The 144,179-nt window shown below is 42.1% G+C and overlaps 1 protein-coding gene across 1 annotated transcript; it reads left to right on the plus strand.

Annotated features, from left to right (window-relative positions):
- Positions 1-6,069: 6,069 nt before the first annotated feature.
- Positions 6,070-81,873, plus strand: meis1b (Meis homeobox 1 b). Its single transcript, XM_084561683.1, has 13 exons — positions 6,070-6,754; positions 8,436-8,656; positions 9,752-9,893; positions 10,199-10,249; positions 10,845-10,895; positions 12,121-12,264; positions 21,148-21,259; positions 40,920-41,065; positions 58,884-58,960; positions 71,867-72,006; positions 73,798-73,887; positions 74,774-74,871; positions 79,782-81,873. The coding sequence occupies exons 1-12, from the start codon at positions 6,743-6,745 to the stop codon at positions 74,830-74,832; spliced, it is 1,245 nt and encodes a 414-aa protein (XP_084417809.1). The 5' UTR covers positions 6,070-6,742; the 3' UTR covers positions 74,833-74,871; positions 79,782-81,873.
- The last annotated feature ends 62,306 nt before the right edge of the window (positions 81,874-144,179 follow it).

Raw genomic sequence — 144,179 nt, forward strand, 5'->3', positions numbered from 1 at the left:
CCGCTGTGGCAAGGAGCTGTTTGTGATCTGGAGGAATTGTTGAACTCTGAAAATAAAAAAATTTAAAAAAGACACATCGTGGCTTTAAACCTCGAGGAAAGCACTGCTGTATGTTCAGGTTTGTGTTATTTGCATTATGGAGACAACACTGCACAAAATGGCAATTAGATTTAATAAAACAATACCTCCAGAAATATATAAATAACAGTATTTATTTATTTATATATTAATTTAGTAGTTTAATCAACAAAAATGCACATTTAGTTCCGTTTAATTTAATTCTCATCTCCTGAGATCCTGACTTGTAACACGTGTGAACAGCAGCGATATTGAAATATTGATCCATGAACTTCAGCAAACATTCCCAGCACAGACTGAATATCACGTTTCGATCTTCAAAGCACTTCATATAGCGTCTTATAGCTGATGCTGGCTGTTTCTCTACTGGGGTTTGCTGGTTTATTACCACTAGGCTATGCTGTGCTCCCAGGCTACTCTCCACTCCAGCCTAAACTCACACCCATCCAGGAAAAGATGAGTCTTCACACCTCTTCTGCAGCCTTCCCTCACTCCTCCCTTGCTATCGCTCAGCCCCCCCCTCCCCCCTTCCCCTCTCCTGGTTTTATAGCTCAGCTCCAACACCCAGCTTTTTCCACTCGCCCTCTCTTCCTCGCCATCCTTCATCTCTCTGCTTTGCCGCTCTCCTTTTTTCTCACTTTCCCTCCCTCCCTCCCTCTCTTTCTCTCTCTCCAAGGTGCTGATCAATTCACAGTCTCCCTGTGAGGTGTGAGAAACCCCCACTCGTCCTTACCCATCCACCCACAGCCACCCTTACCCCTCCACCCAGGATGGTGCGACTGGCCGACATGCGTCACCCTTCCTCACCCAAATCCTCCACCCCTGGATTTTTCAGATATATGAGAGTTCAGGTAATGATGATGATGATGATGATGATGATACTCCTTTCCCTCTTCTTTTCCCTTTTACCTTCTCTCCTCTTTTTTTCACTCCATCCCGTCTCTTTCTTCTCTCTGCAAAAGTGTCTCTGACACCATTAGCACACCTGAAATAATAGTGCTGGTGACAAATGCTTCTGGAAGAGGTGGGTGAGAGACACTGTGAGGGACAGAGGGCGAGAGGTAAGGAGGAGGTGTGTGTGATAGAGCGATGAGCTCTCTTTCTATCTGTCTGTGGGGTTAATTCAGACTCAGCAGTCCTTCAGAGTAAAAGGGGAGCTGCTGACCTGCTGGCCAGTGGCACAAAGTGAAAATTGACTGGCAGCATTCAGTACAGCGACTATTCCAGGAATCTGCAGCGGTGTGTGTGTGAGTGCTTGAGTGTATATACGTTTAGAGCTCTATATATGCATGTGTGCATCTAATTTCACACTGTTCTCACTCTGTAGGAAAGCAGCTGTTTATCTCGTATGTATCTATAGGTGTGATGCGGTGATGTCAGTGTGACTGTCACATCCAAGCTGCTCCTGTGTTTGTTCAGGTTCAGTCATTTGCAGTTCTTTATCATTAATCCACATGTACATGTTAATGCAACACCTACGTAACAACTGTGCAGGAATAAAGCAGCAGCAGCACTATTCTTTTCTAGCCCCAGACAGGTACATTACTGTTTTTATATTAATTTTGCATCTGGTAACATTTAGAGAGAAGATTATTAAGAAATGTTGTTTAATTTGCTCATTAAGTTTCACTTTGAGACTTGGACACTTGAGCCTGGGATTTTGTGACTTGATTTGGAATTTATTTATATCAAAGAATTTCGCTTTCACTGTGACTGTTCTTGCTGTAGATCGGCACTTTTAAATCAGGTTAAAATAAAATGAACACACACAAAGACACTCTGGACATCTGCAATCAAAGACAACACACCAAAAGGCGACTGGCACGACTACATGTTTTATTAGCATGTTGAATTATTTACACGACCAAAGAACATGAGAAATATCACGTCATTTCATTATAGAATCAAACAATATACTTTTAACGTATTGACAAAATAATCAGACATTAAGTTTGACGGGGCATTTGTATTGTAGAGATTCAACTTGTGAATATTTTGTCTTTTATCTGAGCAGGAGTCTTCCTCTGTCCCTCTGCGTTGCGTGTAATTTCCAGCAGCTCCGGTAGAAGGCGCAAATGATTAAGCATTAATGTGTGTGAGAGAGGAGAGCAGCTCAGATTAACATTTGGGCCAAACTGCAAGAACCAGCAGGAGGGAACACTCCCTGAGGAAACAGCTACCCTTGATGAAAAATAAAATACCTGATCTCATGGATTAAAATTAATTTTACCACGTATTACAGGCTATTATTGACATTACACCAAACATGATTTTGCCATAGCATTTACCAAATTGTTTTCAGTGCCACGTAATTCTAAGATGTTGGTGGTATTCTCTTAATAAATAACACCCCATGCTCCTTTACAGTGATTTAATAGATTTAAACAATTTCTCCAAATTCATAAAACAATTTCCAAAAGATGACGGACAAGTATAAAGCCTGTACGCTTTTCTTATTAAGTGCTGGATTATACATGCATGTTAACGCGTATTGTAGCTCATTAAACCAACTTTTGAATCACATCTCAGGCGCAAAAGAAATCATTTGCGCGTACACGAAGCCATAGCGCCTTTTTCCCGACTCAATAATTTCAAACCGACGCCATAAATGCGCCTTAATGGATCCGGCTGGATGTTCGTAAAGGCGATAATATACCAGTAGTTTCCTATAATTAGATGAGCTGTGATAACTCCGCAGCAGGTCTCTGTGCGTGTGTCCGTGTCCTGCAGCAGTGACACAAAGCAGGGAGCCTCGGTGGCCTTTTTTTTGCAGATCCCAACATGTTTGGGCACAGAGGTGCGGGGCTGCAAAAAAGTTTGACCTCAGTTTGACTCCTCGGGCAGCCAGTTGCTCCTTGTCTTTTCCCACCCAAACCGCCTCAAAGAGTGATACAGGAGTCACAAAGAGTCAGATAATAATTCACATCTCATACACGGAGCAGGTTAATTATTTATTTATTACTTGGGGAAAAAACGGCAGCCAATAAAATTAATATTTACCTTTGTCATTTTCTGAGATTTCTCAGAGCTAAAAATAACCCACAGTGACTTAAAATAGAAATAGGTCTCATAGTGAGGAGTGGACAGCCTAGATTGTGGCTTTCAGTGACAAAGAGAATTACATATTGTTTTTTTTTCTTTCTATATATAAAAAAAATAAAGGCTACAGATTCTCTTTGTGTCCACACAGCACAAGTCAAGGCGCACAGGCCGTCTAATAGCGCGTCCATTTGTTTGGACAGTCCAGCATGCTGTCAATTTGCATTCAGCCGTTTGAAAGTAATACCTGCTGATTTTATTGAAACGACTCAAAGCATTACCGTCATAGCAAAGCGGATTAAACAGTAGTGACGGTATTTGCCCCCCTGCTCTCTTTCAGGATACCAAAATGCGCTGACCCTCACGGAAGAGTAACTCCAGGAGCGAAAGTGGAGCTCCACTTTGCTTTTATGGATGCTAATTGAAGGGGCTTAATTGCTTTATAATGCCATAGCAGTTATTTTACAGTGAGCAGGCGTCTTTCATGTTAATTTAGCCTTACTTCTTCTCAACGACTTGCTAGAGTTGTGTGTACCTTGTGGTGGATGCAGCTAGATTATCCTGTTTGTGTTTCACTAAACTTACAAATTCAGTTGAAAGTGGATCTAAGCTGCAGGTTCCCTATTAACTAAAAAAAAAAAACGCGCGTTGAAGTAAATATTTATTTGGCATTAATACGCATTTTAATTGAGCCGTAAAAAATAGAAAAGGCTGACAAAATAAGATGTTCTACTCACCAGTAAATTACTGATTTAGCAAAGTGGACGGGCACAAGCCAGCCCTGTTTATTATTTCATCCGGTGTCTCTGTGCGTAAAAGTCCGTGCCTCGTGGCTTCTCTGCAGTCCGCGCCCCGGAGCCTCGTCGGCCGGACTGCGGGAGGCTCTGATAGTCATTTCATGCCTGTAAATCTGTCCCATCGGATCCCACCGCTCGGGGTTTTACCACAGGAATCACCGGCGAACGTGTGAAGCCGCATTATCATGTTATGACACCGTTTCTGGCACCGAGGGCAGATGATCGATGGCTGGACGCGCGGCACGGGGGAGAAAACTTCAAACAGGCTGTCACCGACCAGCAACACCTTATGAGCATAATCAGGAGATAATGCGGCTCTTTTACGCGCTCTCCGTTCATGTGTGATGGGCTGAGGAATGAATAAAAAGTTGAGCAAACGTCTTGTTGGTGATCATCAAGTAGAAAAAACACACAAAAATAAACTAATATACCATTGATTTTTGTAGAAATCCTAATATATGCTCGTCCCTTTAAACTAATCATGCCCACGTTATCCCCGTTTCTACATTTCTTTATGCCAGGGAATATCCAATTAATATTTTATGGAGATCTTGAGGTAGTTAAACTTAGTTCTTAATTAAAAAAAAAAAAAGATCAGCTAAATGAAATAAGATTTGTACCCCGGCGAGGAATCAAAACTAACGAGATAACGTAGGAAATTCAAACTATTTGGTTAATTTATAACAACACACTATTCAGTGATATCATTACTGTTCATGAAATTCCTCGATAATCCAAGTTTCCCTCCATAAATTAAAGCTCATCAATATTTGACCAAACTTTTACAATCTCGGTGCAGAGAGCCGCCGTGGAGCTCAAGTGAATGGTTCATAATAAAGAGACAGGAGTTGGACTGATGAAGAAAGTTGACAGTATTTGAGTTTGAGTGTAGTTCTGTTTGGTTTTGAGAAGTTTAGTCAAAGTCTGAGTGCATTTAGAAATAATTAAGTCAGAGATGTGCCTGTTAGTGTGTGTGTGAGACACAGAGAAACAGACAAGATAGAGAGAAAGAGAGGCACGTCTTCATCAAATATTCTTTGTTTTTGGTGAAATTAAACAGTGTAGAAGCTGACAGAAGCCTAAAGTGTGTTTTGTATTCGCGGACTGTGTTTTGTTTTGCGCCTCCTCTCGAATGTGGCCTAAAACCGATCAATCAGCTCCGGATCGATCATGTGGGGAGCCAATAGGGGGCTCCCATCCCTGTGCCTCTCTGCCATTGGACAGCCGGGGCAGACTGGAGCGACCCATTCAGAGCTGCTGTGGGGGAGAGGGACGGACAGCATTAACTGGTATTTAGACGTAAAAGATGCCTTGAAAAGCTAGAGTAATGTTTAATTTCAGAATTCAGCTCTCGGACCACAACTCGTTGTCAAGATGTAGAATCATTTCATGGCTTTTGCTCGTAAATTAATTTATTCTCAAAATTAAAAATAGGCATTCCTCCAGAATAACTTCGAGTAAGTTGTATTTATTGACCTCCTTATCTGAAGTTTCCCAAGCATTTTATGTATTGCCCATTTGCAGTCTTAAATATTTTTAAGAACATTGACACAAACATAAGAAGAAAACTGACTCTGGGGAAGTTGATAGTGATTAACAAGAGGAGGCCTAAAACCTGCAAAACTGGATGTTTGGCTCCAAGCTGAACCTTGGATACCATGCAGACATTAGGTTGGCAGCCTATCGGTAGCTTAACTATTATAATGAATAGACTTATTTCAGACCTTATGTTATGTTTTCATATAAATGATCGTATTGTTTTATCTGGTCCAAACCCAATCTTCAATTCAAACCTTATAGGTTTTTAACGACAGCTCACATCAGAGTTGAAAGTTGCTTCAAGAAATATTTACAAGTGGAGAAGTGATGCTGGGCGCATCAGTTCCAGAATTCACATGTTTCAGTGTTTACAAGAGATCAAAGTCACTTTGTGAAGATGAGACATGAAGCAGGAGTCATAGGTGGATATTCTCTGTTTATCCCTGTGTTGTTCAGCTCTCAGTGCGGCTGGCTGGCTGGCTGGCTGGGCTCGCAGGGTCCTCCCACCCCCCCTCCTCTCCGCACGACTTGCTGCAGCCCGGTGCGTTGTGTAAGACGCGACCTGTTATGGCCACCACTACTTCCGGGTTTCAGCAGTCTGGTCCAGATCCTCCGCTCCTCCTCAGCTCAACACACACATCCATTGTACACAAACGGGCAGGCGGCTCACGCATACACACGCACTCACACACATACAGACACATTCACGCACACACGCGCAGCATCGATCGTGGCTCCTTTAAGAAAGCCTAAGCCAGAATTATCACCCCACCTCCTCTTGATCTCCTCTAGACGCTTTTGCATAAGAAAATCAAGCCGGGAGCCGAGAGTGATCAAAGAAAACGAGAGGAGAGCTGCTTCATTTTTTAACTGTGATTGTGACCATTAACATTTAGGTGGTGCCGATCCCGTGGAGACGCGCGTCGGACCATCATTCATCCGGTACTTTTGACAAGCCCTCGCGTTTTGACTGACAGGCGGAGTGGCAAAAAGCCATGAGAGTCGCTAGTTTTGTTTGAGGGGCTATTTTATTTTCATCCTGGTTTTGGAAAAGGAGCCCGGTGCCGCTGCCCCGAGGACAGCCGAGGACCTATTCGCCGCGCCGCGCCTGGGCTAAACTTGCACAGAAAGCGGGAGCTGGCTTCACCGTTCCGTGGAAAAAAGACATACGGGATTTTGGCTGAAACGTCTTCTCATTTATTTGGATTTTCTCTCTTTATTTCGTCTCCACCCTGGCCTCAGAGGGGATTTACCTAAACTGAAAGGACGACCAGGGAGTGAGGAGGGTTATGGCGCAACGGGTACGTAGGGCAATCCCCCCTAAAAAGTTTCTCTAAGTCTACTGCGCTTGAATGCAATGCTGCGCTGTAACGTGGCTTAATGACACACATACCCACACGGACACGCACTCGCGGCGAAAGTTTCTCTCGTCTTCCTGACACATGGAGACACAATTTCATGTTTGGCGTCTTTTGGCACGGTATTACGCACGGCCGCACTCGTTTGCTCCACAAACCGGCCCACCGAGGGACATTGAAAGCGTGATCATATCTCACATCGGCTATGTTTTTTAGATTAGTTATGACAGGCCAGTTACTGGAAGCGAAATGGGGGAGGGCATAGAGGCAAAACAAATCTCCACATTTCTCTGTTGACTGTTCCGTCAAGATTAAATCGAGTATTTATGAACAAAACAAAAATTCAAATTTCACCGTCAGTTCTCCCCTGCCGCTCGACTGTACACGCGAAACTGCGCTAAAACATGAAAAATAATTCTCATAATTCCAATGAAGCAGTTTTTAGTAATGAGGCGATGACAAACGCTTTGATTCATACACTCCTGGACTGCTTCAGAACAGCGTCTGGATCTCCACACGGATAGTAAACAGTGTAAAAGCAGAGATGTTGGGGACACTGGACACAGTTAGCAGCTTAGTTTGGCACAGGGGCTGCACCACGCTGAGGTTTGCACCTCTTTGCTTTTAGGGTCGAAATGTTCAGCTTTAAGTGATAATGCATTTTTACTTTTTCCCCTTCACTTGTGTGTCCCGTCTGGAGAACACCATCAATAATTCAGGCACATTTTAGTGGATTAAAGAAGCAAACCCCGGGAAAAGATTTTTATTTGAGCATTTCATTTTTTACCAAACCAGAAGCGTGTTTAAAAACTACTAAACAACAGCGCGGGGACGAGGCTGCATTATTCAACTCAAAACTGACACATGAAAAAAGTTTGAATATTCTGCTCCTGTTTATCAGCGTCTGAAAAACACAACACGCGTTCACTTGCGTCAGTTGAATGCACTAATCATGGCGTGCTCGGTGGGTAATAGCATGCTGCACAATTATGAGCCTTTAAAATTAGAAAACACCGCAATTAACAAGTTTAAGACATTTGTTGTTGTGCACAGTGAAAACACGGGACACCGGGCTTGTGCTGTTAAAACCCAGCAGCTGCCTGCTTAATGTTAGTGATAATAAGAACTCTGGAGTTTTTCTTTGCTCCCACTCATTTTGAACATATTGAATAATTCACATGTATTCATCCTCTGGGCTACAAGGGTCACTGTAAATAAGTTGAGTACAAAACTAGTTTCCACTCTGGAATTCTCACTGTAGTTCTCTTAGCAGTGCCTTTCTTAAGAAATCACTTATAGGCTCTTTAAAAGTTTTTCTTAAGAAGGACAATAAAATGAAACCACAGAGGAGAATTTATTCCTCCTGTTTTGCATGTGTTAGAAGTGTCAGCAATTTTGAAAGCAAGTAGAAAGGGGAATCTCGGTTCACTTGTTTCTGGAAACCACTTTTAATTGTAAAATGTTGAACATTGTTTTGTAAATTAATAAAATTAAGGAATTTTACTTTTTTTGCTAGAAAAATATAAAAACACTTAAAGCGTCACTTCTTACTTTGACAGTGTTTTCATGGCTTGCGGTTTTGTAGCAAAGTTTTAATCAGACTCTGGTTTATTCTTGTGTGCAGTACGAAGACTTGCCCCACTACGGGATGGACGGTGTGGGCATCCCGACCACCATGTACGGAGACCCGCACGGCGCCCGGTCCATGCAGGCGGTGCACCTCAACCACGGTCCCCAGCTGCACTCCCACCAGTACCCGCACACCGCCCACACCAACACCATGCCTCCGAGTATGGGCTCCTCGGTTAACGACGCTCTCAAGAGAGATAAAGACGCGATATACGGGTACGTGCAAGCCTCCGGTCTGTGGGGATACGCACCCCACAGTGGGGCTAGTGGGTGCAAAATCAGCCCCGTAGCGAGGAAAAACACCGGCTGAATGCACGACACAGCAAAGTGTCCTGCTGAAGTGTTTTCAGCAAAAACACCAGAGCCCAGGCTGCTGCAGAGGCGCCGAGGAAGAGAGTTCCTGCTTTGTTTTTGTCCTTTTATTCTTGCACAATCTGGAATTTCATGCTTAAGAAGTCAAGTCAGTTGTGTTTATCGCTTATTTCTTACTAGTAACGATTAATAAATACTGGAGTAGTCAAAAGAAATATATTTTTTTCCACTTGAGGAGATTATTTGATGTCCTGCTGCTCAACATGACACTGAAATTGTATTTTAACTTTTAGGAATAATTATGAGACACGGTTCACTTTAAGTAGACCTCCTAATTTTTTAACAATTTCCCACTTTATCTCTTCTTTCCTCTTTTTTTATGAGCAAAAATAATTAGCTTGTCTGTTTTAACCAGTTTAATTAATTGTGCTTATTTCCGGGCTCCATAAAATTAAAAATATATCACGTTTAAGGCAATCACACAAATGGGTATCATTTATTAATTTGTAAGTGTTAATTAAAAATTCCAAGACTGCTGTTTTCAGGATGGTTGAACATGCCAGTAACACTTTCGCCTCCTTGTGCCATACTGACACGACTTTAGGAGGCGTGTGGTCCTCGGCGCATTAGCAGGCTGCACATATTTACTCCAAGGACTTAAACAATAAACAGTAAACAAACGTGCGCGCATTTAACCGCCGACATCTCCAGTGGTTTTTGACAAACGAACGCCCGCGTGGGATCCAAGCGGAGACCTGTGCAAGAAATAGTTTGACAGACTCTAAATGTTATTAGGCGCGCCTAGATTTAATCACAGAAGTCTGCCCGCTGTTTGCAGCCTTTCTCCGAGCCTCTGCATAATATAATAGCATGGGCTGCAGCAGCAGTCCCCATGGGCGAGTTGTTGAAGAGCAGCATGGCTGGCTAAATCTAGCCTGGAGTAGTCTTGACCCCGGCGCTGTTCTCTCTGGTGACATTTGCTATTGTGTGTGTTCCCAGGCACCCCCTGTTCCCCTTGCTTGCACTGATTTTTGAGAAATGTGAATTAGCGACTTGCACCCCCAGAGAGCCCGGGGTGGCGGGAGGAGACGTCTGTTCATCGGAATCTTTCAATGAAGACATAGCAGTGTTTGCAAAACAGGTCAGGAAAGTTTGACTTTTGTAATCTGCATGCTCGGGCTGGTTGAGCTCTTACCTGCATGTCCAAAGAGTGGAGCTCTGTCTTCAGTGCGCACAGTTTTCACAGCACTGGAAGAAAATAAAATTGCATTCACTAATCAAATAAAAGGGACTTTAAAAAATCTGAATTTCATCCAATGTATTTGCTAATCCACGGATGTAATGCTGCATTATTTAATACTTGTATGTTAATTTAATGGTATATATTATTTATAGCGTGATAATATTTCATAGTCTTATATTTTATGAAAATGTTTTGGCTTTTAGATTCGGGCGGAAAAACCTTTATTTTCATCGAATCCAGAATTGGATAATCTGGTAAGACACGTGATTTCTTTTTTCTTTTTTTGTTATTATTTCACAAATGAGAATTTCTGTATTTTCATGTAGTAATTTTTGAATATGCCAGCTGATGTTTGGATGTTTATTGGTGGGCTGCTCCTCTGTGTCAGAGAGCCACGTGGTGCTGAAAAGTTAAAGCAGGATTGCGGATGATGTTCCTCTTTTTGGGGCTGTTTGATATCGTGATGTGGCCCCCGGTTGTATCTGCAGATGAAGGGCCGCTGTTAGACAGCTATCACACACACCTTTGAACTCAGCCTGGAAAGTTGATCTATTCATTCTTTTCACTTTGTACTGTCTCATACTTTAAATGTAATGTTAGAGCAAGGTTTTCCTCGCGACTAGTTGGTGGCTAATAGATCTCTGACTCGGAGGCTTATTGCAGACCCAGCCTGTGCTGTATGCCTGCTCTCCATATTGCAATAACATCCAAGTTTAATATCACTTCCACATAAAATCCATTCATATGAATATTTTCCTCATCTGCAGATACTTGTATTGAGAAAAACGCGCCTGTTTAATATCAAGAGATGTGAACAGCTCATTTTTTATTGTTATTTTAATTTTTCAGATGATTCAAGCCATTCAAGTTTTACGATTTCATCTTCTGGAGCTGGAGAAGGTAATATTCTCTCGCCATTTCTGTCCAGTGTGCCACTTCAGACCTATGGGCCGTATTTGCATAAATGTATTTTTGCTAGTCGGTTATAATTAGCGTCAAAATCAATCATGGGGCCATTTCTCTTCCGCGTTTAATCACGACGCAAGCTGTTACAACTGGAACGGATATCTCTGTGCCCAAATATCCCCCCATGTTTTAATGAAGTTTAATGCTGGCAGAAATTGCATGCAAGGTGAAACATATAGGCGAACTTTGCGGGTTTTTTAGAAATGATTCTTTGTGGAGGGCAAAAGGCCCCAGGCAGCCATCTGTGGATAGGGGGAGTAGTGGGTGTAAAACTCTTGATTTGTCTCCGTATCAGATGGGCTGCAGTTGCATGTACAGCCAACTTTAACCTAAATTTGAGAAACGTTAAAAACTGTCAAAAGTTTTTTTTTTTAAGTAATCTGTGTGCACGCACTGCTTTTCCGTACAGTTTGCAGCCTTAGAGTTTACGTTGAAAATCCGCTCTCTATTTTTCTGCCCACGCAGCTGACATCTTTGTTTCCCGTGCGGCAGGATGCGCCACATTGGCAGTGATAATGTAATAACCTAGACCAAATTAAACAGTTTACCTTAAATGTCAGTCAAGCGGGTCACCCTCCTCTAATGGCCACTACCCGGGGCACCGATGATGAATTTAACACGGGTGTTGAGTGCGTTGTAGCCTCTTAGTCCTCTTGTCACTGTCAATTTTCGGCGATATCTCTATTTTGAGAGGAGACAAAATAAAGTTACTGTAGCAGCCTGGACACGGCGCTCTGTCCCTGCGCGCAGCTGCACACACTCTAGCGTCAGTGAGTCCACAATCATCTTATTCCTGTTTATTTTTTGTTTTGTTTTTTTTTTTTATAATATCAGAGCAAACGTGAAACAATATGAAAAACTTTCTGAAAGCAAAATAAATGTGATCGTTCACCACGTTCAATAATTTACAGCTAAACAGCAATACGTTGCCAGTCGTGTAAACTCTATTAAAATATTTAGGCGCAGTGCTGGGATCTTCATTTGTGCCAGATTGCCTAAAAATTCGTCGGGGGCACTTTTGCATGCCAAAGGCGTGTGAGCTGGGGCGACTTTGTGTTTGCACATTGAACTGTTGTGTGATGATGTCTCTTTCGGGTGAGTGTGTGACGCCTCTGCCTCCTCTCTCTTTCTCTCTCTCCCTCTCTCTCCCTCTCTCTAGGTACACGAGCTGTGTGATAATTTCTGTCACCGGTACATCAGCTGCTTGAAAGGCAAGATGCCCATCGACTTGGTCATAGACGACAGAGAGGGCGGGTCCAAATCGGACAGCGAGGAAATCACAAGATCGGTGGCCCTAGATCAGGTACATCTCTCCGCCTGTGTGTGTGTGTGTGTGTGTGTGTCTGAGTGTCTGAGTGTGTGTTCTCCCTGTTGGCTATTCAGCTATTCTGGGTCACTACTCCGCTGCGCTGTTATTTGCATATGATTAAGGCCGTTTTACATTCCATCCATCGGAATGAAAAAAATTCTGAATAATGTTGCCATTATTGGCCCATTAAGACTTGAACCCGGAACCGACCTGGGAAGATTAGCTCGAAAAAGCATCGCCATAAACTTGACCTGTTTCATGTCGATTTTAATTTAGCGCCACTCTCCATTTCTCTCTCCCCTCCTTCTCTTTTTGAACCTAAACGTAGCGTTATCAGGTCCTCCGTGTTGTAGCCAGGAGAGAGCAGCAGCAGCAGCAGCAGCATGGCTGCAGAGTGTGGTTTAGATGCCTGGGTTTCTCCACTGTAGAGTTCACGGTTCATTACGCGTCTTGTCAGTATTTTTCCTTAGACATGAGTGCACATTGCTTATCGGGACCCCTCCTCTCCTCCTCCTTTATTTCGCTCAGAGCGCACAGATTCAGCCCCAATAAGAAGGTTTATTTTCGAAAGCCACAGAAGCAGCGGGCATTAAAGGTAGATTAGGAAGTGTTTCCTTTTGTGCAGATATCAGAGATAACCGCAGCCTTCATTATGTGCTCCACTGACTGTTAGCACTCCGGGGACATTGTAGTGTGCGCACAGGCATGACCCTAATGGTCCATACACTGCCGTTAAATAATGATAACAGCAACCGATGATTAGAATTATGCAAATCTGGATTTTCGGCCATTAATAGCTGGAGCCATTTGTGCAGGAAACATGGTTGCAGGCTATGAGAGCACGTTTCAATAAGTTCATCTATCCGAGAGTTTTCAGAAATGGCTCGGGAGTGCGGCGGCTATAACGTATGGACAGCAAGGAGGGGGGGGAAAAAATCAAGTGTCCAAATTAAAGGGATTAGTTGGATAGTCCGACATAAAAAGTAATGAAGCGATTAGGCTAAATAATTTAAATCCGCGGACTTCCATATGGTTGAGTGGCTGGTCTGAGTAGAGAGAGAGTCAGCCACCGGCTTTTATGTTCTGGGCTGAATGGCAGGACTGGGAGCTGACTGGGGCCCGACTGGGAAGACCCCCACTCTGCGCGCATGCACTCCTCCATCCCGGGCCCTTATGTCTGATTATGGAAATGAGAAAGATCACCAGGATAATACTTCATTTAATCCAGGAACAAAATTAAATAATACAGACGCCACTTGTGCATTTAAGTGTCTCTTTGAACAGCCTGCTGTATTCTCTCGAGGATTCAGTTGTCTTTTTTATAGATAGGTCAGGACTTTGAAAGAAGCCTTATTGTATATAGACATGGAAATAGAGTGTGTTAAAACCCTTGGGTTTCTAGGTATATGAAGAAAATTATGTTCTGCTTGGGGCACTGATGCAGATCTTTAATTGACTGTAATATGAAGACATGGCCTATTTTAACATAATGATGGTCCTTACATATAGCCAATTAAGAGCAAAACCACATAAGCTTAAATGTTTACGCTGACAGAATAATATAAATGACCTACAGGCATAGTTTGTATCAAAACACATGGAAAACTTTTTGACAGAGGCGTCATGTTGAGGGATGTACGGATGTTCTGGTAGGATAATGTGGAGACTGTCCACAGCAGCAGGCTGTGTGTAAATGGGCATATCCAAACAGGCAGAGGGTGCATGCCTCTTACTGCTGAATACTTATATTGTCAATCTAATGGCACTGCACTTCATGACTTACTTGCGGCAGAATATATATATTTTTTGGAATTTTGTGGGCTATTTTTGTGTGACATCTTATCTGCAGTTGTTAGGCAGTGACATCCTTAACGAATCTGCATTGTGTGTGCATTATCTCTTTCCATATGTATTTTTAATATATGCCCTCGGGCATAAAGTTGAAGTGGACTGGAAAAAAATGCTGAGAATTTGCACAAAAGAACAATGTTAACAAGATGGAGAAAGCAGGCTCATTTATTCATAAACCAATTTATTCCAGTGAGGCGACTGTAGCAGAGGAAAAAAATGTCAGAGGAAAAAAAATACTTTGAATTTATTAAACTCAACAATCCAACCACGCTGACTTTCTTACAGCATTATGCAGCCTTGCGTCATAACAGTAATTTTCTGAATATTCTTTACATGTCTTTACATTGTTTTTTTTTTTTGTTGTTTTTTTTTAAGCCTGCCTATGCAGGCGAGTTTGAAGGGACACTGAGAGCCCCTTTCAAAAGAAAGCAGAGCATAGCTGAGAGGTGAAAAAGTCAAAGAGGCTCTGCGCTGGCTTGTGAATGTAGCTCAGCCAGTTTGGGCTTACCCTTCTGTGTTTGTGTGTGTGTTTCTGTGTAGGGATGTGTGCGTGTGTGCGCATGCATCTGTCTGCAAGTTTATGCATATATGTGTGTGTTTGTGTATGCTGCTGCGTGTGTGTGGTTGTGTGTGTTCAGACTGGCCTGATAAATGCAGCTCCCCCCTCAGGTGCTGTGTGAGTGGAGTGACTGGTTAGCACCAGTTGGACTTTCTTAACTCTTTCCCTGCCACTCTCTGTTTCCCGCCGCGTTTGCTTTTACATTGGATTTTCAGTTGAGCTGCATATTTGTAGTTGTCCCATTAGTTCTGCTTTGAGCTGTTCTGTATTCAAACACAAAATAAAATTCTGTTTTTCTGAGTGGATTTGGCAGAGACCTTGCATCCGCACCGATCGTGTCTATGTCGCAGTCGTCTTGTTGTGGAAAGATGGCAGCAGTTGCTCTGCTGATTGTGTTGCTGTTTGCCTTGTACACACGTTCACTCCAGTTAAGGAAAGCGGGGAGGTATTTTGATGCTGTACGTCATTTGCACAGTTGCCGTTAATTGCACAGAGAGTACAGGGAGGGGCGCAGCAATTTACTAATGAACTCTGAGGGCCCAGGCTCTCCGCTGTAGAGCAGAACACTACTAATAGTGCTGAGGACTCACTCTGATTCTCAAGAGCTCCTCTACTTGATTGAGCCATGCAGGCTGAAGTGGAGCTGGAAATAATTGACGTTTCCTTTAAAAAATATTCACTGCCTGACTTTTTGTGGATGTAAGGGTCTTAAATGATTATGAATGCTCAGCAGTTGATCTGTTGAGATAATTTAGTGGAGAGGTATTTTTATATTACAGGGGCTTTGTGATATTTTCGGAGAGTGATTTTGCTCTTGAAATCACATAAGAAGAATGTGAAATGGGCTTACAATCTGAAATAACATCTATACATTTGGGATCCGTTGCTGTTTTTCTTACATCCTGCACAATCTTTCCTAAACAAACCCTGCTTATGTGAGCTTATTGTGGTCACTGTGTAAGAATTTGCTCTTGATAGCGCTATCGCGTTTATCTTTTCCCAACAATTGGCACTGTTATGCCATACAAGTGCGGGTTTCCAGGTCAGTGAGACCCAGCAGTGTTGGTTTAGGTAACTCTGGCGGTCAAAGAGTGACCCCTGCCCCCCGACTCCTAACTCAATGGAAACCATGACTGCCGGGGTCAGCCACTATTTTCCTAATCAGTACACCGCTATCGCTAATCTATCCGCTTCTCGTTGAAGTATGGATCGAGTTTCACCCGACTTAGCAGGCGCACACACTCGCTCTGTTTTTTTTCATTCCCTCTCTCTCCTACAGTGGCACACTGCTGTTCCTAATACAAACTTTTGAATCATTGTAGTGATTGTTGGTAATAGCGGCTTTTGTAGTTGAATAGAGGAGAGGTTTGACCCCCACTCTCCCCCTTTGGCTCCCCCTCCTCCCTCTCCTCCGCTGAACTCCCCTTTTTTTCCATTGGGGAGTGAATGCAAGGCGGCTGTTAGGATTCAACAAGTGATACAAAGAGGTGACCACGTGACTTGTGTGTTTCTTAGCCTCTTCATTATTGTAGTGGAATAACAAGTAGGGGTGATTATGATTAAGCAGCTCAAGGCCAGAGTGACTTCAAAGAATAGGAATGTCAGTAGCTTCTTATGAGCCTTCGTATATCTTTTATTTTTATTTGAGGTTCTGGATTTGGTTGAGTTATTAGTTGTTCCTAAATCCTGCCATATTGCTGGAAAGTAGTGTTTAGTGGAGCCGCACTGTGTCACCGCTGCTCTGTTGCGATAGCCACAAGGTCCCAGTTGCAAATGAAGTTCTAGGCTTGTGTCTCCTGTTACTTATGATGGGCGGCCATGTCTGTCCCCGAGGCCTGCTGTGGTTTCTTTGGCTAAGTAAACAATAACCTGGCTTAACACATGTGTACTTAGCTAATGGAAAGTTCCTCTCCCCCTTAACCCCCTGCAAGCCTCTGACAATGGCCACCGTCACAAACAGCCCGTCTCCAAGGAATCCGCCGAGAACATCCCAGTGCTGCGCCGGCAAGTCAAAGCTAAGCTAGGCTAACGAAGAAACCACAGCAAAACATGTCATTAAGAAATTACGCCTGCCTTTTCATTCACGGCTGAAGAGGAGAAATATGCTTTGTTTGGGGTTGGATAGCGTGGAGGGGAGAGCACTCGAGTTAATGTTTTTGTTTGGATTTCAGCTCACAGAAAGTAAACAGGGTGTCTGTAGTGAGAGCTGAAGTGGAAGAGGCCACAGAGAAAGAAAATCAGTTTGTCAGTTTCCACGAGTGTCATCTAAATGGACTTTGAAAGCTCTGGTAATTATCTCAAACATGTAATTATCTTTGCTTGTCTCTATGAGGGTAACCCACCGGTTTTAAAAAGGCGATTGAAGAGTACCTGACGGCTATTCAATGTAGCATACTTTACTTACTCAAGAGACCAAATCCAGTTTTCTCCCTCACCCCCTTCAGCAATTATAAGGTTATTTCTTCTTTCTTTGTCTATTGTGAAGAGTTAGGGAGGAAGGGGAGTGCGGAGCAGAATGGGAGGGAGTGAGGGGTCTTTTGCTCTCGCTCCCTTTTTTTTTTTCACCACGCATACCATTATCAGCCCCTCTTTTCATTTTGGAAGCACTAATATTGCAGCAAGGGGAGGAGAGGGGTGGAGAGAGCAGAGAAAGCAGAGGTAGTCGGGCAAGCACTTGCCTGGCCGGTTATCAGAGAGGCAGATCCTGCTTTATCTAGTCACAGTGCAAAGCAAAGTAAACAAGAGTTTACAATAGCTGGCCTTTCAGCCCCTTTCACTTACAGCTTTCCCACCAGCATTCAGCTGAGTGGGAGAATGTGTCCGGAGTTATTGCAGGCCATCTTGCTGCTGCAACACATGGCATTCACGCCGATATCAACTCAGGAAGGCAGCGCTATTGCAAAGGTCAAAAATGGTGTTAAAGAAAACAACCACCCAGAACAGAAGCACCAAAGAATTCTGGGGGATGGAGTAGCCCAACTGTCATCTTTGATTCAGATGTACCACCGGTGAAGAGGGTATGTGTGTACGGGTGTACGGGAGGGGGGTGTTATTTGGATATTTATGTCTGTGCCGTTAAGTATGCACATATGATTATTTCCGCACGCTCACTGGCACAGACTGAAAAGTAAATATCCATATCATCACAAAAGATATTTCAGAGTGAAGAAAGACGGGAGGGTGGCGGAGCAAAGCACAACAACCTTAACCATTTTCTTTATTATTGCAAATGAATTGGCAAGGCGACGTTTCTTGCATGAGCGCTTGTATGATATGGGGCCTGGCACAGCGAAAAAGGGAAGCCCCCCTTGCATCTTAGACGCGGCACAATGAGAATGCATTGGATTGGAATGCCTCACCGATCATAGCGGAATCAGAATTTCCAGCAAGGAAAATCTTTTCATGGCGAATTAGGGTGGTGTAGGGAAGAAAAATGGTAATGAAAAAAAAAAGGAGGAGGAAAAAAAGGTATGCATGGCTCAAAAACAGGGTTCCCTCGGTTAGGCGCGGCAGATTTAAGAACTTCAGCTAAAGCTAGGCAGAATAGAATGTGGAAAATTGAATTTACTAAACAATTAAGCATTGAATTAATCTACATCCTGCGCAGCAGACAGCGAGCGAGACAGAGTTAAAGAGAGGGGGACAGAGGGAGAAAGAGAGAGAGAGAGAGAGACCACGGTGGCTCATTAAGGGGACAGAATAAATCAAGTGTGTAGCTATGTGTGCAGAGGGACAACTCTTTCTTGCTCCCTGTTTCCTCAAGCTTTCTGTTTATGCATCTATTCATTTTGTCAATTTACATATCCCACATTTTGAAGGTGGACCTCCGGATTGTGTGCTGTGACCTTGTTGGCACAGGGTGTGTGTTTTTTTGCTGCTGTGTGTCTTGTGGTCAAGGTGTGTGCTTTTGTTAAACAGGGACTCTGAGTACGGCAGACCTGTGATGTATTTGCATAAGGTAGATGAAAAGCATTTGTATGCATGGGTGTGTGTGCATACAAGCTAAGTGACCAAAAAAAGTGTGTTTGTGCATGGGTGTGCGCACACATGCTGCACGACCTGTGTGCAGTGGTATGTGTGTGAGTGTGAGCGTGTGTGTGTGGATTGTGTGATCTCAGCCGTGTGTGTATTAATTGCGTGTTAGATCAGTGCCGGGCCTGTTCCATCCAAGGGCGGCCTGTGATTATAAATAAACTCCCCGTCCCCGCGGAGATGCCACCAGGCCCTGTCTCAGCCCCGCCCCGTTTCCCATGGGGCCTCAGTGGCCACCTCCCAGCAGGCAAAGCACTCTTTTGTTCAATTACAGCTAATGCAGTAGTTTGCCATTTCCCCCTCCACTTTCTAATTATATTTTCAAATGGAATTTGTTACAGAATTAAAACAAAAAGAACACGAAGAAAAAAACATATCCTTTTTGTTAGACATCCCCGGGGTACCGAGCTATTCTTTTTCGCAGAGCCCTGAATAAACAAGTTCTGCTCATTTTTAAAAGCTGCGCTTTTGGAGAAATTGGCAAAAGCCGGCGTTAACTGTTTGTATGCTGAGCATGTGGTCTGGATTACCTCACTTCTGATCTTCTCTGGAGTTACTCGGTCATGCACGGGTGTTTCATTTTTCAGTGTTCTACGGTCAGCAAAAAATGATTTGTAAGAGGTGGAAGAAAAAAAAAAAAGGATCCTCTTGGTATTTTATCCCCGTTAAGATCAACGTTTATCTACCCAATCACCATCCTCGTCATGCCTTTGTGCAGTGACTTTCCTCTTTATTGCAAAGCCTCAAAGCCTAATTTGGAAAACAACGATTATATCGTCCATGTAAGCACCGGATTATAATTTCATAGCCCAGGAACATCAAACGAGCTCTAATAGACCCCAAATGTGTTGAATTTGCTGACTTGTATTTTCTTTTCTGTTATTCTATTCCGTCTACATTTTGTTTAAAACAAACCCTGTGTCATGAATTAATGTCTACTTTTTTATTATGCTAAACTCAACTACAAACCCTTCTCACAGCGGCAGCGCCAGTTGTAGTATCCCAATTGAAACCAGTTGTTCCCCAGTGTGTTCCTCTCCTCTCCCTCCTCTTCCTCCGTGTGGGTTTCTATCACTCATTTCGTCGCAAAGCCCTAAAAGCGTGATGCAAACACCACATTGCCCCTTGATATCTGCTTCATTTGATTTCCCAGAGCAAAGATCGGCTCACGCGGGCGGCAGAGGAGGCTCGATAAGTGTTTGTGTGCGTGCGTTTTGTTTGCTGCGTGTTTGTTTGTGATAGCGAGCCGTGTGTGATAAAGACATTAGATTCCATTTCCTACTATTCTGAAGTCTCTTTTCTCTCCTGTCCTCGGCATTAATGTTGCTTTTCAGAGGCACAGAGAGATAAGAAGCAACATCTGGTTTAGTTTCAATAGTATGTAGTGGCTTCGCGCAGAGCAGGGGGAGATTTGTGTGTGGTTTTTTTTGGAGTGTGTGTGCACAGTGTATGTGAGGTAACTTCAGATGTTTCTCTCTTAATGAGTATTTGGTGTCTACCTACCTATGTGTGGACAATATTTTCGTGTGTGTGTGTGTGTGTGTGTGTCTCCTGCTTGTCCTCCTGTCTGGCCCATTTGATCTCGACAACCCAGTGTGCAGCTGACACTCATCTGGTCCTACACAGACCTACACAGCTTACTATATATAAACCCGAGTCTCTCTTTTCTAGTCAGCTACGGCTAGAACTAGTCTCACTTCAGTCCCAAACAAGTCGGTAGTCTGTTATTTTTCTTTGAGTTTTAGTTTTTCTGTTAACCAAACTTCAGTTGGGCTGTGCAATATTTGGTTTGAGAGAACTGTGGGAAAACTTTTGCTTATTTGATTATATCTGTGTCTTGGCTCTGCTGCTGCCCAGGATGAAATTTAATTCTGCATTAACAGGACTGGTCATCCATTTTTATTTATTTATTTTTTTGTTTCATTTTTTTTTTTTTTTTTGGCAAAACAGAGGATTTATACTTATGTAGCAATACTTAAAGTTATTTACCTCTCCCCCCCTCTGTCTCTGGTCTGCTCTGCTCGGGTGACATCACTCCCTGGCTCTCGCCGCAGCCTATCTTGACGTGTAGCTGTTTTGTATTTTCATCTGCTAGTGGTTTCAGCCAAATGGAGGCAGCCGTGGATTGCATGCCTCAGAAAGCTGGGAACTAATACAACATGTTCGCTCGCTATTCGTCTGGGCCTTTCTCTTCATCAAGGCCCAATAATCGTCATTCCATGAGACTGTTGCGGGGCCTCACACACAGTGGGAGTTGATAGATTGATTTTGCGTGGGATTTCGTGCTTGTGCGTACCAAAGCTTTCAAAATCCGGTCATAAAATAAGGTTTAACAACTGCGAATACAGAAAAAAAATTAATGAAGCTGCTAAAATACAAGAAGTTGACAGTAAATTAACTCCCTGGCCTCTTTGTCCCGTTTATTTCTTCGACAGACGTCCTGGAACAGAGATCATGACGACACAGCATCCACGCGCTCTGGAGGCACACCGGGACCGTCCAGCGGCGGACACACATCGCACAGTGGAGACAACAGCAGCGAACAGGGTAAGAGACAATGTGGAGGAGGCTATGGAGAGGACAAGGACGGAGTTCAGGCAGAGTACTCATGGTGTGGTAGATGGCTTGAATCCGGCTAGAAAGGGGTTTCTGTCCTCCTGGCAACACCCTGGCAACATTTTGTGTCATGCACTTGTTTAAGGAAATGCAGGCACATAAAACCAGCAGATTTTTTAAAATACGCTGCTGAAAGCAAAGCTGTTTTTACAGAGTACAAAAAGCTGACATGATAGCTTGCAGCCCTTAACAGAGGCTGCTTGCATCAGTGACAATCTGTCTTACCGTATGTTTAATTGGCTCAGAAGAATGTGAATATGCAAAATGTAAAATCTGGAATATAGTTAATAAAAACAAAAAAATCTTGATATTGTGTGTAGCCCTAAACTGAATGTTTCCAATAAACACTCCACCTTTGACTCTGCTGAGCCTTGATGTGTATGCATTCTAAGAATATGTGTGCATCTGCGAGTTGAAGAGAGAAACAGCTGTGGGAGAATGGGATGGTGGTGGTGGTGGTGGTGGTGGTGTGGGGTGGCGCTGCAAACAAACTGTAGGCAAAAAAGCAACTTCATATATTATTGAAGGCGATGTCAAGGCAAGCAGTTTGCAGGGTTGCCAGTGCCAGGAGGCAGAGCCTGGGTGGGAGCAGAGAGCGCCGCCATGCCTTCCACTCCAACGAGCAGCCATTTATATAGTCAACACACACACTCTGTGGTCTCTCTTTGTCTCTCTGTCCGTCTCACACTCGGTCTCATCGTCTCTCTTTCTGTCTTTCACTGCACGTTCTCACTGCTTGGGACTGAGGGGTTAGGCGAGAGTTCAGATAAAAATAAAAGATAGACGGATGTTGTGGAAGAGGAGAACAGACTGATAAAAGAAGGTAAAGTTACAGTGAAACAGGGGAAGACAAAGAAATATTGTGTAAGTGTGTGTGCGCTCCTCCACCTCTGATGAGTAATGGTCTGGGGCAGCCAGGCGGGATCTGATTGGTCGCTCTAATGAGCGTGCTCTGTGCTGAGTTTGGGCTCCGGCTTCTGTGACCTTTGCCCTCTATTGACCAAACTGACACTTCATTTTTCACATCTTTCCAATTATAGACCCACTCCTTACGTTTGCCCGCCTCCTCTGATTCTCTCTCATCATCTCCCTCTCTCTCTCTCCTTATATTTCTGTTTCCCTAACTCTCACTGGCTATTGAAGGTTTTTGTTTGTTGTGGAAGTTCATTAGAGGGTAAAATGTGGGGTAGTGTGTGCATAAATGTGCATGCTACGAATGTGTATGAGTGTCGGCGTGATGAATGAGGTGCTTTGATTTGTTTGAAGTATTACAAGTCGGGAGCTAAACATGATGCATGTATGAGTGTATGGATGTATATGCAGGTCCTGAGAGCTAAATTAGGGAAATTGAGACAAGTAGTAGAATAATTGTGCGTCCTTGCTGCAAAGTTTGGTGGAAAGGTTACTAGACTAGTGGAAGCGGCCATGGTTTTGGAATAAGCCTTAAAAAATTGTGAAGTTTAGATGTCCACGTAATTTTGGCCTTGCTCTATTTTTCCAAATTTATTTTAAGCAGTTCTAAAGCCTGCAGCTTTTCTGATGTGTGTGTGTGTTTGTGCCCACATAAACAATCCCTCACACACAGTATAGAGCATCAGGACACAGTGACAACGCTAGATACCGGAGGACATCTTGGACTGGTTTCAGGTTTATATGGGTTAAGAGCTATCACTGCCACGTCATATTGGCTCCGGCAAATTCTGTGTCAGTCACTTGGTAATCCCAGTAAGCTGGTTATTTATCGGTTTGGCACTTTGCTCACTCTCTCCCAAACAGCTTCACCCTGTCGTCTCCCCTCCCTCTTTCTCTCACTCTTTCATCTTCACATCCTCCCTCTCTTCTCCAGTTTTCCCTTGTCTCCCACCTACTCTCCCGTCTCTCTTTCATTTTTTTACTGTCAGCCGGTCTCTCTCTCCTTCTGTATCCCTGTGCTTTTCTCTCTCTCTCCTCCCCCTGTTTTCTTCAATGCCTCCCACTCGCTCTAAAACACCACCTTTGTTTATCCTTCCTCTTTCCCTTTCCCTCACCTCTCTTTGTTCTTTTTGCGCTCTCATTCCTCCCCATCTCTGTTTTTACTCTTTATGTCTTGGCATTTTCTTCTCCTTTTCCCATCTTTTGCTGTTTTCCTTCTCACTCTTTTTGTCTCTTTTGCCCTTTCATTACTTATTTTCTCACCTTTATTTTTAGTTTCATCCTACTTTCTCAATGGTCACTTCCTTCCCATTTCTTCTCCACTATTGCTCTTTTCCTGGTTTCATTTTCTCTCTTACCACTTCCTCGTGTTTTACCTAGCTCTTTCTTTCTTCTACCTTTTACAGATTGCTTTTCTCACTGACCTTTCTCCCTTCTGCCTGTAGAGCTGCACAGCTAATGGCCATCTTTCTCTGCTTTACTTTTTTTTTTTATTCCCTCCCTATTCTGCTCATCCATCCTTCAATCCACCCCCTTTGCTCCTTCTCCCCAGTCTATCAATCCGTGCCCCCACATGTTCTGTTCCTCCTCTTGCTCTCAGTCTTTCTGTAATTCCTCCCCTCTTGTCTCCTTCTCATCTCCTCCACGTTCATCTCTCCTTCATGCTCCCCCTCCAGCAGGGCAGAACAGCTCAGAGGAAGGATGCTGGATGGTCGAGGGCCTTTAACTAGTGAACTCTCCTCTCTCAGCCTTTTTTCTGAGGCTATTCCTGAGACAAGCACATGCTCTGCAATGTCCTCTTTTCTTAATGGTTCACTGCCCACTGGTATAAAAAAATTTCTGTCTCTACCCGGAAGTGTAGTCACGCTCTGAAATCCAAGAGCTGTAGGAACTATGTGGAGGTCTCTGCATTATGTAAGATCAGTGGTTACCATGTGAATGTTGTTGAGCTCAATTAGAGGGAAAAATATTCCTCCCAAAGTAATTGATAATGAGATAATGTATTTTTTAACGAGATGGTTAATGATAACTCTTAAACCAGCAGATGTTTTGCAGTGTCACATTGACAATGTGAAAAAAAAAAAATCGTTTTATTTTTGCATGTGGTGACAATGCTTCATTCTTAGTTTATGATGTTTATGCTTTGACCACAATGCCGATGGTATTTTTTAGCACTAAATTCCATTGGCAGTTAAAGAAAAAAAAAATCGAGGGAGGATCACATTTGTTTCACACATGTCATTAAAATCAGTCTTGGGTGTCTTCTTTCTCCCTGAAGAGCAGACAAAGAAGAACGCCTCTTATTTTTCTCCTCTCTTTCTCTGGGAGATCTTTGTAAACATCCAGAAAGCATCGACGAGGAGAGTCGGAGAGCAACGCTGTAGTTAATTAGTCCCACTCTATTAGTCCAGCTGTTTGCTAGCTAGTTCCTACCAACAGCCCCTTTTGTTTAATACCCAGAAGCCCTCTGGAGAAGCCTCTCTGCAGCCTTGGATCATGCGTTTCTGTGAAAAGAAATGCTCGAAGGGCAGAGGAAAAGCTAACAGATCATATATGCCTGCAATGGTGGGGTGTCCCTCATGGACATGAGCGGGCCTTCTCTTTTTCTCCCAGTATAAAGTACTCCTCTTTGCCTGTGTGAATTTGTAAGGACACCCCTTGGCTTCTCCGAGGGCCTGGCGTGCGAAGGAAACAGAATAACATTCAGGCACTGAATCAGGCAGCTGCAGCGATGTGGATGCGAGTCGAGCAGAGGAGCAGAGGAGAGTGTTTGCTCTGTTTTTGAAAGCTACAGGGTTTCCTTCTCTGCTTGTCAGAAGCATCCAGGGAGTGAGGCGATGACTGGAGATATTAGATATGTATCACCAATTACCAGACCAATTGTAAAGAGCACAGTGCACTGCGCCAAGACAAATAGCTCCCTGTAAGGCTATGTGTTAGTGTCTGCATACATTTCAAGTGTCTGAGCAGTGGCCTGAGATTTCAGCTTGTTGTGTGTCTATCTATCTAACTCTGAGGTTTGTTTATTATTTCAGCAAGCGTATTTGGAACTTTGCTATTTGACCAGCAATGTTCATAGTCTAATGTAGTGGTTTGGTTGCCTTTCAGCTAATTACTTTGTCATTAGGGTGAAGTCAGTATTATGAATGATATGGATGAATAAAACCTTTTAAAATCAAGAAGAAAACAATTAAGATCAGAAATAAACTGACTAGAGAAGGAAACATTAGTGTGTCCCAGCAGCAGTGAACACAGTGGAGGATGTTGGACTTGGCCCTACGTCTTCTGGAGGATGTGGCTCTAAAACAATTTGGATAGTCAACTTTCCTGGTTTGATATGGATTTGAATATCATGTCCTGGCACAGCTTCAGCACATTCATTGCAAATCACTGTATATAACCTTCACTGGCTGTGAATTCCCTTCGATCAGGCTGGAATATTCCTGATGTTGACATCCATTCATTCATCCACCCTCCAACCTCTGTGCCCTCAAACAAGGTCAGGCCACAGAGGAGCTGCTCATTGGGCAGTTTCCAGGGCCAGGGTGGGCAAACAGGGATGTGGACAGGGGTGCCAGGCAATCAGCAGCCAGCTCCAGTTCGTCCAATCACTCGCCTTCACGTGGCTCCCTCAAAGTCACCAATTAATTGGTCCGATTGTCCAGTAGACTGGAAGAGAGAACTGTGTGTGTCTGTGTGATATATCGCCCTGCCCGACCAGCTCTTCTCTTCCAGTAGTTCATGCTCCTTTCTGTCCTTCGTTTCAGATTTTCAATTTAAGTCATGAGAGGATCAGATGCACTTGAATAAGTACGTAAATCAAAAGTGAAAAGAAGTGTGTGTTTATACACTGCACACCGTATGTGCCACACATAAATCAATGCTTTTTGTTTCCATTTTGTTTCCATATCCAAGAGCATTAAAATGCATATATTTCAATAAACAGAAACATACACCTTAAGAGAAACTGTATTTCATACCCGCATATTTTGTGTGTATGCCTATGTTGTCTAGACGTTGTCTAGACGTTATCATTGAAGATCCTCGTTCCAGTAATTGTCTTACTGGTGTCCAGCTTTACCGGTAATCTGTTTAAAAGTGAGGCTCTGTGGGTAGATAAAAGGTATGTGGCTCCCTTGATTAGACTGCAGTCGGTATTACTGGAGGTGGAAGTACAGTAGCTGGCAGACACAAACAGGATTCTCTCTTTGATTTCTTCACAGCTTGAACACAGGGAAAAAGAAAGAGGAAAAAGATAAAAGCGGAAGGAAAAGACTGAAAGAAACAGAACAAAATGCCAGATAAGGAGGAAGGGAAAGAGTCTTTGGGTGAATGCTGTGAAAGCATTTTGATGCAGCAAGTGTGGAGCAGTGTGTCTATATGTGTGCGCAAATTCTATAGTGAGTGAGAAAAACAGAAAGACAGAGCAGTTACCCCTGATTAGTGTGTTAAGTGCTCCTGAGTGTTGTTTAGGAGTCGACTGGGGCGCGCACGTCTCTGCTTGCAAACAGCAGCGTCTTCTGTGCTGGTCCACAGGTGAAAGAGTTGTTGCCGGACCACCTTAAGCCCTCTCGACGAGGTGGTTAATGCAAAGAGTGTGTAAGCAGTTTTATGTCTGCAGTGCCACAAGAGCATAAACCCTTTGCTTTCTGTTCACACGTTGTTTATGAAAATGAATTTATGAAAGGCATAAAGGGTAATTGCGTCTCAAAAAACCTTGAGAAAATATCCCTCAATAACTCAGCGTTGCCGGTAGCAGTGTTTATTCAGCCTCAACAGGATTTACTGCATCTCAAACAATATTATCTGTGGTTACCTGGGAAAAGAGATGTTTGGCCTTTCGGTGTCCAATCACGACCTCCATCTCTCAGATTCACTAAGATCTTTACGACCTCCTTCTACCTCTGTGGCTGACGCTTCAGCCAACATGTAGCGACTCGCCTTGCAGAAAATGATAGCTCTTGATGACTTTTTACGGCCCCATAGGCAATAAGCAAACTCGGAGTGGCCTGAGTTTGCCCCTCTCAAAAAAGAGGAAATTGTATCAGGTTCCCACAGTGAGGGGCCAGTTTGCTTTTAGGATTAAGGCTGGTGTTACAGAGCTGCTGAGGTCATGAGGAAGAAAGGGTCTGAAACACAAGTAAACAAAGTGATTTCCTCTCCCCTGCATCCTTTCGTACATGGAATGATCTTCTGCTTTATCTGTCAGGTCTCAGTTTTATTGGCTCGAGTGTGTGAGAAGGTAACAGTCATAAAACCATTTGATAAGGTGTCAGAGCCTATTTGACTTTGGGAGTTATGTGCTGCGTGTTGCTGAGTGCGTTCGTCATTTGAGCATCTTATTTGTACATATTGTCTCCTTCTCCTCATCACCTCGGTGTCTATCAATTTCCTCTTTTTATGTCTTTGCTCTTGTCATGTCCTCGTTTTCTTACTTTGCGTGAGAATATATTCGGTGGAATCGCTGCAACATTTTCAAGGTGGATAAAACGTTTCCTCCTCTCTCTGTTACTCTCTCACTTGCATTCATTCAGTCTGCATCTCTTTCTGTCTGTTGGTTACATGTGGGCATGTTTGCATGACCAAAGAAATGCAAAGTCTTGCCCGGACCATTACAATACGCCTTGTGTGCACAATTTACATGAAATACATATTCATTCATGACATGCTTGCAGACAAAATAGCTTCTATCTCCTTACCCTCCGTGCCTCATATGCCTCCACTCTGTCTTTGTGCTCACTTAAGGATGTGTGCCGTTCAGAAAGTCTTTTAAATAACAACACTGCTATCGTTTATGTCTCTTATTTTCTTATAAAGTTGCCCGTGTTGCCTTCAGTCTCCCTTATTTCATCTATAAATGCTCTTGGATCAGATCATGTAGTTTGCTGCTGCTCCAAGAAAAAAAAAAAAAAAAAGGTTCTACTTCATTTGCTCCACTGAGGGAGTGCAAGCGGGAGGGAAATGTATCTTTAGCTCCTATGTTATAATTGTGGCACACTAATGATGTAGACACATTCTCACTGTCTGTTTACAGGAAGCGCTCTTCTTTAATTTGTGACTGGCGTGAATTCCAAATGCTTATATCTAATTACTGGTGTTTGCTAAAAGATACTATTTACACACTCTTTTAGATGTCTCTTGTGTGTCAGGGTGGGGAGATTGAGAGTTCAATGAGTAAAGGTGGTAAAGAAATATCTGCAACATATTTCTATCTGTCTGCAAGAACTTAGGAGGAGTACTTTTCTATATGTGTATGTTTAAAATCAGTCATCATCAAGATCGTGTTTGAATAGTTTCAACTTAATTCCCAGTTTATTCTGTACAAAGCACCATAATTTGCACTATTCGGTGTAGTACTTTAGCCAAATTACTAGATGTGCCCTTTTGGAAGTAAATTCTTTGATTTGCAAATGTAAACAGGTTGAAATGCGGTGGTGCACTTGTCATGCAAATGGTTAGGGAAAAAAGGTGGAAGCATGCTCATTGACTTGTGAAATGTGTGCGTGGAAGGTCTTGCGTTCTTGCCATGACAAACTTATCATAGTGCAAAGTGGTGACGAATTCAGAATTTGTCACCAGTTTTCATTCCTTGTGTTGTCTGTTTCCAATTAAGCTTCAAATTGCTTGGAATCACAACGGGCCCAAACACACACATGCAAGCTCCCACAGAGAGAAAATGCCCCGATTCCTAATGGTGGCGGAACAAGTTCATATGGAATCTGACAGTTAAATCGCAGCGACTCATGGCTGATGTGTCACAACGCATTATATCTGGCCCATAAAACGACCTTAAACTCTCCTCCTTCTGTCTTTGCATTCCTCTCACTGCTGACTGTGGCTCCCTCCTCCTCCTTCTCCTCACTTGAAAAGGAGCTGAGCTCAGGGCCCAGGAGGCCTCTGATCAGATAGATGTTAACTTTTCAGGGAAAACCCTGATAGCAGACTGGAGGACTGGAGAATTCAAGCAGTCACCTCTGCTACTGGATGACAAGAGTGAAGGACCAGATGAGCCTTTTCAGTCTAATTTTCCTATGGTTTATGCAGGAAAAATATTCAGTTAACAGTTTTTTTTAGAATTTAAGATAGATATGAAGGAGATGTAATTTCAGAAATCGACTGAGAATTAGAAGATGGAGAGAGATGGAGTGGAGGGGGGAGGGGAGAGCAAAGAGATGGTGTATTAGCACTTTGTTCAGTGGAGAAGCATTGTTTGGCCCCTTGGCACACACAAGAACACACACAAATAAGCAACTCACACAGACACACATGCACCAACGTTTATTTAAGCTTTTGATAAAGAGATTAGGCCCATCATCCTACACTCTTAAGCTAGCCAAGGGGGTCCATGTTCAGGAAATCCTGGCTTTCCTGACATATAGGCTTATAGGAGAACCTAGCTCCAGCAATATGATATTGATACAATCCATGGTCGTTATTTTAGCATGAATTGATCTTAAAATTAGGGCGCTTTAACCAGAATGTTACATTTTGTGAAAAGTTTAAAGTACATGGGAAAGAGAGGGCTGCAGCACAACAAAATAAGAAGGTATGGGGTGTAGTAGTCGTGCCAACTGGGCTGTTCTTTTTTTTTTTTCTTTATTATTAGCTGTATCACAGTGGTTGGAGTCCAGCTTAAAGCTACAAACAGTGAAGTGCTAATTTTAGCCTCCAAAGAGGATAAGGATAAATAGCTTGCTGCCAGTTTGCCATATGGTCCCCTGCCGATTATATTGTGTCAGGAATATTTTCACCCTGCCCCCATCCTCACACATACACGCAAACATTCACGTATATACACAAACACATTTGCGTATCTGTCGTTTCATAATTCATATGAAGTTGGGACACGGGTTTATATCAACATATAAATATACATAGTCTCGCACCTTGTTTTTATTTTGTGTCGTTAATTGCTTTGTAAGAATAGAAACAGATGTCATACTGAGAGACTGCAGTGTTCAGACAGGACACTGTTGTTGTGGCCTCAATCTGCAGTCTTCTTTTCATCCAATACTATAGCTTCCAGCTGCAAGGTAACATTTGGCCCCTTCTGTAATCTTCTGCAACTTGGTTTATATTCTCTCTTGTAAATATGAGCCCTGCCGAAGAATCAAAACGAGTCCCTCTGCATCAACACATATGCATATGTTCGCATGTAAATGCAACACACACACTCTCACAGCTACTCTCCATTATTCTCTCACTCTCTCCCTCAAATTGAAATAATTCAATTTATGGACACAGTTCCAGACCTCCCTGGCTAAGACCATTATGCATGGAGCCCCTCCTTTTCTAACAAAAGAAGGAGAGAATTTACCAGCCGGCTCTCCCAACGACACCCACACAAAGCCAATTTCATGCCAGGGAAACACCAGCAGAAGCGCCAGTTTTGGTCACAACTTGCATCCCTGTGGATTTTCTTTATTATTGGATATGGGTCGGTGCTACTTTAATTTTTTGTTGGGGCTTATTTTCTAACCCCTAAGTGACACATGCAACTCCCCTTGATTCTAAAATTTAAACTTGGCTTCTACACAGGTGTTCATTAGTGTGAGAGTGAATAAAATCCAATTTTTTTGTATGATTTTGTCACAGATTTGATCCCTATGGCTATGTGTTGTAGTTATACTGAACACCTGCCTACTCAGATACTGTGCTTTAGTTTAGACAGCAATATTTGATCAAAAACATAAAGACAGAAAATACCCATGAGAATTGGTGAGGCCGGGTCACCTGATGTGCAATAAGTTGGAAGTAAAAAGTGCATTTAAAGTAAATCAATTGGGCCAAAGCTTGACCCAAGGGTGACCCAGACCAAACATGCTGCCCCCAGAGGCCCCTTCCCCTTGGTCCCTTTGACATGGATACCTGCTATAGGATTTGACTCAGAGATAAAGACCCCAGCAAGCTTTTCTAAGAGTTAAGAGAGAGAGAGAGAGAGAGCGGGAAGAGAAGGCCAGATAACAAATACCTGTAGATAAACACAAGAGTGGCAGGGTGGGCTGGAGGGCAACATGGGCGTTTACTTTGTGTGTTTGCAGAGAAACACAAAGCATGCCACTTGCGGTACACACACTTGTGAACACACACATTTGGCTGTAACCTGATCGGCCCTTTTCGCTCCAAGCCAGTGTAACTCAAAGAGATGAGCAGGGACTCGGGGCAGAGATTTTCACTAGTGATAACCTTTGGAGTAAAGGCCTGAAAGGCAGTGTCAAACACAAGCACACAAACTGCATTTATATATTGTGCACACTAGCTCCCATGGGTAGTCCCAGGTCTTTGTTCCACTGAGATTCTCTTAAGCAGCAGAGAGGTCATACTCTTACAGGAAGTCACCCCCGGAGAGGGCTGCCTCTTTCAGGAAGTGACTTGCCGGGACTGTGGGGCAAGAGCGCCAGCGTCCACGGGGGGCATATCACTCCCGTCCACATGGACCCGTTCTCAACAGGAAGTAGGCCGATGCAAACCCACTCACTTCCTCTTCCTCTGCCCCTGTCCCAAAAGTCTTATCAGGGCTGCGTATGGGTAGGCTGATAGGACTACAAATCCCCCACATCCCCACAACACCACATCCTGTGCTTATCAAGGACATGACAAGGAGGAAGGAGTGGAGATGCAGCGTTCATTCGTAGGGAGAATCTAATGTTAATGTAATACTTTAGCTTTTAAAACAGAGGAGTTAATGCAGGCGTTTTTAAGAAACGTTAAAGATGCCATACACTTGACCTCCAACATCGAGTGCTCTGTTTGCTCATCTACAATTTACCTAAAACCCCATAATGTAAATCCAGCAACTCAGCAATCGAAAGTATTTAAACAGAGTAGGTTGAAGCTCTGATAAAGACTTATTCTGTTTTTCTAACCACCCCCTCAGTAACCTGAGCTTGTGGGTCCAGACCATATTATACTCCCTCATAATACTTAAACCTTCTGTTATTCCAAAAAAAAAAAAAAAAACCTCACTGGAAGCTAATGCGCTATTATTAGCGAGCACCACCGCAGGGTTAGCGTGCCTGCATTATCTAACTACATACTGCAATTTGGCTGGCACTGATAGGTTAGCATGAGTGGGAAAATCCATGTGTATTAAGCGTTTAACAGAGGCTGTGTCGTTGAGATAGTTAGAAAACAGACAGGGCTATATATGGTAGCTCTGGAAAAAATGAACAGGGAAACTGTCTTTTGGTTAATTGAGCTACACCCCAAACATGGAGGCATGATTACAGACAGAACAGACTAGTTGTTGGTGCTGAAATGATACATTTCAACTTTACTTTAGCTGATCAAACTGGCGGTTTTGACAGTTTGGTTGAAGTTAAACAAGTTATATGATAGCTTAGTATAGGGCTCGTGACACATTAATGTGTATTGAAAAGGTTTCTTGATGGTTCATTAAAGAGCTCCCCCATGACTATATCTAGTATTCGCTTGTTGAATGTACCATACATATTTACTGAATGTTAGTCCACAACAAAGTCAAATAGGATGTTTTTCCTTCAGATTATCTGAAGGTTCCCTCTCTTTGTCCCGTGTCTACATTGAAGGACTTTGGAACGCCCTTCAGCACATCAGCTGACTTTTGGAAAGGACCGCCGAGCCATTGTACTGTTAAGTGCTCTTAGCTTTTTGTTAAAGTCCTTGTCCTCTCTGCTTCCCTTCCCCCTTCCCCTCTTCTCCCATAGTCCATTTGACTCTCCTTCTCTGTCAGTTCACTGCGTGCTGAGTTTGACTGAAGCTCGGTGAGTCGGAGGTGTCAAAAGCCATCTACGAGGCAGTGAAACAATTGAGAGTGAGAGTTAAGAGTGAGAAAGCAGCAAAAGAGACACAATGTCAGGAATCTTAACCATTTTGTGTGTTTGTGTGTGTGTGTGTGTGTGTGTGTGTGTGTGTGTTTGTGTGTGTGTGTGTGAGAGAGAGAGAGAGAGAGAGGACTTCCCTTCAATGAAGTGAAGGATCTTTGGGCCCCCCTCACAAGTGCTCCCATTTGAACTGAGTCTGGCCCTCTATCTTCTGGTTAGAAAAAAAGAAAACGGCAACACAAAAGGCAAGAGAGGAAAAATCAATAGTTACACAGCAAAAGTGCTCAACATGAAAGGGTGAATTCATCGCCCTACACTTTCATTTTAGCTTGTACCGTCTGTCTCTTTCCTCCTCATTCTTTCTCTCTCGACTGATCTGGAAGTGGGAATAAAAGGCAGCCGGTGTGTGTGTGTGTGTTGTTGTGTGCGTGGAGGCATACTGCAGTTTAATGTCGTGTTGGTGCCCTGCGCTCGAGGCAGTTTCCGGCGTGTCAGGCAGCCCGTGGTGATGACCCTTTACGGGAAAATGGCACAGAGAGAGCAGTCACATTTACACTGACATTTTTGCCATCACCTATGGCTATGTCAACAGGCCTGATCCCTCACCCCCTCATAGCCAGCAGAGGATGGGCCTCAGCCGTAACACACAGGAGCACAAGAACACTTGTATAGGGAAAATGACCATTAACACGGGTCTCATATTCAATATTTTATAAAAGGTTAATCATTTGATCTCTTAAATGTCAGTGAGAAATGCTCAGCACAAAACTTTGTCTTTTGTTCACTCAACGATCAACTTCAGCTGTAAAACCGGCAAACTAATATATCTATCCAACACTTGCATGTCTGTCGTTATGTTTTATATTTTTATGTTAACATGAAACGCATGGGAAAGCATGGAATGTCTGTTTACATTCAATATGAATGCTGACAACGATGCACTTAAAGCACACCAGTAAAAGCCACATAATTCACCCAGACCTGAGGTTTTGACACTTTTAATTGATTCATAACTTGCCTCTTTATTTTTTTTTCTTTCTTTGTTGTTAGTAAAACACATTCCCTCTTCCTGACTTCCTGATCCTCTCCGCATCAGATCACCACAAATGAAATAATTGCTTCAAACTTGGCTCAGATTCTCACAACAAGAAGTCTCTGGTGTGCTTTAATTACAAATAACCTTTGTAAATGACTCACCAGTTGCTGTCATTATTGAGTCTGTCAGTGCTGATCCACAAAACTGTCATCATTCAAAATAACTGTCTTTGTTATTGCAAAGCACTCGTTATTTACTGTAATTACTTCAATGGAATTGTCTTTGATTACAGGAAGCAATTACTTACCTCTCCCCTGGTTGTTAACCTGGCAAGCCCCATTTTTTTCTTTTGTAATAATGACAACTTTCTCTGTCTGCCTAATCTATTTATTCATCCTGTTGTAGCTGATGTATGTTCTACACAGATTAATCTATGCTTTGTGGTGATGTGATCCCAATGCACTGGCTGGAGTTTCGAGCAAAGATCTTAAAACAGTAGAAAGTCTCTCTGGCAAAGGCAGGAAGGGAAGTCTAGACTAGCCATATTGTTTTGTCGACAGCGCATGTCATTATCCGCAGAATAGTCGTGGGGGATTTCTCTCCATCTCTCCTCCTCGGGAATAAAAGGGAGGCGAAACAGCATTGGTCACAGAGAGTTTTTTGTATTGAAGTTTGTGTGTGTGTGTGTGTGTGTGTGTGTGTGCGTGTGTGTGTGTTGATTTAGAATACTTTGGTAGTCATTATTGAAAACTTGCCCCTTTAAAACATCCTAGGAAATGGGGGCATGTGAGAACGTTCAAGTGTGTGTCTGTTTTTGGTGCAGTAAAGGACGAGACGCTTCTCAAAATGTGCCCCTACTCTGGAATTGCGTTGCAAGGAATTCCTGCATGTTCAGAATATTTGGAGGTGGGAGGGGCCTCCAGAGCCATGCAAAGGGAACCCCCACTGCCTGCAACCCCCCTATAGTCCCCCTCCTCAAGTCTATAGCTTATGAATGGCCTGAATACAATAAACGCCACTTTTTTCTTTTCTCCCTCCCTCTTGTGAGCCCTTCTTTACCCCTCTGAGGATTTCTGGGAATGTAATGTATGTGTATTTGTGTGAGAGTGTGTGTTTCTGTGTGAGCTGCAGAGGGGGAAAGAGTGAGAGGGAGAGCACTTTAGCGACTGTACGTCAACGGCAAGTGTGCGTGCACTTTGTGTATCATGTTTTGACTGTGTGTATGCATGAATTTCTCGCCTGTCGATATAAGAGGTGTGCGTCCCATGTGGAACAGGATAGCAGGCCCCTGAGGCCTGGGCATTGCCTGGACTGCTAACCCAGGGTCATGTGAGCTTTCTCGGGTGTGAAACTCTAGGAGTGGCCTTTGAGAGATCAGCTCCAGGTCACTTGCACTCACAATGAAAGACACACACTCTCTCTCTTGCAACAAATAGCCCTTAGACTAAACGCACTGTCATAAACTCAAAAGACCTGTCTGCACTCTTTTGCCTCTCAGTCCATCCACAGCCTATAAAACCTTGCAAAAACATCTCACAGTATCCTCCAAAAACGTTTGGCCATCTGTGAATGATTCCTCACACAGGATCCCACTCATGACATCTGGCACAAAGCTAATATTCATAACCCTTATTTCTCATCTCAGAAGTGCTTCTATGAAGAAAAAAATTTATTAGAAAGCTAAATGTCATAATTCTCTCACATTGCGCCAGCAGCGACGTGTCTGACAAGATCACTGTTCGCAGATGAATGACTGTGATTCTGCGGCTGTTAATTTGCCAGGCAGCAGAAAAATGGCTGACACCTCTGAATGGCACGTGTGCCCAAACACAGGGGGCAGGTAGTACCAGTGTCTGTCTTACGCTGAGAGATGGTTCATAATCAGATCATAACAGATTAGCCTAGATACTGCTTGATAATGTCAGGGTATGCCTTGAGACAGAGAGATATAGATGAGTGAAAAAGACACAAGAGAGGGAGAGGAAGAAGGAGAGGAGGTGAAGCTTAATTTGTTCTCACTAGTTGAATAGGTTGACTGAAACCATAAAGTTTGAGTTTTAATTATATTTTACTAGTGAAGCATGATTTACTCTTATTTGAAAGAAAAGTTCAAACCTGCTGTGAAAAGAGAAAACAGTGCCTCACTCTTACATTCCCAATACTGTGCAAACATCCTCCATTCAAACCCCACAGTCCAGCAGACAGAGAGACAGAGGGGAGCAAAAGTAATGAAGTAGGAAGGAGAAGAATCCAAGAATGAAACATGAAGTGGCAGAAAGGCTTAAATAAAAGCCACCGAAGCTGAATGAATGCAGAAGTGTCTGTTTTGCTAATACTAACGAAGCCAGTGGATATGCATGAAGAAAGCCAACCTAATTTTTACGTCATTATCTGTTTGCTCACAGCACATGTGTGTGTCGTGTGCAAGTGTGTATTTGTGTACACGTGCGAGGGGACTGATAAAATATTCCTTCCCTTGGTTGGCCCCGGGGCATTTCAACTGCCCCTGGCTCCTTCCAGTCAGTGGCCTGCTCCTAATTGCCACACACACACACACACACACACACACACACACAGACAGACCTTCTGTGGATGGAAACACACATGCATAAAGAAAGGCAGAGATAGACACACATACAGACGACTGCACATCCATGCATGCATACATTCTTCACACACAAACATGCGCCCCCACTGTCCTGCATTGATACTGCCCCTCCCCCTCCCTCTGAATAGTTGCAAAGATGTTGTCATGGCCGATCAGTGGGCCAGGCCCAGAGTTGTGCCCATGGCTTTTCCTTGTGGGGACACTGGAGCTTGCTAGCTTAGCTTCCCCACACTCATGCAGAACAGGGTTGCAGCCTGCTGATGCTTTTAATGAGGCTGGCAGCGTGTGTATGGAGAGCGGCTGACTGGCTTACTAGCTACCTGGCTAGCTTTCTGACTGACTGAGTGAATGACGGATTGACTGTCTAACCAAGCACCTGGTTGACAAGGTTGCTGTATGACTGACTCCCTTGCTAACTTGGTGGCTTTACAGACTGATTACCTTACTAGCCAATTAGACTGCTGGTTGACAGAATGACAGACTGGACAACTGAAAAGCTCACTGGCTGAGAAACTGGCAGTGATGTCACAGAGGTAATTTTACACTAACGAAGAAAAATATAAAATCAGTAGGCTACAGGTCCAAAATTCTCTGCCCATTCAAGCAAACTTTTGATCCATACTCTCAGCATTTACTTGTGATAATTCTCAGGTAAAGCAGCAATGTTTATTATGTTAACGCCCCAGATTATGTTCACATTACCTTCTGTCTCATGTCACAATCGGAGTGGGCTGCAAGCATCCGTCATGCAATTCTACGTATTCTAATGAGCATTGCATGCTGAGACATTTATAGAACGATGCTCTTTGACTACAGAGCACACTATGACAACAAAGTTCACCACCAATTCAGCATGTACTTGTTAGCATTTTGTCAGCTTTATCCATTTGGAAGAGCTTTTCTGAAAAGATCTGTGTTGGTGTTTGCTTCACAGGCCTAAAAACAGGGGGAAAAAGTGTCACAACAACTGACTGTTCTGTGTCTGAATGTTTTCAGCGGATTAAGTCCAGTGTGCCGCAGCATCCCTTCTCCCCCCTACCCATTATTTTCTCCTTCTTCATTGCCCCAGTCGGCTCGAGTTTGAGGTTCCACTTTTTCAGTCTCTCTTTTCCACACACACTGAATGTCCCTCCCCTTTTTCTTGAGCTCCTTCGCTATCTCTTACTCGCCTTCTTTCCCTGTTTTACCCGCTCTCTCTCCCTCTGACAGGCTGTGGTAATGCCGTTGACATTTCCCCAACATGGCTGCCAGACACAGCTTCAACACCTTTCCTGCTTCTCCCTTCCTCGCTGCCAGTCTTTCAATTTTTTTTTTCCTCCTCCCACTCTTCCCTCGCTTGCTGGGGTTAAAGAAAAGCAGAAATTAGCCCCAGACCTTGTAGAGGTGATTGGTATCAAATTGCACTGGAAATGGAAATGCCAATAAAATTGACGCCCTTCTCCAATCCTGCGCCTTCCCTTTCCCCTTCTAGGTATCATAAGTGTCTTAGTTAGGGTCAGATGTAGAAATACAGGGAACAGAAAGGAATATTTGGAAGTGTTAGAGTTTCTCTGTCTGGTTTAGGGCTTGGTCTAAGGGTGACAAATATGCTATCAAGAGACTACAGGCAACACCCATAATCTTTTTGTAAAGTTTCCCCCTTCTCTCCGCGCTTCTTATGATATCTCACCTCTTCCCTGAGCTTCACTTGCATGCATACTCACACATTCACTCACTCATGCTCTGAGCTGGTACTCCAGCCGTTCGCTTCTGTTTTCCCAACTCGCATGGGACAAGCCCCTAGGTTTGTTATTGTAGGCTTTGCTGAACATGAGCCGGTCTTTACAACGGATTGAAAGCATTTGCTTCCAATGAAAATCTGGTCTTAGATTACAGGGCCTCGGCTCGGCTCTCCCCTCTTTTCCACCAGGCAGAGAGATGTAGAGAGGAAGGGAGACGGAGGGGTGGGTGTATTTTATCCCTGAAACAGTAGGAAGAAAAAACTCTCCAGTTAAGCTCGGGCTGCGTTTGTCCAAGGCTAATGATGTAACTCAAGCTTGCAATGCGAGTGTGTCTTAGGACGGAGAGGGGTCAAGACATTTGGTGGACTGCACGCTTTGTATGTGTGTATTTGTATGAGCATTTAACTGGTTAGTCAGTTAATCAATTAATGGATCAGTCATTTAACAAGCATGACTGCTTTAATCGTTAAGTAAGAACCAAGATTAACTATATCTCACTCTCAGATATAGAGATTTGCTGCTTTTTTGATTTATGTTGTTATATAGTAAATTTAGTAAATTTAATATTTTTGAGTTTTGTGGAAGGTTTGACGACATCACCTGTGGGAAATAGATTCTTATTAACTTTATAGGATAAACAATTAATCTAACAATCTGAAAAATGCATACATTAATCAATAATGAAAACAATCCATAGCACTTATACATAGAGAACATACAGTGACTTACAGTATGCTGACTTGGTCAAAAGTACCTCAGCCTGCCTTGTGGCAATTTCCTGAATCCAGCTTTTTTACCTTTTGGTGATGTGACAGTCACCAAACCCTAGCACTGGCTTTACCTGCTTATGGGCATCATCAGTGTTCAGAGGCTGCATCAGTATCGCTCCGTCTACGGAAAGCTGGCTCTTGTTTTATCCCTCCCCCACCCTCAATCGTCACCTCCACTTCCACATGAGGTTCATTAAAAAGCCTTCAATATGTGTGCATATGTATCTCCGTCTGCCAGAACAGTCGGAGAGAGAGGGAGAGAGAGAGAGTGAGAGCTAGCCAAGAGTGTTGTTTCGTATGGATCGTTGAGAGCCTCTCTCTCCTAATGGTGTATATAATTCAGGTGCCCTCCAGGCATGCTTTCAGGAATTCTTTTGCCTGAGGTAATGGGGAGCAAAGGCCTGGGTTTTAGGCCCTTGATTATTCCATTGATGTGGCAGGCTGGAAAAAAGTCATCTCCAACCGGATTAGCGCCAACATCCCCATTAATTATCGATGAATCGGGGCTTAGGGTTTAGCTAGGTGCTGGGTGTCGCCCTCTGCAAGTTAGTGGAGCGCGGGCCTGCTTCAGTGCAGTTATCTACTCCCGCCACAGCGAATAGACCTAGAAGCTTTAGAAGTGCTTTGTGTGTAATCAATAAATAACTGCATCCAATTCTGTGCACTGCTTCAGCGTATTTTATTTTTTCTTCTTTACTTCCAGTCGCGAGAGGTGATGCAGTACAAAAGTCGGTTATTTCCCGCTGAAATTTCTAGCAGTGTGGGTGCTACTTGTTTACCTCGCCTCATGTTTCTTTTATGATTATCATCTTCATTGAGGGTTGCTCGCATTTTTGAATAATGATAATAACAATTAGGCTTTTCACAGCCACAGATGGGTAGAGCCTCTTTCTCTCCGCTGGAGCTGTATAGAATACGTACAGTAATTGGCTGGTTTTGAATACATGCAATGTGTGTGTATGGGCTCATGTTGTTGAGCGTGAATGCAGAGAAAAAGGCCCATGGAGCGTCTTCCTTTCACTTTTCCTCGCAGTGCTCAAATACTCTGAGCTGTCTCAGTGTTCCCCTTAGGTGAGGTTAACTGGCCTTAATAGAGTCTTATCGAAGCCCTACAGGTTGCTGTAAGCAGCCATGATGCCATTGTTATGAAAAGCAGCTAGCTTTGTTAGCGTTGTTTGTGCCTCTGACTTCCTTTTTTCCACCTATTTTCCTTTTATTTTCTGCCTTCCCCCTCCTCGCAACCTTGCCTTTTGTAGTGCCGTGTTACTCTTTCCACCTCAGGTAAAATGGCAGAATGCGCCGGGGCGACGCTTCAATAACTATTTTCCCCTCAGGATAATAAAGACTAAATCTCTCTGTCATTTTCAATTCTGCGCGGGCTTGGATGGGAGAGTGGGGAAATGCGACCTTACAAGTCCTTTGTGCTCCCCTTCTTCTCTCTTTCGCGCAGAAAGATGCGAGCGCTTGCTGTGTTTTCAAGTGACGGGGGGGAGAAAAATGAAAGGCAGGGTTATTTATAAATGTATTAAAAATGAATGCATTTATGAGGTGCTGTTTTCCAGCCATTCTCTGCTTGCTATTGTTGTGTCTCTATACCCCTCCGTCTGTGCATACAAAGCCCTCCAGAATTCCTTCGAAATCGTATTTATTCCCTTTGAACGCAGAGGCACAGCAAATGCAGGAAGTAAACAAACCGCGAGTCTGATCTCCGCTGTCTCTTCCTGTTTCTTGTCATGTGACAGGTGATGGCCTGGACAACAGCGTGGCTTCACCGAGTACAGGGGATGATGATGACCCGGATAAAGAAAAGAAACGTAACAAGAAGAGAGGGATTTTCCCTAAGGTGGCCACCAACATCATGAGAGCGTGGCTCTTTCAGCACCTAACAGTGAGTTCAGCAAAATGACATTTGCTCTTGAATTCTCTTAGTTTCATATCACAAGTGCACACAGGCTGTTATACTCTAACTTTTCTTATTGGACACAAATACGCATGCACACTACTCAAAGAACACATATGCGCACACATCCTCAGACACTGACACACTCATTGGCACTCACATACACACCACCAGAGACCCCTCTTCTCCACACAGTATCCCGGTTCGTACAGTGAACACTTCAAAGACATAGGCCTGTGTAATCTGCCGGCAATCTTGCTCATCTGCTGAAACTGAATAAGGTTGAAGCCAAGGAGAGACGCCCCTGGCCATAACTGCAGATACATAGATGAACCTTATTAAGAACAAATCTGTCATTATTTAACAGATGCCTGGGATGCTGCAAAAGCTTGTGGTTTGGCTTTATTTTCCCTCAATTATAGCAGAGAATACAAATGCTGTTAGCACCATCTGAAAGCATCACAAATTGTTTGCGGGGAAATAGTGTGGGAAAAATGCATTTTGACACTGGAGGATACCAATGTGACTGTTAAAATGGAGCCAGAAATGAGTTGAATGCTTTCTTAGTCAACACAGTTCCTATTCATTTCAAACAGGATCAATTCATCAGTTACAGATAACACTGTTAGACATTTTTCGACTACATGGTACTTAACACGTATTAAAGAGATAAATATAGCACTGTTTTGACTTATCTCTGGTTTCAGACCTCACAACCCAATATATCAATTCAACACATAATGGCTCTTCAGGCTTTAAGGTTAGTCAGAACCCACAAGCCCAGCATTTTAGAAATTATTAAATTATTAAAACCAAATAAAAATCATTCAGCATTTATTATCAGGTGAAATACAAACTAGATATTAACAGAACTTTAACCTACATTAAGAAAAACTGCAACTTAGTTCATGTGTAAATCATTTAAAAAAAAAAAAAAAAAAACGAGCTAGGAATAGTTGTGTCTTTAGTGTGTTTGTCCCAATCTGTAATTACAATTCGAACCCAAGAAAATGTGTTTCAAAACTACTTCACCAAAAGTTGCGTCACATACATTCTGCCTGTGTCAGGAGTTTGCGGAGAACATGATACAGTTTGGCTGAGTGGGTGTTGGTTTGAATTGCACAAGCCAACAGGGAGGATGCTGAGGAAAGTAATTTGGTTGTTGGATTATAGATATTGCATGTGCTCAACGTTTTATTTATTTATTTGTGGCCTGTCTTTGATGTTGATGGCATGCATTGTGCAGCGTCTTCCTCGGTTTCCAACAGTTATTGGCCAAACGGAGGAACTTTTCCATTGCGCTCACTGACGTGTGGCACGTAGGCAGAGATGTGTGGTGTGTGTGTGTGCACATGGTGTACTGTAGATGCACACACGTATCACAAGACTTCTTATACTTTTCGTTTCTCTCTGTGCTGTCCTCTTTCCATCTGACCCTCTGCTGCTCCTTCATAAACCACCAGCTCTCCTTCACTCTGCGCACACACACACACATCATCACACATGCACGCTAGCCTCTACTCCAACTCCCTGACCCCAACCCATACAGCCCCCAAAACCTTCGGGGCGACAGAGGAAAGGTGTTTGAAACATACACACATCCTGTCTGTGGACATACAGTTCAGCACACACATGCCTAGTGAAACACACACCCACAGCAACACACCTCCTGTGTCATATTACACCATGAGTTGGGCTTATGGGAGGCTTCCACACTGTTAGATCTCAAACAGTGGGAAGGATATAAGTGAGTGCCGAGGGAGCAAGGGCATGGAGAAGAAGGTGAGGAGGTGAAGAGGGGGATAAGGAGGATCCATCAACCTTTTCCTTCTCCCAGGCAAAAGAGAAAGGGGAAGTAACACATGCAGGCGCACAATGGCACATATAGTATGGTATGTTTCCTTATGGCACGAAGCAGCTGTTCTTTCAGAGCAAACTGCTTTTAAATTCTGAAGTAAAATAAAAGTTGATGGAAAAATCACTTCCAATATGTTTACCCTCTTCAACAAAGCCAAACAGAAATGAAAGCCAGGCAGAGAGGAGCGACGTCTTCTTTGTTTATAGGAAATGTGGTCTTAATATTGAGAAACACTGGCCTTAACAATACCACTGGTGTCAAATAAATGCTTACTGCGGTATCATTTGTTTACTCTAATCATTCCTCAGTGTCACTATTAATTTATTCACCGCATGTCAGTGTTTATGAATGCTACACATAAAACCTCTAATGCAAAACCATTTACAGTATCTCTTACACTGGTAGTATCCCTCTCCGTCTCCGCTGGTACCAACATGGGCAGCTGCGCCAGGCTCATCCACACAGCATCAGCTGCTCTGTCTTTGTGAGGATGTGAGTCTGGCCTCTTAGAGATAGACACAATGCCAATTAGGCACACAGTGATTCAGGCTTGCACACTGATGCCACATATTCATGACAGAGCGCTGCGCCACCACACAAACCCGAATAAGGTAATCAGAGTTTGTAATAAATGTGAAAGTATTTGACACTGGTACAGAGACGGGAACAGTGCAGATTATAGAAGAAGTTTGGATACCCAACCTTAGTGTATTTTCTGGTATTCGCCCTCACACTTGGACCCTCGGGGGAGTTTCCATTGTACCGAAGCGGAAGGGGAAGGTGGGTGGCAAGCTGAGGCTGTGAGTGCAATAGCAGAGAAGGTGGTAGGTGGCATTTATACAGCTGGCTTTGGAAGACATTTCGGCATCCCTGCTCACTTATCCATCAAGGTTGCTCATTTCCTGCCTGCATCTTCTTCCAGCAGGAAAGAAATGGCAGAAAAACTTCTTCATATTTGTGGTATTATCGCTACAGTGGTCTAAGCAGTGTTTTGGGTATATGCTGGATGACAAAAAGTAATAGGTATAGAGATTGGGATGGGGAGTAAAATATTTTCTATTGTGTGATGGATAGAGTGACAGATAGAGTGGTGGCAATTAATTTGTGATGATGACAACAGTTGCAGCACACTGAGTTCTCTCCAACACACCCAGTGAGCTCATATGTTGTTGACAACGCTTGTGGGACAAGTTCATCGGAAGAATTTGGCTGTGCTGACTTGGAGCGACTACAAAACATTAGCGTTTGCCGCTTGTCACCGATGGCCGAACCACGCAGCCCGCTGCCAGCTTGACGTGCAGCTGTAAACTTGGTGGGGAACCAAACTAAAGAGGAGGGAGGGGAGGACATTTCTACTTGTGTCCTCATCTAAATTTTAATGTTTGCTTGGCATCATTAATTAAACAGCTTCGAGTTGTCAGCTCAGTTCAGGGGCGAACTAAATGGGACACTTGATAAGAGAAATCTGCTTTAATTGGCATCAACAAGGATGTCATTAAAACATGTTAATATTACTCTGAAGTGTCCTAATGGCTTTTTCCTCGAAATACCTAGTGTTTAACTATTTAAATTAAGACAGTTTCAAATTGATTGTGTAATCGGTTAAGTTACTCATTGCTTTGTGTTACAACCAAAGAGACAAACCTTGAGATGAAGAAATAGGTTGTATTCAATCTCCGTTTCCTCTATCCCTCCCATTGTGCATTTGGAATTGACCCCCCCCCACTTCCCCTGCCCCCTCCCCTCTACACAAATGGTATTTTCTTGTTTAATTTAACAAGAAATGAGTAGTAAATGAAAGCTCAGGCCTCAAATCCCCAACGCGCCCTGTGCTCTGCACTCCACTCCCCTATGAAAAGGCAATTTGTGAAATTATGTGATAGAGTAATTAGATGGAATTCACCCCCTCCTCTCTGCTACACACATGCACACACACCACCCGTATTCCCATTTAGATTGTTGCCTTGCTAAACTAAAGTAGGTGTGTGTGTGTGTGTGTGTGTGTGTGTGTGTGTGTGTGTAGAAGGGAAGGGCAGGGGGTTTGGCATTTGGAGTGTTAGCACTGGTATATTCACACACTGGGACACACACGCTCTCATACACATTATCACTAACACTCTCATTCTGGCTCTCCTCCCCTCCTATTTGTACACAGATGCAGTGTAACGAGGGGCAGCCGTGATCGCAGCTCATAAAAGAAGCCAACCCGCAAACCCTCAATGAGCTGCTTTTTCACCCCCCCTCCTCCTTTCTCCCCTTAAAATGTGTAAAATGCACAGAGAGAGAGTATAAAAAATCCAACTGGAAGGCATAATCCACCGTTAATACAATTAGAGTCTAATTTAACCGCTTGCGTACGCAGATGTAGCTGAGCTGGGGGAGCACTGTTCCCCCCCCTTGGAAATGTTTTTTTTCTCAACACAGCAGCATGCAGTGGGGGGTTGAGCAGAAACAGAAACAGGTGTGAAAAGCGATATAATTCATTTCTGCACTGGCAGAGGAGGCCAGGAGGCTTGCTGTTGTGAGCCCTGGGTGGTGGAGGAATCTAAACTGGGTGTGCAGGGTGGGAGGAGGGTGAGAGGAGGTGATGGATGAATGGAGGGATGGCTGGATGGAAGGATAGGTGCACTACTCATTAGCCTTCAGCATGTTGTAAACCGAAGACTTATCAGTTCCTGAACTTCTCAGCTAAGGGAACACAAACCAGATACTCACGGCCTCATCTAAACAACAGAAGGCAGGGGAAAAAAACTTCTGAGGTCAGAGTTCGCCATCACCTCAGATGCCATTATTCTTCAGCTGTTTATTGCTGGAGCCTGGATATGTCAGCACCCTGGTCACCCGCGGCAACCCTGACCTACCATGGCAATCCATTCCCAGAGTTGCGTTATTTTTCTGGTTAAGTCGTCATACTCAAAAGGAAAGGCTGCTTCTGGCCACTTTCATCTTGATTGCACAGTCTTAGGGACAAGAAGTAGTAGACATTGTGTTGTAGATATTGACTCCTCAATATACAGACTTTACATGAATTTTTCCATATTTATGACTACTGTTGTCCTGTGATTGTTGTTAGGCCTGTTTGTCTTTGTTATCCGTTGCACAAATTAAGCTTCTCATGAAAAATAATTTAAATTGACCGTCTCAGGCCATCAGGACGCCTTGTTAATAGCTTTGAAAAGACATCAGGAAGTGAGCTTAAAGGGAGAACATCAGCTGACCTTTTATGTGTTTTCATTCATTTATTCATAAACAACAACAAAGGCTTGATGTCCATCTTGATACTGTAAAGTAATATAGTGGCCTATGTGGCCTGGTGTCTCTGATTAGCTCTTAATTCAATCTAAGTGGTAGTCAGAATCTTAGGCGCCACTGCATTAGGATTTCAAAGAGGTCCTAAGAGACGACAGACAGATGGACAGATCTGCCAAAGGCCTGGCGTGACACTGTGATGAGACAGAGCGGCAGGGGAAAACAAGAGAACAAGTTAGACTTATTCTCAGCATTTTTATTCAGTTTCAGATAGTTTATCTCTGGGAATGGAATTGGCTCTGGGCTGTGTGTTTGTGTGCATCTATCTGTGAGGGCCAGTGTCTGCGTAAATGTGTGTGTGAGTTTGAATGAGGGCATTTGGAAGCAATGACTTGTCCGTACCAATCGCAGGAGTGGTTGGTGTCAAAGAGGAGGCAGCTGAGTCAACCTGCCCACCCCCACTACCCAGACACACACATACTGTGCCCCAGCCCCCACATTACCCCACACCTTGTAATGAAAACATCATCAATTATCCCTCTTGACAGGCCCCAGGGACCAAAGGCAGACAGCTCTCTTTGGGGGCTTCTCTTTGTGGACTGACCCTCACAGACAAACAGACTTGATACTCCGAACCATTTCATGAAGGACATACAGGAGTTATTTTTTAGCACATGTATCAAAAGCTGATAGGGTGATGATCAATCTTTATGAACTGTATAGTTGGTCTTGTGAAAGAGAATAGTCAGACCATCTTGTGAAAGTGTGGGAAGCAGGAGTTGTGAATATGTAGGTGCATTGTATAGGGCACTAGGACCGATGGTAAAGGGGGTTGGGGGTAATGGTATGGCTGGGGCAGAAGGAAGGCATCCGTCCTGACACACACTCCTGAAAGGCCATCTGTGTCATGATTGATGGATGGGATGATGGATGGATGAGTAGATGAACAGATGGATAGAGGGTATACAGTAGATGGATGAGAGACTGATACACACGCCACATTAAAGGTTTGCTGTCGTATTAGCAAAATTGGCCTTTAATTTTCATTTATGACGCTGAGATGCCTTGGTTATCTAAAAATCAAACCTCCTACTTGCTGTTGAGAGCAGTTTTCCTCATTTAAATTCATTATTGTTGTTCCCCAACCGTGGTATGAATGAGGTTTACATACCCTACTTTAGACTTCCCACCGACCTTAATGCAATTTATAAGTTTGGGTTTCCAAAGAGTTCTCATTCTGCCAAGAATTGCATTATGGGAAACACATGACATACTTAACATTTTTTATAAAGTATTTTCTATAAGTATCAAGTTCTTATATAGCTCCATGCAAGGCAGTGCCTGAATCAAAGCCTTTGTTTAAAAAACATTTGAATTGGATAAGCTCATTTCTGTGTCCAAACATTTGTCAATCACAGAAAGGAAAAGTCAAAATACAGCTGTCATCTAGTATATACCACAGACAAATTATGTTCCTTGGCTTGGAGCTGATTTGAACCTTTTATACCAAAGGAGAGAACAGTCCACCCAGACATCTTGGGGTCAGTTTGTGTGAGCTTAGTTGGTGATTTTCTTTGTTCTCCAAGCTTGAAAACATTTATAGATATAAGTTCAAGTCAGGTGTTTTATAAGGTCCTTTCACATTTCTGACAATGCTAAGCCTTCTACCTTCTCGCCAACTTTCTCTTCTCCACTTATTGTATCGTTTTACTCCTCCATTTAAAAGCCCTCAAGGGCAGTTAACTTTTAATTCATGTCACCTTTGAACTCTTCTCGAAATGTCTGCCACAGATCTAGACCTAAAGCAAGTGTGTGTGTGTTGATCTGGCTTTAGTCAAAGGGGTGGGCCGGTGAGTTTCTTTGAGAACGTGAGAACTTTACAGACCCTCAAGGTCGGCCAGTAGCACTGGAGGAGATCAACAGTCGCAAGAGATCTGACACGGCTCACATACACACACACACACAGGCAATGATTAGGAGATTACTTTTAGTTTGAAATTTTTAAAAATGATTCATAGAAGTTTTCAGCAGTGTGAAATAATCCATGCTACCTTGCTGGTTGTTTTAATGTTTTACAAAGTGGCCTGTTTAAGTCAAAAAGATTAAACATCAAGGTGAGGGAATATTTAATTTTACTTTTTACATCGTGTCTACATTATTACCATCTCTTCTTCCCTCGATGCCATCCTTGTGCTGCTTTCCCCCACTCCTCCTCCCAACTCTCATATAATTTCATAGTTGGGAAACTATGAAACACTTCAGTGTGTGGTTTCATTGTTGAACATCCGAATGATTGATGTCTTTATGCTGAAGCTGTGTTTCACACTGGTTCTATTTTTCATTATCAGCTGTACGTGAAGAGTGTGTGCGTCTGTGTGCAGATGTGAGCACTGAGTGGATACAAGCCCAGTAACTCAGATATGTGAAACCATTCTTGGTTTGGTACCCACTAATCAGTTTACAATCATCTGCAAATCCAGAAAAGTGTCTCACTCCTAGCTCTCAGACTCACACACATGCAAACACATGCGTCCAGCGCGCACACACATTTACATAGGCTCAGAGCAATGACGTCAGTATCTGGGTGGGGTGTGGCGTTCCCCACCATCACTGTGGAATTTATTGGAGAGTGAGTGGCAAGTTGACTTGTGGAAGAGTCAGGGAAAAATATTGTCATAAGTCTGTGGTTAGCTTGATGAAATGCTTCTATCCAATGCTCAGCAGGAGATTACCAACGCTAGCCTCTCATTCTCACAGTAAGCAAATAACCTCCAAAATATATATATTTATTTTTTTGGTTTAAAACTCCTCAAATGAAGCCGTGGCAGAAAAATCTTCACCACCCTTCCAGAAACCGAGTTTAGCATAGCCTCTATGTGTAGCATGATTTTGTTCAGCCAGTGATATATTAACTCTGCTAAGTGTGAAATCACATTAGCGCTAGCTGTTAGCCATTATCCATTAGGCTGCGTTTGGCGATCCAGAGGATTGTGGGATATTTTCTGGCTGGAGTCAGCAGCTCAATACCTTTTACTTACAGCAACTGCAGCAGCTTGCCCTAGATACATTTGGTGTGTGTGTGTGCGCATCTTTGTGTGATTGCATATGGAGTTGTGCTATTATTGATATGTGTCAGCTTCATGTCTGTTTTGTAAATACAGAATGAGTGCGTGCACTGCTCGCGTCCCATCCTGTGCATGTGCTCGACGGATGCCGTGGCTCTGCCATTGTGGTAATCAGTTTGCACGTTGGCTGAACTAATTTATCAATTCAGTTCCTCCCACTTGTATCCTCTCCCATGCGTGAACCCTCTCACTTTACCCAACGCTGTGTCTCCCGCTCAGACAAAACCCTTCTTTCTCAAAAACCATAAGGGTTTCCTATCTTTTATGCATGCCCTCTGCCTCTCTGACTTCTCTCTCCCTCTCCTCCTTTCTTCCATGACTCCCTCTCATTTCATTTTTCTATAATGTGCAGCTGTGTTGCCTTACATTTTAATGGCCTTGAACCGTGATATCATAGCAATATTGAAGCACTTGTGCTGTTTCAAAGGCACTGGGGAGATAGCTATGATTTATAGATGAGATCCTGTGATGTCCTCATCATTTTACACCTACTTGTCTTATAATCTTACATTTGACGTTGTTCTGCATGAAACACTGCAGGGATCATGAAGCTTTAGGGGCAGGTGGCATGGAAGGTATGGCCATTGGCTGGTATGTTTACACTTGGCCAGCTGACCCACAGTACCCCTGTGGAGGGGGATGGTCAGGTGTGTGTTGTACCGTCATCTGTGACACACACACACACACACACAGAAATATGCATGCAGCCATTTGTGTGTATTTTCTGTGGTGTGTATATTTGTGTGTCCATTGGAGTGAGGGAAATCATGGCTAGTGAACCAGGTGGTGAATGCAGACAGGCAATAACTCATGGTAGAGGAGTTGGACAGAGCTGAGGGCTGCCAGACAAGATACGTTGGAAAAACCTATACCAGCGTATATACGCTATCCCTTTTCTCACCCTTGTCTGCCTTGTCTGTCTTTTATTTCCTCTCCAAACATGTTCATAACACAAAATGTGTTCCACCTATCCTCGTGTCTCTCCATTCCTCTGTCTTCCAACTTGTCTCCTTTATATGCAGTATATTTCACACAATTTGTCAGCTTTCTTCTCTCATCACGCCTTTCACTCTCTCAGATGCGCTCTGTTGTAGTGTTTGCAATGGTAGGGGGACATGAACAGGGCTGAGGGTGCTGCTCACTTGTTTGTTACGACAGATTAAGTCATTGATTTGTAAAAGCGGTGCACTGATGGAGAAGGCCCTCTGATGCTGAAGACGAGAAGAGAAAGAGAGCTTAGGCAGAAGAGGGAAATGGAGGGAAGCATTTGGCTGGGGAGAAAGAGGAGTTGGAGAAGATCAGAGCTTAAAGAAAGGAGGTAAATGGAGGTGGGGGGGAAGAGGAAAGGAAAGGAGGCAGCCCGACATAGTTAAGCAAAATGCTAAATATAGAACAGTGGGATGGAAGGGGCGGAGACGAGTGAGAGAGATAGAGAGATAGAGGGATGCTGTGAGGAAGGAGGGAGGGGTGTAGGTGTACTTTGAATGACAGAGATGTCAGAGAAAGACAGAGGAAGGAGGTGAGTGTGAGCTTCATCTTTCAATAACATCGGCTGCCTCTTCTTTCCGTCCTATACTTGCTGCTTCAAAGAGCATAAGGGAGTAATTGTGAAATACCTTTACCTACTTTTAGAATCCCCCTCAACTTGGGTTCTTTTCACTCCCCCAGGGGCCAACGGTGAGTTTCTAATTAAAACGTTGGGGGCAAAAGGGTAATTATGATAATAACATAATAATATCGCCAGGGTTATTAGAATGTTCTGTGGTCCCCAAATTGCTTCCTCTGAGAGATCAGATTTCAGTGGCATTACGTAAAGTCAAATTTCCTTGAAAGTCAGGTGAAATGAAATGGATTCCCCTATGGTCGAGGTGCAATCTGAGAATCTGATTCCCTCTTGGATTTCACAGAGATGAGTCTATAAAAAGCGCTTTAGTGTGCAACTCCCCTACTCTCTAATTTCCAAGCACAATCTAGTCTTAAGGGTTTATGCGGGTAAAAGTCTACTTGTTTGTTTAGTAGTTTTTGATTTGCCACTTTGTACACATTTGTAATGGCACACAGTTTCTTTACATCCCTGTGTAATGAGTTCCGTGTATTGTAGCTGTGTATAACAAGCGAACATTTGTTTTTTAAGCTTAGAGCTCCAAGCAGTCTAGCTTGGAGCTAGCATACTGGCGCTCTGAGGGGCATCCCACTGTTTTCTCTCAGCTTTCTGCAATACCTGACTGGGATGATGCTTTGTGGATCCCTCTTACTCCCAATTTACACACCCCCTCATTCCCAGGCAGCCCTGAGGCAGCCCACCTCCAGCTGTGGCTGCCGTTCTCTGCGCCGCTTGATGCGAGTACCGATTGCTTTGGAGTGCCTCCCCTCGCTCAAATAGGCGGTAATTACGGGCTTAAAGAGGTTTAGTGGTCCAGCAAACTACATAATCACCCCTTGAATTAGCCCCAGCTCATCAGCCTCAGTCCAACGAGCAGCGCTTACCACTAGCACTAGCTAGCATGCTGCACCCCCTTCCCTTTATTGCACAGAGGGAAGCACAGCAGCAGGTGTTGTGCAACATCCGGCCCCCTTAATAAATTTAGCCTCCCCTGAGCTGGAATAGGGAGGACTAATGAAGCACGCCCTCGCTCTTAGTGTAAGCTACCGGAGAGTTCACACACCACACATACAGGACACAATAGAAGATGTTTTCCTTCACAAACCTCACCCTTTACATTCTATGTTAAAGACAACAATGCATCACTTTGTTAAAGCTTGACACTTGGTCATGTGCATACATCCTATAAGCTCCAGTATATACATAGGCTAAAGACCCACCCAACTGTAAAGCACACGGATCATTGTTCACATGCTGTAGCATTGCTGCAGCATTGCTGCGACAGCTACAGTGGTGTCTTCTGCCCTGCATTATGTTATGCGCCCTCAGAGTTTCAGAAAAGCGATGAATGATCCTAATCATCAATTATCATAGTGGAGAAGCTGGTTATGCGTACATTGTCTAATCCACTTTGTACTAGAGCTTTAATGACATACTTTTCACCCTTTGCCTCACCAGCTAACTAGATTTATCTCATTCCCATAGGCAAGAGCGCTCTGAGAGTTCCTTAAATCAACAAAAGCTGTTTTTTGAAGGGGAAAATGCTCGTTAATGAACGAAAAACCCAAGAACATCTGTTTTTTTCCTCTATTGTCTTTATCTCCAGAAGAGATGGAGAGATCTGATGACAAAAACAGTTTGAAAGGGGGGTACTCCGCAATTTCTGGTACATATATCGAGCCACACCCCCCCCCCCCCCCCCCCCGAAAAAAGTAGACTGGTGAATTATTCATGCAGGCTTTGGGCTGGTTTAATGTAGACCAACACCATAAAACATTTTCCTGCATTTTTTTTTTATTTTTTTGTTTTTTGCTTTTGCTTTTTATTTTGCACATACTTTGAGGAGAGCAGTCTGAATCTCCCCAGTCCTGCCGTTGGTTCATTTTGAGTCTTTAAAAAGATCTGCTTTTGCGCTGTTTTGTTATTTTTGCATCGGAGCAGCCTGAATCAGAGGAAATTAGGTTAGGGGTGCTTTGTTTTTTTTTTCTGTTGTTGTTTTGTTCACTCTCACTCCCTTTTCTTTCCTTTTTTTCTTTAATCCCCCCTTTCTCCCAGAGCCAGCTTTGTTGCTGGGTCCCTGCTCCCTAATGAAGTCAAAGGGATGTCAGTCGATGCCACCTACACAGAAAGGAATTTGAAATGGCGTAGCTCTCGTAGCACAATGTGAACACACACACAGAGGATGAAACTTACATTGAATGAGCAAAAAAAAAAAAAAAAAAAGGGAAATTGGAAGTTTGTTGTATGAGATACAACAGGCTTACAGTTTGGAACGCTTGTTTTAAAGTCTGCTCATACTCAGGGTTCAGGCCATTTGTTGTTAGCATAACAATGTGCTTGCCTCCCCAAATATTTAAGGTAATCTCATACAAGTCTGGCAAGGGAAAGGCTACTCTTCCAGTAAACCATGTGTGTGTCTGTGTGTGTGTGTGTGTTTGTGTAAGACAGTTTGGTAGTGATGCCCTTCTAGCCAAAAAGGCCCCCGGATTAGCCGTCAGGCATTCCTGATGGGCAGCTCAGTTTCCACTGAGATTTGACCTGGGAACAGTGAGGGGAACAGATCTGGCCAAGTCAAGGCTGTTCATTTTTACCTTAACTGTCACATGCAAACCAACAGTAATGCATAATGTTGCTGGTGTTTAACCTGCGTTGTGTTCAGGTCATTGGGTTTTATTGTGCTTAGGACACTTCAGCTTTTTTTTAAAAAGTTGCGCTGACAAAAATAACCAGAAGTATGTTGATAACAGAGAAGCAGACTAAAACAAATTGTTGTACATTAACAAGTTGTTTACTGTGATTCGTTGCATTTTCTGGCCTCTCTGTGCCTTGTGGCAAACCCCAACCATCTGGTGGTAAAGCAAGTAACTTAAAATACCAGTGACCCATGTGTGTTATCCACAGATTGTGCAGTGTCATGGCCTTTTTTGAGGGACATCACATGGCTGTGACACCATATGATTTTCCTCTCTCTTAATCCTCCCTCCGTCCTGTTTCATGGCTGCAGTTTTTATAAAGCTAATGTGGCGTGTCAAGCCTTTTTAATGGGATGCACAGAGGCTGGGGAAGCGCAGCTTTAAATAGAAATTTATGCAATGATAACACCATAATGCTAATGGCTAAGGAGGGAACACTGAGAGGACTGTGGCTGCAGTGAATTGGTTAACAAGGGTGTAATCACACACATTGAGTGGGGAGTCATTGGCTGCCATTTAAAATTCAGTATATATGTTTTTGTTTATTATCTGCTCAGAAGTCAAAGAAGACAAACATGAAAAATCACATTCATACGTTTTGTCAGTGTTGTTTCAGTCAAATTACACAAAGTCAAAATTAAAATCCTATTTTAAGGAGTGTGGTAAGAGACAGCTGGACGGTGAGAGGGAGAATAAAGAATTGCTGAGGAGGCGAGATGAAGAGAGGGGAGAAGAGCAGCAAGATAAAAGACATTTCTGAAATAGCCCTCCTCTTGTGGTGAAGTGGAGCATCCCTAACTAAAGAGTGACTCAGACTTGTTCTTTTTCTTCTCTCTTATTGCTACTAAGAGACTAAGGTGAGTCATTAATACATCACAGAACAGAATTAAGGAGCCGTGACCTGAAATTTGGTTCTGCCAAAGTTTTGTTCAGTTGCAGCTCAATCAGATGAGACTGGGAGGATGTAAGGACAGTTTTGTATGGTCATTTTTGCACTGTAAAGGTCAAATGTGTGCAAAGAGAGCTTTAGCACGGCACCAAAGAAGTAGCTGCGTCTCTAATCTCGCTCCAGGTTCCGAAATCAGAAGTGAGGTCGGGTAGTTTAAGTTTTGTAAAGTAAGATTTTTCAGTACATTTCTTTGTCAGTGTAAAATTGTGACTTCAGGTCACTTTCAGATTTGTGGATTTTTGGATTTTTACAGCAGTGTCCTCACAGCATTTGTTTAAATTAAATGTGGGCCTCATTAATACCTGAAGTTGATATGGTTTTATTTCAAGGTTTTTCAATAATTTTAAGGAGTGGAGTAAAAAAAATAACAAATCTGATTGCTATTGTTTTTTAACATGTTTTATGGATAATAATCTATGCCTAGAACAGTTTCCTCTTGGGTAAGGGATGGGACAGGGGGAGTAAAGAGGGGTCTCCCAGAATATTTATGCTCTTATCTCTTTGTTAAACCCTGGGGCTCCACATATCCATTTCCATGTCTCCTCCCCTGCCTCCCTGCCTTCCTTCTTCCTCTCTTTCCTTCTTCTATCTATTCCTCTCTTGTTCTTGTCTGAGGAGGTCAGAGAGGAAGACGGTCAGACAGGGAGGGGATGTTACTGATGCTGTGTTTCTTACCCACCCACACACACATCTGCGCACACGCACACCTACTTTTAAGCCAGACAAACTCAGTCTCTCAAATGGGAACAAGCACACACACACACACACACACACAAGCACGCGCTCCCTGTCCATGTGCAGATTAACTTGCAAAGCAAAGCAAAATTTTGGTCTGTAATGGACACAACTCAAAACAGACGCGCACGCACACACCCACGCATGCACACTCACACACAGCCAGATTGATAAGACACACAGAAACGAATGAAGCAAAAACACACGCACCCCTCCTGGCACCCACATGCTCAGAGCCCAGCAGAGAGCAGCGAGCAGGGTGGAAATTCTCATGAAAGGAGTTGTATATTTGGAGAAGACATATCATTAAGATAGGCGGAGGGAAGAGGGAAGGGAGGGAAGGATGCGCAGAAACTTTCCATCTGCTCTTTTAAAGAACATGTTATTGCTTTTCTCACTAAAGGCCTTTCTTTCCCTCTCTCTCCCTCTCTCTTTCTCAACCCGCTGAACCACAGCCAAAGGCCGTTAAGACACCAGAATCATTCACAGACAATATTAAAACTGGGCGACTTGTTGCTGAGCGAGAAGCTAAATCACAGTGTTTTGACAGATAGGAGCTAATTTGGAGGTTTAGGAAAAAAAAGGAGGACAAAAACAGTTTTGATGTACTGGCTTCCTGGCCATCTCTTCCTTGTAACACTTACAAGAATTGTGTACTGCTGCGTACGGGAAAATTTCTGAAGAAGTTGTGTTAAAGTGTCTCTTCTCAATTATGAGTAAGATTCCAAAAGATATTGCGAGGATAAGAACAGTAAAATGCTCATAATCCATCAAACTGTCAGGAGAATGTAATTACATTTTTTTTACAGATTGATTTTATGCTGTTTAATAGTTAATTTTGTAACCATTAAACATATTTTTATATATATAATGTACATAAATATACTTGTTACTTTCCCCCACCGGCCGGATGTGTGTCAGAGAAATCACACTCATGCAGAGAGCACATTTTTATGACTGAGATTGCGATTGTGTCTGTCTGTGTGTGGCTAGTTTTGTATATCTGTCTATGTCTGTCTGTGTGTGCTGGAGACCTAGAGGGGTGGAAGCGTTGAAACAGGGTGTATTTGTGCTGTACTGTGGCCTCTGGCATGGTTGCAGCCCCCCGATATCACGAGGACACTCCTGCTTCCTCAGATCCACGATACGTAGAATGGACACATTGATCTATTCATGTCCCGTCAGCCTTGTCTGTTGAGAGGAAAGACATGTTTTTCACATGATTTGATCTGCGTGTGTGTGTGTGCTGCTAATATATGTAAAATATGCATCACAACATCAGATGATACAAGCCCTAAAGAATAATGTTTTGTCAGTTTCAGCACACACACACACACACACACACACACACACAGGCAGACAGAGACAGGAAAGTGCCACCCCAGATTTACTGCAGGTATTTTGCTTCTGATATACTGTGGTCTATACTTGGAAGATACTTACACACACACACTCACAGACTACTATATATATGAATGGAAGTACAGTTCACAAGCATATATACACGCACACACACACACACACACACACAGAAATGGTTGTAGAACAGAAGTGGACACAAATTTGGCCAGAGGCGACAATGCAATTATAACTTAGCGCATGAAATTAGCCTCCTTGTGTTCCCATTCCCTGCAACCAATCACATGGACAAGGGGAGGCTGGGAAAAAGTCAGTCCCCTCTCCCTCTCTCAGCTGGGTCATTCCAGCATTAAACACAATCCTGTTCATTATGCACTGAAAAAAAAACGGTAATAAAAAAATGAAAATGCTGGCGCCGCGCTGATTTTGCACGTCTGATAGACCATCAAGTGTGTGTCTTCCTGTTAGACGTCGAGCTACAGCATGTATTATACTGTAGACCTATGCATGGCACTTATTGTAAGTCACCATAGCACGGGGCATATACTAAATAAATATCAGTGTTGGGTGATTTTGTTTCTGTCTTTCAAATTAATTCATTCTAGTCAGAGAAAATGTGACAAAGTGTTCACTGGACAGCCAGAAGGAATATGGAGCCACTTCCTGCTGTTATTACAGATTTAAAAAAAACAAAAAAAAACAAAGGTTATTGTTTGATATTTGATATAAGTTTCTATTTTCAATTAAGTAAAATATGTTATTTTTTTCTTTGACATTTATTGTTTGAATCAAAACAGAAAATATCGCAAAGTAATTTTTAACTGCATACGGCAAGTTGGCAAAATTTAGCTGAATGGATCGTTCAAGAAAATGTTCAGATCCTCTTTATTTATTTATATATCTCCTCCCTCTTTCCTAAATGTATACACTGCATTTTGGGATAAACATAGTTCTCTAGTCAGCGGTGTCCCTTCCACAATCTATTCTCTCCCTCGCACCCCTTCTCCTCCCTCTTCTTCTCTTCTTTTATGGCCTGCCGATGGTGTTCAGCACAGTCCATGTCTTGTCTCAGTCATGAAGAGCACATTGTCCTTAGCGAACAAGGCTCCGTGCAACTGCGACACCCCCCCACTCTAATATAAATCAACACACTCCCCAAGTTCACATTTATCTAATTTATTCATTCTATATATTTAAACAGGTGGCTCAACTTTAACTGTTCTCAGCTGGTTTCTTGAAGGAGGGAGGGGGGGCGGCGGCGGCGGCGGTGGTGGTGGTGCAGTCAGCGGTTTATATTTAAACACTGGGCTTGAAGTCAGTTTGGGCTGCCTTTAAAACAAGTGAACAGTTGTTTATCGTGAGTCATTTATGAGTCTTTAAATAAATGAAACTAATTTCGAGTAGGATAACTCATCTCTTTGATATGTATTCATTCAAACTGCAGTTGTACTGTTGAACAAATTCCCAGAAAAGTGACAGCTTTGAAAAAAATAAATACATAGCATACATAGCATAGCTTCTAATTCCCACTGACAGATATGTTGATACTTGAGATTTAAAAGATTGCTGAGGATAATATTGGGGAAATATCCCTCAAAGGATGAAATTGAGTTTTTTGTTCTAAGGTTGTCCTGTTAAACTGCAGCAAATAATTCCAGCGAGAATGTAAGCTCTTGTTATCGTGCCAACTGCAATAAGGATAAAAGCAACCAGCAGCAATACAGACAAGAGATTTTACATTCTCTTGTCTGTATTCCATCGGGTTAATGTTACATATTCCCCACTCACTGATTACATATGCAGCGGGGTGAAAGGGGGCCGTCGACGCGAATATATTTGTGTAAGAGGCTGCCTAATTACCAGAGCTGGTTCTCCACTTCACTTAACTTTCTAATTGGCTTGCCTTTTTGGCTGCCATTAATTACAAGATTTCATATTCCATTAATGATTGGGGGGGTGGCACATTAATGTGCACACACTCACACATACTTACAGTATATATCCAGATAGATGTGCTGACACTAACGCGCCAGTGAGCACAAGCACACATCTCATTTTCTACCTCTCATTACGGCGTGTGGTTTTGTGTGTGTGACTGTGTGTGCGTAACCTGTGCCCCGAAACATCTCTTTCTCTACTAAAAGGCACATCAAACTGCCTTTTCAAAAACAAGAAGCTTCATTAAACAATTTGTGGTCAGCCTTTTCTCATATTTGTCGTGTTTGTCTCCTGCAGCATCCCTACCCGTCAGAAGAACAGAAGAAACAGCTGGCGCAAGACACAGGCCTCACCATCCTACAAGTGAACAACTGGTAAGTCATTTCAGAGTTTACATGCAGTCGATTTCAGGGGTTTGACCCCCCAGGCTATCCAAGTTCTTAATGATCGGAATTAATGCCTCCTCTCCACCCCTATTTTCATCTCTCACACACACACACATGCCAACACACACACCACTTACTGAATCATCCTCACCTAGATCAATCCATCTAAAGAGATATGGCCTGGAGTGATTTTCCAAACCAACAACCTAACTCAGCCCAAACACGGGCATCCATGTTAATTACGAATCAAACTACCATCTGAAAACATCCAATAAAAATCAGCCGACATGCACAAGTTATACAAGAATGATTACTTAAAAAGTGGTTGCTCTGAGACTAATTATAGGGTTTCACTTTAGCTGGCTTACTCTGGGAGTTTGTGGCTTTTAGTTGCCTTACCTTTTACTGTGATTACTTGAGTTTTAATCACTAGGTGGACATCACATACAGCATTTTTATTTTGTTGGTAAAATTCAGTCTCACAGTGACATCTATAATCAAAATGGTATGTGCAAAATAAATGTAAACTTTTTTATCATTACAGTCAGAGCTTATCTTCAGATCATTATTCTGTTGAAAGTAATTTTGCATATTTAGCACTTTTTTTATATCATGCATTTAGTTGTACTTGTTAGCAAAGAGCTTAGTTTAGAAGTGGACATCCTGACTGCTAACCTGCATATGTGCATTACTGCTCAGTAAGTGCCAACTAGCCTGTTAATTGGGCTCAAGTGTGACGGACCGGGACCATAAAATAAGGCCGCTAACTATCCATTTTAACCTTAGGTAACACTGTAAAAGGTAGAAAGGGGCCCCGTGTCCTTGTGCGGCTAGTCTTATCAGAGAGATGGCTATCAGCACATGCTTAGTGTTATTAGCCATGTCTAATTAAAGGGGCTGGAGTCTGGGTAACTGAGGCTAGGCCCAGGCAGAGGGTGTTTGATGTGAGCAGCCCTTAAAAAAATCCTTGAAAGTATCAGTCAGTTGCTAGGTATGAGCATGAAAGTAGAGACTGCAGAAAAGGCAAGAAAAAAAACAGCAGAAGGAGAGAGGGAGTTAAAGAGCCAGACAAAGTGAAAAATAGATGAAGAGAAAGAGAGAAAGATAAGATGAGAGGGAGAGAAAGAGATGAGACATGATAACTCCCCATTACCAGCAGTCTAATGATGTTAACATTATTCCCAACCATTGTTCAATCTGAGACCTCAGAGACAGCCAGACGTTAGATTGGGGTATGATGTATCAGTCTGTGGAGAATTCATTTTATACCAGGCCAAAAACAATGCACGCACACATACACACACACACACACACAAAAAAACGGCCTCCTGACCAGAGGGAATCCTGTGGAGGTTATCAAATCACGTGACCCCTCTGAAATCCATGGGGGATCAATTTTTACAGCTGAGATAAAGCCAAGCTGTGTGTGTTTGTGTGTGAGAGAGAGAGAGCGAGCCAGACAGACAGTCACATGAACAGTAGCTTGGTCACTTAAGGCAGACCGTGTGCTCTCATTCTGTTTGTTACTTTTATTGGTAGGGGGATAGAAACACACCCTGAAGGTGTGTATGCAAGTGTGTATTTGTGGAAGACCAACACACACTGTGTAAGTCGTAGGAGGTTAATCTTGGTTTGTGGAAGATGTGTGTGCCTGTGTGTGTGTGTTTAAAAGAGGGGAACCGGGGGTGGTTAATCTAAGGGGTATTAGCTGTTAAACCCTGCATGCTGCGATCCCGCTGCCCCCTCACATTGCGGCGTGTACAAGTGTGTGTGTGTGAGTGTGTGCAGGCTTGTCCACAGGCATATTTCCATGCATGGTTCGGTTGTTTGAGCAAGAGAGCGGTACATTGTAGCGTGGAAGGGTTATCGAGAAGGAAAACAATGAAGTCAAAACATGGCGCAAGAAAGAGAGAGAGAGGTAACAGCAAAGAAACTGACAAAAGGAGAGAATAAATAGAAGAAGAGTGGAAAAAAATGACAGAGCAAACAGAAAGAGAGACAATCACAGAGAGAGAGTTAGAGGTTATGTTAGGGGAACTGCCATTTCGCAGGCATGTTGTTGTGCTGGTTGGGAAGCCCCGTCATTGGGTGTCTCCATAGCAACCCCCGGTGATGTTACCTCCTGACCCACTGATTTGGTGAAGTCAATTTCCCTAGATGTGATTCTGTTTGTCAGTGCTATTGAAAGACACACTCACACACAGACAAATGTGCGCATGTCAGGATTTTCGCAGACACACATTTTCTCATGCGTTCACTTGCATCAAATCAGGTCCAGAGCTGTGAAATCAAACCAAAGAGGACTCCAGAAAGCATAAAACACTTAGTGGGAGAGGCTCTTCACACGTAGGCCATCGGTTTTGAATTTGTGTCAAACGGCCCCACATGAGCTGTGGGTCATCTCTGTCTGCTGTCTTGTTGTCTCTGACTTAAAGACAAACATGTGCAACCGACAAATAAAACACATTACGAACACACAAGCCCTCCGTCCTCCTGTCTCACACACGGAGAAACACACACTTATTATGATGTGCAATGCTTTTCCCTCATATATGTAATCACATGTTCTCTGTCCTCCACCCACATACTCTCTCTCTCTCTTTCTCTCACGCACCATAGATGTGTTAACACACATGTTAGCGTGCATTATTGATGAGTGAGCACGAGGAAGGGCTCAGCAGATTAAATAAAAATGCTAAAGGCCGGCAAGGGGGCGCAGATCACTCATGAATTATTGGCAGAAATACTCTGCACCAGGGAATCTCAATTTGAATGGAGAAAGTGTGTGTGTGTGTGTGTGTGTGTGTTGCAATGCAATGCACATTCTCATCTACTGAGAAGAATCATATATACAGAATGTAAAGACATTACAAAATGCAAATACTACACATACATAAACTTTGTCCACGGGGACAGTACGTTACACAATGCAGCAGTGTCTCATAGCAGGTACACACAGACAAGTCATGACACAAGTGAGCACACACTTACTTGAACACTTAATTCGTTTAGTTCAGTGTTCAGACACGCCAGAGATGTCTTGATTGGCTCATTTTCAACAAGAAATGAAAAACTAATAATGTATTTTACTATTTTTAAAGACATGAAGGATTAAACTCATCAGTTAATAATGTCTTTTTATCATTTTCATTCGAAAATCTTATTTTAGTTTCACCGTCATTCATTTGATTGAACTACAAAACTTTCATTCATGTGCTACCGCCTCTCACGGGCCATTGTAAGGATGACTTCTGATGACCGACAGATACCTGGGCATATAATCAAACAAACCTTCAAGGAATCTGTTTGCATTGCGCTTATGTCACTTGCAAATTCAAAAGAATTTTCCAGAGACTGACCCTTTAAAGTTTTTCCTTTGTTGCTCTAAATAAACGTAGTTTAGGAACAGAACCACATCAGTCAGAACTGGATTACATTGTCCAAACTGTTTTGAAGGGCATTCACTGTAGACTCCTAAAAAGAATCTACAGTAAAAAATCACCTGTTGGACAAGTGAGAATCTGATCTCACCATAAATTCATATTTATTGTACACAATATTACCCTAAAATAATTTAAATGAACCTGAATAATAATTTTACAAAGATGAACCCAAAACAGCCTAAGAAAATTGTAATTTTTATTGTGTAAAAAAGGAAAAAAATCACTTCTAGAGGGGACAAACCCATAATTGACCTCTTTATAATGTGTGGTATGTATATAGATTAAATATGGATCGGCAGAGGAAGAAGTCCAGCAGTAATTAGATCCAGATCAGCTGATAGACCCAGCATTCATAGTATCAAAGTGAACAATACAACCTTTTGCCTGCTCACACAATTATTCCACCCCGAATACAGGCAGCAGCTAAAAGCTCAGTGTGTAACATATAAAACGTCCTTCTTTCTTTCTCTGGATACAGTCTGTATCTCTGTGCTAAGTTCTCCTAACGCTCCAGTGATGTAAAAATCGATGGCAGGTCATCAGGTTTCCCTTGTTGGCTGCCCCTCCCCTTCCTGCCTGCAATTTAATAATACCCCTTTAAAGGCAGTGTTTAAGCCCCGCCGAGCAATTGTTTTGTCAATAAGACCTCCTTTTACGAACGTCTTAAAAGCATGGGCAGAGAGAGAGAGCGAGAGAGAGAGAGAGAGAGTGAAGGGAGAGAAAGAGAGAGAGGGAGGTAGTATTTAAAAGGGCAGAGCGGACGGACGTTGGGGCTACTTAGTAAGGAGCGGCACGGCACGTACATATATGCTGCTTATCGGGTTTCTGAAAGCACAGGCCGAAGGAGAGGAAGAGGTGAAGGAAGGGAAGGAGAGCTGGAGGTAGGGGGAGAAGGAGAAGTGGAGCAGGCTCAAAGGAAAAAGAACGAAGGGAGGTGTTCAAGTCAGTAAAAACCTGCAGAAATTTAAGGATAATGCTGTTTTGTTACTTCTTGGCTCTTATTTTTAATAGTCTTGTCTTTGTTTCTTGGAAGTTATAAGCACATTGTAGTGTTCTGGAAATGTCGCAAGAGCTGAAAGTATTGTCAGTCAGGTTTAAAAGGTCAAGTGATGAGACTTACAGGAACACAAAGGAAACAAGGAAATCCTTACACAACAAAATCCATTTTTTCAATCTACAGTGTTAACTCCAATTTATAAATCTGATCTCCACAGATCTTAGCAATCACTTCAATGAGTACAATGCCACCCAAGCGAAAAGAAACGATGACTAAAACTGCATAAGTAAGCAACCAAGTCGTCAAAAGAAACAGCGTTAAACAGTTAAGGAGGCAAACAGGTAGAGTGAGATGAGCTGCACGGTTCAGTATGTTGACAGGCTGCAGAGAGAGATGCTGGAACTTGTTCACAGAAAGTCTTCTGAGGTGTGTATGTGTGTGTTTAGGAATTAGCAGGCCAAGTTTCAGTCCATGCCCCGAAGCCTGTTTCATACACTACAGCTCTGTCAGTTTGCTTTAGCCTGAAACTCCCTGACATTACAGAGAGTACCACTCATTCACCCACACACACACACACACACACACACAAATGCACACTCACACATCTCAGGTATGACCTCATCCTCAGATTTCAACACCGAGTTAAAATGTGAAAATCATTTCAAAAACAATATTTTCTTCTTTCAGTTTTGAGTCTGTTGCTAACAATAGCCTCTCACAGGAATCTCTAGCCTGTGCAGACACAACCCCATCTTTACTGTATTATGTCAACAGAAATGTGTGTAGATGTGTGTGTGTGTGCGCGCGCGCTTGTACGCATGTAGGTGTCCATGTGCAAAGACAGGCTCTACACGAAACGCCATCTCTCCTCCCCCCTTCCTCCCTCCCTCCCTCCCTCTTTCTTCCTCTCGCTCTCTGTTTCTCTTACATCACAGCACGCCGCCTTAGGCCAAACCTGCATTTCTCTTCATTTGCCCCTCTCTCTGTCTTTTTTATTCCCTCCTCTTTACTCCCCACCCCTCTCTGTCGCTTTTCACCTCCTTTTGTAGTGAGGGAAGAGGGGTCCAAAACATGAAAGGCAGCAGAATGTGAATGCCAGGGTCTGTGTTGAAGCACACATGGTTGCTGTCGCTGTCGCACTCGCGGCCATCAGTCAGTTGCTGTTCTCACGCCGATGTTTTCTTGCGTTGATCAAACACTGTTGTGAGGTGAATCAGCAGGACGCCAAGCAAGTTTGCTGTGCCAAAATTAAATAGGGAAAGCTACTCCTGGAATTAACAAGCAGAAGGCCGACATTGGTTTCTTGCAATTACAGTAATTGATGGTGCTATGTAAAGGAGCTTTGTAGATGGAGCATAAAATGAAAAGGATTCTGCTGGCAACGATCAGCCACTGTTGGGGAGATTAACTGAATCAAACATTGTTTTAAAATCCTTAATATGTATTGGTTATGCTGTACTTTATTTTTATTTTTTAAATTCCTCAGTATTTGTATATACTGAAGTAGATATGTGTTTGCTGACTGTGGATGTCTGCTGCCTAAAACTGCCTTTGCTAGTTTCTGGGCAGTCAGAGGAATCCCCATAGCGATAGTTGCTGCGAGCCAGCGGGGGGAAGTGACACGCGCGGAGACAGGATATGACACGGGCAGTATGGGGGGATTTAGGTCAACCACTGTGTGTTTGCAGCAGTTCCCTCTGTAAGCCCTGTCAGCAATCCTGGCTCTGTGTGACACTGTGGTCATCTGTGTCTAACTGAGGTTCTCTTTAGTTTGTGTGTTTACTTGTGTACATTGAGAACCAAAACACACACTGTATGTATTTACAAGTAAATACATATGCCACCCCGCCCGTACAGCCTAAAAAAAAGTACACAACTGCTAACAGAGCTTCTACACCTGCACATACACAGACTCAAACACAGACGCATCGTGATCCAAGCCCAAAGGCTAAGGGACACAGGCTCTGTCCAGCGTTGTGTTTGTGGAGTGGGCAGCCCGCGACAGCCATGTTGTTTCTGGGTAAAGCCAGGCATCAAGCCATAGCCTCTCTCTGGCTTTGATGGATGGCTGGCTAACTGAGTCCAAGACTGTCTGAATGTGTGAGAAGGGAAGCAGGAACAGAGATAAAGAGAGTGACTGAGGTCACATGTGACATCTACAGTCTCCCTTCCAATATCTTCATTTGACTGTATATCCTAATGTCTTTGTGTTCTCGTATTACAAACTATTTTCTTCTCTTTCTCTCTTTCCCTGTCTCTCTGTCTCTCTCTCGCTCTCTCGCGCTCTCGCTCTCTCACCTATTTCGTCCACCCTCTGTTTATATTTTGTCTTTTGGCAAGTTCTATTTATTCAATTCATTCAATGAATGTTGCAAAGCCAGCTCAGTCAGAGCCAATGAGTTCATGTATGTTTTTCAAGTGGCCAACATTTCCTCTGTATAAGTCTGGAAGGCACGTGGTTGTCATGGACACACACTCACACTAAACACACGTACACACTGAGCTCGTCTCCAGTTTGTGTCTACGTGTGTGTGAGTGGTTGCCGGGCCTGTTGCTCCACTCTGTAAAACCAGCTTTAGTGCTAGATTCATGGCGCTCTTAATGGACGCCGGGCTCTTGGGTAGTGGAGCAACAGGAGCGCATGTGTGTGTGTGTGTGTGACTGCTTATATACTTGCATTTTATGTGTGTGCAGTAATGGGGATTAAGTGACCCCATGGCTGTTCTCAGTCTAAAGCTCCTTTTAAATTTCACACTGTTTTCTTAAGTTTCCCTCCATATGTGGCGCTGGATCCTGCTAATCCACCTCATGTTATTATGAGCTGGACCTGCATGTACCGAATGTATATGTGTGTTGGTGGGTGTGTGCGTGCACGCACTTGGAGATGGTTCAGGAACTATTTCCCTGCCAATAAAGACCTATATGTTGCGCTGACTCAAAACACAGGCCTCTTGTCTAATAACAGCCTAGGTGCAGGCAAACAGCAGTCAGACTTGTCATCTGACTCCTGTGTGACCTCGCTTCAACCATACTTGTCAAGTGTTTGTATTCCATATTGTTTTTATATGTCCGTCAATGTCACAGCTAACCCCAAGGTAATACGTAAGTGGCCACATTTTCTCCGCAGGCCTGATTCACATGGCCTTTTTTCTATAGGAGGAGGTTGAGAAGCATAGAGAATCATGGGAACGATTTGGTTGCATGTTTTGTGCGTAGGAGTTACAGACCTATGGCTATTTGTAGCCGGCTGATTGGTCTGAGCAGCTCTGGGGAAAACGGAGAGAATGAGAGAGCGATGCTACTTACTGACAAGTGAGCGCATGTACAGAGTGTGCTGCGCGGTATTCTCGAAACTGTGCGCATGTAGGTGTTTGTACTTGTTGAAAGCTGCACAGACAAATGAAGGACAATACAGTGTCTGCGCAGTATTAAGTATGGCTTACTCATAAATAGATGCAGCCTTTTTTTTGCACAATCCACGTCAGCTCAAAGCTTAGTGACTGAGTGAGTGAGAGGATATAAAAACAACGATATAATTACTATGTAACTATCGAACATAAAGTCATGTTTGAGAATCACTTTCTTCCATTTTTATCCCTGTCTGCATCGTTGCATAGGTTTGGAAATGACAAAGTAACCTGAATACTTATAAGTGTGCATCCGTGTCACCATTCAGAAAACTCTCAAAACTTCTTTAAGCAGCAAAGTCCACTTCAGCTCAGGAAAAAAGAAGTTGTAAAAAGTGACTCATAGTTGCTTTACCTTTGTGTTCATTGTTTGAGATGTCCTTCACCATCAGTGGATTTGTGTGTTGCAAATAGAGTACTGCAAGCAGCTGTGTTAGTTTATTTAAACTAATCTGAAGAATCTAATCCAAGCATCTGACCTGAGGGCGACTCTGAGGAGGAGAGAAAGAGAGGGAGGGAGGTAGGGAGGGAGGAAGGGAGGGATATATGTGGGGAAACGTGAAGGAGGTTATTTATGAGTGAACTTGTCAACTGGGAAGAACAAGGGGAGAAACACACCCACATGCAATACGCCCACATGCATGTATAACCGTGTAAATACACTGCCAACCCCAGCTGTGCATAAGAGAATATGTGAGCTCTATAATAAATTAACTGATTACTTTAGAAGATGGAGATGTGCTGGGACGTTGAGTGTGATAATAAAGTTCTGCAGGGATAAATGTGTAACGTAGGAATAGGACTGGAGTTCAAGTTGTGTTAGCTTTTAAGATGCTGGTGGATGATATCTGTGCATGCTAATGTGCAGTTCTTGTCTCGTAATGTCTTTGTTAAGCAGTACTAATGTGTACCAGAATTACTTCTGTGCAAACAAGGTTTGATTAAAAGTTTTAAAGGGCATAAATTTACTCTTTTGTTTTGCTTTAATGTGTGTGTGAATGCGTGTGTCAACAGTATGTAGGAAGGATCTAGGGGCCGGGCGTTAATTGTGGTTGAGCAGCAGACAATCGATGGAAGCCATGCAATGACAACCTGATGATAAGCTACATGATTCTACCCGTCAGAGCTTGCTTTCTTTCAGTGCTTTTAAATCACATTGATTGGCAGCCAGGAGGAGTGTGTGGTTACACAGTTATTTTAAGCGGCACTCCGATTTGAATATGCATGTAAACCTCTGTCGGCGTGCGCTGAAATGCTCCGCCTGGTCCCCACGAACGCATGCGATGCTGAAATATCCAGCTGTGTATAAATGAGAGGTGTGTGCAGGCCATGTGTGTGCAAATTCTCTCGGATTACTAATGTAATATTGGTAGTGAGTGCTGAGAAAATGTGTGTATATGTGCACATTTGTGTGTTTCAGTGTGTCTCATATTACTAATATAATATTGGTCGTAGGCTCGGGAGATGTGCATGTGTGAGTATGTGTGCCACAGATATCGAGAACTCCACATGAATTTAAATCAATGAGCTCGCAGAGTAACCTTTTGTATATCCAATCTGCATCTTTCCACTGCTCGTTATTAAATTATTCCCTAATTGGTCACGCAACAAAGGCAGCTGATGAAAAAGACAATTTCTTGCTTTTAATTGGGCATTTCACGTGTGCTTCGTGTACACCTGTGTGCAGCTGACTCGCCTCAGTATGCCTGTGTATGTGTGTGTGTGTCTCGGGTGTAATGAGAATGGGACATTAGCAAAGGCTTGGCAGACGCCGTCGCAATCAGTTCCACTCTTTCCAGAGAAGGAGGGAGAGACAGGGGTTGGAGAATTAATCCAGACATTAGCAATCTCAGAAGGAGAAATAGATTGGGGACAAAACAATGAAGAATAAAAGTCACCCAGCCTCCTTTAAGGACTTAAGTGCTTTCAGTTCTAGCATAACATGTGGCCGAGCTGCTTTTTGATCCACTGTATCATGGGTGCATGCATATGTCAACCATGTGTGCCACTGGTTGAAATCCAACCCTTTTCCCTGACAGTGTTCATACCATGTTTTTCTCCTCCTCGTTGTTTTGGTGTTTTTTGGTGTTTTTTGCCTAACTTTAGCCGTACCACCAGTGGTGTGTCACACCAAAATAGCCCAGCTATTGTTGCACTGAGTGAAGCTGAATAGTGCAGCTCATTGTGTTGTGATGGGAGGCAGGGGAATGAACAGGCCATAAACACTGGCCCTATAGCACCCAGGGGTCGTGAAAAGGTGAAGCCTCACTCTGCTTTTCCCTTCCCTCCCTTTCTCCCGTTCTTTCTCTCCATCACTCTTTATCTCTCTCCGAGTCCTCTCCCATTCTTACTTCCTCTATCTCGATTCCCCTCCTTTCTCTCCATCTCCTTCGCCCCAGCCGCTCCCTCTCTCACAGTCTTTCTCTCTGTCAGCTTATTAACGGTCACAGCAAGAGTGTCTGGTTTGCAGACCAGAGCCCCTTGCTTTTTTTTTTCCCACTCTCTCACTCCTCCTTCCCTCCCATTCTCCCGCTCTCCATCGCTCCATTCCCCCGGCTGCTATTATGAGAGGCATTTTATCCTTTGTTCCAGCCCCCATGGTGCATCTGGCCTCAGATATGGGGACGACGGGGACAGGAAACCGGCGAGAGTTTTTGAGAGGAGGAGGGGGTTTGGTGGGTTAGACTGTAGATCTGTTGGTGGGAGGTAGACTGCCAGTTTCCACTATACAGGGAAGGAATGATAAGGAGGGAGCGAGCGAGCAGGAGAAGGAAACAGATAGAGAGAGAGAGAGACGCAGAGTCACTGTTCTTTTAGGAGTTGTAGTAACAACACTTGTAGGTCTTGTAGCACTGGCAGTGAGATTATTCATTAATACAAAGTCTGTTTAGGAATAAGTAAGTACAGGTGCCACATTTCACATCAAGTTTCAAGTCCATTGCAATCCTCCCTAAGCCTCATTGTACCAGGAACAAATATCCGAGCTAGAAGTGCACACCTATTGCCAAAACAACCTCCGTTGTTGCATCAGTGTGTCTTTGAAGAAGGTAAAAGGAACCATGTTTGCAGGAGAGAAACAAAAAGGAAGGAAAGAGCAGTACTTGAGCGGAAGGACGGGGGCAAGGAAGACGGCAATGAACGACAAGAGGAAGGAGGTGAAGAGAAGGAGAGGTCAACAGTTAGCCAGCGATGGCCTCGAGTTGACCTCGTCCTTCTGTAACGGGTTTGGAGAGGAGAGAAGAGGAGAGCGGAGTTAAAGGAATGCTCAGGCCTCCTCAACCCTCCTTGCCCTCTCTCCTCCTCCCATATCTCCCCCAGCAAAACAGGGTAGCAGGGGAGGAAGGGAGGGTGGGGGGTGTTGGTGATAAAACTCCAGACGTTCCCTCATTTGATGGTGCTCTGCCATGTCAGTGCATTCTTGCATTCCTCCCCAACTCTTTCTATTTCTTTCTCCCCTGAAAATCCAATTCAGCATACTTTATTGTAACAAATACAGAACATAAACTCCCAAAGCGTCAAGCTCAAATGCTTACACTTTTTTTCCTTTCTTCTTGTCACATGATATAAGAAATACAGACTTGCATCCCTGTCAAAAATGAACAATTTTTCTAAAGCAACTCACAAGATATAACGGAGCAATTAAAAAAAGAATGCAGGGAAACAATCGGGAGGTTAATTGTCCTTTCTTTCTCTTGCTCTCCGTCTTTACCACCTTGTGTCTGCAGCAGCCAGCTCTGTCTTTAAAAGCTAATACAAGAGAGATAGGAGGCAGAAAAAAAGGAGGAGCTCCACGAAATGGTTATGAAGAAAGAATAGGAGGGGATATCAATGAAGGAAAAAGGGTTCCATTGACCGATTTAGGGTCAAACTGAGGCAGCAGGCTGGTGTCTTTTTGTTTCTGTTTCTCCCTCTCTCCTTTTCCTACAGCTCTTAAATGCACCGTTTGTGAGCTTTAGAAGTGCAGCAGGACTATTGTTTCCTTAAAGTTCAGCTAATGCTCCCCTTTCAGAGATGAAATAGAAGTGTCCGGTGGGGCAACAGCAGGAACACATAAATCAAGTCAGAAGCCCCAAGAGCCCTCTCTCCTTGGGGTCATTACAGGTCAAAGGGTCATTTCACAAGAGGTTAGGCTGAGCAAGGCCAGAGCGCTACTGCCTGTGTGAGTGTGTGCGAGGGTGAATGTGTGTAAATGAATGTCGGAGCGGGAGAGGGATTAAGAGTGTGTGTGTGTGTGTGTGTGTTGAAAACGAGTGAGTAGCAGATTTAAATATGAGTAATAAATGGTGTGACTGTGAGCTTTTGTAGGAGGTCATGGAGTAAAGAGGTTAGTCCAAGGCTATAGGTACAACATCTCGCTCCTGTGAAAACACACACACAGGCTATAAAAAGCTCCTGCTGTCACAGAGTAACACATGGTCACCTGTTTTAACAGAGTATCACCCAAAACAATGCCTCTCACCAGTGGCAACGTGACATGTTTCTGTCAGCAACACTTCCCACACTGCCACGCTCGAAGCCAAGTGTGTTAAACAGTCAGCAATCTCAGCTCGTTGTGAGGTGGAACATCTCCAACAAAGCGAGATGGGTTGACATGTTTGAAACAGCCAGAGAGAAAATCCCGGTTAAGCCTCGCCCCACAAAGACCCCAGTGTTCAGGCTGATGTGACTGTGTATATGCTCAGGCTCTGCAAGTTTGTACAAGTCGCGGAGTTCTGTGTTTTCAAAGATGACTGTCTCGGTTATTAAGGTTGTAAAGATGTGACTTTCGCTGTGGCTCTATCGGGGCTTTACTGGGGCTCAGGCTTGCTTATGGGAGAATAATTACTGCATATCACTGTTATGGTTAGCTAAGGGAAAGAGGCTGATTTGGCAATGTGCTTGTTTTTGTGCTGTGTGCCAAGATTTTCATGGTATTAGTCAGCATTTTTTCTTGATCTTGTTTTGAGAAATTTACTGACTGATTTTTCTGCGTCTTTTGTCCTCTCTCCTTCCTGTCCTCCTCCCTCTTCCCATCCATCTTCTTCCTTCTTCTCTTCATCTCCTTCAGGTTCATAAACGCGAGGAGGAGAATAGTGCAGCCCATGATCGACCAGTCAAACCGTGCAGGCAAGTCTCCTATAGTTACTGTATTCAAGTCGCGCAGGCGAAAGCCGTCCCCACTCCATGCACCCGGAGGCCCCTCAGCTGGTAAATACAGGACTGCCCCCCCACCCCCCCACCACATACTGGAATGTCCAAAACCTCCAGGGGCTTTCCCCTTCACTGTCATGGCTGACCACTAAAATTAAGAAGCAAAATATCACAACATTAACAGCAACTATTAATCATCTTTGACATGCCATTTGGTGTGGGAAACTATTTATTAATTATAAAATATATTAATTTGGCTGAAAATGAGTTAATAATGAGTGGATTTTTTTCCTTCCTATCCCGTAAATAAAACTAGCTGTGTTCTCAGTGAAGTTTGCTTTTAACCCATTCCTCCCCCCTTTACCAACCAAGCAAAGGAAAAAAAAACACTCAATCCTTCCTCCCTGGCTCAAACCATAACATACAGACAACTACGCCCGTTTCTTTTTTTGGGTGACCGTTGTTTGGCTTTTTGGCTCCAGACCTGTTTTTACCCAACCGCCCCCCTCACTACTTTAAACACCCTCCCTCAACCCTATTTGCGGCTGTTTCATGGAGCGAAGGGAGTGAGTGAGCGGTCCCCCTGGTGCATGGCTTGGTTTGGACTGCCGTAAACTTTATTACCTGTAATAGGGGTCAGAGGTCAGGGTGGCATTAGGGGCGCAGTAAAGTTCAAAGGCATTCAGTGGGGCCGAGGTCTTGCTTTTGCTTGACTGACCCCCAAACAGCCTAAATCGAAGGTAAGTGGATTTCTATGAGAGCAGAACAATGGAGGCGAGCAAAAAATAGGGACCCTATCAGGTTTCACTTATCGTCGGTGCTCAGTTATAGGCAGTATTTATTAGATAAAGCATTTAGGTAGGAGCAGATTCTGAGGCCAGTCAGAAAGAATGACTTATTGTTGTCACAAAAGGAACCTGATTAGAGCCTTGGCTGGAGTTCATTTGTGTTCTTTGATCGTGTATTTAATTATACATTGATGGGAGCAGCAATCATGTTTAAAACATTGCAGTGTTAAGTGCCATTATGGGGTATTCAAGTAGTGAAGTAGTAGGAAACTGAGGTCTTAACTTTAAATAGCAGCATTGTTTTGCATGAAAATATATAAAGTCTTTCCAGGTTGTACTTCAGGAGTTTGTTGCCATGTTCTCTTAGTGAGAAAGGTACAAACCATAGACACTCCATTTACTAAATCTTATATGTAGGCCAGAGTGTAAGTGGAAGTTTGCAGAAATGTTTATGAAGGGATGCATCATGAGTATTCACATTTTTATGAATGAATGGTGGAGCCTTAAAAACTGGCTTGACTGTTTCACTTCAGCGTACACATCAACTAGAGTGGAAATAAGCTACTAAACAATTTGTGTGATAGTATGAAATAGGATGATGAAGAAGCTTAAAGCCACTTAGTGGGGTAAACTGTATGCCATGTAGTTTAATATAATGATTTTTATTATATACTCCAGTTATGCTAACAAGTTACATTAGTCTGTAATCAGCCATCCTGTAAAAACGGTTGTCACCCCTTCCAGATGGTTCAAATCTCTTTTTAAAACAAAAGCCCCTGTGTACCTTAAGTGTACCATAGTGTGTGTTGAACTCTCAGTCCAATCCCTATTAGAGAATTTAGACGCATTAAAGTCTACCAGGGGCTTACAGTGGAGAGCCTACTGCAGAGACATGGAGCACAATGACGTTGAAAGACAACGGGAGCTTCCTGTGCGTGCATCAGCCAACAGATGATCCTGCTTCGGCCACTGAGCCTTAATTAAAAGCACTAATTGACCACTCTGTACCCTCCCTCCAATCCCTCCATCCCTCCCTCCCTGTCTTCTCCTCCATCCACAGTAAGTCAAGGAGCTCCCTACAATCCAGATGGCCAGCCGATGGGGGGCTTCGTCATGGACGGCCAGCAGCACATGGGAATCAGACCACCTGGTAAGGCTTTCTCTGCGTGTCTGTCCCTTCCTTTCATCCCTCGCTCTTCTTGTCTTTCTTTGCTTGTTGCTGTCAACTCATTTTTTGTGCCTTTGTCTTCTTGAGTCTTGCGCCAACTCTCTCTCTTCTGGTTCATCTCTTTAGTCATGTTTAACAGTTTCTTAAGGTGCATACAGTATCTGCCCTGTTGGTGGCTCCTTGTTCTTTCCTCACGCACAAGCACTTAGTGGGAGCTATATGTTTGCTGTGCAGTAGGTTAGATGTAAGCTGTGCAGTATGAGCACCCTCAAACACAAGAAACAGATAGCACACACACACACACACACACACACACACACACACACACACACACACACGCGCGCACAACTACCTCCCCCTCCCTGACTGCACAAACCAGAACAGGTGTGGTCAATCACGTTACACAACCATCTCCTTCCTCACTCCCACTCCCTCGCTCTCAGTCCCTCTCTCTCACGCCATCAGGTCTAATCCCAGAGTTTGTCCTTAAGCTCTTCTCCTCCTCCTATATCCCCTGTTTTCTGGGATTCTCTCAAGTCTCTAACCCTATCTCTCCCTCCACCCAAAGTCAGCAGGTTTGGATAAACTGCAGGGCGACTTAACCACCCCTCACCCCTCCTCACCTCCTTCACACCCCTAACCCTGCCAGATCCAGCATGCTCGGCTGCTATGTTGTCTGTCAAATTAGTTTCACAGTAAAACCATCATGGTACTTAGCTGTGTGTTTCACTTTGTCAACAATTCCCTGGTCATTATAACATCATAAGAACCTAATTTAAAAAACTAGTAAATAAAATGTAACATACGTGACTGCATTAGATTCCCGAACCATTTTATCACGTTTCACTAAATTCTACGTGTTTCTCAGGACCAATGGGTGGAATGGGCATGAACATGGGCATGGAAGGTCAGTGGCACTACATGTAGCCCCACCTCGGTCCGGCCAATCACAACACAAAGGAGGAAGTAAGTACACACTTGTATACACACTGACGAACACTTACATTTGTTGTAACTTTCCAGATCAGCAGAGGTGTGTCTATAATGCTGTGAAGGCAATGGCAGGTGTTCATTTAAAAATGTGCCCCTCTAAAGACTTTTAGATTCATGTATTTGGAAATAATTTTTTTTTTCTTAGTTGTGTTACAAGCGGCTCTTGTTCTTCCCAGGCTGATTTTCCTCTGTTACTGTCTGTCTAACTCTCCCACCCTCGGCTTGGTGATAAGAGCCTTTGATCACAACCTTGTAACTCTTTGTGTATGTAATGTGTCTGTGTGTGTGTGTGTGTATATGTGCATGTGTGTAGCTGCTTCCCTCTCTCACATATCCAATAGCTACAGGACTAAACATTCTCTCTATCAGGCAGAGGAGGTAAGAAAAGAAGGTCTCAGGAATGAAAAGAAAGCCAGGAACAGGGAAGGCAGAGGGGCAAAAACAGACAATGCACAAAAAAATGCATCAATGTGGCAAATATTGATGATAATCAATGAAGAAAATATGTTATGTGTAAATCTTTTAACAACTGAAACGCATTTTCTGTACACATATATTTTTCTAAATTAAACATGGGATAAAGTAGGGAGAGAGGAGGGGTGATGAGAAGGAAAGAAGGTGGGGATGGGTTGGGACAGGAGGTGGGCGGTGAGATGGGGTGGGGGACTGGGGGGGGCAGGTAGGACGTTGCTATGGCAACAGACTGATTGGCAAAAATGTAAGCAGTCGTCGCTGGTGCAAGGAGACGGAGAGAGGGAGAGAAGTGAGCGCCCCTTAAGTGTCATAAATCTGCCGGGTTGCTGTTGATGCATGAGCCACATTAATACACACACTAACCAGCTAGAAGACACCACCACCACCACCACCACCCCCTGTCTTTCTAATGCTTGCTCTGTCTCACTCCCTCTTTGTGGTTTTTCTCACTGTCAATTTTCCTCCTCCATCTATTTCACACTACACCTTTTTCTGTTTCTTTATAATTCTCTGCCTCTCTCTCTTTCTCTCACCTCATCTCCCCCTCTCTTTTTCCCTCTCTCTCTCTCTCTCTCTCTCTCTCTCTCTCTCTCTCTCTCCTCTCTTGCTCTCTCTCGCCCCAGGGCCAAACAGACTCCCACATAATTCTGGATGTATACAGGCTTGGTGTTGTCACAGTGCACAGTGTGTATAAAGTGGCTATGGGTCCAATCGTACCGAAACATCACAGTTTTTGTGTGTCCCTATGCATTTATGGCTAAATGTGTACAATACACACATAACATTTATATGTGAAATACATGAATGTACTGATGTGCAGGTGTGTGCATGACTCCATGTCCGTACAACTGTGTATATATGTGCATGTGTGTGTATGGTAATAGGATTACTCCTGGCACAGGGAGGGGACACAAACTAGTGCAAAATGGAGGAGGTAGCCAGCAGGGTATGGAGCTTAGCTGGGCCTAATTGACTAGATCCAAATTAAATATGCCATCACCAGAGGTGTGACCAATGGATTTGACTTATTCAGTTTACAAAAATAGAGACCATTAACCCTCCACACAATGCACGTGCGTGTGTATGTGTGCCATAGTGAAAATGCGCCACCCTTGTTTCCGTTTCACAAATGTCCACAACTAAAACAAAGACAGAAAACCTGACATCGAATGGAATCGTTCAGGTTTGAAATGCAAGGAGACATGCTAATAGATAGACTGTGCTTCAGAACGAGACGAGTGTGCGCGTCTGTGTTTATGTGCGAGCGTGTAAACATGAGGGCTGGTTCGCTGTGTCCAAGCAGCCTCTTTCCAGCAGCTGCTAGCCTTCCCAGCAGACCTTGCTTTAAACAGCCTCAATTTGCCTGCTGAATCTCGTAATTGGGCCACCAGAGGAATCCTCTGCGAGACGGGCAAAGCGCAGAGAAGACGAGTAGACAGAGGAGGAAAAAAAAGAGAGAGAGAGAGGCAGACAGAAAGAGGGAGGGGCGGATGAAGAGATGGCGAGCGAGAGAAGAAGAGTAAATGATAAGAGGGAGGGGTAGAGGGAGTTAAAGGGGGAAGAAGGAAGAAGGAGGAGGGATGGAGAAGAGAGAATCTGGTGGAGGGATGGTGACAGAAATACATCTACTCTCCTTCACAACTAGTCGTTTCTTTACAGCTTCATCAGCTAGCCGTCGCTCACTGCTAGCTTGTCTCTCTCTTGCTACTTTCCTTTCTAGGTCAATTAAATGTAAGTGATGTGTTATATTCTTTCATGACCAATTAAATTAATAGGTTATTACGTGAGGGGGAGAAACGGTTATCTTATTTGATTAAGAGAGCACAGGTTCATTATATTTTATAAGCAATTTTCATTAGCAGAGTCGAGATTTTGTTACCGCAGGGCTAAATTGAGCGGCTATTGTGCTGGGGAGTACTGAGCCTTGATACAGAAGGTGTGCCTAGCAGTCACACTGCAACATTAGTTAAAACTAAAGCCAATTAGTCCTGCTTAGTGAAGAGCGTTATGCTTTCCACCCAATGATGATTGCGGAGCTTATATCCCCTTGCGAAACAATGCACCTGTCAGCAGAGATGAAGCCCAGCAACTGAAGCAGAAGCGAGCTGAGCCTTTGATAGTGACGAGAGTGACTCTCGGATGACCCTTACCCCCTTTCCCTTCATCCTCTCCACTGCTTTCCCTCTTCCACAAAATTAGCCGGGGGTGGCCCCTGAAAACTGTAATTTTCAGTTTCAGGACAATAGTTATCACAGGGTGGAAGAATTAATTATGGCGGAGAGCGTATGGAATTTCTTTCTGGCCCTACCCACTCCAAGCTTTTCCCAAAATGTCGGGCAGAACGCTTGAGTGAACGCTGCCTGTAACCCCTTGGCTGCCAGCCTCGGCTGGAGACCCTTTGTCCCAGGATTCATTGCTCCAATCATTAAGCACAAATTTGTTAACCTTCTGCTGAGAGGTCAAGATCTCTTCCCTCACCCCCAATCTCTCTATCACCCCCCACCCTCAACTTATTTTTCTGGTGGATGAACTTTTACTATTAACGAACACTGGAAAAAAAAAAGAAAATCAGGTCCCAATGGGGATTTTGTGCCCCCTTGTATTGTCCATGTGAATGTCCCTGTTGATTTGGCCCCTCTAGAATCCCCCTTGGAGTCTAAGAAATGAGGCTTACAGCTCAATGTATTGATTGGCTTATTAAGGGAAAAACCTTGTTAGCTATGTGTGCTCTTTCAAGCACACATAGCATTTATTAGAGTCTTGACATGGATTTACTGCAGTAATCAGGACGTTTCATTAACCGAGAGTAGATGTACAACCCAAACAAGTTAAAGTAGTAAATCAACAGATGAACAGACTGTTGATTCCTTCATTTAGGCGTGTTATTAGTGATACATGTCCGTGTTGTGGCGTTTGTCAATCAGACAGTGACTTCTACTCTGGCTTTTCTGAAGGTGTACAAAACTCTTTATGGAAATGAATTGGTCATTCTTTTAACCTTGAACGCAGGTCTATGCTGCATTTAAGCTAGCATTGCTAATGGCTCAGTTTGTTATAGGGCTGTGTTTCACAGTGGAAAGGTTGTGAAAACCTTTCTGAAAGCCAGGTAAATGAATCTAGCATGGCTAACTCAATAGCGCATCGTCTCTCTTCAGTTGCCCAAGTGAAAAGTGATGGATGAGGGGAATAACAAACTGGGGCCCTTGCATTCGCTCCTCTATTGTCCCCCTCCCGATGCACCTCCTTGTCTTTTTCCCTGCCGGCCTTTGTGTTGCCTGTAGTGGTCCTCTTGTGTGTGTGGCGAACACGTGGACGGGCCCGGGGCGCTCTCAGGTGACAGGCGGCTTTGAGCCTTACCTCTCCTCTTTGGTTTTGACAACAATGGCCACGATTCCTCAGCGGTGACTCTCCACCTGCAGAGATAGATGATGGCTATTGTTGGCTTTAAAGGAGGGAATGTAGGGAGAGAACAGGATAGAGATGGATTGCTTTACATTTTTCACTGTTTGGACAGGTTTGATGGCACATGGTAGGCTGAACGGGTTTAGGTACTTTTGGTTTATATGTAATCAGCCTTAAAACACAACTAAACTGTATGTTACGTTGCTGCTTGACCTGAGATGGCTCTACTTACATAGTCAAATGCTGAGGGAAATAAAAGATAAAGCAAAGGCTAAATTTAAGTTTCCTTGTAGCCCAGTTAAACAGATTATCCAGGAAATGTTAAGCACTAGACCTCTGTATCACTTCAAGTCGATCATGTGTGTTTGGTCTCTAAGTCCTCTCCTACTGTTAAAGTAGCATTACTGAGGGTGTAGGATTAACTGACTAAACCCAGCGATGCTCTGTGTCGCCCTCTCTCTCTCCTACATCCACACTGTATTAGAGAAGGGCAGGATCTGGTCTGTTTTCTGACCCACATTAACACTATAGTGGGTATGCAGTAGTCGCCACTACTGGCTGCCAGTACTGTACTGCTTAGCTACGATGTTCATGTGCTATCAGCATGAAAGTGTAACATGAGAGTCTGCTTTCTGAAGTCAATCGTGATCTATTGTTGTATTTAATGAATGATTAATGACATGCAACTCATTGAATTGTTTTCTGTTGCAGTTAAATGCTTTCTGTCCCCATGGTGGAGACAATATGCCAAGATGCACAGATCTTGATAATATTTGCACGGCTAGGCCGTCTTTAAAATGTGTTCAACTTTATGCATTGAGATTATATATATAGCACTGTAATGGCTGACCTTTGAATAGGTTCCAACCTGTGTGAAAACTTCTGGATTTAAGAGTTGTTGTGGTACTGATTCATTTGAGAATAAACCCTCGCCTCCAGTGGGTTTGCCAAATTTTCTTGTGCAAAACTGATCACTGATCAACCATTCTGATATCTTCTTTCCTCAGAACCGCAGGGCAAACCAGGGGATCATGTGTCTCACAGAGAGCAATGGAGCTAAGGAACAGGACTTCCTGATGAAAACAACCAACAGCAATGGCTCTGTTCACCACTAAGATCCAACTGCAAGTTATTCGGCCGATATCTGCAACATGGAAACCTTCTACGGCTGCCTACAGTCCTTATCTATGTACCCAGCAAAGGTGATGCACAAAATATCAAACCTCACCCAAGGCAGATGACCACCCCGCCCCGAGAGACTCCTGCTTCTTCTCTGCTGGGCACTAGACTTCGCCTCCTTGACACTGCCCACTAGGTTCACATGGATTCCTCCATTAAAGTGATTGTGATTGCGAACAAGATGACACACAAGAGACACATTGGGTCATTTGCCTTCAGCAAATCTGCACCCGATGATTTAATCTTGACTCTTTGGCAAGCAAAAGAGACTTCCTGTGAGGAGCACTCCACTCTTTGGGACGATGGAATTGGACCAAAGAGAAGCCAATGTCTGTACCTGACAGGACACTGACAAAGCAAAAGAGGTGCCCTTTAAAAATATAGTGGATTGAAACCTGGAAGGAGGGAAAGCAAGAGAAAAGAAATTAAAAGTATAACTATATCAACCCCTAGTTTGGGAAGCAAGTGGAGAAAGAAAATATACTGTATACTGATGTAAAATTACGCTGGACTCTCACAAGAACTGGGAATTTAAGTATTGTAAATGCTATTGTATTGTTCTGCATATTATGTTGTTTCTAATAGATTTTTTTAAAAAAGGATGTGAACTTTTTTGCCCTTTTTTTTCTGGTTTCTTTCCACACTGTGTGTGTGTGTGTGTGTGTGCAGACTCTCCATCAAATTTGACCTCCTGCCCCTCCCTGCATTGAATCTCACTGCATTTTAAAAAGAAAAGAAAAAAGTGAATAAATGAACAATTTGATAAGTTTGTCATTTCTCGCAGGCCTTTATTTGGATTATAAAAGAGAGTGATGGTGATTCAGATGTGCTTTTTTTTTTTTTTTTTTTTTAAAACAAGCCGTACACGTGGCCCCTTCACATACAGTACACGCCGACTGCAGTTTGTCTACACCTTGCAACACCAATTTCGGTGATTTTTAATATTTTCATATCAGTTTATTATATGCTCCTCTACCGGTAGTGATTTTTTATTGGTATCGAAAATTATTTTACTGTTTGGCGTCAAACTAAACACAGTTTCTCGAGTTTAACATTTTGGATTGCAAGGCTTTTAATCCGATATCCATGTGACAATTTATGGTTTTATCTGTTTTGTAGTCATGAGAACAGACACATAACGTAGTCGTCAACAAGGCTAACAAACATGATACACAACACTCACAATCTAAAAAAATCACTGTGGATGGGAAACTACAAGTGTGTGTCACACAAACATGTTGTTTCCTGTTTTTTTTCCTCCATGTACGTCTGTGATTGAGGGCCTCTGAAAGTCTATTCCAGTGTCTTATTGATGTGTTTTATGTCACATGGCTGAGCACTCGCATGGCCAATGGATTCTCTTCCCCTCATCGTTTGATGCGGCCTGATAACAGGGAGAGGCAGAGGCTATGGGAAAACACCATTTATACCACAGTCCATTCATTTTGATTTAACCAGATGATGTAATGCTGATCAACAGACAGGAGAGAATGTAAAAGTCACTGTGTGTGTGTGTCTGTGTGTGTGTGGCGGTGTGCATGTAAGGGGGAACATGCCTGTATGAGTGTGTGTGCATATGTGCTTGAGTGTGTTATCAATGCTTCCATTATCCATTGCTTCAAACATGTATTACGCACATCTTTTAAATTCCTTTGAAGACAAGTCATGTTTCTTATGCTTTTACTTTGAAGGGTATATATGTACATCTGTGTTGTAAATAAATACTTTTTTGTTCAAATAACAGAACTCCCAACTAGTCTCACATTATATTCCTGAGACACAGGTATGACATACAGGATCACACACATTTTTAGCTTGGACAAAAAGCAAGTATTCTGCTAATAAGCTGCTGCAAAGCTAAATTAGCCACAAACACGTTTACGTTTCTACAAACGGGCCCTGTAGAAAGCAGGGGTCCATTTCTACTTAACATGAACTTAAGTCAACCTTCCTCCCCTAGCTGCGGAAAATGTGCAGCTAATGCATGCGTTATGGTGTCATTTTCTCACACATAGAGGGGAAGCGAGGAAAGAGGGACTCGGCAAGAAAGCGAATTATCCTTCATTTAGCATTAAAATTCATTTAGGTAAAATTGCTACAAACGTGTAAATGGGAAGATTAGTTCTCCCTCACGCCTTGTTGCCCGCAGTCAAAGAGCTCCGCTTGAAGCCCGGCGCTCTGCAGCCGAGCTTGTCTCCGGGATACTCTGCACTTCATGAGGGTGAGGCTGAGCCGAATGAGGAGACAGGGAGGAGAAGAGCCGAGCGCGTTTTGTCTAATTGATACATTTCGGATAGAAGCCCCGAATCCCAAAGTCAGCCTCGTGGTGTTTTTTTTTTTTTTTTTTTTTTTTTTTTTTTTATAAACCAGCGAACAAGAGGGAGTCTGTTTTATCCATAACAATATACGCGTATAAATCAATACTCTACCCTTCTTTATATCTATCTCTCCTCCGAGCAACTATTGTGTTTTTACTGCCTTTGCTGAAATGAATGCTATTTACACTAAAGAAGCGGCAGAAAAAAAGACATGCTCTTAAAAAACCCAGGCGACGTTTTAATTGCTTCGCCTCTCCACCATGGCTGCAAAATCCGAGGCTGTGAAATGTGAATTCCTCAGCCCGTGGCCGCTGGGAGCTGTGGAGACAGAGGAGAAAGCCCATGCTTGACTGCCCTCTTTAGGGAGGCCTGGTAACTGTCCGGGGCAGGGACGTTTGGAGACGGCGCACAGCACCACGTCTCCTTTTACGCACGGACGTAAAACGCCATAAAACGCGTTTGGGCAATTTGATAAAAGTGGAAAAGCTTAGACGTGTCTGCCAGCACCAAACAAGAGCGCTGCAAAAGCGGATTTAAAACTAATTATTTATTTACACATCCTTTTACTTTGTAAAAATAAAATAAAATACATGTTTATTTTATTTAATTTTATTACATTATTTTAAAATGTGTTAGGTTTTCCGAAATAATTGTCAGAGATAACTGTCACTGAATTATTTATTTCAGTAATGATATAGTACCAAACTCTTAAAACACACCAGTGACATCTTTCCTCTACAATCAACAGACATTTGATTCATTTAAATTAATTAAATAATTTGCTTCAATTATCCCTCCCTCTTTTGCCATTTTTTTATATTTTATAGTCAGTGTTTCAGTTACCGAGTGCTTGATTAAATATTAAGTGATTTAATACATTTTTTAACATCTGTATAAATACAGTTTCCATTGTGAGGGACAGTGCAACCTGTCCTCCATTTTATCAGACATAAAAAAGTTTACACGGTTGGGATTTTGTACGTTTCAGAACATTTTTGCCACAGCTGACCTATATTTCAAGCTGCTGAGATGTGAACGTAAGCTGCGTTTTAACTGTACCGTCCGCCGTTTAAACCATGAAGTCTGACTTGAGCTAATTTCCACAACTGAAAGTCAGAACGTAATTTGCAGTTAATGGTTGTGGAAGGCCTCCTCTCTGTCTTCCAAACACGCACTGACCGCGGAGTGAACTGTCAGGGTAATGAATGGAGCAGAAATGTGTTCCAGAGCAGTGGAGGTGCCCGGACAGGCCTGTCCTCCTCCTCCTCCTCCTCCTCTCTCAACTTTTATGCGCCTTTACGGCTCAAACAGGGAACGTGGACAAGTAACCGTGCGCCTCTTGTTGCGTCCTACAGTGCAAGCCACGACAAATCTCGGCGGCTATATGTGCAGGCTTATTAATCCAAACAATCGGGTTGTTACTGGTTGCTGAACGCCTGTTAGTCAAAGCGTGTCTCGATGTGTGTTGAGTTCAAAATGATATTAATCTTTATTCTATGCAACATTTTCTCCAATAGAAACGCTGCCATGCGGTAATTTTCTTCACTATTTTTGTCTTTTGAACCTGTCATTCAAGCTGATATTTTATTTCTAAAATTGTAATAATTTTATACAGCAACTCCAAAAGTTTTTAATAAATCAGATCAAAAAAAAAAAAAAAATAGCATGTCTGACCTAAACTAAAGATAGAAAAAGTGGATCCAAATCAAATCACTGCATATTGTTTTATTTTCCTTCACTCTCCTCACAGAGTCAGGAGTTAAATGTCGGTCATCATGTTGACTGACCATACCGGGCTCTTTTATTATCATGTTTCACACCTACCAGGTCCGATCTGAGAGAAAAACTGACCTAAGAAATAGTAAAGGTTTGACAAGAGCGCTCAACAAGACAATACTCGGCCAATCAATATTCCATAGTTTCCAAAGCGAAAATCATTACACGGGAAATACATATATATCCACGGTGACATGCCGATATCTGGCTGCTTTATGAAATCAATACTGACGCCAACGCGAATCGCACTGCAGTCTCCAAACGCCTCGCATGACAAACTTCACCCCCCCACACCCCCACCCCCAAAAAAACTCGTCGCGTGGCAGCTGCTTTTGAAACAAAAGAAGGAGGAAAAAAAGCAGAGAGAGAGAAAACAAAAATCTGTTGGTGAGGAGAAAGAGAGAGAGAAAAAGAAGAAGCTGTTGAGCGGGGGCCATTTTGGATGTCATCTGTCTCCTTGGCGACGGGGCCCCGGCCCTCAAAAGCCCCTTGGGCGCACGGATTGTTTGAGAGGAGCCCGCTATTTTCTGCAGCATCATTTATCACTGTCACCACATAATGATTCCCCTCGCAGCTCCTTATTGATGTTTGTAATTGCATTATCTCATAAGGGGGGATGATCAATGGAGCCGAGAGGAGCATCGAGGGGTCAGGAGATGCCGGATTGCTGTTTGTCCATTTAATGCAAGCAGGCTCTCATTATCTGCAGCCTCTCTGCGTTCGGGGTAAGTAACGTTTGGTCTGCTCTCCTCTGAGGTTTCACAGAGAGGAGAGAGGAAGAAGAGGAGGAGGAGGAGGAGGAGGAGGAGGGGAACAGTTCGTTTCATTTGTTTAACCCCAAGCCACTGCAGATAAAAAATAGGAATGCAAAGAGAGGAGAGTGAAAGTAACGTGATTAATTGTTATGTTATTAATTCCATTAAGTCTGAAAAATGAGATTCTCAATTAAAGCGTACATTTGGGCTTTTGGGTACCCGTCCTTCGTGGTCATATAACATGTGATGATTAAACATATTTATAACAACAAAGCCCCCCCTCATTCAAAGTGACCTGATGCGCGTGAGGAGAAACAAATAAAGAAGATTCACGTTAGAAAATGTTCCAGGTGATTTTTGTTTGCTCCGTGGAGAGAAACAGTGACTCCGAGGAGCGTAAAGTTTTGACTTCTGAGATATGAAGCATCAGCGCCAGACGATGCCTTTTGCAGAGGCTCGTGTTTGGGGGGGATGAAGTCATGAGATCCAGTTTCAGAGGCTGACTGAGGCCCCCGCGTCAAACTAAATGCGATACTCTCCCTTTCCAAGCGACCATAAGGAATACCGACCTAATTACTTCGACGTGAGTAACTTCCCCACCTTCAGCTAATCGTTTATCGCGCACATCATCACTTATAAAGAGGTCAGAATGCAGTCTTTTGAGATGGAAAGACAAATTATGTTAAAAAAAAGAAAAAAAAAAAATCATTTTCATTTTTGAATCCTAACTCTGATTTAGCCTACGTTTTTGTTTTATTTAGTTTTTAACCAAACTGTAAACGATTTACTCTGAACACACAACAAACCCAGAAAGAAAAAGTAGCTATATCGAAATAAAAATTTAAAACTACAAATAAATATTTTCTGAAACTAAAATAAAAAGGAGATTTTTTTTTAATCTACGTTTTTCTGCTTTTACAAAAAAGTTATCTCGAGAAAGGCTCAGTGACGGCTTTAAAGATTGCTTTGCATGTTTGGATTAGTTCACAAGCTAGAATACACTAGAATAAACGTTCTGTAATATGAGAAAAAAAAATCTGGCTCGGTGTAAACCTTCTTATTTAGTTTCTGTGGAAGAGGCGATGGCTGCGGCTGTCGAGTGATGTTCTGCAATCTTACAGTGAACGCGCTGCGCGTCATGGCGCACAAGGGGGGCCTGTCAGCAGGTATGAGTGTGGACGTGTGGGCCAGGAATTGGAGACATGCGTACTAGTGTGTGCTAGACACAGGCAGTGACAGAGAGCCTGACTCAGAGAGATACAAGTGGCTAACAGGTAAACACGAGGAACTATGCACCGTTCATTCAGAGCAGGAATCTCGAGCTCAGGATGTCTTGCGGGCGCATGGTGTGTTTCTCCTCTCTGCAGCTTATGACCAGAGACATCCGGTGCTTGGGATAACATGTGTTTAGCTTGGGTGCGCTGCTGCTCCTGCTGCGGGGAGGCAGACGCCGCTGGCAGCGCACCTTTCCAGCGGAGAGAAGCAAACCGCGGCTGCTTCATAACCAGAGATGTTTCTGTCAGCACCTTCCTGAATATCCACCTCTCTCTCTCTCTCTCTTTGTGGAAGGTCACCTTGGCAGCGCCAGGCAGGGCAGGAGAGCCAGTGGTGCAGGGGTGGAGGGGTGTCGACTCCTCACTGCTCACCTGGCGATGCCGGATCCAATGACAGCGACTCGCCCCCTCCTCAAGCACACGCTCAGCACAGTCCACCCCTCCTGGACATTAGAATAGGTCAGATTCTTGCAGCTCATGTGCTCATTGCTCGTAAAGTGTTGAAATGAAAGTAAATACACATTTATAATAGTCATCTTTCCTCTCTCCCCCGTTTTCTTATCCAACAGTTAAATTGCTTTTGCACAATGTCGTCCAGAGATTTGATCCCCTGAAACATGAAAAAGCGACTCAAATCCGGACAGCGCTATTATTTGTGTTTGTGTGCAAGATAATCATTTAGTTTTCCTATTATGATTATTAGAATTATTATTTACTGTGCGTCAAACCGGTTTGCGTCTTGGTGCGCTCTCATTAATTAGCTGATGCAGGGGGGCATGGGTGAGTTTTAATTCTCCGGTTTTGCGGATGGACTCGTTGTGCCGCTTCCTCTCTCTGCGCAGTCGCGGCGTTGAGCGGCTGCAGGGACGGACTGCTAGGCCTCCAAAAGTAAACAGTGAGGAAGCAAGTCGAGACAGGACAGAGGGGCCGAATTCCAGCCACAGCACAATACTGATAAAGCACTGGCCCCCAGCCACTTCTTTCATTAGGTCATTTATATATGGAGGCTATCAATCTATGCTCTAATCTCACAAGAGGCTTTTGGTTGTTGTAGTGTTCTTTAGAGGTTTGCTGGGCTCTATAAAAGTATTAAATTGTATAATAGGATGGATGGATGTATCTACTGTAATATAAGATACGTTCAAGGCATAAATTCTTAAATGTTTCTACCACTAGAGCTCCAGAATATGCAAGTCTGTTCCAATTATAAGCAAAAAAACAATAGACAATAGATGCTTTTCATTTCAAATAGTCATTCAGTTAATATTGGAGTCAGATGTTTTTTTTTTTCAAAGCAGAGATACATTTGCATTTGAAATCTGGTCAAAACAAAGCTGGAAAGTGAAATAGTTTGCGAAAATCTCCCCTCCACGCTCTCACTGTAATTGATAGAAGCGAAGCTGTGAATGTGCCACCCATCTCACATATTCATCAGCCTCACGTCAGTGATGGGGAAAGAAAAATGTCAGCTCCACGCGCTCTCACCCTGTCAACTGGTTTCCACCCTCCAACCGTGACAATGTGCGTCTTCATCTCTGCTGTTGTTTTGTCTCCGTTTGCCTGCTAGAAATGCAGCCGCAACTCTGTCTGTGTGTGAGTGTGTGTGTGTGTGTGGGCAGCTCTTCTAATAAAGAATAAAAGCAGTTTTGACCTTGTCATTTAAGCGTAACCTCAATTCAGATTTAATTTGTGGACAAATTAGAAGGACTAACCCTAACATTCAGTTAAAAACATGCAGTGTTCTGCAGCATGGAGGCTATTTTTTCTCCATCCCCTGTGATTCAACGTTCTTTACACTTTTCTCTAATTAGATAAAAGTTTGATTACTCTAAGAGTTCCAGCAAGTTCAGACTCGTGTGCAAGGGATTAGAGACACTGGTTGCACTCTGAGTGGAGTTTCTTTTTTTCCATCACTGTTTTTCGTTCAGTCTCTCTGACAACAGCTCTCTCTCTCTCTCTTTCCTTCTGCATAGTTTTTGTTGTGATGTAATTGTTGATTTTGTTGTGATTGCACACTCCAATTCAAACCCAGCTTTGCCAGTTCTGTCTGCACATTTATCTTTACGGATCTAAGGAATCTGACTCTTTGCTGCAGCTCTTTCATTTCCTTAAAATGTCCAGTGTAACAGAAGTGTTATTTTTGGTGTCTGATGTGTATTTTGAGCATTCAATTTAGTTTTTTAGTTCAACGTGTTTTTTTTTTGTTTTTTTTAATCATAGCCCTTGTGGTTTTGTGGTCAAAAACTTCTGTAAGAACTGTGACAGTCTAATTTCTATTCCTGCTTAACTTTATTCATTGTCATCTGCACCCAAAGAATTAGTACAGGGTTTTAAAAAGATCTTCTCGGTCTCTTTCTCATGTCTTTAACTAATAATTTCAAGTGTTTTATTTGACACTCTAACATAATGTGAATCAGAATACTCTAAGATTGTTGAGGTAATATGTTCTTGGTGTACAGAATGTACTCTTTGACACAAACACATTATAGGCAGTAGAATGAAACGCCTAATAATTTGGAGTTTTGTGGAGTTTTGTGGTAGCTGCATATCTAAAACAAATCAGAATTTAAGCAACACATCCTCAAAACGGAATATGAGCTACAAGAAAAACTACTTTAGATTAGAGCGAGATCAGAGCTTGGGTTGAAATGCAGGATGTTTGTTTCTATACAACGATCGTGGTTGAAGGAAAACACTGTCTTTCCATTTGTAAGAGGAACAAACAGTGGCCCTTTGTTGTCATGGTTACTATTATGGCAAAACACAACATTCACGGTGAAAAGGATAACCATCTTCCTGCGATCCAGCGCTTTACAAACCCATCCAGCTACCCCGGCTTCCTCCCTTGGAGTGGCTCAAAATCTCCTTCACCTCACTTTGTCTAGAAGGCGTTGTCACGATTAAATGCAAGTAAAGCTAGTACGCCGGGGTTATGTATGCCATATAAAAAGTAAATACCTGTCACATTGGCAGAGGTGTATGATAACACACTCGCTCACTGACAGATGGCATGTTTAAAACTTTCCCCCGTGCCAGTTTTTCCCTGTCTTTTCTCTAAACTCCAGGATCTCATCGCACAATTGACAAAGCAAATCTCAGCCAGAGCAGAGAGAGAGTGAGATAGAGAGACAGAGAGAGAGAGAGAGAGAGAGAGAGGAGGTGGGGGCCCTGAATGTGCGTGTCCCGACACTGTGCAGCGTTATGTTCGGCGCGGCACAATTTATGGGCCATGGACAGTTTATAAGAAGCAATGCAGTCTATCAGAGAGGCAGGAGAACTGAGGACGGGTGGTGGGGGAGGCGGGGGATCGTTTCCATGCAGGAAGCTGTGTTTTGGAATAATATACGCCTTGATAAAGATGTTTCCCCTGTGACGTAAAACAGCGGGGAGCACCAATGGCCACTTACTATTCCAACCAAATATGAAGGAGAGGGTTTGAGTTGTTCTTAGTTTTTTTTTTCTTCTTGTGAGCTTGAAATGTTGAGGCTGCGGCGCTTGTGGCTGCCTCAAGCCCCAGTTTGGTTTCTAAATGTCATTTTTGGTGGCTTTCGAGTCAGGATGCAATTGTTGAAAAGTGCATGAATTCAATTGTTTATGTATCATGAAGTAGTGAAGTAGTCAGTGTGTGTGGACATACTTTAGGTCCAGTACCAATGGAATCATAAAAACAATCAATCTGCTGCTGCTGCAAGTCACTGTTATAAACCTTATTGTTTCAGAACTGGAATGTGTTTTAAATTAATCTACAACTACAACACAAAGGAATCTCCAAAAACCAGATTCAGCCTAATTCAAAAATGGAGATGTATTTTCTAAAAGATTAGTTATTCATTTTTCTACATAATAGTACAGAAATCTGTCTTACAATTTATTTATTTTTTAGCTTCAAGCTAAATATAAAATATAAGATGAAGCAATCCATTAAAACGATCCCCTTCTATTGTGTCCCCACACGAGTGTCGAGTGATGCCTCTGACAGGTGACCTCAAAATAATGATGTCTGTGGCAAAAATGGAGAAAGAACAAAGCTGACATCAGCTCAGAAATGATGGAGAGACATGACCAACTTTGCTCACAAGCCTGACATCTGTCGAGGCGTTGGTGTCACGAGGAACGGCTTGTTATGCAAATGGCTGCTGCCGCCCCGTGAGACACCGAGCGGGCAAACGGCTAGCTATCTTGACATCAGGGTACACGTCACTGATCACACACTCCTCCATTCAGCCGTCATGCGGCTTTTAAATAAACCAGTGCCGGTCTCGGCGAGAGAGACAAATCTAATGTAAGGTCGTTTTTCATCGACTGGTTTTACATTGTTTAATGTAGCTTAGGGGAAAGATTGAACTGCAAAGTGGGTGACATAAGAGCAGTGAAACAGAACTCCTAAACATCTGAGAGTTTCAATCATGAGCCTCTGCCGGCGCAACCTGCTTCTGGGGCTGTTTATGTATACGTGGGAAATCCCTGGCAGTGGAGATATCAAACACATCCATCTGATAAGAGGTTTAAAAAAAGAGCTGCAGGCCCCACGACACACACACACACGCTCAAAAAGCACACATACTCCCGAGCTTTAACACATGCATGCACAAACCCCCCCAACGCACACACAGCAGGTCTGCAGGTTTCGCATGAAAAGCTTTTAGCCGTGCAGAAGGAGCTGAAGACATGGCTATTGTTGAGCTGCATGATGGATGAAGCGGAGGTATGTTAGTGTTAGCTGGCTAAAACACAGCTGAATGTATTAGGCTACGGATAAGCAGGGTCATCACCTCCAAATGGAATACCAATGAGCCAAATACAATTTCTGGGTAAATAAGAAGCACTTGTGTGAGACGGTAATCTTGGTAGCCATCTCAGTTTGTGTATTTACATGTGTGGGATGGGGAACTTTAAAGTCGATTCAGAGATTCCTCTTCAAAGTATCCTCTGCAAAAAATGACAGACATGACAGTATACACATTATGGTTTGGAATTACTGTGATGAGGAGGTCTCATTGTATTTGATTACAAAATCATATCTGTGTTGGAATAGTGCCATACTTTTGCTAATATTCTTTGTTAAAATGAGGAATATTTTTAAATACTTTAAAATGTTCTAAAGTATTTCATTTGTATTTGTGTGTGCAGAGGGGAATTGTATGTTTAGTTTTCTTTAATTAAATGCTTGCATGGATTCTGCTGCAGCCGTGCATAATGTGAATATATGTTGCAGTTAGTCTTTTCTAATCTTTACTGAAAAGTGTTAAAATAATAATAATAAAAATCTTTAATGTTTCTAGTCTAGCAATCTCTCCTATTCATTTTTAAATTTCTTAAAACTTGAAACAAGCTGATTTCTAGGAAACTTTCAGGAAGCTATTTGCTAAAATGCAAACAGTCATCATTGTACAAATGGTAACAGTGTGAGGTGAAGCTGTACGTCTTTTTCGATAAGTTACAGTAAGCTTTAGAAACATGTAAATAAAAAGACGATTGTCAGGCCAATGGGAATCACAGTTCATAAAATGCAATCTATGAATACAGTTCCCCTATGACTTATCTGTTATCTGAAACCAGAATAAAAAATATTGTTTCATTCTAGTAAAATATAGGATGAAACAGTAAATCAAAGTGATTCACTTTTATGTTCTTATGTGACTGTAGAGTGATTTACCAGATGATAGACCTCAAAACAACAATAACAGTTTCAGCTGTGCATGACATAAACTGAGAAGAAATAAAGGTTTAATCTCTTGATGTTTAGTGCACAAAATGATTAAACTCATATTTTCTGAAACAAAACAAGAATCAAGAATCAGACTAACAGACAGAAGTAGTGGATATTTTCTTCATATTCACGTTGTGTGGATTCTTGTTAGCTATACAAACAGTAAACAGTTAGGAACAGGAGATGAGCTCTGTAAATCTGAAAGCTATCGGTACCATCTTTGCCCACGGAGGAGACGGATGGTACCGGTGGCAGTGTAATCAGAGCTGACTTTTATCTAGCAGAAGACATCCCAGCACAGTGGATTTTGTAAACAAGGGCAACGCTGTATATTCTAAACCTGACGGATCGTCACATCTGGTTCCATACTTACCTCCACGGGCTGCTTGATCATGTGCAGGGAGGAGTTCAATTACAAGACGTCTCATACAATCGTGATTCAATAAAAGGTGTACTATTCCAGGTCACTTAGTGAGTCATATGGGACCGTTCTAGAGGTGCAGGAGACTGAATACCTTCTCCTAAATAAAACTGACCTGATCATTGATAGCCAACAGCACAATAAAATATCTCATGATCGTCTTACTCCAAAGCTGAAATTGTCTGTTTACTCCAGTTTGAATAAATATGGTTCATCAACAACATGAAATGACTCATTAATTATGTTTCCTTAGAGGACAGTCAATGCTCAGTGAAAGTCAGCCTCATTAATTGTAATATTTATAAATATAGAAAAGAGAATATGCATGGTGATTAAGCCTACATGCGGTCGTCTATGGTGACAGTTCCACACAGCTACTTCCTGTGTTTGCTTTCAGTCATTTCAGACATTTAGAACTAAAACAAAATTAAATTGTGTTTCTTTGGAAACGTTGCTCACCCCGTTGTTGTGCACTGTTCTCCCTGACTCCCTTAGTGCCAAGTGCAGTTAGCAGAGTTAGCAGAGTGCAGAGTTAGCACAACTCACAGAGCCACAATAGCCACATTTATGAGAAATGCACCATACAGACATAAACAGGACTTATCCATTAAGTGGTTGGTGCAGCGGGCCAGCATGTGAAATAAATTCAGCAGTAGACAATAGCAGCTGATTGTAAAATCTGAGCTTGCAACCCCTAGCTTTCTCTTCCATGCAATAGTAACCTCAAACAAATGCCAGAATATGAACTTGTGAAGTGCTCCTGATCAGTGTTTTTTTTGCTTTTCTCTGTTTAAACATTAATACTTGACTGTGTATTACAAATACACAGTCAAGTATTAAACCCAATGATTCTCACCTTGCTTGTCTATTGCTGCACACTGCTGAAAAGCGAGTTTATCACAAGCCTCACGTGACCCGAGAGCCCACGATATTTTCATGCTTTCTATCTCTTTCCATTCAATAAATCTATGATTGTATACGTCACAAAAACAGTTGTAATTTTTCCCCCAGCATCCTTCTCCTCTCTCGCCCTCCTCTGCGACCCTGAGCGAGCAGGGCAGCGGCTGACCTTGGCTTCTCTCAGTTATGGCAGCAGGCCCGTTAACAGCGGCCGTGAGTTGTGGCCTGGCATTAAACCGTGCTCCAGCCACAGTCAATGTTTATGTCTACCAATCAAACGCAATGTGTTTATGTTATATGGCATTATGGACAAGGAGGCTCTCTAAAACACAGAGGCAGAAGGAGCGCGGCCCAAGATGAGGGGGTTTATGGTCTGCTGAGCGTCGGAGAAAAGTGACGCGTCAGTCGGAGAAGAGGGGTTGAACAGGAAGGCTGGTTTGATTTTAGGTTTGACAATATGGAGACAAACGAAATCTGGTAAGAATAAAAGGAAAATAAAAGACACATATTTACAGATCAACCCTGCAGGAGAGTTACCAATAAGACAGTGCTGAGAGTGGGTACAGCTCAGGCATCTTATATTGATATTTTAACTCATGAGTGCAGACTTCCCTTCTACTTCACAAAACCCTAAAACACGTCTCAGCCACAGAGAAATGACACTCATTGGGTTTCTGCAGTGCTTAGTTGTCCTGTTTATCCGTGGCGATTATCACAAAACTGGACAGCAGCTCTGGCTTTGGTTCATTATCACGTCCAAGAGCTGTGTGTGCGTTATGTGTGTACATGGATTAGGTGAAATGATTACCCATCTCCTCCCAAGAAGATCCTCAAGCTGTTTTGTCCTAAGCACCACGTGTGAACTCACAGCAAACACACACTTAATCCTCCTGGACTCAGAGACTTGACATCAATTTGTCCCTGTAGGGGAGGGGCCCGAGGCCAAGTTCCCAAACCCTCACGCCTCGCTGTTTCCCGGCCAAAATGTCCATCTTTCTGTCTTTTCCCCCCTCAAAACATCTGGATGGAAGCCCTCAAAAGACACTCTGTCCGCTTCCTTCACAACTACCTAGGTGTATTTGAGACTTAACACTATATTTCTAGTGAGGGGTAAACAGAAGACCTGGGTTGTGGTGGGCAGCTTCCCATTAATCAGCATCCACCTACTCTGGGAACATCTTTGTCACACTGTTGCTGTAAATGAGAACATTTTAATTGCCTGGTGCTAATCTGAGAGTTTGCTGACTTTTTTATTTTGGCGAGATCCATGGTGATAAAGGTTTGCCCCCATCCCAGTCCATCAATGACGAAACACATCCACGAAAATAGAACAGATTTAAGCTTTAAGCACTCTGGATGTCAGATTTAAGAGGCCACGCTTACTTTAGGCATGAAAACATGTTGCACACAAACCTTGTTTTGCTCGAAATCAGTTCTCATTTCCTCCAGCTGTTTTGTCAGATTCTCACCACTTAAGATAATGAGAGGGCACTTAGCAACAAGTTTTGGAAAACATCTGGATGCAAGGGTTATATGAAAAATGAGGGAGGTAGCCTGACGTAGCTCAGAGGAAGGCATAATTGACCCTTTATTTAGTCTATCGCAATTTGTTCTGCTCTCAGAGTTGGGATGCAGAACAACACAAGTTGACAAAACCAATTGAGCCACACAGTCTGAAGTGGTAAGGCACTTTGGGAGGGAAACTCTGGAATTAAATCAGGAATAACAACAAAAAAAATCCTTTTGTGGACTCCTGTTGAGCACCACAGAGCTAAAGATGGATAATGAGGAGCAGCAGCTCTTTAAAGATGTAATTTCATTCCATGCAGGAAAACAAAAACTTGAAGCCATTATGCTGTAGTTTCAGTTTAGTGCATTAAGAATGTGACATTTAAGCAGGAAGGGGGACAAATACCAGTAGAAAGGGAAATTTAATGCATCCATTTTTCTAAACGGATATACTTACATCTGACTCATTCACCCAGTTGCTCTCCTTATTTTGAAAGTTTAGCTTAAACTTTATTTAAACATCAATGATAATTACAACAAATTCCCCCAGCCAAGCTTTAGTACTGATGCACAGAGTTCATCTACAGTACTTGAAGGGAACAGTGAGGAACGGGGAACTGAGGGTATCTGCACACGACTTACATTTGCTATTATCCACTAATCGGTACAATCGGTACTATAGCTCAAATGTATGCAAACTGTGATCGCTGGGTTGGAATAAACAAGTTGGTATTTCAGCCACATCACCAAAAAATATGAAATGACACATGGAGCCGAAGCTTCCAATCAGCCTTCAGAAATATCTGCAAGTAAATGATGATCATAAGAAATAGTTTACAGGGGGAGACCTCACTCAGACTAAACAAAAAGGGAAATGAACTAGTTCATTTTAATTGTGTGAAATAAAGTTTGAGGTTACTCTTGTGAAGTGTGAACCCAAAATGATCCCACCCAGATCACATGGTGTTTGACAATGTCGGTTGCCGTGGCTGCATTCTTGTGCATATGTACACTTACGCCTTGACCAATCACTATACGTCATCATTAAAGATTCCTCTCATGCAGGACCACCATCTATTCTGAAGTAGGAGTTAAAAAAGCCCCTAAAATGGATTTCTATGAACTATTAATATTCTTAGTTCCTGCAGTGAAGACACACAAAAAGGGGGTAGATTCTTCAACAGTTATATAAACTATGGAATAGCTCCCGTGGTAAAGCACCTTAAGACTCAAATCAATGCTCATGAAAGTTTCTGAGTCCTTCAAGATGTTCCAGGATTCCTAGAAAACTTCCTGCAGTAAAAAAGACTGTTAATCTTCTGATGCTCTGCAGATTATATTTCTACAGGTAGTTCTATTTGCTTTCTATCTGGCTATCATAGCTCTAACTAAACACACTGTCTTCTCTTGTTTATTCCAAACAGTGTGTTATTGCAGAAATCTACAATGCCTCACTTCCTGTTTGCCAATTTTTTTTTTTTCTTCCCCTGAAAAGAACTACCAAGCATCTGGTGGTTGGAACAGCAGATGGACAACCTCACATGAACCATTTGGATGAATCACTGGTGTTTTCTATCAGCTGGTTGTAGGAAGTTGCAAAAGGGACAGATAATATAAAGGATAAGGGGACTTTTTTCTGCCTGACTCTCATTTCTCTCATCATTCTTTGTCTCCACCATCTGTAAGTGAAGGCGATAAAACAAAACCAGTGACGTTTCCATTGCTCCCGCCTAAACTTCTTCCATTTATCAAAAGCATTTAAAAACATCTGTTTAGGAAAAAATCCAAAGTTCATCAGTCAATATAACTAAAAGACAGGACTGCTGCTGTTAAAGTTTGAACATTTTGTCAGTCACAGGCGGTTATTCGTCATCTTTTATGAAAACACAATTACTTTGTTTTCAGTTTTGTATCAATCACATTGTGATATGTGTCACCTTTATCAAAGAGTGAATATCTCATTTTCTTCGCCTCACTCGTGCCTCTGTCCTTCATCGAACTGCCTCTGTCTCAACCCAAAGCAAAATGGATCAGTTATCCTGCTTCTCTCCTCCGTTCTCTCCCTCCATCCAGATATTCCTTCACTCCGAGTTGTATGCCACAGTGATAAATCCTCGCAAGGTGCTCTCAGGCGGAGTGCCGTAACTCATGTCACCACTGGAGCTAAATCTGAGCGAAGAGGACAGCATGATGCAAGCATGCGGGAGATATACTCGGAGGGATTTATCGTGGCGTATCTCATCAGAAGCAACGCAAGGCCTCTTCAGATGTCTGTTTTGCACTTATGAACTGGGATGTCTTGCAGAGCGGCACATGTAAAACACTGTTTACTGTCAGTGCAGTGATAAAATCTATGGTACAGAGTAAGAGAACTTCTAAATTTACAGATTCCTCTAATTTAACTGCAACATCGTCATCTTTGTGTCCATGTAAACTTTCAACATTATATATGAGTAATGGATGAACGTATCAGAGGTCTAACTTGTGTCTATGTGCTAATGGAAAATGAAAACTCCCAGATACACTCCATTATATGGTGTAGCCTTTGAAAAGCTCTGAATTTCCTAAAAAAAAGAAACAGCAAAACTAAAACCCATATAGTAAATCTTGCTTTGGTGGGCATTCTTTAAACTTGAGGACTCGATTTGGCCTGAATGCTCAATTGAAGCCACAGTTGTAGCATTTTGCCTTTGTTTATAATTCCCAGTTTTCAGACGTTATCTGTTAATTATTTAAGCCATGTTATTCTGTTTTTCGAAGTAATAAATCTCGCTGGATGACAGAAAACAGTTTTCCTTATAAAACGATCTGTGTACTTGGAGGTCTGAGTTATTTTATACCAGGCCAATAAATACGCTTTTCATTAAGTACAAAGTGCGTTTCGATCCTATTATTTTCTCAGATGGTGCTCTTTTCAAGTAAGAAGAGTTCATGCCGTTCGGCCACATATGCTGATGAAATTTCAAAATCTGCAGCATGAAAGATGAATCAGAGCTCTATGCCGTAACTGGTCACCGAAACACATGTGGATGATGTTGAGGAGATGGAGGTCACCAGGAGGCTAAGAACACAGATACGCATGGAAAGGCAAAAATTACAACGCCCTCTAACATGTGGCATAGACAGTCGTGCACTAGAGCTGGTAGAAGTTTAGACGCCCATGCTGATATTAGTTTTTAATGGTCTATATATTTAATGAAAAAAGAAAAAGAAGAAAATATTTTGACTGACAAACGGCATGTCTGTATCTCTCTGTACAAGCACAGCTACTTTTATGTTGACAGGTGACAAAATTAACTATACCCTGCAAGGATTCACGTGGAACATGTGGTCCAAACTAAACATATGCAGAAAAATCCCTCTCTTTGGCTTACCTCTTCCCCATTTATGCTTTTTACTTTTCTTCCCTTGTTCCTCCAGAAGACTAAAGAAAAAAAAAAAACACTCCAATAGTGAACCGAGGGGTGAGGGAGAGGACACGGTGTCTTGTAAAACATATGCACTTAATATTAGGGCCATAAAACTTGTAAAATTAAAAGCTATTTTGGAAAATAGAAAGAGAAATATTTATGCGTCTGGCTCTGGATAGAGGTCGTTTTATCGCGGGGCAGCGAGGGCCCGTCGGGGCACAGGTAACGACTGTCAACAGGCAATGGGGGGGGTGAAAAGCCGTGGGGTTGCATGCTCTCCATGTCTAACCAGATGTCCACATGTGTGACTGGGTTTCCCCTTTTCAGTGAGCCAGTGTGGCAAATGTGGAGGTTTCGATCGAGAGAGAAAGAGAGAGAGAGCTAGAGAGAGAAGCAAAGTCTGCTCCTAATTACCAAAAAATAAGAAAAAAAGAAAGAATCCCCAAGCTTTTGACTTTTGCTTACGTTTCAACTTGTGTCACAGCTACGCAAGGGAAGCTACTGACACACAGAGCAGTCTCCGTGACGACAAGGGGGGGGGGGGATGGAAGGTGAAAAAAATTACAAAAACAGTGTCCACCAAGTCGGCTTGATTGAAAAGCTGCAAAAAGCAATTATGATTGTGAGAATGTGCAGACCCCTCATCTTAGCAGCCAGCAAACACCGTAAATCGTGTGGAGGTCTCTGTTTACATTGCGCTGACCTCTGCATGCCCTCTGGTCCTGGCTGAGCTCTCCATGTCCTCACCACTGTTGACATACATGCACATGGAGTATATGTTTGAGTTTGAGTTTTTAACATTTCCATGACTTGAGAAACATCTGCTTGTGGCTGATTTTATACCTTTTCAAGCTCAGGTTTTGTTGCCGTTGGGTTTGTTGTCCAATTGTCTTTTAAATGTGGAATTTTTGTAATTTTAACAACTTTGAAGACTTCAAAGTAATGAATGCTAGGAATGGTTTTCTTCTTGGTCTCTACCAGACTCTGCTACTTTTGATCAAGACTATTCAGAGGGCTCTGATGCTATTACAAGACAGGACAGAACAGCTTTCTAGGGAGGATCAGGTCTGCTACGCTGCTACAGATGTTCCTCCATCTGCAGTGGCTGGCATAATCTTCTAGGCAGTGGTGTATTGTACTGTGGAGGTGGTATAGTAGGTTGTGGTGGCAACAATCTGGATAACCTGCTGAAGAGGAACCAGCACATATCTGTGTGGTCTCACTTGGACCAGGCTGATGCAGACTTTGGTTGGTAGAACAGTATTTCACGTTTCATTGTTCCTCCTGTTCACCCCCTGCAGCTCGGCAGCTGGGATATGTAGGGTGTGGCAGTCTGACAATCTACTTAGTCTTTCCATAAGTCTCCAGTTTTATTCAGGAGGTCTGAGAAGGAACACTTCAAACACGCAGACCCCACGATTCAAACATGTGCTTGCGTGACTACTTTTGCATTGTCTAACAGCATCTGGCATATTTTTATCCTTTTTTAAAACTGGCAGTCCAAGCACATCCATTTTATGCAGCAATTGTCCAGCTATGCAGAGGTGAGCATGCAGCGTTTAACTTTTCTTGCCTCATGAGTACAACACCATGACTGTCTTGGAAGACAGACTGTCTAGAAGTGCACCTTCACCCCAACTGGGGCAATATTACAGGAGGTTGTTTGTCTCCTCAGAGGATGCTGAATAGAACAGATTGACTACAGACTGTTTTAACTTTAGATTTATGAACTTGCTCATCTCGTCTCCTAGAGTTTACAGTGCTGTTCTGACCAGAACACAGTTTCTATCAACATAATGAAAATTTGCAAATACATTTGGTGTAATGTATGATGCAGAATGACAACTTTTTTGCGACCAAAATGCTACAGTGTTAGTAACTTTTCATTTTTGATTATGTTTAGGCATTCACCACACTCAGTTAAGGAAAGACAGTGGTCTGGTTCAATACACTGGAAAGTTCACTGCAACTTGAGCCACAACGTTCTTATTTATATTTAATCAAAACCATGATCTCTACTGAACCTTGAGCAAAGTGACTTTGGGAACTCAGTGACTCCTGTTCTTTATGCTACATATAGGATAACCTTTTAAACTGCTGCTGCTGGTTAATAAATCACTCAATAGTCTTGGACCAAAATGCATTTCTGACCTGCTTGAAGGATAGAAACCCAGCAGGGAACAGATCAGCTGGTTGGACCTCAAGTCAGATCCACACAGAGGGAAGCTGCTTTCAGCTACGATGCTGAGGATTAAATAAACTGATGATCTTAAATGTGCTTCAGCTATTTCGCGACTTTCACTCTCTGCTGTTGTCCAATGCCTTCAGTTGATTATCGTCTCTACTGCGCTGTTATTTCCCTTTTTTACATTTGATTCAAGATTCAGGATTTCTTTATTGTCAATTTCTCAATACGTTCACAACATACAGAAAAATCGAAAAAACGCTTCTCTCTCTTTCTCACATAATAATAAAAAGAAAAACCTAAATAGACCTAAAGTGAATGAAGTTGGCAGTGAAACAGTTACTATGTAAACATTCTGTATATATATAAATAGTGAATAAATAGAAATTTGGGGCTAGTAACACTTTATCACAGCATTTCTGGCCTACGGTTATCTTTGCCCCTTTGTATTTTACTTAATTTTAACATAATGTTCTTCACTGATATTACTTTTTTGGGTGTCTGTTGCTTTTGAAAGCCAATGCAGTGCTTTTCTGTGCTTGCATAAAGCATGCTGAGTTGACTGTGTGTTTGAAATGCACAGTATAAATAAAGCTGTCCTGTATTACTTTACCAAACCACAGGAAAGGGACTTTGTGAGCAAAGTTCAACAGTGAGATTCTAGTGGTTTGTACAGTTTATTTATTTATGGGACAGTTCACATTAATCAGACTTGACAATAATGACATCAGTGTAAATGTACTTGGTTAGTCTGACAGTTACTTTGCACCTGAAAATAAGAAGCTGGATGAATGGCAGACTGCTGTAAGAATCTTGGCTAGCATGCTAATGTAGCACTGACGAATTAATGGCCGCTCATCAGAGTGAACAGTTAAAAACGAACCCACACAAAACAGTAACAGAATAAAAGTTACACGGCTGTACAAATACACCACCATTTTTATTTTATTTTATATATTTATTTAACCTGCTTCGAGGTACCTAGCATATACTGAGCACTTCTTTAGCTAACGAATGACAGCTAACAGAGTTAAACTATTGTATAAGCACAAATGTGAGTTTGGGTTCTGTTGACATAATTTAAATTGTAACATTCACACCCTGAATACCAGATGTTCAAGAGGTGAATATGAAATAACATTACAGACTTAAAGATCATTATTTCAAGTGTTGCAGTGTTAGCTACATCTTAGTATCAAATTGGAGATATATGCTTCCTTAAATGGAGTGTGTAATGTAGTTGTAAATTTCTGAGTGAAATACAGATATTCCCAACCGCCTCATCCTTTCATAGTGCATTTACATTTCCTACATTAAATTACACAGTTGTAAGCTTGCTAAACCATCTAGAAGCCTCTGTGGCTTTTAGATACTTTTGCCTAGCAGCTGTCTTCTCTCGATTTATGGTCAAAGATGCCATTTGAACATCAAGACTTCTGTGGACACAACTTACAATGTCATAACCAAAAGTTCAATTTGAAGGCAGCAATGGTTCCAAACAACTGTATGAACACAAGATTATCGAGCGCATAAAATCTCTGGCCAGACAGCTACACTACTTTTGGAAGAGTTGCAGATGCATGTGACCAACAACCATCAAGAGTTATGTGAAAAATACTCAACATCAACGTTCGTTTGAGTCACGAAAAGGAAGACATTTGAAAGCGTAAAAAGAAAGCTTATCTTTGCGGAAAACAATTTTAGTATAATATCACACATGTAGAAGGGTACAACAAGATTTGTAAGTAGTAAGTTAGAATGACTGAATCATGGTGCACGCGTAAATTCAATGGAGGTTGATATTTCAATGCCATTAAGAGGCACTGCTTTTAGAAAATAACAACATAATTTAAATATGTCGTATGACTGGAGAAATTTCTCGTGTGTAGAGTGATATACTGTAGCGAACATTAAGTGTTTCTGTTTTTATGTCCACTGAGATTTGAAGACATCTGCTGTGGCTTCAAATCTGACAATGATTGTAAATTTTAGAGGGAATATATGTTTGACTTTATCTGGAATATCTGAGTAATGTCAGGTATGCGTGTGCTCCCTTTTCAGAGCTTCACTAAGCAGCTCTGCTTTTGTCTTAAGACCTTCACATTCATCCTTTGACGTAAACCGCTAAAGATGATCTGGTCACTGAGTGGGAATGTGTAGTATAATGCGTGTGTTAGAAGGTCGTCTACAAGCATCTGGCTGTGAGTGCAGACAGGCCGTCAGTGCACTAGCCCTTTGTGTTTTGCCGCCTCGACAAAACTCTGGATGACCGTTGTGTTTTGGAATAACAACACACACAAGGCTTTTCTCTGTGAATCTAAGGCACACATACACACCAATGGACATGCTCTTAACGTACACCTCTGCACATCTCAGCACGGCCAAAATGCACTAAAAATTTATGACCTTAACATTCCTGCAGGGTCAAGCAATTTATCAAATCCTGCACATTCTGGTTTCAATTACACAGCCGATTGTGGAGAGCGGTTATTTTAGCAGGTTCATTTGGCCCAGTAGGGGAGGTCGACTCTTTTTGCTTAACACCCCCATCCCCTGAACGCAACTGGGCATTACTTTCTGGACGGACGCTCATCTCCCTTGATGCTACGGATGGCAAGAGAGAAATGATCAGGCCGCTGGAAACTGAGCAGATGAGCTGCAGGTGTCATCACACAACGGACTCTCTAGATTTCTGCACCTTTCTTTTGGCTTTGTCCCTTTTCCAGATCTTTTTCAGCAGCAACATCATCCTGCATGTTCCCCCCTTCAACCTCCTTCATCTGTCTGAAGCTCTACGATGATGAAGAGTCTTCTATTAGTTTTGTTGCAAGTCTCTCCTTTCATCTCTCTGCGGGTTTCTGTTTCTGACTCTTTCTATTCTTTTCTCTCCCACGTCACCCTCCTCAATCTGACTTTCTTGATCTCTTCGTCCCTTTCTCTGCCTCACACCCTCACCCTGCATCTCCCTTCTCTCTCTCTCTCTGTGGTAGAGTGGTGATAAATCCCTATTTTATTGCTCGAGAATTCCTCTCTCCCTGCAGGGCTGACAGCTCCCCACGTTCTGAGACACTGCTAGGACCAAACCCAATCCTCCCTCCCCGCATCACTCCATCTCTGCCTCCATCTGGCCCTGATTACTGAAAGAGTGGAAGGGTGGCGGGGCGGGGTGGGGGAGACGTTGGAGGAAGGCATCACAACATTACACCCCGGGAGAGGAAAAGAAGAGAGGAAGGAGGAGTGGATGATGCACAACATGTTGGTATGGAGGAGTAGGAGGAGGAGGAGGATGCGCAGGAGAGTGAGGGAGAACACCAGAGGGGTGGAGAGAAAAATGAGAGAACGAGGACTTAAAAAGGAAAAATATACAGGAGGATGACATGAGATATCTTAGTTGTGTGGATGAAGAGGAGGAAAAGGAAAAAGCATTAGAGGAGTTTAAAGAAACTGGTTCGAATAGCATTAGCTTAAAAGAAAAGATGTGTAGTCAACAGTGTTTAGTAGCAAGCAGCAGAAATCGGCAAACAAAATGCCTCTAAATATGAACTGTATTGACCTGGGGTATTACGGCACGGAAGGTAAGCAGCGGTCGAAACAACAAAGCATGCAAACTGATAAAAATACTGTCACGGTCTCACTGCGACTGTAAAGCAAAGCTAGAACCAATTCGGCTGCACTGTTGCTTCAAGCCAGACAAATGTCTGTTTTCAGTGGTGTAGGCAGGAGAGCCACAATGAGAGGACAAATAAAGAGAGAGGAAACAATACAGAGAACAACAGGTGACAGCCACTGGCAACAAGTGACAAAACATGGTTAAATAAATGTCCGAGAAGAGCTAACACCCTCACGCTTTATAGTGAGTAATCTTAGGTACACTACATCCAGCCCACAAGAGATACAACCTAGGAAGTTAAGTACAGCATGGAAAATGCTCTTCCTGCGTGAAACATTTGAATTCAAAATGTAAGTAAAGTATTAACATTTAAATTGTGTTACTGTAATTTTGAAAAATGTATTTTAAACACTTTTTTTCCAGGTGTGTATTGCGATAAACAGAGCGGTATTGACATTTTCACATTTCTCCATACAGTACAAGCGCACCACCAAAACAGCAGCTGAGTCCTGCAAATGCAATTGAAAAGTGATAATGACCATCATTTGGGCGGAAAGAGGCTAAATGGAGAGGAGATTTTGGAAGACTGTGCATGTGCGAGAGCGTGAGTGTGTCCTGGCAGGCCGACTCGCTGCAGCAGGTGCCAGAGGAGTGTGTAATAAACACAACTGCTTTGGACAAGCTGGCCTCTCACATCAAATAATGTGTTTTGGCGATGTCCACCTCAGCTGTTCACACGGCCGACACTCAGCAGGCTCTCAAGACAACACAACAAATTAATATTACAGGTTTTCACAGTGAATCAGGGCTTCAGCAGAGCAGAAAGGTCCAGCTTTAGGAAAGTTATGGCTCTCCTCCCTCTGGGTTACATAGTGCCGGTTAACTAGTGTGTCAATTAGGTGAAGGCAGCTTTGTGATCTAACAGAATGACACAAAATGCTGAATATTATACATGAATTATGGGCTAATAGCAGCATCATTGAAAATACAGTAAAGGCAGATTAACTGCATTATGGTAGGTTATAAATACAGTATAATGTTACTACAAATGTGGGTCACTTTGATGAAAGACTTTTTAAATAAAAATGTTGAATAAATTCAAATGCAGCATTTAAAACAGACTTGTTATTGATAATTTATTAAATATTGAGACAATAGAAATAATGCATTTTACTTTTTTAATATTAAGCATTCACTGTTAATTTTGTCAAAACATTTACGCAGCCCTTAAAAATCTGCATTCTCCAGATTTTCCGCCACACAGGAACTCACCAAAAACCTTCCAGAAAATCCACAGGACACAGTTGACTAAGCTTTAAGCCTCATGTTAGATTATGAATCACCCCCTCTGCACTTGCTCTCCCACCACCTCCACCAAAATAATCAGGATAATTTCTATTCATTATTACACCTCCATTTATCTGCGAGACGAGACGTGGGGAGGACGGGGTATAACTCTGAGGAATAACAATACCATTAAAAAGCCTGTGCGGCAAATATCAATCATTGTTGCCGTTAATGTCCCTCCAGCCTATTCAGATGGCCTCTCTCTTTTCCTAATGTCCACCCATCTGTGTGTGTGTCTGTGTGTGTGTCTGTGTGTGTGTGTCTGTGTGTTATATTCAGAGCCCTTTAATCAACAATCGCTGCATCTGGGCCAGATAATGGATGGCATTGTTTATAACCTCACTCCTGTATCTGGTGATGAATGAGTGCGCGCCTAATGCTATCATTTGAATAAGAAATGAGATTGCGCTTTATTTTAATATCGAGAAGAGATTGCGTTAATATAAATTTCTGGGTAAAGTTGTGATGATGATGGCGATGATGCTGATGTTCCATTTTGTCGACCAGTCAAGAGGATTAAGCTGTGGCAATAAAGCCGCGAAGATGCAAAATGAAGATATGAGGCTTTTGATTTATGGCCGGTGACGATAAGACAGAGAGACAGGAGTAGTTAAAAGCAAAACTAATTTAATTCCAGTGAACGATAGATTTGAGTTACAAATTGGCAAAAAAACAAACATGCAAAATGCTCGGTGAGCATTACTCAGTGTTCAAAACAGATTTATCTAAATACACACACACACACAAAAAAAAATAAAAAAATCCATCACATGAGACCTAATGTTTGTGCAAAAGTTCTTGTCGTGTTTATTTTCCATTCTGACACACGCAGCGAAACTGCAGCGCCATGCAACACTGCAGACTCTGTGCACTCACTTCTAAAGTGTTGGAGGGAAGGCAAGTCATCAAAATCACGGAGGAGGTGTTACGAAAATAAAGGTTTAGATGAAATATTGAATGTGTTGATGGCTAAATGAACTACAAAAGTTCAGTGCCACTCATCTAAATGACCACAAACCTGTAAGTCTAAGAGAAAGAAAATCACAGAAAAACCCCAGAAATGTGTCATTTTTCACAATATATGAAGTGTTTGACAAAATAATTAAAATGTATTTTCAGGGCTACATAGTGAGGACAGTGGTTATATATGTGTATTAGAAATATATAAAAATGAGGTAGAAAGAGAATATTTTTCAAACATTTTATTTCAAAACGTGACAAATATAAATGTTTTCTGGACAAAATGCTCCAAAAATCTGCCAACTCTGCATAAGGGAAATAAAACACAGTGCAGACAGTTTTCTGGCACCATTTCCTCAGTGACATTATCCCACTGGAATAGCAGTGGCGCGGTGTTACAACCCTGCGTGTTGCCACAGCGGAATACAGATAGAGAACAGCTCAGCGCTCACTACCGGGGGACTTTAGCTGTCCAAATCTTTGACAGTTTCTAAGCAGCTCTCGGCCCTTAAACTGCGAAAGATTCCAGTGACAGATAGGAGACTGCTATCCCCCCCCCTGCCAAACGCTCCACATGCCTCCCCTCCATATCAGCCCGTATCATTGATAAAGACAGCCTTTCAGGGATGACACTGATAGCTGCTCCAAAACCATTCGAAAAGTGATTTGCCTGCCATTTTAGCTGCTGCTGCCCTCTTTATGATGCACACGTGTCCGGGAAGACAACGAGACTGCATATACAGAAGGAATTAGGTGGGACCTCAAAGGCCCACAAATAGACATTCACATTTTCCATCATTTATGTACATGAAATATTAAACACTATTCATCTTTATAATATTAAAATGTTGGATTTGCTGTGATGGATCAATTTAAAGTGGCTGCATTTTTTAAAAAATGTTGATTTTAGACGCTAGTGAATGTCTTAATAATTACTTCAATCCTTCTTGTTCAGCCTCCTGCATGCAGAAATCCTTCACTCAACATTTAGACCGTGTGACATACACGAGCTGCTTTGCATTGTTAGCCAATCAGTGTCCTTAATTTTGAGAACTCATAAAACCTGGTCTCAGATTTATTTGTACAACCTAATGAAAATCATTCATCTCATCCTGTTTGAATATTAGAAAATCTTAGAGAATCTGAGAAAAAAACACAGCAGGTGATGAAATAATACCATGATTTATAAACAGAATTAAAGTGGAGGCTTCAAATATTTATCACAGTTACACGTTAATGTAATGCCGATTGTTAATTTAGTCAGTGCAGTTTGGTTATTAAAGGAAAAGCTAAATAGGTGCAAATCCTGAAGATTTTTTTTATTTTAATTTTAATAATGCCAGATAGATATTTTGAAAGCCGACACATTTTTCTCCTCAGCTGCAAAATGTGTCATGATAGCTTTCATTTACTGCACTGAAAGGGCAACTCTGACATCAGATGGAGGCACTGTCCTTTCTCCTCGGCCTTCTTCTGCTGCTGCATCCCTTCGGCCCCTCCTCACGCCGCCATCCCCACCTCCAGCCCAAATGAATGACGCCAGCTGGGGTCGGCGGGCTGATGCTGGGCCCTGCTAGGTGGCATTGACAGCTGAATTATCCCACAGGCCGCGGTGGCTGATTATCAGCGGAGAAGTCATCAGGGCGTCCCGGCCTCCCCTCCCACACCGCCCCCCTCAAATCCCCAATCTTTCTACCCCCCTGTCCCCTTCCCCGTCCCCCTGTCACCCCTTGTCAAGAGAGCGACGCCTTCTCCAGGCCCGATGCCTGGGTCCTCTTGACAGGTAATCTCAACAATAACAATTACCACCATTACTGGTGTCATAAACAAGTGGCCAACCCCAAGCCAAAGCTTTAACAAAGGCTTTATAATTCACCATGCAAGGCCATATAAATACATGCCAACAGGTAACAAGGAATCTAGCAGGGAGGGTGAAGACTGGTGCTCTCAGCGTGTGGAGTCAATCTGTGTGTGTGTGTTTGCAGAAAGCAGCCGTGTTGGTAAAGGCTGAGAATAGATCTGGAGATAGAAGTCACACATTTGAATATAATCACAAAAGGAAAAGGATTTTAAGGATTTTAGTGAAAGTATTTGTTTAAATGCAACAGTTTTATTTATTGATGAAAGTGTTTTATTTGAGAATGTTATAGACTTGGAGCATGTTGATTCAGCAGTGGGGCAATTGAATTGTTTATTGTCTTGAATATTGACAAAGATGCAGAAATCCTAATTGGGGGAAAAAAATAGAGGCTTTATAATTTATTATTAATAAACCTAATTTGAAATGATGTGTTCCAATACTTTCCTGATATAGTTACAACTAAAGACATATTTTATTTCCAAACGTTCAGTACATTTGATACATGCTTGTTTTGTCAGTGATTTCTTGCGTTTCCTTATTAGACTATTTTAGATGAAATACTTAGACCCGAGTCTTACCATTTGACGTTAGGACCAGCCTGCTCTCTCTCCTCAGCAAAGCAAACAAGGCGCTGTGGCCCGGAGCGCTAAAATAATTTGAGGCTCCCTGATGAGGAGAGCTGAGCAGCAATTAACACGTGTCAAAGTCGACATCATCAGGTGCCACTCTCATTTTCTTCCCAAGACTCGGTGGATTTTTTTTCCTCTTCTTCTCCTCCCGTTTCCTCTTGTTTATTCCCACCCGAAGGCGACGGTGGAAAAAAAAAAAAGAAAAAAAGAAAAAGAAAGGGGTTTCCATTTCTGACGCGGTTGGACTGTGGCGCATTTAACGATCACCGGTTAACGCCGCCGAGATCGTCTCGCCTCATCCTTTATTCGTTTTCTTTCTTTCCTTCTTCTTTTTTTTTTTTTTTTTTTTGCAGATCAGACAGGAGGCCAGTTAACGGTGCATGGTTCCTGCAGATGCTCCGAGATGAGAAACAGGAGAGGAGGGGAGAGGAGAGCAGGAGCTGCGGAGAAACACTGAAGCTGGTGACAATCCTGCACGGCTGTCTAAAAAAACCCCGACACATTTAATTATTATTTCAGACTAGCAACAAGTGATCCATACGCAATTTTAAATTAGCTAACATAAATTGATTTTTAAAAGGAGAAACAGTCTGTTGATTTTTATTATCCCCATTAGATATAAATTTGCACAAAAAAAAATGAAAATAGCAGGTTTTGGTTTGCTAAAAAATAACGGTATCCATTTATTAATTAAATATAAATGGAAATAACTTAAATGTATATTAAAATAATAATTTGAATAAAATGAGTTAAGATTTAAAGTCGTTTAAAGGATTGCTTAATTGCAAAAAAAATAAATGTCTTATTGTTTTTTAGGTTTAATTACTGACATGAAGATAAATATCTCATGTTATAAAAATGTGGAGCCATACTAATACCTAAAAAAGGCAAAAAATATTAAACTTGAACATATAAAATTAAATATAAGCCTTGTTTAGCAATTAATGTCCATATAGCTTCCAAATGCAACCGGTTTTAATTGTAGACAGATTTATTTTAATCTAGAATTCAAAACAGGTTAAATTCACTTTTATAGTGGCAGATTACTAAATTCGAATGACTGACAAGTCCTGCAGTGAGTTTAAATTTCCAAATGAAGTGTCAAAACAAATAAATGTGAAATTTCTCTCTTAAACATTATGAGCAAAAGGAGAGTGCACAATTAGTTCTCTCCGCTGAGCTCAGATTCATTTTGATTTTTTTCTGTTATTATTTATGACAGCTAAACGTCTGGAAATTCTGGATGTAAAACACAGATGTGTTTAATCTCCAGCTAATTTATCCCACACTGTGAATGCAGAGATGGATGACTGGGAAAAAGAAATTACCTAGCAACAAGCAGTCCAGAAACTAAAACACATCAACACCAACATTAACGCAGCAACTCTACAACTTCATCCCTCAGATTATATGTTAACCAGGTTGCATTGTTCTCTGCCCTCATGGACGCAGGAGGAAGAAAAAGAAAGAAGAAAAGGAGGAGGAGGTGTTTTGTTGCCTTTCTTCTGACCTGAGCCGCTCATCTTCCTCAGAGCTCAGCGGGAGCTCGGCCAGCGCTTGCCTCGCCTACCCAGGGTCCTTTTGGTGTGTGCATATCATTAGCATACATTTCTCCCTGGCTGACGAGGCCTTGCTCTCATTAAGGCTTCGTCTCACAAATTCTCTCCCAGAATCCTGCTGGTCCTCGCCGCCATGAATCCGTACCTGTGGCGGCGGTGGCTGCTGCTGACGGCATGCTGTTGTCCAAAATCAACCAGATGGGGGGTTGAGAAGATGAGGGGGGAGGACAGGCACGGGGGGAAGAGAAGAGATGTATAGGAAGAAAGGGCAACAGTGTCCGTGCAGTGAAAACAAAAGAGAAAGCAAAGGAGAGGAAGAAAAAAAAACTGCAGTCAAGTGAGAGAGAGGATAAATGAGTCCTCTGTGTGTGGTAAAGCTCTCTCACCCTCGCTCTCTTCCCCGCTTCCCTGGTCTATGTTTCTCTCTCTCCCTTTCTGACTCTTGAACTGGGCTCCATTTTGTGTTAAGCAGCTCCCTCTCATGACAGATCTCTGGTAGGGTCAGGGGTCAAAGTTGAGGATAGGGTCAGCTGTAACACAACTTGTAAGGGAACTCTGCAAACTCTCCTGCTCTCCTCCCTCGCAAATATCTCCTCTATCACTCTGTCCCCTTTGGCCAAGAAGCGCTCCACAAGTTCCGAGCTGACGAACTACTGCATCTTTGAAGTATAAGTATGAGCTTATTGTCAACAAATCCCATGAAAAGATGGAGGTTAAGACTGGAAAAAACAGACTGTGTTAAAAAAAACAAAAAGGGGCTGCGGGAGCGCTACAGGTACGATCCAGGAAGTCCACTTTGATTAATAGAGGAGTTAGAATGATTATCAGACGCCAAAACACCGCAGAGAGGTTTACAAAATCGTGAGACCAGACTTTTTAACTGTGGAAAGATATGACAGTGACAATCATGTTAGTCTTTGTGAAATAAACAGCGTAAAAAAAAAAAAAAAAAAACGCTGCTCGCACCAAAAGGACTCCAGCAGCAGCATGTGTGGTTGCATGAATTTGTCAGTCTAGGGTGGCACCTTGCCAGATGATGTTGCACTGCACCGTGGAAAAAAATAAAAAATGCAGCCAAGATGAATTTCTTTGCGAAACAACCCTGAGCTTTTTTTTTTGAGCTTTTTTTTTTTTCTTGTCGGACCCCTTTGCTTTGACACCCCCACTACATCAGCACAGTGGCCGCACAGCTTTCCCGCTGTGCTAATGAAGGTCTGAGCACGGCCTTGGTGTGTCTCTCAGTACTTTCTGTCTTCCTGACTAAATTAAGCCCCAGTCCCATTTGTTCCAACTGGGGATGCACTTCTTTAGAATAGGTCACAAATATTTATTTTCGATTTTGGAAGACGATAAATGATTCCATAAGATGCCGGGGTACTGCGGTTTTCAGCAGATGTTATTCAGTTATTCAGTCTGAATGGATACTTGCATATTTGATAGGGGCTATTTTCATGTGGGGATTAATACATATTGGTGCAAATTCGCGGCAGCTGGACAGTGCTAATGGAACTGATTCAATATAATCTTCAATGGTCAAGTTCTTGGTGATAAAGAAAGCAACATATCCACCAGTGTGGCTCAGTTGCCGTATCTACATGGACATTATGCTGCTAATAATCTGAATAATACTCCAGTCAGATTAAAAAAACGCCTCAATCAGAACATATCGGATTGACCCGGGCGGTGGAAACTTTTGATAATCTGTTAAATAGAAAAACATTAGCTCCTAATAACCATGGGAACACTTGATGTGATCATTTCTCTCTCGTTGGAATGAATACCTTGTTTATGCACATGTTTGCCCCACGTGAATGGGATGAGTTTCGAGGGGTAAACATGGAGGTAGCAGAGCAATGAGTTGTTGAAAAGATTGACAAAACGTTGGAATCCATGTAAGCAACAAATGTGGCTCCATGCTGGTCATATTATACAACTGTGCTGTCAATAAAGTTGGGAAAAACCCTTCTTCTTCTTCCGTCCTTTTTCTGATTTCCGCAGATCTTTCACTCCACAACGAGCAGAACCAGCGTAATCAGGTCAAAAACAGTTCTCTTCTGATTGATGTAAACACGTAACTAATCAGAACATTTTATTTAGCATCCATTTAAACAGTTACCTTGATGTCTCAGTGCTACATTTTCAGTAGTCTCTGGACAACAATGAGGAGACATATTAGTCTCCAGTCCTTTAAATGTTTGTATAAACCCATGAAACAGAAGAGAAGAGTTGATGAAGACAAAACCATGACATACCAGAGGGATTTACTGACATTCTGCCTGTATGTAGCGCTCACACACGCATGGACTCACACGCAAAATGGACCAGCATACACAACACAAATACACGAACAGACCACATCACTAAAACCTCTACACCGCTGAACACAAGTGGAGGGCGAAAAACAGAGAGAGAGAGCAAGAGGGGGGGAAAAAATGATGAAGTTGGACTTGAACATCAAACAATAAACAGTCCATTAAGTCTGTGGGTGGAAGGACTGGGGAGCTGGGGGTGGGAAGGCAGATATTGGGGAGGTGGAAGGAGAGGAATGATGGGAGTTTATTTAAAGCATGGTGACCCCATGGCCGAAGGCTGCCTCGGTGCAGGGATGAATAAAACTTTAATGGCTCATAAAACAAAGCGACCCCTTCTCCGAGCCCGGCTTTGCAGCGTTTATTCCTGCCGGGCCAGCCAATCAGATTGCTTGAATCTCCAAACACAGAGACGGAGAGAAATGCAGATACACACAGAGAGAGAGGAGGGTGAGAGGAGTTAAAATCTGAGTTAAACATTTTGGAAAGTTGAGCATTGTTGATTTTTTTCCCCAACACTGACATCAGGAGATCAATATTGATTTCAAAATTGCATGTTAAATATGGAGCAGGAGTCTGGATTAATTAAGACACGTCTTTTTGCTTGACCTGTATATTAACAGACAAGTAAAAAAACATTTTTAGATTTCCAGTTCTGTGCAAGATCTCCGCCTGCAGTGCCTGGCTGCCAAAAATAGTGAGCACGGCGTTCGGTTTTGGAGTCTGCGCGATGTCGATCGCGATGGCGAACCTGGCAATGTCACAGCGAAGACAAGACTTCAGAATGATGTCCGCTGTTACTCGCCAAGAACTCACACTAAAACCCCAAATTACGGCCTCTTCTTTTCCGCTTGTGTCCTGGTTAAACGGACACTACATGTAAACGACTGAATCGTAGAGGAGTTGGTAGGCACACATGTAAAGTTTCAACAGCTTAGCAAATTTCTCCTACTTTATGCAAAGTCAGGCTCATCACATCATTGTTCTGATAATAAAGGAATAAGGATAAGTACATTCCCAGATGCGGGAAAGGGGTAAATAGAGGCTAGAGGAGAAAATAGGATATAGGAGGATTTAAGTTCTGGCAGTGGAGGTTGGAAGAGGAGGACAGGTTGAGAAACATTAGAGAGAAAGAAGAGACCACAGATGAGAGTGTACCATTTATCCTGACAGAGTTTCACAGAGACGTGCAAATCAAACACACAAACTGCCCCGAAACATTTTTAGCACCACACTGTCAAGGTACAAACTATTACCAGCGGTTTAAGCCGATCCATGTGAACTGCTGTGAACTGCAGTTTGATGCCAAGGACCATTTGCGTCTGTGGAAACGGGCCTGTGACAATCTGAAGCCGAGGTGTCAATCCACGCAGCCGACACCCCCGGGTGCTGCGCTCTGTAAACATGCAGCTTTCACCTTATTTAACACTGCTGCCATTTTCTTACCCTCCACTTCACTCTGTCGGTGATGCGTGTCAAATGCAGGGAGTTATTTGGTTGATGTGTCGGTGCGTTGTGTGCATTTCTCAGTTGCCACTTTTCTCAGGATCAGTCAGTTTAATTAGTGGAAATAGCAACAATCTTCATTTCCTTGAACATTATATTTTAGATAACAGAGAAAAGAGGTCTAATGTAATTACAGAAAATGCTAACTGATCAACTCCTAATAAAGTGATTTAAAATTTCTGTATGCGGAAAAGTGAGAACAAATACACCCAGAACCACTGAATAACTCGTCCAAAAATGGGCATAAGTCGAAAAACACAACATACATTCGCATGTCTTAAAGCTCATGCCAAAGTCTTTTTTTTTTTTTTGTCAAAGTAGATATGTATTCCCTTGTGTGACTTTATTTGCCAAAAAAAAAAAGAAAAAAAGACTTAAATGTGTGTGTCTGTATATGTTTGTGTGTGCTACAGTCCGTGACCCTCCCTGCCCCTCTCTCTCCCACTTGTTCAGCCCAGTGGGTGTCATTTTCAGGTCATGAGACTGTAAATATACACAGTAAGACCCCTGAGCCATAAATCAGTGGGAGCAGCCTCTACTCCTACATAGACAGATAACACAAGACAGACATGATCTGCCTGCTGGAATAAAAAAACTAAAAAAAAACTTAAAAAAAATAACAGTGAACATTCACTTCTTACAGTAAGAGCACCAACACAAATCATATTAACACAAGTAACACACACACTTTAACTATAAGAAAGAGATTTACTGCCACCAATTTTAATGGCAACAAGTCCCAGAATAGGCCTGGTAAAGGGGAAAAAGATTAACTTTTATTACTGCAAATATTTCTAAAACTGCAACAAACTTGATGCCTGCCATTGTTACTGTATAGAGTTAGAAAAACTTTTTTTTAATTAAACTTCAGTTAATATAAATACATTCTGTAAGAATGAATGCACATTTTTCAGATTAATAATACATGTATGAGCATGTAAGCTTGTTTTTTCAAAGCTTTAACTTTCAGCTGTAATTTTATTATTAAAGTTACAGATGAAGACAATGAGTTGAGATTATTTTGTCAGACATGCTGAACTCAGGCTCAGAGGAAGCTTTACTATTACCCAGGCTTAAAGAAAAGATTATGTACATATATTGACTCACTATAATAAGACACACTGTTATTTCTGCTATACACTTCTTCTGTATGATAATGCAAGTGACTTACAGTATCTGTACGAGTTTCTAAAAATAAAAAATAAAGAAACATTTAGGTAACTCCAATCAGTATCAATAGGTTTTGCTTCATTAAATTTTTATTTTAAATCATAAGCCAGAGCAAGGGGAAGAAGAAACATTTTCCATTCAATACAGTTACAAGGGATAGGAATCACTGCAAACACTTATATTTAAAAAAGATGCATATCTGGTTTGATAATGATGAATCAAAGAAACTTTCTCCAAATTACTTACACCAGAAGGGCAGCTATAAAAACTGCCACTGATACTTCATGAGGGTCTTGAGAGAGTCCAGTCATTTCCAAACCCATCCAAAACAAAGCTCACAACAAACATGTGCAGCAGGAAATACATGGAAGCTAATTTTCAGAATGTTTTCTTCACTGACAAATGCCCTACGATGCTATGTAGTCTTGATAGATTTGGTTCTGGATAGTTATTACGTAGCTGCTGTGTTCTCAGATGGAGTGATGGTCTAGAATATTATCAAGTAAGATTGTAAACACCTTTAAGGATCATGGAGGAGGTGGATTTCCTGCCATGGTATAAAATGAACCTTCTGGAATGAAGTTATTTTCATGCAGAAAGATGCAGCATCAATGCTGTGCAAAATAGACATGACTGGTTGGTTGATATGAGAATTAAATGAGAAATGAATCATACCCTGGAAAATTGAGAATATTCATTAGTACTTATAGAACTACTACATCAAACGTCATGACCATTAGTACTAAAGCTGCTCATTTTGCATCTTATATTTCTAAATTACTGGTGTTTATTATTCTAATTATTGCCAGCATTTTGAAATTGCTGTGGCTGCAAGAAATGCATTCAAACAACTCCATGGGTGAGGCTACATAATCAACAGTGCATCTTCATTATATGCTGCATGAGAAAAACACAGTCCAACAAGACTGATAAGTACACCAGAGCTCATTAACGTGTCAGTGTGATGGAGGGAAAGAGCCAAATTCGGGGATTAATCTGTTTATAGAGTCTCCCATACTGTAGGAAAACGGCTCTATCACTGGACTGCTGCTGATTCTCATCACTTTAATCATGAATATCCATAAGACTTATTGATTTATTCAATGGGAATGTGTGTGAAGGCAAGCTGCCTTTATTAGTTCCAAGAATGGTTCCAATATATCGACTGTCTGAAGTATTTCTGGATGTATCCTTGTTATCTTAGTCATTATACGTATTTATTCAGAGTCAAATAAACTGACAGGACATTCCCATACACGACGCGACTGGATATTGATGATGATGTGTATGGAAAGTCCTAAAGTGGAGGTTACCTGCCAAAGCCTGTCATTAATGCCAGGTGTCAAGTAATATAAAGATAACTGTTAAGTTTTAAACATAGCTTTAAAGTCACGCATCTCTCACCTTCACACTTTTCAAAGAGTTTTTACGACACAGAAGGTATTCCTGCTTTGCTTCAAGGCAAATGGCCACTGAAAAAATACTTTTTTTTTATCCTTCTTGTAAAACACAGAGCTTTTTCTCAAGGCGAGAAACACGAGGAGGTTAAGAATGCTTCATGGTAATCATCAACAGTAAGGATTTATTGGTGGATTGTTGTCAGTTTTCAAAGTGATCAAGTGACACCGTGCAAAGCCATCGCTTCTTGTTGTTCTCGGTCAAGATAGGTAGACAAAATCATAAACCAAAAAAATGCTTTATTGTTCATGTGTAAAGAAAAAAATAAGTATACTTCAGTTTCTGTCAAACTGGTTTAATTCCAGTCTACACCTAAGTCTTATTGGAGGGTATCTAAGCACAATAGAACTGAGGTCAAGAGTACAGTTTCAAATTTAATGGTGCAGAACTTTGCAAGTTCATGTGCAACTGCTGAAAAATTGAATGCGTGCCGCAATAAATTTTTACCAATAAATGTAAGTAAATCACAATGTCTAATGCATGAGCAAGGTCATCCGCAATTACGGTTAAATTAATGTCAACGTCTGTCCAGAAAATCAGCTAAAGACTCCAGTCAGCCCGCCTTTAATAATAATGAGTCAAGTTCTACTTGACCTCACCAGAATTATTCACTAAACTGTGGAGTTCTTATTACTGAATTATCCAAAATAATATCATTCATTATACAGCCCATGACCCTTCACAGGACAAGCGGTTACAGAAAATGAATGTATGAATGAATATCATTCATTATGTCATTTGTCATCAAGGTTCTGTAGGTCAAAGGTGTGAGAGTGCAATACAATATTGAACATATTTTACGTTCAACACCCTGGCAACAGTTAAGACAAAACATCTCAAAAACTATACTTTACATCATCCCCTGATATCAGGGGGCAGTTAACTTGAACTGCGTTACATTTACATCATTCCATCTGTGAACTCTGAGGCGGTAAATGTTTTTCCAGGCATTAACGCATCATCAAAGTGTCTGAAATCCTAGAGGGTTTGATCCTCCGGATCTCTGGAGGGTCCGCGGACACAAAGTCTACAATTATCTCTGTTATGTCAAGTGCGCTTGAGCCAAAAATTGCTCGCCTTGGATTGTTCAGAGCTATCAGGTTCCCATGTGAAAACACAAGAATATGACATCACTGCGTCACTTAGCTAGCTAGCTACCTCACACACACACAACTGTGCGCACACACACTAATCCCTGGTCTTAAGCAAGTGTGGATTACGCAGACCGTTTGTTGGCTTGTTTTTACACTGACTTCCATTAATGAACCAACTGATTTTTTGTTTGGGGGAAATGTAGTACTCTTGAAATGTGTAAGCATGATGGCGCCACAACAATCGAGATTGTCAACAATATAATTCAGTTTTTAATGAGGAAAGATTTTGATATTCATTAATGAATCATGAGAAAACTCTGGTTTGCTGTACAGTAAGTACATGCAGTACAAAATAAATAATTGGGAAACGATAATCCATAGAACGCGTCGCTTCCTAAACTAAAAAGAATAAGTTCAGGAGTTTTTACTGAACAGTAAACATACCATTTTACTGACCAATATACAGTACTTGTGTAACTCACTAACTGATGCCAAAATAGTCCAGTACAGAATCTTAGAATAGTGTTTTGAAAATTAAGACACAAATGGCCCCATGGTCCAGAATGCAACATCTAATCCGCAATGAAACCCAAAAACTAAAAGTTTAGATTAAAATCGTTACTTAGACTGCCACAAACATTTCGTTGGATCGTTCAGCTTTAAAGTTGTCACATACTGGGTGAAATGTAGCAGACATTTTTAGGAGGTCTTCTCTGGAATTATACCGCATATCCCCGTACACGGCAAAGTTGCTGCATTTCTTGCTGCACGATGACACTGTTAAAACCACCCATCCATTCACCCATCACCTTTACCTGCTTATCACTCGTAGAGTTGGAACCTATCCCAGCTGACACCCATAACATCTGTTAAAAGCAGTTCAGTGAATAGATTTTCCAGAGAGAAAATGAAAGAATAAGTGAAATTAATTTGCATTTATAGTTTCCTTTGCATATGAACTATTTTTGTTGCACTTTTAGAAAGCAGAAATGCATCTTTGTGTTAATTGAGCGGGAAAATTTGCTGCTGATTGTTGTTTGTTTGACCGGTCATTTCCCCATTGTCTGCAATTTCCCCATTGTGGGACAAATAAAGGTTTTCTTACTCTTATTATTCTTATCATTTTATGTTGTCTCAGCTGAAATGTCTTGGTGACACCACTAAAACTGGCTGAAACTTGTAAGGCTTTCTCAGCTTCACAATTACGATTCATCATTTTAAGTAGCAATAATGGTAAAACCAGTGAAGGTTCTTGGCTTCACTCACAATTTTAAGGCAGCCAGATGTCTGTAAAGCGGTGGCCTAGTCATCCCATTTTATTTTATTTTATTTTTTTTAAATTGGGGGACTATATTATATACAAACTTTTTTACTAAAATAAACAAATGAAAAACAATCTTATTTTTTTAAATAGAAAATGTGGTATAATGCTTCAAATAAGGAATTTATTATCATGTCATAATTAGCTGTGAAAGAATAACACCAGTCTCAGCCAAACCTAAAGTACACATTACACAACCACAGCAACACTGCCAAACTGACAGATGCATAAGAAACAATGGCTTTCTTATTACACCTTAAATTACCATTGAGATTCTTTAGTCACAAAACAATCCTACTTGTACAGAGTAGGTCTCACCTATTGGCCTGATGTTACAAGTGTCAGCAACATTCATGAGCTCCGTACTACGGATGCAATTAGCAAGGCTGCCACTTACAAACTGAACACCGATGAAAACAGGAGAGGAGCTGGGAGAGGTGAGAATGAATCAGAGCTAAAGAGAATTAAACAAAGGCATTATATCAGGGAGAACCCTGAGTGAAAGTAAAGTAGGACTGTTATCTGAAATCAGAAGACACGTCTTCATTTAAAAGAATAATTCATTTCTATTTATCCTAATACTTAATGGTTGTTTTGCTCATGCAGCGTCTTGGTTTAAGTTTTGTCTACAACCCCTCAATGTATAATGTTTATTAAAATTGGGCACACAAGTAACGTGTGACACCCAACGCAGTTTTTAAACTCTGCATGAAGATATGCTTGAAAAAAAAAAAAAAAAAGCATCCTGCACACATGTTTAGATGGTACCAATAAATCCAGCATATCTATTTTTTTCCCACATCTCAACCACAGTACTCGATTTTCTAGGGGGACCATATATTTAAGATAACACTGACATGACCTTGTGTAAAAAATAAAGAGGAAGCTAAACCAACGCTGTATCAAACCATAATTCAAATTTTACAGAGGTCATTATTCATTCCCTCTCCATCTTAATGCTGACACTTTCCCTACTCTTTAACTGCCACCATCAACCACAGTGCAATAACACACACATTCATAAAAAGGCGCATGCGGTAATAAATTACTAAGCAAATGCAAATATCGCATCAAACGGTGTGGCACGAACTTTGCCGCTATCTCTGGAGATGAGTCCTGACGCTGTTGTAGAAGCACAGATTGCTGCAGAGCATATACAGAGCGAACACTTTTGTCCTACTGTAAATGGGAGAGCCAGATAACTGTCTTATGGATCGAAAAATCAATGTGAAATACCTCCGAGACCAAAAAAATAGGTCCATATGTCGTTGGACTAGATGCATATCAAGCTAGGTAAGAGGTCATAACAAAACTGATACTTCCTAGAAACAGGACAATTCCTTACACCCACTGGTGGATTATTATAAATTCATAAATGAACACAAATTTGGATTTTAAGCAGATGCTTTAGAATACATAATTTTATGAATGACTATATTTAAGACGTCAAAGTTGAGTAGAGACAGAATTTAAATAACTAGGACTAAATGAATGCTGGTCATTGTCTACCGCAGCCTCACTCTCACTTTGCGGTTCTGCAACTCGAAACTTTGAATCTTTGACAAACTCACACTCACTCACACACACACACACGCTCCTCGTCTTTGTACTGGCTTTAATAAAGGGGCTGGGAGGTGGGAAAGAGACCAGCGGAGTGTGTCAGCTGCTGGAGTAGGCTTACTGTGCTAGGAGATGCACTGGGCCATTACACATGACCTCTGACCCCTGCAGGCACCCTGAGGTGAAATGACGCGAGCCTGGTCTTACTCAGCTGGAACAAGGGAGAGGGAGGGAGGCGCGGGGTGAAGGTGCATGCGACGTAGGTGTGTGTGTGTGTGTGTGTGTGTGTGTATGCATATGAGTCGGTGAGTTCATACATGCGTCCGAGCCTTTGCAGACGCACCACAAACTATGTCCCAGACGCACAGGGAGCTGCAGGGCTGTGGCTATGCAGGTATGATGGGGGGAGTCGTAAGATATGAATTTTAATCACAACCACCTCTTTCCAATTACCAGTCAGCGACCCTGGCGAGAATCTGTCGGCAGCTGGGATGGGGCAATGGTGGTGGTGGCTTTCTTTTACGCATAAATGAAAACAATGCAACAGAATACAGTAATCTACTTAGGTTTGGGGACGTTTTTGTACACAGTGGTTTGCAGTATCATCAGTACTAAATATATTTTTATATATTAATATCAGTCTCAGATATTTTAGGGGCATGATTAAGGTTTTAGAAATACAGCTTTAGTGAATGGATTTTCTTGTGGATAACTTGCCAAAGGTGTGCATTTAATAACTCTCAAGTTTCTTTACAGAATAAATACATACAAGTACATCAGTAAGCAGATTTAGGGTTTTACTGAAGGTTTCTCCTTGTTTTGACTCAAATTATTATGCCTACCTGTATAAAATATTCTTTATATTGATATAAAATCTGACTTAAATGTGTGTCCATAAGCAGTCTTGCTGTGAGTGGACAACAAGTTATGATGCCCCACTTAAGAGTTTGCACTAAAAGTTACAGTGTAGATAAAGATTAGAAAAAATACAAATCAATAAAAATCATAAAGCTTGTAGGGCATTATGGACTATTTCAGATAGGAAGAACATTTGAGGATGAACTCCCAAGTCATACAAAGTGTCTGCTCACTGCCCTGTAGCTGCACACGTAGCGGACAGACAGACACATTAACAAAACCCACAGACAGCACATAATATTAAGGATTCTTAATTAGCGAGGACTGTCTCCTTCCTCTGGGTCCACATGCCTGTCACCCACGGTTGTGACGAGTCTGTCTGCATTAGCATGACCCACCTCCCTCCTCCTCCTCACTGTCCACTCCGCTGCTCAACACACGACCACTCAAGCATGGACACCCTGCTAATTATGACTTGGCGTGTATGTATATATACACTAACAGTCTGCTAAGAAAAGCCAAAGACTGCCATGTGCAAATATTCTCATCTGATTATCATTTGCTGATTTGATCTCGGCATATTAAGAACAAAGGATTGTATAGCCTGTACTGTCTACTAAACTGTTGATTTATTTCTCTTTTAATAAAGAATTCTGTTAACTTATTTTAGCAGCATTTCACACAGTTGACTCTATTTGAGTAAGTATTGATTACTGCATGAAGTCTTAACAATTTATTATGAGTCAAATACAGTATTTTGGACCTAATTGTTTTATTTGATTATGTTGCATTGTTTTGTAGGGGTTATTTAAATTTAAAGGAATATATTAGCGTTCGCAGTGACTTTCAAATTCAGTTAGTTTAACAACTAAAACTTTTAAAGTAAGTTCATCTTTTTGGAACAACACTTCAAATGTGGACTAATAATGAAAACAGCGCTTAATTAGACACTACACACTACTGGTTACTGAAGTCCACAAAAGAAATCTGTCAGGTTTTCTGGCAATTTGTGCACCAAGGATGTCGTAAACTTTTCACATTGTTTATATCAGTAGTCACACATTTTCTCCTTCAAACGCGGCAGTGGGACGTCGAGACTGATATACAATAAAGTTAATGAGGAAAAATGGGCTTCTTAATCATGAGATAATTTGTATTTACTGAACGCAAAAAACTGTACCAATATATTCATCAACATAGGAAGTATTGGCTCAATAAAACACGGTCAAACCACTTCCTTGCAAATGAATAAGGCCAAAAAGTTTGTCTTATCCAGCCGCAAACGGTCACACATTCATATTTCTACAAACTCATCATATCACTGTTGAAAGCCGCATATAGGAGACAAGTTACGAAATAGGTGCCGACATTCATATGTAAATACAAAGCGGGGCAAGTCTGAGCCCGCAAGCACCACACGCTCCTTTGTTCGTCTCCAGTCAGATACACCCACCCAAAGACAATGAGGGTGAGGGGGAAGACAAAAGGGGGGAGGCAAGGGCATGTGACCAATGCCAAATCACCCTCTTGCCAAAGGGAGGGTAGGGGGGGTCACACTAGGGGGGTCAGAAGACAGTGAAGAGGGTGAAAGGTCAGCAGCACAAGAGCGTGTTTGTGTGTATGCATTCTAGCTATTGTTTCCCACTGGTGTGTGTGCGGCTGTGTGTGCGTCTTATTTCCCAGCACTCAGTAAGCGATCCCATTAGAGCTCCGTTAACCAAAATGCCAATAAAATTACCAACAATCAAACCAAATTAAACAGTTATGTCCCAAGTTTAAGTTAGACTGAGGGATGCACTTAGGGAAATCTGAGGGGAAATGGAGGAAGGATTGCAGATTTGAGAGTTAATGCAACATACAATAGCTTTTCTGTCTAATTCAATCAATGTAAAGGTGGTCTAAGTGAGTAGGAATTTTCTCACATAGTGTAAATGGCCGCGTTACCACATGATTATGAAAGTCATTTGGAAAGGCTCTAAACATCTCTGAGCAATTTAGAAAATACTCAAGGACACATGAGGTAATCGCTTCAGGGTGCCAACTGGCTTCAACGTGACAGTTACGATTAAAAAGATTTCCACATAACACACTTATGAACTCCTAGAAAATATACACTTCCTGCACATGTATAAATTCATGCAAATAAACACACATGTGCGTATGACACTTATATACACACTCAAGTTCGAACTTCTCTCACATCACACATCTGATCTGACCTCCCCTCCTCTGCACACACACACAGGCGCTGACTCCTCCAACACACCCACACAGCCATTATAACCAGCATAAACAAGAATGACAAGTTGAGATTAATGAACGGCCCAGCAGTGACAGACCAATTTAATTGTCAACCATGATGGCTGTTGAACTCCACTAGTGTATTTATACAAGGTTACCGTAGTGCCTTAAAATGTTGCTAATTGATCATGACCAATAAGTAATTAGAAAACCTGATAGTGTGTCCTTCCTCCACACGTGTCAAAGGCACACACAGTGTCACAGGAGCCCTGAGGAGGGGCGAGAGAGAATAATAAGCGAGAAGAGAAAGACTTGAAATAATGTGACACAGCGGTTGCACGTTTGTTCGTGTTTAAATTTAGTTTTTAGTCAGTTATATTTCTGTTTAATGGAAGATGGAGGTGATATTTACAAGTTTGAACTTTCATTTAAACGCGACTGAAGCATACGTTCATGTTCAAATATATAAACATTCTTATATTCTGTTGGTAATAGACAGGACTCTGCTCCAAACTACTGGACAAAGTGAACAACTTCATGTTTGTGAACAAGGACTGGAGAGATAATGTCTGTCTGCAACAGTGTTGGCGTGATGACTCATGATTTAATGCAACAATGATAGATTAAATGCCCAAGGATCTACTGATACACTGAAAAAAAATTATATGAAAGACAGTAGAGAGAGAGAGAAGTAAAAAAGTGAAACAAACTGCAGAGATGCTGACAAAGGATTGAGAATGGCTACTAAATGTGTAGGATCCGAACCTAAATGCATATCAAGTTCCCAAAGTAAATATTGAATTCTAAAATGATGGTTTTAGACATGAGCAACCAGAAATAAATGAACCAATACCCAAACGTATGCCATATTTCCTTTACCCCTTAAATCTTTTTCATCTACCGTCTTACGTCTCACTTGTTCTCTATTGGCTGATCTGATCCCTGCCCAGTTCCCGGGAGAATTTACTGAGTTATTCTAACCACCAAGAGCTGACAGTGGCCTTGGCTCCCTGGCTCGACTTCACGTCCTCCACTGGCAGCCCAAGGCCTGGCTCACTGAGAAGGAATGTGTGAGAGAAAGACAGTGTAAATAAATCGGGTATAACAGTGACACCACTCCCAGAGGAGACCCCAGTGTTATAAAGGGAATTACAACAGAGAAAAAAACAACAAAAAAAAAAAAACATTTTGGCAGCTGGAGAGCAATCTGACAATGATTGTAGACACCTGTTTTATTAGTGTATGTCAAAGGATAACATGTACGGTTTCTACTAGATATAATCATTTCATTTAAATGATAAATATACACTTGCACATGTACTGTATATGTGACTTTTAAACTATATAAAATGGCTTGAGTTGAGACAGTTTGAGTTTTTTCAGGGTTCTATTTTAGTGCATTTCCATTCAAGTTTGAGTTTTATTTTAGATCCTCTTTCTCTTGACCACTGTCTCTTTAAGAGTCAGTGCTACAAGTTGTACATGTTGCAACAATGGATAAACATCCCATACCAGGACCTAATGTCAACAACAGCAACAACTAGTGCCTTATTCCTGCAGCCTGACTGTTCCAACAGCTTTGAAGCTTCTGTTTGACCACTTCATGACGTCCAGTGCAGCACGCAAAGCATGACACACAAGAAACATAAACAGTTTGCAAAACTGTTCAAATCCGCTAAAAGCGATAAAACGAAGCAAAATCTCCTTGCCAAAAAGACATCAAGTGTAATCACCACCGGTCTGAGTAACCCAGTTCGAGCTGACAAGTAAACAGCTTATGTGAAAATGAATAAGCTATTTAAAGAGGTTCTCTGTCATTTTCAGGGAAATTAACAAAACTTCCAGCGTTTCCACACAGCACAGCTGAGTGCTATCACACAGACATGCAAGCAAACAGAGCCATTCAAATGAAAATGTAAATTTAATGAACTACCATAAATTCTGTGGTCAACACTGTGAAGTCATGATGAAGAACTTTAAAAAAAAATAGTTTTATAACACCTGAGAGATATTTAAAGCCTCTGCTTTAGATGAACAAGCTCTGGAAGCTTCTTTCTACAAGATGATATCACAGGCTGGAAGATAGTGATTCACCACCTATAATGACACATACACTGATACAAGCATTTCTTTGTGGAACTCCTTAATGTTCTAGATAAGTTCACAATGCATTATGGGAAGAAAGTGATGTCATGAAAGGCCAAACTGCCTGTGTTGCAAGCATCATCCCCTTCATCATATTTAACCCTTCACGTGCTATTGCTACAGACTATTAGCAGTCAATTATGGCACACTTTACGGCTGCTGGGTTCCATCTTCAGATGCAGTGTGGCTGTATAATGGTAGCACGGGTACTCTGATACTTGGTATGGATACCTGAACTGGACACAACAGGCAGACAGTTTGCAATGCCATCTCCACATTAGGTTATGAATGATACAGTGGTCTCTGCATGGAGTTCATTGGAAATGTATTTAAATATACCCTTCTCTCTGACTGTTTATGATGTGAATGACATATTTTAGTGCATGAGAATGTGTTTTTAGGGCAAGTTTTCTGTTTTTACTTGCCACAGCTTTATATTGAGAAAAGAAAGAAGGTGTTGCAAATGGGAAAACACAAGAGAACCAGACATGCAGCTTTTCTCTTCCAAGCAGTAAGACCCATGGCTGTATGGATAAGAGTTTAACAGCTGCACAACCATCATCTAGTTCTTTATGCTTTGAAAGTCAAGCTATCAAGCCACATCTGATGTTAACTCTAAAAATGTATGAAAGAGTCACTGGCATGTCAGCTGAAAAAATTTTCTTTCTGTCGAGTTCACTTATTGTCTGGAAAGTTCATATTACTTGTTTACAACAGCGAGATAAAACTTTTCCACTACGGTCCACAGAAACCCGAAACGCAAAAACACACCAAAGGCGTGACTTCACATGTCAATGCTGATTAATTAAAACTGCAATATCTTCAGTTGTAAGCAGCTGATGCACATCACCTAAATGTATCACTCTGTAAGTGTCTTCCAAGAGACAGTCATCTCTGTTGGCATCTGAACGTCACTGTCATTACGGCTATCCCAGCAGCAAATGCGCAGCGCTTACATTTGCATGCATCGCTAAAAACATGCGCTCGAGAAGGGCTCATGACCCGCCCTATTTTCCCAAGTTGTCTTGGGGCCTGCTGTTAGCGTAAAGGCTAATGACATCTAGGGGGTTGGGTGTGTTTGCCTGTGGGTTACGGTGTGTGCGTAGGGGTAAAAGGTGTTCACCCTATCGTTTGCTGAGTTGATACGAACCTCTGCAGACACCTAAGCTGAGGAGGGAGGGTGTGACCTCACCCCTGACATAGGAGTTGGCACCTGTCACACACATTAACACTGACACACACAAACACACGCATGTATAAATGAGCATTGTACAAAGGCACAGTTAAAAACTCATCTACACATTTGCAGAAAAGCACACACACGCACAGTGCACATTCTCCCCAACCCTGTCTGCCACCTCCAGCTCTCCTGTCGGCAGCCGGCTGGCGAGCACAGTGGGCACCATCAGATAAGAGGATACACACAGGCTATGTTTCAAGGTAAGGTGTGTGACAACAGAGGAAATCAGGGAGCTGATTAAAGTCTCGACAGGTAAATAAAATATTAGGACATCCATTATGAGAGACCCAGGTAATTAGTGCATGTCTTAGGTTTAAGTAGAGGAACGCATAGTAACAACTGCTGAAAGGTAATACTTTAAAGGCACATTGGAGGAAGATTTAAGTGGGGTCACAGAGAGGGGATCCAAAATGGCAAAAACAGCAAAAAAGGCAAATTAAATATCATTAATCAAACCAATGTAAGTTGTAGTCATCCAAAATAAACATTTAGGAGAATCCAGTTTTTTTTAATTTTATTTCAGATCACTTATCAAAACCAGATATATTACATGTTCAAGGTTGATACAATTGAATCCAAATGTAATGATAAATAGAGTCTCCATTGTCCAGAATTAAAGACAGATCTTTGAAAATAAATACTCTGCTCCACAATTTTGCTCTTTGGTGTTAGCGTTTCCTTTCTATGTTGCCATTGAAAATGTGTTGTTTCATCAGCGTCATGCAGCAAAGGAAAAGTAACAGAGACTGAGAGGTGAAAAAGAGAGATGAGCCAAAACCAATTCAGTCGCCGTGGCTCTCTTCCTTAATGGTCCAAAATAAGCACTTGACCAAAGCTAACATCACAGACTGGAGCTATATTTATGGTGCAGATAAAATATTTATATAGTGAGTCATAAAGTCTGGTCCTGGAAAACAGCTGCAGGGGTATTAGGCACTGCAACATTTTTGGCAATTAAAATACGGTTTTAGAAGGACATGCGATTACACATGGTTTACTATTTAGGTATGAAACGTACGAGGAAAACAGCCTAACACAACATCCAAGCTACACTCTCTCACTCAATGGCTCTTAGTGTTGTCATGTTAGTTTTTTTTAGGTTTGATTTCTTTGCACGTCTGTCTCCGAATCCCCAATATATAATTTGAGTCTTTTCACAAATTGGTTAAATTCTTGTAAGATGTTTTACGTTACATGAGGAGAAAACACATTTAACGGCTGTTCATGTTCGAGACGGTTAAACAAAGTTAGGAAGTATGACTCCTTCATTCAGCTATGGAAAATTGAAAGGTCTAGACCAAGAAATATTAAACCATGAATAGGCAGGTTTTTGTATTTGGTGACAGATGTGACAGTTGATAATATAAATTATTTCATAGTTCAATGGGTGTCAAAGAGTGCCAAATCAATTATTTGCCGAGGTCACCATCTAAAAAATAGAAGATAGTTGAATACTGAGACGTAAGATCAAACTCCTTCTGAGACGGTCTGAAAGACAAAGAGCACTAAAAAAAACATCTCTTATCAAGAAATCAAGAATGGCTCGCTAATACTGCACAACAGCCCTGCTTTAAAACTTGATCTTTAGTGAATAATGGATCGTGGCACTATCGAATACAGAGAGGTGGATCAGCCTTGGTATCCCAGACTAAACACTGGCCTAGACGGAGGAATCAGTTATGTCTATTCCGGTCTATAGTTTCATGATTTTGAATGAAAAGCAGCTAATTAGAAATAAATAAATCATGGCGAGCTATCTGTGGCTGTAGAGCCGGTGTTTGGTGTCGGACGGGAGATCCTGGGCACAGCAAGGTCCAGATTGAAGTTAATAATGGATTGCAGTTAGAAAAGCACTGGTTCTAGTGGTCACCGTATACAGTAGGTATCCAGCTACATTGCTAACAACATGTCCTGTCTTTGTTCATGCTTGTGAGCATGACAATGTTACATGTATCTATTCAGACCTTTTGTTGGTATACTTTACACACATACTGTAACTCACTTTCAGTTAAGGGGAATCTTAATGCAACAATATTTTAGGACAACAGCCAGCTCTCAACTACTTGGCAGCGGTTCGTGGTAAGCTCTCTATGGTTTCAAACTGTTAATACGTCTGTACACAAAGACTGATCCTCAAAGACAAACGTCTCCTATTTTGGTGTTTATGAACTTGACTTGCTAGACTTCACTGCCATATGAAACCTTTGGGACAAAGCAGAAAGCCAAGCCTTATCACCCAACATCAACAACCTCTTGTGGCTAAATGGGAGAAAATCCCTGCTGCCAGGTTCCAAAGCAGTGTGTCCATAAACATCTGGCCAAGTAATGCATTCAGTCAGAGCACACATTGAAAGCTGGCATGGATGAAATCATTATTATAATAATTTTAGGCATCACAGGATAGTTTATCCATCAAAAAGTGTAAAAGGCAAAAGGCATTATTGAGGAGATTGATATTTTTGTGGTTGTTCTTCTTTGGAAAATTGCAAGTCAGAAGTATGAGCAACATTGCCCTTGGTGAAGTCATCTGCTGCCTCCATTTCAGAGGCTTATCACCCAAGATGGTCCGAAAGGAAATGGTCAGCGCTTACTGCATGGAAAAAGTGGGATAATGAATTCAAGAGGAGGACTGAATGAATATGTGATCACTTCTGCTATGTACCACTTTCTGGAGACGTAAAAAGAAATATGTATGCTCCACAACCAGTGCAGTGTGTTCGTGTAGGAATAGGCTAAATAAATACATATATTTTTTTAGGTTTTCTAAAATTTACTCCTTCTACGTAAAAATCATCCCATGATCCATTATTTACACCTTTAAAGTGGCATGCCTTGATTGGCGACATTAGCGGCGTCTTTGAAGGATGTCAGTGTGTCATATCCCTGCTTTTCTGTAGCACTGATTCCTAGACAGACCTCGTTTTGCTTTCTGCTTTCAAATGCAGCAAAAAAAAAAAAAAAAAGAAACAAAATACCACCAAGTTCCAGAGGGGCTTTATGGAAATGCAACAAGAATCGGGTCATGTTTGACATTATGCACAATATGTACGGAGGGACATGCGACAAAAAACAGCATTAATGCAACCATTTAAACGCTCTTTCCCCAGACTTATTCATTAAACATACAAAGTTCTCACACTCGCAGTGAATCCTCCCCTTGAGATGAAATTCTAATGTGATATTAAGAGAACTGGGACAATGGCAGCTTATTACCATGAAGCCGAGGCAGGCAGGCCACCATGTCCTCTGTATGTAAACATGAGCAGAACAAAAAACATTAAGTCTGACTTTGTGTCACAGCATGTATTAAAAGTACAGCTCTCAAGAGTGCAGCTTTTTTTTTTCAGTATTGATAGAGCTTGTAATTCTTTATGAATAGAGGAGGACTGAGTGAGGATCAGCTCTCAAGAAGCACTCATGCTACAATAATTCAGACAATTTCAGCCTCACCTTGCAAAATAAAACCTGCACACAGAATACTGTTCAGGCTTAACAACTTTCCTTTCTAAATATTTTGCATTCAAAATTTTGTGTCTAAATGTGAATCAAAACTCAAACAAAGCAGTGTGAGCCACGGTGAAAAATCCCAACTTCTAATTACTTTCAGAGTGAAAAGTTTATCACCTCAGAAACACTTCCACAAGCAACACGTCTCACACTCTAGCTCCAAATGTAAAAAAAAAGAAAAGAAAAAAAGCCAATTAGATGAAAACAAACACATTCTGTTTTGTGTTTGAAGCAGTTAAGAAACTCCCAAAGTATCACTTCTATCAAGTCCTCTCAGTGCGGAACTTAAAGTGACAGAAGACTTTTTTTGGTTCAACTTTTCCTTCACGGTGCAGTGTTTAATTTCCTAGGATGACGCCCTTATTTATAGCACAGGGGAAGTGTGTACTCTCCGTGTGGAAGTTTCTTCTAAGTGGTGGAAATGGCATATGCCGGAACAACAACTGTGCAAGCTCAACATGACACAAGTAAAAAGAAGAGACCCGTCGTTGAGAAGGTAAAGAAGACAGAGAGGCAGTGTGATAGGAACTTAAGATAAACATGAGTGCCTCAGACGGGCATTCATTCACTGGAGAGAACTCAGTGGGGATAATCTTTTGTGGACTGGGATGGAAATGCAGAAAGCCAGGTCCAAAGGTTTCCCAGCAGATCATTTTATTGTCACACAATTGCACAAACATTATTTTAGTTTTAAAACTACTGTCACACTGTTAGCTGACTTTATCCAGTTTGAAAATGCAAGGCCTTCAATGCTATGAATGTTGGTGTCTTCTCTTGGCTTTAACCTCAACCTGAAGTGAAACGTTACTTTGTCATTAAACGAAACAGTCGTTTGGCTCGCTGTGAAGTTAAACGCAACCAAATACTTTATTTCTGCCAATGAAAAATGGCTCCATATGCGATTGCGTCTGGTCTCACACAAGCTGACACTGTGATAGATGCCTTCCTGAAATCCAAACTGTCTCCTCCAAACGTAGTGTCTGTGTTGTCCCCATCTCTTGTTCACCGATCTCCCTGACATAATAGGGGAGACAACAGATTCCAAGACTTATTAAGAAAAAAAATAAATGAAACAAACAAACAAAAAAAAATTGTTTTACGACATGTCTAAGCCCCCAGTATTTGAATTTCATATGGTGCAGGTCCACGGCTTTTGCTGCAGGATAGCCCAGCCTCACCTCTCCAAGCACAGACGAAACACTGACCCAGACACAGAGATAAGAAGAAGACATCACCTTCTCACCTGGTCCTCTGTCCACCAGTCTGCACTGTGGACGGTTAGGATCAGGAAGTGGAATCAATGACTATCTCCAAGTGTGATACTGGCAGCCAAATGTCAGCTTGCTCTCCTGCTAACCCTTCTTCCACTGCTTAATTTATTACATTTAGATTAAATCCAGTGAAATTCAATATTTTAATTGAATGTTTAGAGCCTGAGTGTTCAGTGATAAATTTCCATTGGCGCCCTGTGCTCCACTATCATGTTTCTCGGCCTAATTACATTTGCATAAATGATGTTCGTCATTATAGTCGCGGGTTGGTTAGGCGCTAGAGGGGTGAAAGAAGGAGATGTGCAGTGAGAAGGGGCAAGGACGTGATGAGAGGACACTTGGCGTCAATTGTTTTGTTTTGTTGTGATGACCCACAGAAGTGCTGAGGACACATGTCTCTTCAGCGAGGTGTGAGTGAGAGTGGTAGGTTTACATCCAAGCGAGGTTTCCAAGAAGTGAGCATTGGCAATATCAAGTCTCAGTCCGTGAACAGCCAGTGACGTGAATGACTAAGTGGCAACAGTTTACCTCAGACAGAACACAGCCTGTTGAGGCAAACTATCTCTCTGTGACCTATTGTCACAGATCAATAAAAAATAAATTCATCTCATCTTGATAATGTCAGGCCGACCTGATGTAAAGACAGTTCAGTTTATTATGAGTTGACCTTTACTTGCTGTTCATTAATCATAGTTACAAACAGGCCAGAAACTGCTCAGAGGAGGCTACATATTATTACTTGAAGGGTAATGCATAAAGTTTTGAAATGTAAACCTGATTTTATCTTTATTGTTGACACAGATGGTTTGGTTATATGCCAAAACGGAAATTACCACACATCTCTGCAGCTCTTCAAGGTTTTTTTTTTTTATGCCTTTTTTCTCTCGTTATCAATCCTCGCATGAAGCAGTTCCAGAAAAAAAAAAAAACACTCAGCAGAAACAGTAACCCAAAGACTACTAAACAAATGGAGTGTTAGGTTGCCAAAGAGTGAGATAGTTCCTAAAAGTTGACCTAAACAGCAGTAGAAAGCGATTAAACATTGTACTTACATTCATCAGGTGGGCAGAAATAAAACTCCCAAGTGTATACTAATGTTGCCTGATGTTTGCTAGCACACTGTCACGTTGGCTTGTGGTTCATTTGGAGTAAGGGGGCTCAAGCTAACACAAGTTGGGTCTTTTTGTGGTAGTTTATTGTATCACTGAGGGCAGCACCAGAACAGAACAGCAGTAAGAACCTCCATCATTTTTCAAAACCTCCTTAAATACCCTCCCAGTAAATTTCTGAAGTAGACTAAACCACTAGCAGGGGCAGCGTGGTAAATACATACATATAGAGTTGCCCGAACAGAAATTAAAATACATATTTAAAATAAAGCGTCCATCAGAAAGTGCCACAAAAATGTTGCAAAACCAAACATCCACAGGCCGCCAGTTTCAGAACATATATTTTGTCGAAGAGCAAATACTGTCCCCACCCCCCACCCTCCATGAACATGGTGCAATCAGGAAGTATAAACAGACATGAGATCAAGAGTAGCCCCCCAGTCACTTCATACAAATGAATCCAAAGACATCATATACATATACAACACCATGAGACTGAGAAGAATCTCCACTACATGTTAGACAGCACACATTTGAAAGCTGCTGATGAGAAACATGTCTGTCTACTGGTTACTTTTTTCTCAAAACTGATGAACACAATTTTAAATAAAGTCTCGTAAAGCTAGAGAGGGGATAACGGGTTTACAACCTATATGAAGGCAGGCAGACAGCTATGAGGATGACGTGTATACCACACCGTCCACACATTAAGCCACACCGGGCTTCTGTCAGACTTATAACTGATGGCAGTGGGTAAGATGATCCCTGGTAACAGTAACACCACTTGTGGTCATATGTACACAGTGCTTCAGAGCTTTCAAGTGGGTGTCAACCACTGATGCAGGCACGGTGTGGGAACAATATATTCCTGAGGAGGAGAGTGGGATGAGGAGAGATGAGCAGATAGATGAGAAACATCAGTGTTGTTCAGGGAACTGCTTCATGAACAACACGCATGCTGTGACCACCAGGACAATAAGAAATCATTTTGTGCTTTTTAATTAATTTTAGGAGGTGTGGTTCGTAGGGCAATGACATTTTATATTTTCTATGTTCAGTTTGGTATAGCTGGTTGAGCTCTCAGTTTTGTAAGCTACAGTGTACATGAGATATGATATCCAATTTATCCAAATACCAAATACAGTGAAGAAGAAAAAAACGGAATGTAAATAATGGACTAGAGGTCTGAGTTCTGAAGATACTTCAGGATGACGTCAACTCAGGCTCTTGTTTGTATAACGTTCACTGCCTCTTGATTAAAAGCCTGCTCAGATTTTACCCGGAGGACTTCTCAAGAGGAGTAGCCTGGCTTCAGCTTCAGCGACCAGATCCTATTAAGAACTGCCTTGTAAGAGTTTTTGCCTCTTTACAGCGGAAATAACGGCTGCAATGTCTCCCCTCCTTCACCACTTTGGAATGCTCTTCTCTGACTCCCTCCAGCTCCTCTCAGTTTCTTTCTCTTTATTTCGCTTTGCTCCCATGCTGAGAGAAGTAAGTGAGAAAAATGATTAAATCATATTTTGCGGAGGTGGGGGCTGGTCAGGACAGATGGGGGCTCTTAAAACAACACTAGGTACATCGTCAAAAAGCAATTTTGGCGCTTAGGTTACAGCCACTGACAGACCGTTACACAGCGCCCCATGGTGTGGGGCTGGTGGTTAAAATATGAGTGGGGCTGAGAGGACCTCCTTATAGTGATTGAGGAGGATTCCCCACTGTTCGAGGCAAGCTGGAGGTTAGAGCCCTGAAAGATTCACTGCACTGTGCTCTGCTGGACAGGATAAACCTGTCTCACAGATTGTCCCCAAAACAATGGCAGCAGTGTAGTGTGATGCACTTGGGTTACTGCTACTGTCCAATAAAAACAATGCATCAAAACTAATTTAAATGCTCACAATACACTTGCAAACTCAGGTCAACTTTGATTTAAATGACTCCAAACACATTTCCAGATGGAGAACTTCTCTTCCAGTTTAAGGGGAGCCAGGGGTTTTCATTCCCCAACAACACAGGGGAAACCGATAGCATAATTTGTCCGCTTAGGGAAGCTCCTGTCGCCACTAAACCTTTGTTTGACTTAAAGCCCATAGAGGGTGGAGATGCCCAGGGGACTCTGTTGTTGTCTGAAGAGTTGGGAGTAGGGTTACTAGAAAATCCCATCCCTTGAGTCTGGTCCCCACATTGACCCCTTCCCACCCAAGGGATGTCCTAGTATAAGCCCAGGTAAGAAGTGAACACAGCGATTTGTGACAGTGAGACGGCAAGTAGTCGCATTGTCAAAAGGGTGATGCAGCAGGGTATCAGGGGGTTAAGTGTCTTGCAGAAAGGTCCTATTCTTCCAGTTCTATCTAAACTGCCATCCCATCACCTAATAGATTCCCCCAGACTCCTTCCCTCTATATATACACCAGACATGATACCGTCTCAAAGTCCCAGTGCCACTGTGCTCCACACTCCCAACATTCATGCTATTTTCTCTGAAATGCTGCTTTGACTCCATAATTTGATTGGATTATGGTTTTTCCTCTCTTTTTTGTTCTTCTTTATCGTTGCCAACTTCAAAGCAGCAGCCTGTGACAGGCTGTTAGGCTGAGAGGCTGTCACTGGCCGACTTCAAACGCTGCCATATAATGCCACATTGTCATAACTAGCTACCTGGGCCCCACGTTATGATGTGAAGATGATATGCCCCCACTGACCTCAAAGTGCCCTATAATAACAAGCACTCCTTTTTGGGTTTTCCAATCTTTTGATACAGGTTGAATTAGCTGGAAATATGTACAATAGCTGTTTTGGAAAGCTCTGATTGACCCCTCTTTCAACAATGACAATTCTTTACAACTGTCTATCTCAGCTCATCGGATTTTTCAGGTCATCGAGATTCACCAAGAAGTCACTCAAAACCCAATGAAGACGCACATGTGGACGTTTCTCACAAATATTCCTTCTATTTGTCACTGTCTCTGCCTTTCCCTCACCCTCTCTCTCTCTGTCTCCTTCCGCCTCAACACAACTTTCCCCTGTCACGGCATATTAAAAGTGGTTTACATGTGCATGTCCAATGCGATGAATATGGATGTGACCTCTTTCTTTGGCGCCTGGCCGCCCGCCTGCCCTCTCGCCGGCAGCCCCCCCAGGCACAAGACACCACTTCTCAATGAGCACAGCGTGCACTGGAGACAGAGTTTCACCCCCGCTGAAAACACACAAGCACTCACACACACACACACACCGAGGATTTACACTCATAATCATAGGCACACACCCACAAATATATATACATAAATGCATGCATGCACGCACGCACACGCACACACGGCCAACTCTCTCATGCTCTCGTTTCTTCTCTGCTGCCTCTCTCCGCTGACCTTTCACAATGTGTTTTACATAAAAATAAAAGAAGAAAGTGGCGGCAAAACCCTGAAGACTGAGGTGAAGGAGGATGCTGATTTCTAATTCATTTTTTTGACACCTCTAATGAAACAATGGCCTCTGGTCTATGTCTTTATATGCGGGAATTTAGGGCTGGTAGATACATATGTCTGCACATGTTATGTCTGCACAGGGTATCTCTGCATTATTGATCATGATTAAGATTTAAAATGTGAACTAGTTATCTAAGTACAAAATAAAACAAAGAAAACGTATAAAGTAAGGTTTTCCAAGGACTAATTGATTTTCTTCTTTACACTTAGTTTAAGAAAACACATGTTTACAACAATCATCTGCTTGTAGGTCCCTTTGTAACAGTACAAAAAGAATAAATCTGTGCATCTGCGACAGTACCAAAAAAAAAGCAACCTCTCTGATCTACACAATAGAGAACAGTCTTCGCACAAGTTCTGTCTTTTTAATTATTAAAGCCCTGATTTGGTCACTTTAATTGGTGCTCGGTTATCTTGTTAAGACTAATTAGGCAATAGCGAAGGTGACGCTGGGTTTGGCAATTAGCGCAAAGGAGACAAGCTCAGGCTAATTATCTCAGGCTCCTTAGCGGCACGTAAGATGTGATGCTGGCACATAGTGGCACACCCTCCACACTGAAGGAGGGAGGGGGGTTAAACATTTGTTTTATGATCCAAGACAAACCTTGTGTGTTGATTTGAGACCGGAACGGGTGTTTATATTTAGAAGGGGAAAGTAAGTTAGAGTAGGCCTAACTTAATACAAAGGAGAAGCCATTATCTCGATATGTTATCACTTTGACTAACATGAAACATACCGCTGTGCAATTCAATGAACACACAGATGGAGACCAGGAAAGTTTGTTTGGAAAATTAAGCTCCTTTGAAAAAGTTTCTTCTGTGGCACACAAAGAAAGGAAGACATTGCCCATGTTTGAAAAAAAATAAAAGTGGAGTATAATCCACAACAAATAAAGCCAAGAAACATTACTTTTGTAATTAAATGTGTTTGTCTAAGCTTACTTTTGTGCCAGCCTGGATTTATCACAAGTTAAACTGGACACATGTTACTGTAATGACATAATTTCAAATTAAAAAAATTAAATTAAGTGTTATGCATTTTTGAAATGGTGAAGCCGAAGAAAGACATTTATTTATTTTTTTTTAAAGAATTTACTAGTGAATTGCTATGCAGACATACAGTCCAGTTTTGTGAATGGTACTTTCCCAGATGAAATATCCAAAACCCAAATTTCCCAAAAGCTGAATGAGTAGGAAGTGGAGCAGGAGGGAGGAGGGGGGAAATTACACATCGTAGCTATTAATGTCCTTGAACTCTGGTCTTTCCCAAGCCTGATGAACAATATACCCTCTATGTGGGTTCGTGACACGGCGGGGACAGAGTGAGGACGCTCCGAGAGCTGTGGCACCACTAGACCAACACAGTGGCACTGGCAAGCGTCTGAGGTTGAGTCATGAGTCAAGCACGTCTTGCCAAACTATGAATGTGTGTATACATAACGGAGGGGGTGTACTACTGTACGATCACTCATGTGATGGGGGGTGGGGGGCGAGGCATGATTTTGTGGCAGGATGTTCAAACAGACAAGCACAAATGAGGCCATCTTTATTGTTCCTTTTTAACTCTATCTGAGAGACAAATCCATAAATGCTATATGCATGTTAGAATTAATATGCATGGTAACTTACAGAAGAATAACACTGTACTGCTTTCTTACATATGTATGGTTAGATGGATGCACATAAACACATACACAAAGATCTATTTTGCCTATCATTTGTTAAACGGTTTCCCTCCCTGGCATCGTTTCTGAGTTATGAACAAAGTGGGGAAAGTTCAAAACCCAAATTCCTTTGGCAAGGATTTGTTTTCTTTCCCATTGATCACCAAGCAGCTGCTGACTGATTCTCAACATAGCCAACATAGCCACAATGTTTTCTTAGCATTTCAGACAGGCAGACAGACAGGGTGAGAAAAGAAAGGAGGTGAGAAATGGGAAGGAAAAATGGAAAGGAAAGGGCAGGGAAAGTGTGTGGGAGGGGACGGATTTCTTTCAAAAGGTCACAAGTTCCTGAATTGAACAGGGAAAATTGGGATTTGGCACCACAACCCTCCACGTAATCATTACAAACAAAGATTAAAAGTTAAGTTTCAAAGTTCATTGTTTCGTGGTGCACTCCAAACTTTCAAATATGACTCAGATGTGCCCAGCCCGACTTCAGCAGAAATATGATAGAAGTAGTTGGTTTGTCAAATGGGATTAAAATGACCTGTGTTTATATGACTTCCTATGGCCATGTGAATGGAGTGCATGTAGAGTCTCATTGCTGGGGTGGGACTGAGCCATGTAAATGGCAAAGAAGCTTGTTGCAGATAGGAAAACTTTGCATTGCCATTAGTTTAATGTTTTTTCCTAAACCTTAACAATTTAGGCAAAAGATTTCAAAGTATTTTGTGTCTAAACCTAAACAAACAGTAACTGAAAGTGAAACGTTAATAATAAGTCAACTAGGTGAAAATGTAAAGGTCCAACACAGGACACAAACTACGACCAACGATCCCTGCCTCCTGTACTAGTAAGTGGAGTGGATTTTGTCGAGATTTATACTACCTTTTATACAGTTATAAGTACATGCATATGCTAACTAACTCATTAACATTACGAAATTATTATTTTTCGACCAGTGATTCACCCTAACCACAGTCAGAGATCATTTTACTGACTCAAATCAAATTTGTAGTCACTGACCATTTGTCACCATTCAAATGCATATCAGTCCATACACAACCAAGTAAAGTTCAATTTCAGTACACAATAGCCCATATGAGCACTGTACATGTGGACAATATTTTCACCAGAGAAGTCAAAAAGTTGCTTGTTAGGAAAATACTGGTTAAATAAAGTACATGTTTGAATCAGCTAGCAATGATATGTGTTATCCTGTTGAAAATGCACTCATTGTCAAACTCAACTGGAGTACCACATGTGAACCAGCTTCAACTGAGTGCGTTATAGATACTGGAGGCCAGCACGTCTCATCTCATATGATCTTGTGATCTTCCCTGACTGCATCGAGTCAGGAAACCTCAAAGCTGCTGTCTAATTAGACAGGACGCAAATTTAACAGAGTATCATGTTGATGATGGGACTGTTCACTTCAACTATAGTGTTAATAATCAGTTCTGCTAGAAATATTATCTTAACTGTTAATCAGATGCATTCATACCAGGACAGTGATGGATAGCTGTTGGCTAACAAGATAGAATAATCTGAAGTCAAAATCAATAAGAAGTATTGGGAGGAAATTAACTGTTCCTCAACAAAATCATGGAAATCAACCACACACGATGTCAAACCCAAAACAGACAAGACCTGTAATATACTTTTGTGCTGAAAGACCTTAAATACACATTTGATGAAAGGGATTTTCAATGAATTATAAGAAATAAGCGCTGAATTTCCTGCATTTTCCTCCTTCTGTCACACCTCCATCTAATCATCCTTCATTCCTTGAGCACTAAAGCCACCATCCTCCATCTCTCCATCCCGTCTTTAATAAACGAGCGCTGGTGGTAATTGCCCAGTCTGGGACAACGTCATTACTCATTCAGATGTCCAATAACGCTGCAGCACCCACAACACACACATGCAAACACACATGCATACGCACACACAGGACGGAGGCTCAGTCTGCACATGTAGATCCATATCATTGATCTCTCCCCCCGCCCCCTTCTCTCCCTCCCATACTCCATTTTTCATATTCAATGAGTGACTTGTAGATTTGGCTGCTCGATACAGATATGTCTCAATTAAGAGCAGGCCAGGGTCTGTATTGACATGTACTTGGACTGGCCGGGCAGCACTGAGGGCAACGATCAAAAAGTGTGAGAGAAAGTAAACCCAGAATTAAGTTTTGATGCATTTTTACGAAATTAATAGAGTGTAATTTGCAAATGAGGCCCAGTTTGGTTTGAAGTTTATGTAGTTTAAAAAGTCATTTTCACACACACACACACACACACACACACACACACACACACACACACAAAAGTACTGCAACCTTCTTCCCTCTCCCTCAACTGCTTTGCATGTTCATGTGAAATGCAATGGTCATGGATTTCTTTCATCAATATCAACCTGTCTAAGAGAACAATAGCTAACACACCCTGACAAAACTCAATAAGTGTCCAGTTGTACCTGAACTTGGAGATTTGTGGCTGATAATTCAATGCTCTTTCTCCAGACCACTTCAGAGACAATCCTGAACAGTCCTAGATTGGCAACTTCAGAAACACCAAGCGGTGAGGGGTTCAAGGGTGAAAGCCACAACTTCCACACAAAAATAGACTAAACATGAATCTGAAATCTGAGGTTGGGGGGGGGGGGCATGCAGCCAAAAGCGCGTCCCACTGCAGCTCAGTGGGTCTAAGCAGCTGATGAGATGTGGTTTCTTCAGTCTCTGCTGTCAAACTCCCAACAGCACCTGAGGGAAAACAGAGCAGCCTGGGAAAAGAGAAAGTGGGCCAGTGATTGTGTGTTCAGTGGAAGGGTACCCTGAACAGTCAGCATGAATGCAATACTGTTCAGTGAGAACAAATTAGTTTTGAGGACTTTGCTTGGAAGTCATTGTTTTAAAATGTTCTGCTAGTTCTTCACTCACTTGCAAGACTTTTGTTTATGTATTTATTCATGTCATGTCCCACTTCTTCATTCTTTCACCATATATGAATCAAATACTGAATGCTGTAGCAAAATCCTTATGGTACTTATCACTTATCATTATAGTGTGTCTGACTGACTCTTACTTGGATACATAGATGCAGATAGTTTGTTTGTACGGCTGCAAATCCCTGAACTAAACGGGGCTGTGAATTATTTTTCTGTCTTACTTTCACTCAGAAGTCAGTACTTGTTGGAGAGGAACAAAAAAAAAAAAGATTCGGTCTTCATCCGAACCCTCGAGGAATATATAAAGGGAGCATTGGTTGAGTAAAATCTAGGAATGTGCCATCTTTTATGAGGGGGAATGGAGAGAGTAAAAGCACTCTGCTTCATAAAAAGCATGCATATACATATAGCGGGTAAGCCGTTGTACCTCATAAATCTCCGGGCTGGGACCGTAAAAGGTCCAGGATGAAAGACCTGATTGGCTTATTTTGACTGATCTTCAGTGGAAGAGTTATTTTTGCCTGTGGACAGACGTTTCTGGCAGACGCTGGGGAATTCACTGTCAGTCGAATGTTAATATTAACTGTCCATAACAAAAGAGTGTTAGTCTGAGGAGAAAGGTGGTGTAGCTTGACACTTTGCAGACACCTGCATGATATCATGGCTGAAAGAGTGTACACTGTCTACGGTTATAGGTCGCACAGTAAAATATGTGTTATGTCTTTCACTTAGACTATATAGGCCCTGTGCAGGACTTCTTAGTTCATTTACAATTATATATGGTCTGACGGGAGTTTTGGCTCACTGTACAAAATCAAACTTCACACCACCCTTCACCTTGACATGTCTATACTCTGGGATTGTAATGAAACTAAGAGAGTATATGCTTCGTTTGAATCTCAATCCCAGACTGCGTTTGATGGAACATTATGAAAGAGAACGGTCAAGCTTTCTTATCTATTAGTCCAACAGTCAGTAGGTCGCACTGGTAGCAGTCAAAATGTTATAAACAGTAATGTCTAGCTGCCATCCTACAAAAGGGACAGTTCGCTCTGAGACTAAATATACACATTTTTACTATGACCTGTAGCATTACTGCAAGCTTCCTTCTGTGCTGTAATATGGTTAAAGAGTGTAGTTAAAAGAGCTTGCACATGAAATTGATTACAGGTAAGAGTTCCGAAAGGGAGAAATCTCTATGGCTCATGACTCCATAACTCACCAGGTCACATCAAAAGGAATGATAAATAGTACTACAGACCATAGGAAAAACATGTACTGTATATTTCGTTTTGGGGTGAACTCTCCCTTTAACTCCTCTACCTCGGATGATTGGAACTTCTCCCCAGGTAACAAGCATTGAAATCATAGAAAATAACTTTCTCAGTTACCGCTGATTTGACAATTTACCAGGTGGAATACACCGAATTTAAGAGATTATCAGTCATTGCAAAATATTTTTTCCTCCTACTTCTTAACAGTGCCCACTGTTACTAGGAATTAATAATTATAATCTCTTTCACTATCCTTGAGCAAGCAGCTGACCTAATCTAACATCACTTAAAAATATTCTGAATAATGTTAAAATATAAGAAGTGATATTCTTCGTCACGGCTGAGAATATGAAATAAGATATATTGATTTTGACCACTCTTCACGCATCTTCACATCTTCAGTCGCTCGTTCCCTTTCTTCCTCTCTTTCCAGTCTTCCTCCCTCTCTCCCTCTCTCTTTTTTTTTTTACAGGCTTCAGGAATGCGAGGTCTCCTTAGTGATTTATAAACATACACATAATAAATGGGCGGCTGTAGTTTAAGCGGTGATGAAGCATTCTCTCTCTGGGACACAGCGCTGGCCTGCGTGTGATTTAAAGGGTTGACATTTATGGCTCGCAGGCCTATTATTCAGAGTGACTGTCTGTGTACAGACGTTTTACAGCGGCTACGCAGAGGTGAGCCCAAAACTACGCTAGTATCTGACACCGGCTGAACGTCCACGAAGAATACTTACAGCAACACATCTTGCGGTGCTAAAGTGGTGGATGCTTTGCGAGAACGTGTGGTCGTGTTTCCCTTGATCTTTCAGCAACCTAATCTCATGACATTAGACAGAGATTTACAGTATATATCAGATTTTACACAATTCTAAATTCTGTTTTTTGAGATGAAAATGATCCCATTGACAATGACATGCATGCTTATCCTAATGAGAGATAGAATAGGCTTAAAGCTTTATATAAGAGTATGGTTACAGCAGTTAAACATCAGGTGGTTATTTAATTATGTACTGGAAGCTCTGTTGTGCTGTTTCTGGTGTATTGTGCCGCATCTTGCATTAATTATGAATGTTTTGTATTTGATTGCGGTGCAAAGTAGGCCCAAATTATCCCTTTCAGACTTAACTGGGCCACTTTGTTTTCACATAACCCATAACCTGTCTGTCTGCCACCAACGTGCAGTGGATCGCAATCGACGACTCAGCGGCCGATATCACTATCTGTCCAGGATAATAGATGACAATAATGGGAAACTGTCCCTAAGCACTCGTTTGGAGTCTTCCTGCCCATTTACTGATACCCTTCATATTTAATTCCCCTCCTATAGCCAGGAAAACAGACACTTTAAGTCCATCTAGAGGGAGCACATTTACAATAAAAGGCCAGCTGAATCCTCGGCTCACGTTTCCTCCTAACTGTGGCAGGACATAAACCTTCAAGCCAGACCTCATTTTCTCGGCGCCATCTCCCGGACACTGCTACAAAAAATCAATAAAGCTGCACACAATCCTCTTAACTTTAGAAGCCATTGTGAAAATGTCTTTGTCGAAAGAATATGGGGAATATTTTTCTTCTTCTTGGCTTGGCTTTCTGTGTCACTCTTATTTTCTTCTAATAGCTCCAATAGTCTAAGGGAGAGCAGGCCGTGACTTGTTGCTAAATTAGCATCTAGCTGTGTCTTCGGCATGTACTTTCTGGACACAGCTCCATGACACAGGCAGTCTGTTGCTGTGCATTATGGTCACTGTAACTCAATTCCTCCAGCTGAGCAAGAAGAAATAATTCAATCGCCTTGCAAAGATAAAAATCCCCGGAGCTGGGTGGAGAGATCTGCTCTGC

This window comes from Chelon labrosus, assembly GCF_963514085.1.
Source record: "Chelon labrosus genome assembly, chromosome: 15".
Lineage (NCBI taxonomy): Eukaryota > Metazoa > Chordata > Actinopteri > Mugiliformes > Mugilidae > Chelon > Chelon labrosus.

Excerpts from the sequence above, each read along its gene's own strand:
- meis1b (XM_084561683.1), top strand. Across the intron at positions 9,894-10,198 it reads TAGCAGTGTTTGCAAAACAG|ATTCGGGCGGAAAAACCTTT; the intron begins GTCAGGAAAGTT and ends TTTGGCTTTTAG. Across the intron at positions 12,265-21,147 it reads GATCGGTGGCCCTAGATCAG|ACGTCCTGGAACAGAGATCA; the intron begins GTACATCTCTCC and ends TTTCTTCGACAG.